Consider the following 136,396-nt stretch of genomic DNA (forward strand, 5'->3'; position numbering starts at 1 on the left):
CATTGTAAGAAAATTTAGACACAGATGTGCTGTGAAGATAGCCATCTGGCCAGCAGCAAGCCGAGAGGCCTGAATAGACCCTCATGACCTTGGAAGGAATCAAACCTGCTGACGTCTTGATTTTGGACCTCTGGTATTCAGAAGTTTAAGAGAATAAATCTGTTTCAAGCGAGTCCAGGGCTGTTGTTTTGGCGGCCGCAGGAAACTCCAGACAGTGAGAGGATGTGGTATAAATGCTACCGTCGGGCACCTGGTGGCTCAGTCGGCTAAGTGGCCAACCTTGGTTTCAGCACAGGTCATGGTCTCAGGATCCTGCTATGTGGCTCCACTCAGTGGGGAGTCCACTAAGAATCCTCCCTCTCCCTCTGCCCCTTCCCCCTGCACACATTATCTCTCAAATAAATGAATAAATCTCTATTTATTTATTTATTTTAAATTTTTATTTATTTATGATAGTCACACAGAGAGAGAGAGAGAGAGAGAAACAGAGACATAGGCAGAGGGAGAAGAGGGCTCCATGCACCGGGAGCCCGACGTGGGATTCGATCCTGGGTCTCCAGGACCACGCCCTGGGCCAAAGGCAGGCGCCAAACCGCTGCGCCACCCAGGGATCCCTAAATCTCTTTTTAAAAAGCATGCTACCATCTGCTTGCAGGATTATCTGGCATTCCTATTTATTTCTGGATAGATTCCCTGCAAAGATGACCCTGTCACGAGGACTCAGGACCCATGGTTTACCTGGGAGGTCACCCCAGGGAGACTCCTTGGGGCCAGAGACATGAAACAGGGAGGGAGGAGGTGTTGATGAACAGGTGACAAAGTGGGGCACCTAGGCTTGGTCCTGTTGGGGACCTCGGGGGACAGTGTGGATCTCACTTGAGTGACCCACCCACTGGGGAGGGACTGTCTACAATCATTGGCTGAGGGCTGCTCCTGGGCTGTCAGGTCATGCTCCGGTGGGGAAGCCCCCAGACCGGGCTGCAGTGGCTTCCAGCCAAAAGCAGTTGGTGGCAACCATGAATGCTGGACTTAGGGAGGGACACTGGCTGCATCAGTTAACATAACCCTTGATCTTTACTTAGCAATTTTGTTCCTGGAAACCCAGACACACTAGTACATGAGTGCAAAGTGGCACATACGATGTTTGTTTCAGAGAGTGTCAGGAAGCTCAACCCTAACTGTCTTCAGTAAACAGCATAAAGCCACTCCTATTGCCAGAAGTTGAGAGCTTCAGGCAAAGCTGGATCCAGCAGCCCAATGTCACCATTATCCAACTCCTTTCTTCATCTCTGCTCCATTTTCGGCAGTGTCCGCTTCACCCTGGGATTGCATCCTATCTTGTGATCACAAGATAGTCCCAATAATTGTCTGCACTGATGTTCCTTCTCTCGGGGCCAGTGGGAGAGGGAGGGTGCTTCCAGAAGTTCTCCCTGGAAATGGTTAGTAAACATCTCTTCTGTCATGGGCCCAGATGGGGTCACCTGCCTACCTCTATATTTTAGGGGATGCCAAGTGGTTGGAAGGAAATGGGGAGTTGACCCCTTCCTCCCAGGCTCAGGGGCTGGGATGTGAGGTGGGAATGACCAGAAATCAGTAGGATGTGAGAGGCAAGCTCAGCAGGCTCCAGGGGCCACTACCAAGCTCTCATGACAACAGAGCACTAACAACCCCGATGGCCATCAATAAAGGACTGGTAGATGGCATCACAGGCCACCACCCCAGGGAAACACCAAACTGTGGCTTAACAGTAAGACAAACTGTATGTAATAGGGACCACTGTGTACGAAATTGGGTTGAGGGGCGTCTGGGGGGCTCGGTTGGCAAAGCGGCTGCCTTCAGCTCAGGTCATGATCTCAGGGTACAGGGATCGAGCCCCGTGTCAGTGGGGAGTCTGCTTCTCCCTCTCCCTCTTGCTCCCCTTGCTTGTGCTGTTTCTCTCTCTTAAATAAATAAAATCTTAAAAAACAAAATAAAACAAAACAAAATGAAACCTGGTTCAATGAAAGCATCAGAGCGGCTTGGGGCCAGCAAGGCAGAATGTACTTGAACCACTCACCTCCCCAGTGTGCACACACAGGCACACATGCTCCCCCAGTTGCCCCTCCCCCCGGCATGTGGAGGCTCCCACTTCCCACCTCTGGTTGGGTGAGCACACCCCAGGTTGGTCCAGGAAATGGGCTGCCACAGAAGCAAGTCTCTCTCTCTCTCTCTCTTTTTAAAGATTTTATTTATATATTCATGAGAGAGAGAGAGAGAGAGAGAGAGACAGAGAGAGAGAGAGAGAGAAAGGCAGAGACACAGGTAGAGGGAGAAGCAGGCTCCATGCAGGGAGCCCGATGTGGGACTCGATCCCGGGACCCCAGGATCACGCCCTGAGCCGAACGTGGCTCTAGACCCCTGGGCCACCTGGGCTGTCCTGAAGCAAGTCTCAATGGCCACTGTGAGACGTCTGGTGGCCTCATCCTCGGGCCCCTGCAGACAGCCATGCTCGCTCCTAAAGCCTCAGCTGAGGAGTGGAGCCCCCAGCACATGACAGACAGGCAGGGCCCGGGAGAGAAACAGGACTTGAAGGCCATGTCGCTGCAGCAGGATGCAACCCGTTCTGACTGATGACGTGGGTCACCATGTATGTACTCAAAAGGGACAAGTGTTTATGCCCAGGATGTCTCCCCAAGGACACATGAGAAACTGGGAACAGAAGACACCTTGGTGGAGGGAACTGGAAGGCTGACCTACTTCTCACCATAACCCTTTTGTACAGTTTGAGTTTTCTAGAAGACCACAGTATGTATTAATAATTCAAACAATAAATACATTAAAAATGTTTATTCAAGGGGTGCCTGGCTAGCTCAGTTGGTAGAGCACATGACTCTTTTTTTTTTTTTTTTTTTAGAGGGAGAGGTGGGAGGGGCAGAGAGCAAACCCCAAGCAGGTTCCATGCCCTGCACAGGGCCTGACTCGGGTTGGATCCTATGACCTTGAGATCATGACCTGAGCTGAAATCAAGAGCCAGGTGCTTAACCCACTGAGCCTCCCAGGTGCCCTGAGTGTGCAACTCTTGATCTCAGGGTCTTGGGTTTAAGCCCCACATTGGGTGTGGGGCCTACTTAAAAAAAAAAAAAAAAAAAAAAGGTTTATTTAACATGTTTAAAATCTGTCAAAATAACCTCAACCCTGACCCTGTTTTTGGTTTGCAGTGGGTGGGGCTTGGGGGTGAGAGCTGAAGAAGAGAAGGACGTGGTCAGAAAAAAAAAGTCATTTTAATTTTTATTAAATATACTCTCTTGGCACAAATCTTTAAAATATATAAACATTATATATAAACAAAGTGTCTTCATGGCATCAAAATGTAACTCCAAATCAGGGTGGACACCAGTGGGAGGGGTGTGGCCGCAGCGGGCACAAGCCCAGCTGTGTGCGGGGCTGGGGGTGGGAGGAGCCCTGAGGCCCACCCGGCTGACAGCCACCGTTGGGGGGCACACGGGGGCCGGCAGGACCTGGGGCCCTCCCCTCAGTGACCCAGCCTGTGGCTCAGAGGGGGTGCTGCCCAACCATTCATCTGGTTTCACTTGCCTGGGGTGGGCCCCCAGGTCCCCACACCGTCTCTCTGTGAGGGGTCCCTGCCTCTCCTGCCTCTTCTGGGCAAGGCAGGGAGAGGAGGTGGGAAGCCCACCCAACAGAACAGCCGTGGGACCCAGGGGATGAGACTCAGGCTGGCAGGTGGACACATGCAAGGAAGGACAGAGAGAAGGGTCTACACACCTGCAGGTCCAGGTCAAGAACACAAATGAGACAGAACACAAGGGAGAGATGAAAGTCACAACTGGAAATGTGCGTGGTGCAAACACGCCCTCCGACCGTTTCTCTCTCTCTCTCTCTCTCTCTCTCTCTCTCTCTCTCTCTCTCTCTCTCACACACACACACACACACACACACACACACACACACACACACACACACGTGGCTGCAGAGCTATCTGGTCACCCTCTGGTTACTCCACCTGGGAACCGGTTTGTGCCGGTCAGGATTTATGGTGACTAGACCCAGCACCAGCCGGATTGAAAAGCAAAACCAAAAGAAATCAAGAAACTCCAAATATCATTCGGAAACGGGTGTTTCTGCGTCCCTGTGACACCTGGCAGACCCCAGCCCCCCCACCCTCCGGGCTTCCTACTCTCAGGCCACACGCTGTTGAGGGGCTTCTACATGGGGAAGACAAAGGTTACCAGTTGCCTCCATGCATTCCGTTCACAGAAATCAGATAACCCCATGCACCCGAAACCGCCCCATGTCCTGGCCAAGTGCCCACTCAGGTGGGGAGCCAGGGACATGCCAGATGCCACAGGTCCCCCCCCAGGAGCCGCTGTGCCCAGGGTCTGAGGGTTGGGGCCTGAGGCCTCACCTCTGTTGGTGTGGCCTGGGGGACAGGGGTAGAAGCTTCCTGGCCCAGAAGGGGTAACCTGGGTCCCCAATTTTCAGCAGATGCCTCCAGATTAGGACTCAGATGCAAACCCATGGCAATTGCTCAAACCCTGCTGCCTGGAGGAGGTGCGACCCTCCTGGGAACATTACAAACCAGGTGAGCAGGCAACAGAGGGGAGAACCCCCTCCTAGGGCCCTACTTTGGCCACAGAGTCCAGGATCCAAATAATACTCTTGGGAGAAGGCTGTTCCCGAGCAGGAGGCTCTGGTGACAGAGGAGTCATGTCACCTGGGAAGTAATGGCAAAGGCAGGACAGGTTGGGGGGAGGATGGGGAAGGGGACTAAAGGCTGTATGTATCACCCCAGCTGAGCTGGCTGGGCTCGGAGGCCAGGCATCTGTGTACACTCTGGGGCTCCCTCCCATCTGTGAGCACAGGGGCAGACAGAGAGTCTGGCTCTGTGCCCTGTGACATGCGGTCACTAGAATCAGGAGCATGTCCCAGGTCACAGAGCGCCGAGAGGTGGCACTGGTCACTCCCAGCTCAGGGCATTGAGGACAATGCCTCCAGAAGACAGGGCCAGCCCTGGGGAGGAGGGATGGGGAGAGCGTGAGAGCCCCTGCCCACCAGTCCCAACATTGCACTTCCAGGGTTGCTGGCTTTTGGGACCGAGGCCAGGCCCCCCAGCTTGTTCTACAAGGTGCTCCGACGTGGCTCCCAGGGTGGAACCAAGCGCACCCTCGCTCCACAGGCTCAGAGACAAAAGGGGTCAGTGGTCCGCTGCACGCTGAAGCTCGGCTCCCTGTCTCGAGAGCAGCTGGCCTGCAGGATCCCTAGCTCTGCAGGTGCCGCAGCAGGATCTGCATGAGGTCAAAGGTGGTGAAGCTGATGCCTACGGCGATGGGGCCCTTGAGCCAGTTCATGCTCAGACCCTTGTAGAGGCCACGCACGGCGCCCTCCTCTCGCACGATGGCACGCAGTGTGTGCATGATGGAGGCGTGCGGGTGACCCGTGACCCCGGCTGTCTGCATGCGCCGCCGCACCACGTCCAGCGGGTACGAGGCTGACTGCCCGATGAGGCCGGCACACGCCCCAAATATCATGCGCTCAAAGGGGTAGGGCTGTGGGCGGCCGCTGTACTCTGTGGGCAAGGGACAGAGGGACCGTGTAAGGGTGTTGCCAGGGGGCACGCACCCAGCTGTCACTGCACCCCATGCCTGGTGCTCACACAGGCTCATGCTCCGTCACTGCGGTGGTGCGGGACCCCCTGGCTCCCCTGGGCCTTCCCGCCCCGGCCTCCTCACCTCCTGGCCACTCCTTTTAAATCAAATTTGAAAAGTTTTGAAAAAGGCAGAAATGTGCCATCATTTAATCAAGTCCCACCATGCAGAATGAGCTCACATCTAATCACTCTTGTTTTCCTGTCAAGCAAAGAAGGAAACCAATACAGTGTCTGCCACTCTCCACTCCACAGCCTGTTCTGTGGGCACCCTCTGCAGGGATGCAGGGGCTGGTGAGGCGAGCAGGTGCCAGGACAGGACATGAGTGGGATGGAGGAGGAGGCAGCAAACAGCGGGGTTCTTAAAAACGTGTGGTTGTAAATTTAACACTAGGAATTCAAACCAGTGAGACAGCGCGGTTTGCCCAGCACACTGGGCAGACTTGAAGGACTCCGCCAGCACCCAAGTTGGGTAAGGACGCGGGGACAGGGCTGGGGGGCAAGCAGAGCTGCTGGAAAGAGCAGCGGCCAGAGCAAATCCCAAAACCAGGGGCTCACACTCAACACGCTGTGCGGTGCTCGGGGGTGTCTCCTGATCACTAAAAACTTGGAAGCACCCAACGGCCCCCAGCAGGGCAGGCCCACCTCACTGCTGAAAGGATGATGGGACAGAGACTTGGATATGGCAGGGTGGACTCAGGGGCGCCTGGGGCTCAGAGGCACTAATCGAAAGTGCAGGAGGTAGCTCCACCGTGGCTATTGCTTCTAACCAGGAAACAGGACCACGTATTGTTCCTGGTATGTGTACACGTACACACACGTACACACACACACACACACACACACACACACACACACATGTAGAAATATTTCCAACTGCCTGGGGGACGCAGTTCTTATAAGGAACCCTCAGGAGGGAGGGGACTGAGGGCGGGGAACAAGGGAACCTCAGTTTCACCTGGTACATTTGCTTTCTTTCACAAATATCGTCTTGGAACACTGTTGACACCTGTCCGGCCCAGGGTAGCAGGTTCAGGCATGATATACTGGCCTCTGCACTTTTCGGAACTTTTGGAATTTCTCAAAATTACAACACCAGAAGGCACTTCCCCTTACATCTAGGTTGTACCCGATGCTTTGGGCCCCAGCGGCGGCCACTGCTCTTGGTGGCACTTCACAAAACTGGTCTGACAACTTGGCAGGAAAGTCTGGGAGCCTAGCTGCCTCCATGGTGGCCTGGGCCTGTCTTGTTCTGATTCGGACCTCGGCCGGGAGCCCGTCCCTCCCAGGGCAGGGGCCTCAGTGTCCAGCCTCTGAGTCTGTGTGAGCCCAGGGAGGTGCAGCATGTGCTCCCCCTCACCCCCGGCTTCTTACCTCTGTGCAGGCTCTTGAGCGTCTCATAGGTGAAGAAGCTGAGCCCCGCGTAGGGAATGACCCCCAGCACGGTAGGCGTGAACCCGTGGTAGAGGGTCTTCAGGCCCTCTTCTCGGGAGATGCGGATGAAAACGTGAAAGATGTTGCTGTACCTGCAGGACAGAGGGACAGAGTGGGTGGGTTATGGGCATGAAGAGGGGCTGCTGGCCTCGACTAATGTCAGCAACCCCGGAGTGGGGTGGGCCAGGATCTGGATGCCATGCTTGCTTTCTTTAAGGAACACAACCACCTTGCAATGCTTTGGTGCTGGAGGGGGAAATGCATGCTTCAGGCCATATCCCACCTTCACTGCCCTAATCACTGCTAGGAGTAGCCCTTGTCTTGTAACTTATCTGTGCTAATTCAAAATGAGGACTTTTGGGGGCCACCTGGGGGCTGCAGTCAGTTAAGCATCTGACTCTTGTTTCAGCTCTGGTCAAGATCTCAGGGTCGTGGGATCCAGCCCCACATTGGGCTCCATGCTTGGCACAGAGTCTGCTTGAGATTCTCTCTCCCTCTCTCTCTGTACTCCCCTGCCCCCACTCTCTCTCTCCCTCTCTCTCTTTCAAAATAGATGAATAAATCTTTAAAGAAAAAAAATGAAGACTTTTGGTTTGCTGTAAGTAGAGGCTGACCCCTAGGGTAAGAGAAACCATTGCTGCCTTTCTGGAGCAGCTGCAGAACGGCATGCCCGGCCTGGGAACTCACATTTCCTTTGGGGTCACGGCCATCCTTGCTCTGACTAGGTCCAGGGGGTAGGTCAGAGAAGCAGCTGTCGTCCCAGCCAGTGCGCCTGCAAGGAGGCGGGGCCAGGGGGGCAGGGCTCTGAAAGAGAAGGAGGAGAGAAAGTGAGACCCCCCCAAGCTGGAGGTGCCCACAGGTCTCGGCCAGCAGGGAGAACCCAGGAACAGGCAGGGACTGGCTTCCCCGGGGCCAAGCGACTGAGTCTCTTGGGTGGAGGTCATTCTGAGGTTCCCACGGTTGCCCTTCCTTCCCATCTGCTTGTGTGGACTCATGAAGTGTTCCTTCCCTTCAGACACGGGGGCACAGTTGGGATCACAGGCCTTGCTGAGACTCGGGATCTCAGGGAAGACAGGGCAAACGACAGGGCTGCTGCCATGGTGGTCGTGCGGAAGGCAGGAGGGCAGGACGATGGGACAGAGCCGAGAGGGTTTTGGGGGGCAGTTGGGGGGCGGGTACTCACTCCCCGCGGAAGCCATAGTAGCGGCCCAGGATGCGCTTGTACTCCTCATGGGCGCTGAACTGGATGGCGGCGTAGGGCACCACGCGCACCATAGTGGCCGAGTTCCCGCGCCACAGGCTGAAGAAGCCCTCGTTGAGGTAGGTGAAGTAGAGGAGCCGGAAGGCCTCCTGCGGGAGACGGGCATGGTTAGCAGCCTTGCCTGCCCTGCTCCAACCCCCCCCAGCTCAACACCTCTTTTGTCCAGCACTGTGACTGGGGGCTGCGTTATCCACCCCACCCTGCCTTATCCCCCCACATTCTCTGGGTCCTGCATAGGGACCCCTCTGTCTCTACTCCCCTGACCTTAGGAGTAGGAATAGTAAAGCGAGCCAGGGCAAACCAGGTTTGCAGGTGAGAGCCCCACACAGATGTTTGGTTTGTCTGGTAGTCTAGATTTTAATTATATTCTTTCTCTTTTCCCAAGAAGGTAATGCCTGCTCTCCATTTAAAAATGAATCAGATATGGGGTACCTGGGTGGCTCGGTTGGTTTAGCGTCTGCCTTGGGCTCAGGTCATGATCTCAGGGTCCTGGGATGGAGTCCCACGTCAGGCTCCCTGCTCAGTGGGGAGTCTGCTTCTCCCTCTCCCTCTGCCCTCCCCATCCCCTTGTGCATTTTCTCTCTCTCAAATAAATTAATAAAATATTTTAGGGATCCCTGGGTGGCGCAGCGGTTTGGCGCCTGCCTTTGGCCCAGGGCGCGATCCTGGAGACCCGGGATCGAATCCCACATCGGGCTCCCGGTGCATGGAGCCTGCTTCTCCCTCTGCCTGTGTCTCTGCCTCTCTCTCTCTGTATGACTATCATAAATAAATAAATAAAATATTTAAAAATTTTTTTTAAAAAATGAATCAAATGTGAAATCATAGATTTAGAACTTTAAGTCCTCTTCCCACTGCCCCAAGCATGAGGATCTCCTGTTAGCTGCCAGAGTGGGCTACATCCAGGCAGAGCTTGGGGTGCCAGGACAGGCAGCCCCTGCCCGAAGGCCTGGTGGGGGAGGCCCCGGTCACCGGGCAGCCTGGAAACTGGCTTGTGGGAGAACCAAAGGGAAAAAACACTCTGAAAAGCATCTCCCTCCACCCCTGGGCCATGTGCCATGGCCACCTCCCGCCAGCCCAGCAGGGCAGATGGTGAAGGCCCCAGAGCCAGGAGTTGGTAACCTAGTGACTCACCTTGGCAGAAAATCTTTTTGAAGACACTGGAAAAAAAAAAAAAAAAAACACAACAGAGACCATTAGGAATAAAGGACGACCTCAGCCTGTGGGACCCCCAATATGGGGGTCAGGTCTGAGCACTGGGAGTGAGAACAGCCAGTGAGGACGCTCTCCCACCAGGGGCTGATGTGCTGGTCATCCCAGGCAGGGTGGCCCTCCTCCAGGGAACCTCCTCACCTGCTGCGTTTGCCCCCACCCCGGGCCCCGGCCCTACCTGTGTGTCAGCTTATCCCCAGGAAGGGGAGCTGAGCTGCCACCTTGTTCCCCAGGAAAGCAAGGATCTCTGCAGAGGCCTGGGGAACTCCGCACCCTTTAACCCAACTGGACTCCAATTCAACCAAACTCCTTCGTGGGGAGCCTCCTAGCCACTAGTTGTGCAGAGCAACCAAGGAGCCTGGCCCTCCCAGAACAAGGCCTGGGCATGTTCTATGCCTAGAGGTGCCGGTGTGGCACCCCTGAGCACCCTCTCCCACCCCTGGAGGCTGCCACCTTGCTCCCCGATGTGACAGTGCACTCTGCTGATGAGGGCCTGAGCCACTGTGGTCACGAGGGGTGGTGGTCTTATAACCTCCCTCTCCTCATGTCTCCAGTGTCTGCTGTGTTGCCAGGACACCCCCGCACTTCTATCCATGCGGCTGTGTGTACACACCTATACCGTCAGAACTAAACCCAGCTCCCTGCAGGGCACTACACTGCATTCACTCCAGGTAACAACGCTACCGACGCACAGGGAGGTGCATGCTCAGCTGCACACCCTTTCCCATGCCAGCTCACTTCTTCGGGATGTTGATATTAATGTCCTGTTTTATGGATGAGGAAACTGAGGCATAGAGAGGCTAAGAGACCAGCTCATGCAAGCGGGGACAGCCTGGCTTGAATCTGCAGCCCCTTCCTCCAAAACAGTTGAGGGGCAGGGGTCCCAGCCTGTGATTGTGCTATTTCAGGCACTGGTCACTGTCTCTGGGACAGAAAGGCCTCATCTTCAGGGGACTGACTCTTTGGCTGCTTAACCCAAGGATGGAGGGTAATGGTCTTTTTTTTTTTTTTTTTGGTAATGGTCTTTTGAATCAGGCCTCCCCAAAAGATATGTCCATGTCCTCAAGTCCTGACAAGTGAATGTGACTTTATTTGGAAAAACAGTCTTTCAGACGTAATTAAATTAAGGTCATCCTGGGGTGGAGTGAGCTCTAAATCCAATAACAAGTGTCCTTGTAAAAGGAGAGGACACAGATGCAGAGGGGAAAGCAGAGTCTGGGGTGTTGCGACCACAAGGCAAGGATGCTTGGAGCCCGGGGAGATGGGCGAGGCAAGGAGGGCTCCTCCCCTGGAGTCTGCAAAAGGGACCAACCTGGATGGTACCTTGATTTCAGACTTCTAGCCTCTGGAATGTAAGCTCCTTGGTTTGTGCTTCTTTGTGATGGTTGCTCTAGGAGGCTAACAGTTTTTAAGTGGATTTTAAAGAGGCATTTTTAAGGGTATCTGGGGGGCTCAGTTGGTTAAGCGTCTGCCTGTGGATCAGGCCATGATTCCAGAGTCGGGATCAAGTCCCACATTGAGCTCCCTGCTCAGTACGGAGTCTTCTTCTCCCTCTCCCTCTGTTCCTCCCCACGTTTGTGCTCTCTCTCTCTCTTGCTCACTCTCTCTCTCAAATAATAAAATCTTAAAAAAAAAAAAAGACATGTTTAAAGCCAATCTGCAGTGCAGTTCGTGGGGCTGTGGAGGAGGGTGACTGTCTGGATGCATCTCTATCATACAGGACAGACGGACAGAATGCATTTACCTTGGAAGATGATTTTGGTTCGGTCCAGAGGAGCTACCGCTGTTTTGGCAAGAGCACCAGCCAGGGCCCCAGACAGGAGGGAGCTGAGAACTTGCCTGTGATCACTCTGCAAGAAAACACATGAATACATTCTGCCGTAAGAGAGAGGTCAGCTCTGCTAGGGACCTCACCCAGAAGCAGCATCTCCCTTCTGTCCCTGGTCGAAGGCTGTAAAAGGCACAGCTGTCCAAGTGTCATAGCCTTGGTGGGTCTTGGGCACAGTGGGACACAGGGCAGGCTTTCATGAGTCCACCAGCCACACAGCCTGGGCAGGACATGGTGAAAACCTTCCGGGTGACAGAGAACATCCACATGAGAGGTGACCCACTGGCTGGGCTGTCCCATGAGTTTCCAACTTCTCAGAGACAGCCTACAATAAATAGGACTGATCCCAAACAGAAGAGTCACATACCCCACCCCAGCCTGGCCAAGTGCAGATTCTGGCTGCAGCCACCACCTGTGTGTGCTGGACCCCTACACTGCAGTGGTCAGAACAAAGGCACCAGGGCCCTTGTGGTCTGGGGATCAGATAGTGGTGTTGGGCAAGCAGACCCTTACTATGTCAGTGTGACCCCTTTCCACAACTTCCCATCAGGATAGCAGTAGCCAACATCTGTGGTTCTTTATCCAGCCAAGACAAGGGTGACAGTGGCAGCCTGCAGCAGGAGGCCAGTCTCAGAGCCAGCACTTTCCCCAGTCTTCTCAAGGCTCCCCTGTGAGGAGTCACAAGAAGTCACCTGCTCATCAGTTTGGAGTCTCCATTCCCCCAGCTGACTCAGCCACGGAACTCTCGCCAAGCAGTCACGGGGAGCACTGGGGACTGGAGGCACTCCCATCTTTCCTGGCTCCGCAGTGAGGAAGGATGGTGAAGGGCAGGTCACTCAGTGATCCCAGGAATCCCTGGAGTCCTATAGGAACCAGGTGCCCTAAGGGGCCTTAGGACACACATGTGTGGGGGTGGGCATCATACAATGCCCCACTCTGCCGGGGACTGCAAGTCCACAGGGAGAGCCAGACGTGAACTAAAGCTTTAGACAAATGTGGAGGGGCGCCTGGGTGGCTCAATTGGTTAAGCATCCAACTCTTAATTTCAGCTCAGGTCATAATCTTGGGGTGCTGATATCGAGCCCTGTGTCAGGCTCCAAGTTCAGGGCAGTCTGCTTGTCCCTCTTCCTCTGATCCTCCTCTTGCTCGAGCTCTCTATCTTTCAAATAAATAAAAATATGTAGAGTCACCAATCCAGGGTGGCTGTAAGGAGGGGGCTTAGGGTCCTGGGAGAGTGTGGTTAGGGGGTGAGTGGCTGAGGTTGAAGGATGAGGTGCAGCTAACCAGGATATGTGTGTGTGTGTGTGTGTGTGTGTGTGAGAGAGAGAGAGAGAGAGAGAGAGAGAGAGATCGTATTAGAGGGGGAGGAATGAAAGACTCAGGGGCCCTGGTGAGAAGCAGGGGGTCCCAGGGGACCACAAGAAAGGCAGGGTGGTTGACACAGGGAAAGGGAAGGGGCACAGGGAGGGGAGAAGAGATGAAAGGAGGGTGGAGGCTGGGCTCCATGGAGCCTGGGGGCCCAGTGAGCAGGCTGGTGTTTACCCAAAGAGACATAGAGATGCACAGAAGGTAGGCATGCCATTTTAACTGTAACCAGAGAAGAGGCAGTGCCTGCAGAAGCTCAGGGTGGAGAGCTGGGGGCGAGGACCAGGGGAGGGGTAAGGGGCATTCAGGAGTACAATTGGCAGCCTGGGTCTGAGTGGGCATGGTGGGGTCCAGGGCCACCCCAGGTTTGCTCAGGTCAGCAGGTAGATGAGGGGTGCAGGGCTGGATTCTGAGTCTGTCCGCACAACCTGGCCTGAATCTGGGCTCTGTCCTGATTGCCTGCAATGACCAATGGCCTCTCTGATCCCACTTTCCTCGCCTCTGATACACTGACTTGCTGTCTCCCAGCTGGGTCTGGGTGCTCCCCAGGGCCATGATGTCCGGCGATCAGGCCCTGTCCCTGGAGGGCCTTGGCTCCTTTCCCTTAACAGTCCCAGTACCTCCTCCAGTAGCCCAACCCTCCCCTCCCTGGAGAAACAATTTCCCACGGCAGTATTTTCCCTTCTATGTTTCGGAGGTGGAGATTCACCGTGGGGTTCCATCTTCTCCTTGCTTCACAGAAGCCTGTCACTGGGGGACCCCCTGCTTTTTCTGGATCATATAGCAAGGCTCTGGAGGTCTGGCTCCATGCTCTCTGTGAGGTGTGGACGTGAGACGCCAGAAGGTTCAGTGGTGTTTCTGGCACCAGCTCCGAGGCCCAGCTGGCTTCCAATCTCCCCTGCGAATCCATGTGATGAGTGTTCACCTAGTGGGCCACTGTGAGCAGAGGGAGGTACTTCATGGACAGTCCATGTGCCCTGCTGGTACCAGAGGCAGAGCCGATGTGTCCCTTCCACGGCCTTTACTAGGCAGCTTCTGGGGTAGCTTATGATCACAAAGTTATGTTAGCACGTCCGGCACTTGCATCCCTAAACCCTAACTCAGGATGTGGCGCTCAAGGGATGTTCCGCGAGCCCAGCTCCTGTGCTCGGTGATGAGGCTGCCACTGCCTTTGGCCAAAGCTCCCAGTGACTCTTAAGTGACCAGGGCCAGTTGCTCTTTGAAGAGCTCAGCTCAGGCGTCATGGAACTGCCAGTTTCCATACCTGTCATATGGGGAGAGGCTGCAAATGAAGAACGAGCCAGACAGCCCAGTAGAGAGAAAGCAGGCCATCCAGAGACAGGAGCCACATGGGCTGTGAACCCCACAAGAAGATGCTCTCAGTTCCTTTAACAAAGAAAGGGGACTTGACAAAGTAAGTTCCCCACATGAGGCTGGCCATGTGAGCCAAGACTTATGGTGGTGTTGGCCAGCACGGAGGAAAACTAGCACTGTGTGCGTCCCAGAGCACGACAGTTGCCAGACCTTTTGCTGGGCACCTCCACCTGGTGGGGTTCAGTCAGCCAGCCACATCACCCTCCTGCCCTGCTGGCAAGTTCACTATGCCCTGAGGGATAGATTTGTCCGCCCTGGGGTTTGGCCTTGCTCCCCTGCATACTGACCCTACAAATCGGTCCTTCTACCCACCTGGGGCTTCCCAGGGTAACCTACAATTTGAGGAAAGGTTGATGCCGCTTCAGCCTTTGACCCTGTGGACTTTGAGAATGGCCTATGGGCACTAGAACTGGGTTTCTGTGTGGGGCTGGGTCAGTCTGTGATCCAGGTTCAGCCAGAAGAACTCTACTGGCTTCTTTGGTGAGTAAGGACAGGGTTGATCCCATTTCTTTAAAAGGGACTATACCTTTTTGTCAAGCGAAGGGTGGAATCAGAGATGAACTTCAGAGAAGAAATTGGAAGCTGACAGCACACCCTGCATGCGAGCACCCTCCCCCACAGCTGGCCTTGCCTGTGACTAATTCTCTCGTGCTCACAAATCCCAGCAAGGAAAGGAGTTCAAGGACACCTTTTGACATCCTAGCCAAATCTGGGTGAGGTTCTGGCTTCTTACCAAGTGGCTGGGCAGGGTGGATCCATGTCACAAACGGGACGTTAAATGGAATAGAACGTGCCCCCACCCCAACCTCTGCCCACGGTGCGTGCGTGTGTGTGTGTGGTGTGGGGTGGTGATTTGCCATGGGGTAGAGCAACACAGAACAGGGAACCTCAGGAAAATGCCCATTGCGAGGCAGGGTACTTGCCTTGGAATTGACGGGTGAGGGCAGGATGGCCTCGGCATCCTCACGCACGCGCGCCGTACTCTCCTTCACACCATTACCCATACCAGGCCAGCTCTGGGCGGCAGGAGACTTGGTCCTAGGAGGGGGAGGCACGGTGAGACCTGGTGAGAGGAGGGCCTCCCCCACCCGCCTCCGGCCTGTGACTCATCCGTGAGTCACCTGAAGCCAGAACTGCCCTAGCAGGGTGCTCTTCCCAGCCTGGCTTCTGTCTCCCTGCAGGGAAAGGACGTGGGCACCTGCATCCGAATGCCAGTCCCCAGCACAGATCGCTTAATCATTGACAAAAGCCCTTCTCATTGGCTCTTTGATTTGATCATCACAAACAGGACTCTGAGTTGTCTTTTTTTTTTTTTTTTTAAAAACCTAGTATCACCCTGGCAGACGGGCTCAGAGAAGTTAAGCCACCCCTGCAAGGTCACATAGTAGGAGGCAGAGGTCTGGTCAGCTGTGGGCTGTGGAGGCCTGAGGCCCCCACCTGCCTGGACCCATGCACCCAATGGGCTTTTGTCAGCTTGGACTTGAGATCAATCTACAGAAACAGAAAATTAACCTTTTCCCTACTGCAAGTTTGTCTGACCTTTCTGGCCAAGCTTACAGTAAAGGGCCCTAATACTTGAGGATTAAGTATTCCTTAGGATTGAGGATTGAATCCCCGAGGATTCCTCCCTGAAAACCTACATTTAACCTCTAGGTAGAAGTACATGCAAAGCTCAGTAAACCTCAGCAAACCACAGTGAGGGAAATAGAAAAAGGGATGAAGGACTAGTGTCACCAAGATGCCAACTGTGCACTGGTGCTGCTGGGGGGTCGCAGTTCCTGTGCTTTAAAATTATCCAATAAATCAATGTACTTTCCCATGAGTAGGCTGTGAAGTCCCTCCCACCCTCCAGGTCCTCCCAGATACCTCATTCTGCCGGGACAGAATGTCCTAGAAGGCACAAACAAGATTCCCCTCCACTTGTCTTCTGTTGCGGTTTCCTACCTAAATTGTGCCCTGGCTCCAAGAAGAATGACTGCTTCTAAGATGGGGCAGGAAACATAAACAAGCCGAGAGCACCCTGAGGTGCCAATCAAACCAATGGGAGTGTGACAATGGGAGAGGGAGGTAAATCAAAGAGCTCCCAGGGGCCAAAGCTGGAACACTCTGAGCAACAAGTATGAGATTATAACCCAAGGTATAAAATAACTATCCACAAGTCCACAGTTAGAAATAAAATGATTAGAGGACACCTGGTGGCTCAGCAGTTGAGCGGCTGCCTGCAGCTCAGGGTGTGATCCTGGGATTGGGATCGAGTACCGCATCAGGCTCCCTGCATGGAGCCTGCTTCTCCCTCTACCTGTGTCTCTCTCTCTCTCCCTCTATGTCTCCCATGAATTAAAAAAAGAAAGAAAGAATGAAAGAAAGAAAATGATTAGGAACACCTGGCTGGCTCAGTTGGTGGCAAGTGTGACTCTTGATCTCAGGGTTGCAGGTTTGATCCCCATGCTGGGTGTGGAGATTACTTAAAAATAAAGTCTTAAAAAAATGAAGAAATGATTTGAATACATAAATAAATGGGAAGAGACAATCTCCCAGAAGAATTCCAGATACTTTATGTAGCTGCTTTGCTTTTGAGGAAGGAGTATGTGTGATTCCCTTCCCTTGGGTGTGGGTTGCACATGGTGACTTCCTTCCAAGTAGTCCAGCACAGAAAGGGGAAAGGTAACTTCACAGTGGAGACACTTGACAGATGCCACCTCAGCCAGATGATCAAGGTCAATATCACATGAAGAATCATTCTGATGGCATGTGCTGTGGTTACAGTGTGATGAGCACTTCACCTCTGTGGTTCTCATTAAACTCATCCCCCCAGGACAACCATGAAAAACACCAAACAAATCCCAGTTAGGGGGCATCTTATAAAATACCTGACCAGTCCTCCTCAAAGCTGTCAAGGTCATTGAAAACAAGAAAGTCCAAGAAACTGTCTCAGCCCAGAAGAGCCTAAGGAGATGTGACAATTAGACATCAGGTGAGATTTGGAGACAAGAGAAGAATACTAGGTAAAATTGAGGAAATCTGAATAAACTATAGCCTTTCATTAATAGTAATCAGTATTTGCTCATTAGTTGTGATAAATGTACCAAAGTAATAAGATGTCACTAATAGGGGAAATTAGGTGTGTGGGGTGTAGGGGAACTGTTACCTTTGCCAATTTTTAAAAAAAAATTTTTACCTTTGCCAATTTTTATATAAATCCAAAACTGTTCATAAACCAACAATGAGAAACTAGCATCTGGGGAACTTTTCAAGCTAGCTGCTGGGTTATCAGCTGGTGGGGATGGAGGGAGGGCACAGAGACCGTATCACCCCCACCCCCAGTGAGTACAACTATGGCTCAGCACATCCTCTATGCTATGGATCCCAGGGGATGGCCCCAACATCTGGGCATGCGGATGATGGCACAGCTTTCTTAGGGTTGTGTCAGGGGCATGGGCACCTTCAATGTGGACACATTCTGTGAAAATGCCTTCCTGGGAAAGGATCCAGACCTTTGGTCTCAGCCTCATGTGGCTCTGATCTATGGCCTCACCCTCCCTCCAACTCCTGCTCCAAGTTCCCCAGGAGGCAACAGCCGGTACAGGCTCAAGGCAGGCAGGAGGTGCTCTGCAAAGACTCTCCAGGCTCAGACCTTTCTTCCCTCAGTAGTCTGGCTCCAGGAGCTGCTGCAGGAACTCAGCGTAGACCATTAAGGGGTCTTGGTGTGGTGGATGCAGACAGAAAAAAAGTCACCAAACAGAGCCATGTAGACCTATAAGACCGTGTGACTGCTGTTGACAGAGTAACCAAAACAAGTCATGGGAACATGCTGGCAGAGGGCTGAGACATCTCCACTATGAACTTGTGACTGGATTCCAATGTGACTGGAAAAGGGGTCTTTGCAGATGTAATTGAGGTAGGGATCTCAACATGAGAGCATCCCAGATCATCCCTCCATCCAACATGATCTGATAAGACAGAAAAGGAGACACAGGGGCACCTCGGTGGCTCAGTGGTTGAGCATCTGCCTTTGGCTCAGGTCATGATCCCAGGGTCCTGAGATTAAGTCCCGGATCAGGCTCCCTGCAGGGAGCCTGCTTCTCCCTCTGCCTGTGCCTCTCCCTCTCTCTGCATCTCTCATGAATATATAAATAAAATCTTAAAAAAAGAAAGAAAGAAAGAAAGAAAGAAAGAAAGAAAGAAAGAAAGAAAGAAAGAAAGAAAGAAAAGAAAGGAAAGAAAGGAAGGAAGGAAGGAAGGAAGGAAGGAAGGAAGGAAGGAAGGAAGGAAGGAAGGAAAGGAAGAAAGAAAGAAAGAAAGAAAGAAAGAAAGAAAGAAAGAAAGAAAGAAAGAAAGAAAGAAAGAAAGAGAAAAAGGAGACACAGGAAGGCCATGTGGCTAGAGGCAGAGACTAGGGTGATGTGGCCATATGCCAGGGGGCACCTGGAGTCCCTAGAAGCTGGTAGAGACAAGATCCTGCCCTGGAGCCTTCAGAGATTGCACAGCCACACACACATTAGTTTTGAACTTTTAACTTCCAAATTATGAGAATAAAATTGTGTTGTCTCAAGCCACCAGTCTATGGTGACTTGTTATGGTAGCCACAGGACACTAAGACTGTGAGCCCTTTTATTATTTTTTATTTTTTAAAGATTTTATTTATTTATTCATGAGAGACACAGAGAGAAAGGGAGAGAGAGAAAGAGAGAGAGAGAGAGAGTGAGTGAGTGAGAGAGAGGCAGAGACACAGGCAGAGGGAGAAGCAGGCTCCATGAAGGAAGCGTGATGTGGAACTCGATCCTGGGACCCCAGGATTATGCCCTGGGCCGAAGGCATGCACCAAACCACTGAGCCACCCAGATGTCCCTACGAGCCCTTTAAAAGGAAGAGAATGGGGGCACCCCTGGGTCTACCCAACCCAGGAGACTGGGCAGTCTCAGGCTGCCAGAGGCTTACCAAGATTCAGTGCCTCCTGGCAGCTTCCCAAAGATCACAGGGTGGAGAGGAGATCCTTGCCCTGGGGGAGTAAGGGGAAATATCTAAAAAATTTGTCCCTCAGGCCAAAGGCTAATTTCTCTAAGAAATAAAGAGCCTTTTGCTCTTTCAAATTAGTAAACAAGGGTAGCCTGGGTGGCTCAGCAGTTTAAAGCCTGCCTTTGGCCCAGGGTGTGATCCTAGAGACAGGGGATCAAGTCCCACATCAGGCTCCCTGCATGGAACCTGCTTCTCCCTCTGCCTTTGTCTGTGCCTCTTTCTCTGTGTGTCTCTCATGAATAAATAAAATCTTAAAAAAAAAAAAAAAATCAAATCAGTAAACAAAACAAAACAAAAAAATAACCCAAGACAAACAAACAAACAAATAAAGGCAAAGAAACAGCCAGGTCATCAGGAAACAAATAACTTTAAATATGAAAAAAGGGATCCCTGGGTGGCACAGCGGTTTAGCGCCTGCCTTTGGCCCGGGGCGTGATCCTGGAGACCCGGGATCGAATCCCACGTCAGGCTCCCGGTGCATGGAGCCTGCTTCTCCCTCTGCCTATGTCTCTGCTTCTCTCTCTCTCTGTGTGACTATCATAAATAAATAAAAATTAAAAATAAATAAATAAATAAATAAATAAATAAATAAATAAATATGAAAAAAAAAGAAAAAGGATGATGCTCGACTGTGTTCCTAACAGAGAAAGGCAGGTCCAATGCTCAGTGAAGGGGGCCTGTGCACAAGTACTATGACAGTGCGATGGGGGGTGGGCAAAGAGGGTGGCTGAGGGGTGGCACCTGTCTGCAGGTGGTCTGGCAAACGCCTTGGAATGTGTGCCCCCCCGATAGCATGAGGACTTGTGGGCCAGTAAGGCCACTGCCAGCTGCTGGCCCCAGCAAAGGCCCGGAAAGGAAGCTACTTAGAGAGAGGGGGACAAGAGGGCACGCGTGACTCACAGCCCCACGGGAGAAAGCCACTCGGCCTGTCCCTAATGAGCACACCCCATCTTGACTAAGTGATCAAAGTCAACACCACCAATGACAGGGCCTATAGATAGCTCACCTCCCAGCCATGACATCCCAGGAAGGACATGTTGTCATTTCAGCAGGATTCCTACCAAAGACGCACAGTCTCAAGCTAATCATGAGGAAGCAGTGGACAGGCAGGACACTGAGCAACACTGCAACAACTGCCCAAGCGGTTCTCAGCACAAGTGTGAAGGTTGTGGATGAGGAGGAAAAGCCTGAGGAACTGTCACTGATCCGGGGAGACTAGGCAGATAGGATGCCTGAGCGCCACATGGAAGCCAAAACGAGAACACTAGGGGAAGCGCTGGGGAGGCCTGAGGCCTGGCTGGAGGTGAGCTCCACGTGGCAGCCGTGCATATTTACTGGCTCACATGACTGTATCCAGTATGGTTCTAACACTGGGGGCGGCTGGACCGAGCATCTGCTGGAACTCTTAGTATTTCTGCCACTTTTCTGTAAGCCTCAAGTTATTTCAAAACAAAAAGCTAAAGAAAAGAATGTCTACGAAAACCACGAGCTTCTGGATGTGCCAGAGGTTTCAGAGAAACACATTTCAGATGTCTGCAGCTGTGGAGGGGCCAGCAGGCTGATCTGGCTCCTCCTTGTCCAATGGGGGCTTCCAAGTCAGGGGCTTAGTGTTTTGGGCTGGGGAATGGCACTGGCAGCTACAGGGGGCCCGTGCAAGGGCTTGGGCCTCCTGGTTTGTGGGAAGACCAGCGCCCTCTTGGCAGGCAGAGCCTGAACCTGGTATCTCTTTGGAAAAGGGTGTTGGAGGTCAGCAGCTGTAGGGTCTCAGGCCGAGGCCTTCACCCAGGGCCCATCAGTGGCTCCACACATGGGCTGGGAATGGAATGAAGGCAGACACTAAACACCATGACACTATGGCAGTTTTATTAAATGCTTTTGCCCCTGCGTTCTTTAATCCAGCCAGCCTTCACTACCGACGTGGGTGTTGCTTTACGGATGGGAAGTCCCCCGCTGGAGACCACTATGGGGATAACCACTGCCACTACCCATTAGGGGTGTCACGGTCGATGTTTCAGCTCTCCGCTTTGCTGATGAGACACAGCAAAACTTGGTCAGACCAAGGGCAGAGGGAACTCCAACCTTGACTCAGGATTCCAAAGTCATGGCCATGGCCCCCAGACCAGCCTCAACACCATTTCATCCTGAATGATTCTTCAAGAATGCCACGTGCCCCTTAAGACTTTGCTTAACCTGAAGGAACAGCAGAACCAGGGGTCTGGATGCACTCACCCCCTGAAGCCAACCTGTAAGGCAGAACACGAACAAGCTATTCATAGAATAGTCACTGAACTAAAGGGACAGCATGGGTTCCTGGGCTGCAATCCAAGGGGCCCAAGTCTCTGTCCCTAGGACGAGTCTGGAAGAGGCAACCAAGGGTCGGCGAGGCATTCCGCAGGGACAGCAGTAGAGTCTGCATCACCAAGGTGCGGCCTTGGGTAAGTACTCCCTGCTGTGGGCTGGCACTGGGCAGAAGGAAGGTATGGGAGGAGGCTTCTGAGGGACCAAGGCCTGGTGCCTAGAGGCCTGAGAACTTCCAGTGTCGAACTTGGAAGATAGCCCTGCTCTGCTGGCTCCCACAAGCCTGGAAAAAGCCAGCAGAAATCATGTCTGGGAGTGGATACGCTGGGCCTTGCATGATTTGAAAAATCTAATATCTTGGACACAACCTAAGAGATAATGAGGCACATAGGCAGGCTGTGCATTTGCAACACATTTTGAAACACGGACACTTGAAAACGTGGATAGAAGGTCTGATTGGGAAGGACTCTGGCTGCCCTACCTTCCAGATGTGGGGCCTCACATGAAATGTTCCTCAGTGCCTCCGAGGCTCTGGTTCCCTGGCAGTAGAGGTGGATTAGGGACAGTGGACAGTGACACATGGTGGTATCTGATAAAACAGAAAAATAAGAAGCAGAGGCTTCTTGACACTTGAGACCCTCAAGTGTCATGGCCCCGCAGATTCAAGAAGGGAGACCATGAAGAAGGAGCCTGGCTGGAGGTGTCAGCCATGTAGGGGGCCTGGGCTGGCCTGGTTGGCGAGACTATTATTACTCCTGTTCTAATACGACTGTTGACAGAACTCCAGGCTTTGTTCCATTGGGCCAGTTATTCCCCCAATCTCCCTTCTCTGCCCCAGAATCCCTGTCCCCTGTGCCCCCAGCCCATTTGTCTGCTGTGCTTTCTCACCACGATCCTGGGGTTTTGTGGTCTGGGGAGGACCTCACTGGTAAGGAGAGCTGAACACACAGACTTCATTCAGGTGAGACTGGCTTGGACCTCTTGGTTAAGGTGAGGTCGGCCTTAAGCAGGTCTGTCCCTCTGTTGAGTGACCCTTTTCCCGACTTCTTTGGAACCAGCACACTGTGAGGGAGTGAGGGGAGTTAAGCTCCCCTCCTGGAGGGGGAGAAGCGAAGTACAAGACTAGGAATTCTTATTCTTACACAAGAACTGTGTTCTCTTCTCCCCCAGCTGATTTACTTCTTCAGTCATTTGTTCAGATCAGTATGACCTTGTGGATGAATCGCTTTATGCTCAGGGTTAAAACAAGATGCTCTGTTACTTATTTGCTGTTCTAATCTTCCAACGCTGGCCACAGGCTGAGATGTCTTCTACCCAATGGAGGTGGAAGGGCAGACTTAATGGGGGAGTGGCAGGAAGGGTAGTGGGAGGACTGACACCATGCAGGTGACAAAGGGTAGTTCAAAAGATCCCAGCAGCTGCAGCAGCTGGATAACATGTGCTTCAGGGACAGATGTTAATATGTGCCTGTGGGCTCCAAGTCTGACTCAGTAGATGCAGAGTTGAGGCAGGTGGTGCAGGGCAGGGTGCTAACTCCTGTCTGAGGTCCAGCTTTTCTGTTCATCACCCTGGTCCTTGCTGCTTCCATGTCTTCTCTCCACCCCACTTGCTCACTGTGCTGCTCTGGCTTGTGTCACTGCCCAGCCCTCCAACAGGCACTCTTGGTTACCTGGTGGCTGGGCAGTGGGCATCGAAGGGAATTCATTCCTTTGCTCCCAGTAAGAGGAGCATAGACAAGTTGGAATGGTGCTACTGGCCAGGGCCAGGGCTTGACTAGGTTGGGAGCCTGTGAGTGGGGGCTGAAGGTTCTAGTCCTCTTGTCCTGCCACTTGGAGAGATGGATGGTCTTAGAAAGGGAGCCTTAAGGACATTCCTGCTCTGGTCCAATATTTACACCTCTCTGGGTGTCTGCTTAACTATGTCCCTGCTGAGTACACACTCTGGGGAGGGGGCACCGTGGTGGGCAGGGGAGATGGAGCAGGGGGCATGGGCAGATGACCCACAGGGATGCTGGTAAATGGGACTCTGTGCTAGGAGATGCGGGACAGGGCAGCGTCTGTCTTGGGGTCTGGGAAGGCTTCCTGAGGAATGCACAGGGTGGGAGTTGTGGGAAGGAGCACCCTGGGTAGCCAGAGCAGTAAAGAGGACCCCCAAGGCTGGGGCCAGCTCAGGCTGATGAGGGAAATGAAAGCAGGCTGAGTGCATGAGGGCCATTGAAGGCTCTGCTAGTGGGAGAGCACAAAACACCCCCACCCCGTAACACCCCTGTTGATTCTTCCACCTTTGGACACCAGCCAGGATGATCCCCACATGCTTCCCCCAGTGCCTGTCCTCGGTATTTGGGATCCTGAGGCTGAATTTGGGAACTCTGCACACCTGCATGGTGGTACGCTACATCTCACAGTGATGTCGAGCACCCTCTGTGGACACGACCCAGACAGCCACCCACAGGAGAACAAGGTCTTGTGGGTGGTACAGTCATACAATCGGGAACCACACAACAACAGAGAAGGATAAACTGCTGCCACATGCTACAACAGGGACAAATATCAGACGTAATGGTGAAGAAAGAGAAGTGAATGTAGAAGACTGTGCTGAATAAATCCAGGTAAAATCCAAGCACAGTAACACAAAGTGGTCTACAGTGGAATGTTACTGAGCTTTAAAGAGGAAAAAGATTCTGACACATGCTACACCGTGGATGGACCTCGAGGACATCATGCTAGGCAAAATACACAAGTCACAAAAGGACAAATATTTAATTTCATTTATATGAGATCTCTAGAGTCCTCAAATTCACAGAGACAAAAACTAGAACGGCAGGTGCCAGGGGTGAGGGAGGGGAATGGGGAGTTAGTGTTTAATGGGGACAGAGTTTTAGTTTGGGAAGATGGCAAAGTTCTGGAGAGGGATGGTGGTGATGGTTGCACACCAATGAGGATGCACTTAACGTCAATGAGTTATACACAAAGCAAAGCTGAAGACAGTACATTTTGCATTATATATATATTTTATCACAATTTTTAAAAAATCCAGCACAGGCAAAAAAGTATCAGTGGTGATAAAGATCAGAATGGGGTTAGCTTTGGGAGACAGGACAGGGGAGGGTCACAGAGGGGCCAGCTGGGGCTTGAAATGCTCTGTATCTCGATCAGGTTTCACATGGGAACACACATGTAAAAATTCCTTGGGCTGTACACAGAGGTTACTCACTTTACCTTAAGAAAGTCATACTACAACAAAAAGGTATCCAGCCTCTCCTAGGCCAACTGACCCTGAGCACTGTGTTCTTAACTACCAGGGGACTCTAATGGCACCAGAGGAATGACATGCACTGCTCACTATTGCTCACCTTCCTCCTCACCTGTGAAGCATACCTGCTGATGATTTTGGCAATGACCAGAAGTCCAGAGGAGATGTCTAAGCCCCTAGAAGGAAAGCCACATATGCGGTGGATATCTGGCCCCTTCTGGAGAACACACTAGGCAGCCACCCACTTTGCCTCTGTCAATGTGGAGAAGGTGGGGGCTGACCCTTCCCTTGACCCCAGAGTGACCTGGGTGATCCTGAGTTAGGAGCACCACACACAAAGAGTGGGATTTTTGAGGGAGCCACTGAGCCAGTAGAAGAAGTTCTCTTTCTCTCAGGAGGGCAAACAGGCAGTTGACACAGAGCCAAGGCCAGGGAGGGAGGCAGATTGATGTTTGCTGACTTGGGGTGTCCTGGGGCCCAGTGGTGCTAGAAAAAACTGGGAGCTGCCAAAGAACCTGGAGGGTACTGGAAGCACTTAGACTTTTCCACCCTGGAGCCCACAAAGCTCCCCTTCCAGTTCAGCCAGTTTGGAATGGGTTTCTGTCCTCTGCCCCTTCCAGAGCCCTGACCTGTGTGTTTTCCGTACACCCTCCCAGTCCTGTGCTGCATTTCCAACCATGGACAATGGCCCCAGTGCGCCCAGCCCCAGTGTGTTCTCTAGAGGTATCTTTAACAAGTACCCACAAACTGGGATTCAGGTGCCAGTCATCTCCAGCAGCAGACTCAGAATGAGGGGTCAGATGCAGCAGAGCCACCACACACCCCAGTGCCCCCCTCTGCCCACCGCCATGCTACAGCCAGGCAGCATTCACAGACCAGCCTCAGTTAACAAAGATTCATTTTTTCATACCATATTTCTATTCAGGCAATCTTTCCACTCATCAAAGAACAAAACAGGGACACCTGGGTGGCTCAGCGGTTGAGCGTCTGCCTTTGGCTCAGGGTGTGATCCCGGAATCCGGGATCAGGTCCCACATTGGGCTTCCTGCGAGGAGCCTGCTTCTCCCTCTGCCTGTGTCTCTGCCTCTCTCATGAATGAATAAATAAATCTTAAAAAAAAAAAAAAAAGCAAAGCAGGATGGTGGGCAATTCAGCAGTCTAATATGCTGAACAGCACTGTGTGGGAAACGTGAACCTAGGGTTCTGGGATCTTAGGTAAGGCCCAGTCTATGACCCCATGCTGTGGCAGCTCCACTTGATGAATACACACACACACACACACACACACACACACACACTCACACACCTGACTCTCTCAGCAGCTCCCTGACCAGGGCCACCATTCATGTTGGTGAGTGCCTACGTGCCCCACCCCGCGGGATGAAGGAAATATTTACACAAATAGGGGGGCAGTTTCTCAGTGGATGGAGCTTACAAGCAGCCATGGCACAGATCCTGTAATCTTTTGGTAAACGGGAGCCAATTAACATCCTATCTGCCTGTTGATAAAGGCTGTTTTCTTTTCCAGTTAATGAGCATTAACTTCTGCCTAAGAGAGCGGTAGCATCTTACATAATGGCTGTTCCCTGTTAACCCAGACCCGAGCAGCTGCTGTGCATCTCTCCTGGCTGCATTCCCTTCTCCTTGTGCCTTTTAGACAAATTGGTCTCTGCAACCTTGTGCTGCAGTCTCTATGGGTCAGACACTCAGGCACCCACATCCTGAAAGATACAGAATATCCTACTGTCAATTGCTTGCAACACAGGGCTGCTGACCCCTGCTACAATCTGCACTTGATTGACCCACAACAAACCAAGGCACTCAATGGTACTCACACCCCTTTGATAAGAGGGTGCACTTGTGTAAAGCTTTCATCCCAAAAGTCTTGTGTTTTCACCAAGTAGAGCCTAGTACAATGCTTATATCTACTCAATTATTTACTGGATGAGGTAATTAATTTTTGGACATACTAAGTTTTGCTTTGGCTTTGGTCTCCCCACCCTGTGCCTCACAAATGCCTCCCAGCCTTCAAAGCCCTTCCTAAATGTCTTGGCATCACCTCCCAAAACTTACCTGCTCTGCCCTACATTGAGCACAAGGGGCGCCACTTTCCCCTAGCTTGCTATGCTGGACTGGGGGTCCATGGAAGGCAGTGGCCTGGGCTATGCTCAGGGTCCTTCTTTAGCAAGCAGTCAGAGAGGCACGCACCTGTCAATAGGTGCTTTTGCTATCTGTCTTCCTGCCCTGTGGGCACCCTTCATGTAGCAGCAGAAACGTATCTCTTCTATCCTGTCTGCTTCATTCCTCAAGTAAGAGCATATGCTGGTGTTATGGGAAGATAGGGTCCAGCATGTGACCTTGGCCATGTTACTAAAACTCCCCAGGCCTCAGTTTCCATCCATCCCCATCTTCTCAGGGTGGTGCTGCTCAAGTGGGTCATGAGGGTTGCTAAGTACCATTCTGCCTTACAATAAGGAGTGAGCTGGAGCTGTGATGGAGCCCATCTCACACCACCTGGCCCTACTGAGCAGGCCACCCCAGATCCTAGATCCCACCATTCAACCTGCATCCCCCATGCCAGGACCTCTAAAAGAGCTAAGCATTGATCCTGGGTGTCCAGCACCTTCCCCAGCCCCCCCTTTCTCCAGGTTTGTCTCCCCACAGTGTTAAGCAGAAGCTGGATGGCAGTGCCCTGCTGCCCACTACATGACAATGGTTTGGGGAGCACATGCTCCTGCCAAGTGCTCTTCCGTGTCACTGCCTGGCATGATGGGTGGTAAGCCTCTGACTCTGACTTTCAGGACTAGCCAACACCTGGCTTGGACCCAGGTGCTCCAAGCCAAAGGGCTGCTCACAGCCCCCAAACCTAGCCCTCTTTCAAGGCCTGGCTCCTACATACCCCCTTGCCAGCCCAAGGCTAGACTAGTCACTGGCTAAGCCCTCAAGTAATGAGTCCTGTCTGCCCTCTATGCTGGAAGCCAGGCCCACCACCCTGCTACCTCCCCTCTTCTGGGTATAGGGGCCTGCCCACAGCAGGGGAGGGGCAGGGTCTAGCATCTTCCTCCAGCTCTGAGCTGCCACACCAGGGGTTTCTAGGAATGCCTGTTCTAGAATTGTCAGGACACTTGCACAGGGATTCCTGAGCTCCTCCTCAGGCTTAAGTTGGGGCTATCACAGTGGGGCCTGGGAGTCTGCCATTTAGGGTGAGGACAAATACTGCAGACTGGGTGGGGCTTCAGTCAGCATGGCTAATTAATCAATACTTAATTGAAACATATACATTCTCTTTTTCCACTCATCCCAAGGTAAAGGCATGTGATCTGGAGATGGAATAACAGTGATGACATCTGCTGGGAGTACTTCATGGGCACATGTCATCAGGGAAGGCTTGCAATTGGTCACAAGATAGATCCTGGTCTCCTGTGCTGGGGAAGCCCAGGCTGCTAGGGGCTCTGAGCTCAGGCATGGTGACTGTACCTTTCTGGAAGCAGCCTCGAGGTGAGGTCCCACTTGTGCCTGTCACGGGCTCCATGGACCAGGTCCCTCAATCCCCTCTCAAGTTCTGTGCCTTGGGTCCCATAGTATCTACGCTTGCTTGTTCCCTTTGCTCACAATGCTTTGCCATCTAGCTAACTCCTTACTGGCTTTCAGACCTCCGAGAATTTTCCTCTCCCTGAGTTAGCACCCCAGTCCTCTGTTAGAACTGATCAATTACAGAGCCCTAATCACTTGGTGAGAACAGATCCACATTTGTGTCCCCTACCCTTTGAAGCCCCAGTGTTTCTGCCTCCTCTGCACCTGTCCTTGTCCCACAGGTATTTACAGATTGTAGAACAATGGTCTGGTCAGGCTTCAAGTTTGTTTCAATCCTGGAGGCCAGGCTACGTGGAGGCCCTTCAGTATGGCTTAGACGCCCATGTCTCATAGCAGAAAGCATGAGTGCCACCTGTGACTTGCTTAAAGGACAGGGGTCTGGATTCGGGCTGACTTAGGTCCATCTTGCTACCCTTATGTTCTCCCCTTGGTGACCCTTCTGTAAACTGGGATGATCTAAGACCAAGCTCACAGTGCAGTAAGCACACATCAAGGGCTGACAAAGAGCAAAACATACATACATGTTCACTTGCCTAGGTCCTTGCTAGCTTTTGGCAGATGCCTCTACCTTCCAACAGGAAGATAGGTGAGTGAGGAGCTGTGTGTTCCAACCCTACCAGCCCCTGTTTTGCCTGAAACAGAAGAGACAGCTAGACAAGAACTTTAGGATAACATCCCGACAGAAATTCTGGCTTCGCAGATGTGGGTGTTAAATGGTGTTCCCCTAAAGTTCATGCCCATCCAGAACCTCAGAAGGTCACCATATTTGAAAATAGGACCTCTGCATGTGAAATGAGTTAAGGATACTGAGATGAGATCACACTGAATTTATGACAGGCCCTAAATCCAATGATGGGTGTCCTTGTAAGAAGAAAAACAGGGAAGAAGACTGTGTGAAGATGGAGGCAGAGATTGGGATGATGTGGCTGCAAGCCAAAACCCCCAAGGACTGCCAACAGCTACCAAGCCAGGAGAGAGGTCTGGTAAGATTCTCCCTCAGGTCCCCCAGTAGGAACTGACCCTGCAGTCTTACTCTGTTTGGGCTGGTGGCGGAAGACCGTAGACTGAGTGGCCTATAGACAACAGAAATGTATGTCTCACAGTTCTGGAGGCTGGAAAGTCCACCGTCAAGGTGCCGGCAGACTGGGTGTCTGGTGAGAGCACTCTTCCTGGTTCACAGATGGCTTCTTGCCATGCTTCACAAAGCAAAAGGGGCAAGGGCCTCTTTTATAAGGGCATTAATCCCATTCAGGAGGGCTCCGCCCTCACGACCTAAAGCCCACATCCTGATGCCATCATGTTGGGGATTAGTTTTCAACGTATAAATTTTACGGAGACAGAAACATTCCATCTGTAGCCAACACCTTAATTTTGATCTTCTGACCTCCACCAACTATGACAGAATAGCTTTCTCTTGTCTCAAGCTACTCAGCTTGTGGTAATTTGTTACAGCGGCCCCAGGACGCTAACATGACAGGAGTCCAAGACCAAAGCTCCGGGTACCGGCTGGTGACCTGGCCATGGCCCTGAGGTCACTGCCCCCCTCCCTAGAACTCTCAGGCCACCCTATTGACACAGCTCTGACAGAAACTCTGGCTTCTGGGCAGCCCCGGTGGCCTAGTGGTTTAGCGCCACCTTCAGCCCATGGCCTGATCCTGGAGACCTGGGATCGAGACCCACGTCGGGCTCCTGGCATGGAGCCTGCTTGTGTCTCTGCCTCTCTGTGTCTCTCATAAATAAATAAATAAAATCTTAAAAAAAAAAAAAAAAAAAAACACCTGGCTTCTGTTGACCTTTGTTGAGACCCTAGAATCCAAGAACTCAGCTGCAGCAAAAGGTACTCAGTGGAGAAAACAAACGTTGACAAACATATTTTAAAAATAGCACAGGGCAGACCAGGTGGCTCAGCGGTTTAGTGCTGCCTTCGGCCCAGGGCGTGATCCTGGAGACCCGGGATCGAGTCCCACGTCCAGCTTCCTGCATGGAGCCTGCTTCTCCCTCTGCCTGTGTCTCTGCCTCTCTCTCTCTCTCTCTCTCTCTCTCATGAATAAATAAAATCTTTAAAAAAATAGCACAGTGACCAGAGGGGGCCACTGGGGCCATGTTCTACTTCTTCAGCTGAATGTTAGCTTTGTTATCCTTTACACTTCCTTTTCACAGGCACATTGTATACTTTTTTTTAGGTGTTTATTTTATTTTTTTATTTATTTATGATAGTCACAGAGAGAGACAGAGAGAGAGAGGCAGAGACATAGGCAGAGGGAGAAGCAGGCTCCATGTAGGGAGCCCGATGTGGGATTCGATCCCGGGTCTCCAGGATCGCGCCCTGGGCCAAAGGCAGGCGCTAAACCGCTGCGCCACCCAGGGATCCCTACTTTTTCATAAGTATTTCACATTTCAAATAAAACAATATAGTGCATTTTTAATAAAGCTGGTTTACAAAACCCAATCAAGCTAATAGTTCTGATCATCTCAGTATTCCTCTAGTGTCTAATTGCCAAAACAGAAGACTACAAGCAGGACAACAGGTGGGAAAAGGCCTGACCTCAGTCTGATGATGCCCTCCACCTGGCACCGACAGCTGACAAGAGAATCTCAAGACAGCTTCCCCAAAAGATTTAACATCTGACTTCTCTCAATCTCATCTGATAGCGAAGTTTTTTGTTTGTTTGTTTTTTTCTGGATCCAAGTGGAAAAACAATAATTTAGTAACAGCCAACATCTTAAGACCTCCCCTCTCAGGACTGTGGCCAATGCCCATGTCTCTCTCTTGCAAGGATACTGCCGCCCAAATCCAAGGTTTCCTCCAGAGCTCCACAGAGGTGGGACTCAAATATTTCTTGGACTGAACTTCAGTCCAACTGTTGAAGAGAAACAGAAATACAATGTTTAATCATCACCGCATGGGCCAGAGCACCGAAGAGATGGATAGGAAGCCCAGAAGTGGTGTTCAAAAGGATCTCTCCCGCTGCGCTTTATCTATCAGATTGGAGAAGCCAGAACACTTAATAGTAACTGTGCTGGCCATGGGAAGAGGAAGTAAGCATTCCAGTTTCACAGCTGAGAGACGAGTGATGGCAGTACAACCTCCCTGGAGGAACATTAACCATTTAAATGGACATGCCGTTTGGCCTGGGCACTCCTAGGAAGCTCCCCGAAGACCAGGAGGTTTCAAAGTGTCTGTGCTGGAGCCTTACATTCATTGCATATTTGCTCATGGATAGTTCCATCTATTCATTTCAGTTATTTTTTTAAAGATTTTATTTACTTATTCATGAGAGACACAAGGAGAGAGAAGAGAGAGAGAGGCAGAAGGAGAAGCAGGCTCCACACAGGAAGCCCGATGTGGGACTTGATCCCAGGACTCCAGGATCATGCCCTGGGCCGAAGACAGGCACTAAACTGCTGAGCCACCCAGGGATCCCTCATTTCAGCTATCTGTATGTATGAGGGACAACTTAAACAGTCATTGGTAAAGGACTGGCTATAAAACTGGCACACTCATTTGATAAAAACCTCACGTAAATTTATCGTTTTTTTTTAAACTTTTTATTGTATTTTATTTATTCATGAAAGACACACACACACACACACACACACACACACACAGAAGCAGAGACATAGGCAGAGGGGGAAGCAGGCTTCCTGCAGGAGCCCGATGTGGGACTCGATCCCAGAACTCAAGAATCATGCCCTGAGTCAAAGGCAGCCACTCAAATGCTGAGCCACCCAGGTCTCCCTATCAGGGGTTTAAAAGAGGTGGGGGATATACATTCCTCCTCCTGAGCCATAGACTATCTCTGGAAGGAAACATAGACATTCCTCCTCCTGAGCCATAGACTATCTCTGGAAGGAAACAGGGCAAGTTAACAATGGACACTTCCAGAAGGGTATAGGATACAAACCTGCTTGGCTTTCACTGTATGCCCTTTAGTACATTTTTTTGTTTTTTTACTATGTACATCAATTGCCTTGTCAAAGTTGAGATATTTGCATATGTCTATATATGAAACATATGTACATCTGTATATATAAAATGTGTGTATACGTATACACACACATAAACATACATTTTTTTAAATGACTCCTTTTGAATTTGAACAGAAAGCTCCAATGGCTTCAGTTTCTATAGGAGAAGGTGAAGGTGACAGGACCCTCTGGCATGTTAGGGCACCATCTTTGCTGAGAGAGAGGGGGGCGGGGGGGGCGGCGCGGGTAAGAGGTGCTGTGCAAACCTTACAGGAAAGGACACCACGTTATTACTTTTCAACAACAAAGCTACTGTCTCCTATGCTGCATGCCTACAAATCACACTCCAGGGAACTTACAAAGTTCCAGAAAAATCATCATTCCCCGCACTCCACCAGGCTCCAGTTTTACAGTTTGGCTCTAAGTGGCTGCTGTAATATTAGCTCTCCTCACTCTGAAGAGTGTTTCCTTACTCTCTAGGTTTATCGGCTTTAAGGGCCCAAGGAGTTCTTAAGGGCCAGCAAGGGGCTTCAGTATGCAAGAGCTGGGGCCGGCAACTCCCTCCCAAATGGCTCAGCCGCTGGAGGCACCCCAGGTGTTGAAGTCCCGCTCCTGCACTGTCTCCGCCCCCACCCAGGCCCAGGACACAGAGACACGTGCTACAGCAAAGATAGGGGCCGCCCCTTCCAACTCAGTCTTTCCGGACTCAAAGTCATGACTCCTGAGGAACAGCTGCAGGGAAGGTGGGGGTCCCCTCCTCTGCCAACCCTTCAGAGATAAGCACAACAGATGGGCAAAAATGGGGAAGGTCTACAGGAAGAGGTCAGCAAGGCTCAGGGAGGGATGGGCTCTGCCTCCTTAATTCAAGTCTCTTTAGGTTTGTTGCTGGTAAAGTGGAGATAATTCTGGTTTTGCCTGGCCAAAGGGATTATTGAAAGCCTGGAAATCACTTTACAGATTGGCATAAATGAAAAGATAACATCTGGGGGGGGGCTTTTCTTTTGGGTGGGGGAGGGTGCAGTGATCCTGAGATAGCTAGGTTTGGGTGAATGCTGGAGGGCCTGCGGGGGGATGGGGGGAGTGGGAGAGTCAAGGATTATAGACAGGGGCACAAACATAGGTGCATATGCAGGAAAGTACAGGTGGGTGCACAGACCGGGGTTGTGTGATGGAGAAAGGGCCTGTAAAAGCACATGGCAGATGGAGAGGTGGGGGAGAGTGCCTGAGGGCCCTGACCCAAGTGGCTGAATGGAGGAAGCAAGTGAGAGGGACACAGATCTGAATGTGAGCAAAATCAGTGAGGGGATATGACCTGGCCAGGTGTGAATGGGGGGCCATGACATCGGGATCACAGGCTCAGGCATGGGTGGAGGGGGTGTAGGCCCAGTTGCAGAGGTGGTGGTGCATGGATCTGGGTGTGGAGGTGTCAAGAGGAACGATCTTAGATGATGGGGGGGGGGGGGGAGTTGTCCATGAATGCAGAGGGGTGGCAGGTGTGTGAGGGAGAATATCAGTGGGGACACGGACTCAAGTGCGTGTGGGTGTGAAGACCCAACTGTACCTAGCGCCCGGAGACACGGCTTCAGAGGAGTGGGGGGATGTCAGTGAGGTGGACAGACTCAGGTGTTTTGGGTGGGAGAGGCTGTCAACAAGAAGAGACGTGGTGTCAGGTGTGCGAGGGCTGACCGTGAAGGTTCAGATCCTGCGGGGAGGGACCTCAAGGAGCATCGGACACGGGGTGTGTGTGTGTGGGGGGGTGGCTTTCACCTCTCCCTACCCCTGCGACGCTGCTGTCACGTCCTGCCTCGGCAGCCCCCGCCCCAGGACCGATGACAAGACCGTGCCTCGCCCGGGCTCGGCCCGAGGGACGCGGGCCCCCGGACGTCTGCGCCACCCCGCGCCCTCTGCTCCCCCTCACCGGCTGGGACGCGTCGCCTTCACCACCGCCGCCGCCGCCGCCGCCGCCTCCGGCCACCACTGCCCCGCCTCGCGCACCCCCAGCGCGCGCCGCGGGAGGGGTACACGCCACACTCCGATTGGTTGCACGCTGGCCAATCGACGTCGGGAACGAAAGGGATTGGTTGGTATGAAACAGACGAGCACCTCCTACAGCCAATCACTGAGGGGCAGAGGCGGGCTATTGGGTGATGGTTTAGGTCCCAGAGGTGGTCCCGCAGGGTGCGAGGTGCTGGGAGGTGAGGGCCTGGAGCTAGGCGAGAATTGGAGCTCTGGCAGAAGACGAGCAGCCCTGCCGACCAATCCCTGGGGGGCAAGGGCGGGGCTCCGAAGTGGCAGGCGCGGCTGGAGGGACAAGAACGGAGGGCGTAGCCGGGAGGGCGATGAGGATTGGCTGCAAAGCTGAAGACTGGCAGGCCCTGCGGCCTGTCGCGGGGGCCGTGGGCGGTGTGCCCCAGGCAGGGCTGGAGAGCGCAAGGTGCAGAGTTTGGCCGGGAGCGCGGGGGCCCCAGGCGGCCTCAGACGCCCCGGGCGGGGTTCCCTGAGGCTGTGTCGAAGAGGCCGGGCTTCGGACCGCGCCGCGCAGAAGCAGGACCTCCAACTCTGGCTGTGAACACAGGCCACCTCGGTTGAAAGACTCCTGGATAATTTTCCATTCCTTCACTCCCGCTATTTCCCTGCCAACGACAAGGAGAAGGCAGACTCTCTGAGGTCACTCAGGCTCGTCCTCTGCAGCTCTGGGTTGTTGTAAAGATGTGGAAACAGGTGGAATCCTACCCTCGAGCCTCGTGGTTTTCTGGAAGCGCTGGAGCTCTCTGAGTTCAAGCTCTCTCCTTTACGGAACCCAATAACATCCCCACCTGGCCTTCTCCCGGATACACCTTTTGTGAATTAACTTAAAACTAACCACTGTCTCTTGAGGTCAAAACGACCACTGGCCACATTTTACAGAAACCAGAGTGCAGAGAGGTCAAGCTCCTGGGCCACAGTGCTTCAAGGGGCCTAATCTGGAGGTGAATTGAGAGCAGCCTGCTTTTTGGAAGTGGGGTAAGGCAGTGTCAGACAAGAGCCACCAGGGGCCTGAGCAGTCTGGGTGGAATCCATGTGCAGCCACTGGCCCACTATATAACCTTGGGCAAGGTGGTTGTGAATCTGTTTTCTCAGGGGACAATGAATCCTACACCTTGATCCTTCTTCTTTAGGATGTACTTATATCCCAAAATACCCCCATGGGAGTACTTATATCTCAGACCTTGCTGGGATATAAGACATTCTGGTGAAAGCATTTGACCCTCAGCAGGTCCATCTGGCCTGTGAGCCTCAGCTTCTCTGTGAGGTGCATTCTTGGGATTCTTTGCAAACAGATGCCAGCAGCTTAGAGAAGACACCTGCCATCCATGTAAGCCGCTGTGTCATTGGCACTCCCCCCAAGTGCATTCTAAATCTCCAGGACGGAGAGAGTTACAAATGTTCCCAGATACTGGCTCTTATTTCCTGTAGGTGGCGGTTAGGGCTGATAAAGATCAAGTTCAGAACCAAGGAATGCTGGGAGGAGCAAACCTAAACTAGGCCTTAATGAGGGTTCACATTTCAGGGTTGTGTGAGCCCCCTGCCTCCAGCTTAATCCACAACATCTCAAAGGGCTTGCTGTATGGAGGATGGGGAAAACCTCTAACCTGGCCACGATCTGACTTGTGTTAGTCCCACGATATTCCCACCTGGGCCTTTCTCCCGTACCTCCCAGCTGTGGTCTGCTTCCCACCAACTTCCAGGCCCTGGTTTCCATTCTGCTCTCTGGACAAGAGGAGGGCACTGAGGTCTGCTGAACACCTAATGGGTGTCAGGTCCTTACTGGACTGGATACTTCCCAAACACCATTCATGACCTGATTTCCACATGGTAGGGGGAAGGGATAACACCTCCTTTGCAAATGAGAGAACTGATCCTCCCACTACAGGTGTTCCTCACTGAAAAGGCCTGAGGCTAGATTTGAATCCCTGCTGTTTTTTACTTGCTGGCCACCAGACCTTCAGCAAGCAACTCAAATTCTCTGCCTCAGTTTCTCCAACTCCCTCCCAGGGTTGATGGCAGCACTAATGAGATGAATGGAAGTAAAGCACTCGCTTCATTGGTCCACAGCCAGCATTTACTGAGTGTTGGTGATGGATAAACCATTCTTGGGGCTTGTTTCCCTTTCTGTATATAGCATTTCATGGAATGTGGACATAGATCAGCTATGGGTGGGGTTTGCCACCCAAAGAGGGAGATATTTATGCTACAGGAGTCCCTACCCACAGCACCCACCTGCCAGGCCCTTGGGAGGGAGGCAGCAAGCTCCTGGAAGGTCCCATGGTACCCCTAGGAACAATGCCAACTGAGGCAAGGGTCAGGCAACAGTCCAGGACCAGGCTGCCTCTCCTGAGGGTGCCAAAGGCACTGCCTGGGCTCTGGCTTCTGTTTGCCTGTCAGCATGCTGGCGCCGGTCAACCTCCCTGCCGCCTTCCAACAACAGCCAGTAATGCCCCTTGGCATCAGCAACAGACACCCCCACTGTGGGCACTTCAGCTGTGCCTGGCCAGGGTGCCTGGGATCCCAGCTCTTCCGTGTCAGCCTGGCTGGCTCTGGGCAGAACACTGTCTCTCTGCCCCCCCCCTCCATCTCCTCTACCTCTTGGGGATCCCAAGAATCATCTGACACGATGGCTGTGAGCCAGGCCTGGGCAGAGTGACAGGGCTTAATCAACCGAGTCCAGAGAGCCGTTTGCCCAAGGTCAGGTTAGCAATGCTGGTGAGAGAGGAGGGGTATGGAGACAGGCCAAGCTGAGTTCTCGTCCCACTGTAGCCCCTCAAATGCCAGTGAGTCTGTTTCTCATCTGGAAAACACAGTTCAGGGCAGCCTGGGTGGCTCAGCAGTTTAGCGCTGCCTTCAGCCCAGGGCGTGATCCTGGAGACCCGGGATCGAGTCCCACGTCGGGCTCCCTGCATGGAGCCTGCTTCTCCCTCGGCCTGTGTCTCTGCCTCTCTCTGTGTCGCTCATGAATAAATAAATAAAATCTTAAAAAAAACAAAAAAACAAAAACTGATCAGGTGTTTAAAAAAAAAAAAAAAAGAAAGGAAAACGCAGTTCATAAGTCCTCCCTCTCAAATATGTGTTCATAAGCCAGGACCCTGGGTCCTTCACTGACTGGAAGGATACCTGCTGAATACAACAGTGATGTCACCCAAGCCCAACTGGTTTCAAGGTGGTTTCAGAGAAGCCAGGTCACTCATCTAAGAGCACACAGCAGTAGAGGCCTAGTCTGAATGTGCTGGCTGTTCCCTTACAGTGGTTTCCTCCTCAGCCCTGGTTTCAATGTCATCAACAAGGATGGCAAGCACTCCTCAGACAGGGACTGTGTGCCTTGCTGGGGGATGTGACCCTGTGTAGCAACGCACTTAACTGTTTTCAGGAGAGGAGGCTGAGGTCACCTGAGGTGGCAGAGCAGGGACTGGAACCCAGGTTTGGCCAACCTCGATGATATGCCTACTCACCCTGGGGACTTCCAAACTGACCCTGAGCCACGCCCACTGACAAAGCCTATTTACTTAGACTAAGGTAGGAAGGATTGATAAGTTAGAGCCCTGTCTCCCCAGAGAAGCCTGCAGCTGTAGGAAGGCTGGCCAGGAGCTCAGGGGAGAACACTAGGCTATGGGGGCAGAGGCCTTCCCTCAAAACCACCCTCTTGATTTAGATGTATATTCAAAAACATTTTCAGGAAGCTGAAACAGAGCAGGGAGACAGGAGCCTGCCTACATACAACTCATGGGCAGTAGGGGACAGACAAAACAGAAAAGCACACAAGCAAAGGGACCATAGGCTCAGAGACACAGCACAAGAGGTGATGAGACCAGTGAAGGGGAAGAGCAGTATCTCCCCATGGAGGCAACATGTGAGCTGGAACCTGGTGCCAGAGAAGAGCTGGCCATGGGGAGGACTGAGGGAAAGGTGCTCCATGCAAGGCTTAGAATGTGCAAAGGCCCTGAGGTGGGGAGGCTGATGTGGCCAGAAAGACAACAAGGAATGCAGGGAAGATCAGGTTGGGAGGTGGACAAGGCCTAGAGGACAGCTGATTTTATGGAGAGGGCAATGGGGAGCCTTGGGCAGAATGAGAGCAGAGCTGGGGCAGGAATTACCGGAATGGCACCTAAGGCTTCCCCAAAAATAGGCTGGCATCACCCAACTCCCATGAGACAGATAAGGATACTCGAGGCTCACAGGGCCCAAGGATTGCCTCAAGGTCACATGGGTGGCAGAAGTCAAGGTGGGGCAGCCTGGAGCAGATGCAAGATCCTTCTACAGGCTGGGTGAGTTCTCAGTGGGGGAGTCAGGGTGAGGTGACTGGGTCAGAGGTTCATGTCAGCACTCCTGAGCTAGCTAGGCCCTCCCAACCGGGAGTGAGGAACAATTGGACCACCACAGGGAATTAGAATCAGGGTGATGCGACCCCTCACTGCAGCTATCTGCATCAGCCACGGAAACCAGGAGCCTTCTAGGAAAGGGCTTGAGCTGGTATCAAGGACCAAAATCAGGCCCTCCTTGAGCTAGGGGAGATGAAGGATGAGCAGCAGGCTGGGTGTTCCAAGAAAGGTGAGGGGGTCCCAGTGTGTGGGCTGTAGAGGTCATGTAACTCAGCACCTGGAGCCCAGCAGAGGTCCTGAAGCTACCTGACCCTGGTTGGGCCACATGAGATACAAAAGCTGGCCAGGTGACCACAGTAAGACCCCCCAGTATAAATGCAGAGGAGCACAGGGGCTTGCCAGGCACAAGCAAGTGTTCTGGGACCCCCCCAGAACACTTGTGGGGTACAGTGGGTATTTGGGGCAGCAACAGTGATGTCCATACTACAGATGGGGAAACTGAGGCTCAAAGAAGGCAGGTAGGGTGCCCAAGCCACCTGGTGAGCAACAACCTCAAGTAGCTGGGCAGAGGAGTACAAGATAGTCCTAGGGTAACTGAGGCAGTGAAGCTAAAACAATTGGGTGCCTCCCATGTGCTTAGCTCTGCTTGCACACCCCTCAGAGGGGGCTCTATTTTTCCCCCTCCCCATTTTACAGACCATCAAATCAAGGCTCAAAGAGACTATGTCACTAGCTCAAGGCCACAGAGTTGAGTGATCCATAATCAGAAACCGGGTCCTTGGGGCCGAGACCCCAGGTGTGAACCATGGCTCCTGCAGACTGGGAGTGACAGCAGATCATATATCCCAGGCTGTCCTCAAAAGCCCTTGGCTTTCCTCAGTGAACCCACGGCCTCCCCAAACGTCTGTCCCTCTCCCCTTCTCTAAGGCCACGGGAGGCAGCCCCCACATCGCTATGGAAGAGATCCCTCCGTTGTTCAACTAACAGAGTCTTTTATTCCTGGGCAGTACGGGCTGGCCTGGGGCCCCTGGAGGCAGAAGAGTTTGGTCCCTGCCGTTTGTCCAGCAGAGCAAGGCTCCTACAACCCATATTACAAGTGAGAGATGAGCAGGGGAGAAAACAGACTTGTAAGCCAAAGCGGGGTCCCCATCCTGTTGTGAAATTGGCCAGCGTGGCTCCCAAATTTCAGTCAGCACTCCACCTCCAGGCAGCACTAAGGAGGCCCATCTGATAGGAAAGGGCATGTGGTGGGGGTGGGCAGGCAGGCAGGATAATGCCAGTGCTGTCAGCTGGTGAGGAGAACAAGGTGATGGGAGGCCAAGACCCTGGGGCTGCTTTATGCTCTATAGATGCTTCACCAGTGCTCCCTTCCCACCCCAGCCTCTACATGGTGCCCATCAGAAAACACTTTTCACTGAGTGGGGGAGGAATCTGGGGAATAGAGTGGCAGGACACGGACCTCCTCCCTGTTCCTGAATCACAGAACTCATCCAAAGCCACGGCCCAGACTGAGCCTGGGGTCATGGTGCCAGGTTGCCCTTCTGGCCAGTCCACAGCTCTCGCAGCTCCACATGGCAGCCAAGGTCCCGCAGGGCAGCCTTGGCCACGTCCTCACAGTCACGGTGGGCAGCACGGGCCTGCAAGATGAGTGCTTCAGCCCCCAGGTCCAGGATGGGCTGTGAGAAGGCCTGGCTGCGGGCCACCAGGTTACGGATCAGCATGCAGGCCTGTTTCTGGGAGGGAGAAAATGTGAGTGGCTATGCGCTGGTAGGGGGTCCATTCTGACTTTGGGGCCCTCATCATAACACAACAGGGCAAAGGTGACCACAACCAACATACAGTAGGTACCTACTCTGTGACTCATTGGGCTAGATTCATCTCCTTCCTTTATCCGTCCAACTGTTCAGAGAGGCAGGGCTAATTCCCCTATTTCCCAGTTGAGGACACTGAAGCTCAGGGCAGTTAAGAGCTCAACAGGTGGGGCTGATCCCTCAGGCATGAGATCCTTAGCCTCAGAGCAAGATCCCCTGTGGCTGGCAAGAGCCTGGGCAGGGGCCCCAGGAAAGAAGGGCAGAGAGTCGCAGGAAGAGGGGGTTGTGCACAGGACCCATATGTCAATTACATCATCACTCGTTCACCAACATCTGTGCCCTGGTTATCTGCCGTGTGTGGGTGCCACGAGGCACCCCACCACTGGGAGACTAGATGAGAAGTAGGTAAGGTGTGAGAGGCTGCCCAGCCAGGCTGGTGAGGAGTGGGCTAGGTGATGGGTTAGCCAAGGACATAGTGTCCCAGAGGAGATACCACCTGCTGCAAAAGCCCCTAGTGGGACAGAGCCTGGTATGTCTAAGGACCAACAAGGAGGCCCCTGTGCTGGGAGGGTGTGAGAGGTGGGAGTGGGGGAGGCAGGAAGAGTCCTAGCGGCTAAAAGGAAGTGACTGGGTTTCAGGCAGGGTGCACATAGCTCCATTTACTGCTCAGCTTCACTGACTCCCCAGCAAGGTATGGACTGTGAGTCTGACATGCAGAACACAAAGGAGCAGCCCATGGATGGCAGGGAATCTTCCAAAACTCCTAGCAGATCCCCATCTGCTCCCCTCCTCTTCCTATCTCTCTAAAGGAACTGTTAGAAAAGCTCAATGCAGGAAGAGTAAAGGGACAGGAAGACAGCTATGGGCAGAACTGGGTGCATTTTCAAAGATGGGAAGTAGATACCTCTGGGAGCTAGGAAAAAGAAAGAAGACTTTGAGATAACTGGGCTGGGGTGGGATGGGGACAGAGACAGCGAGGGCCTGCATCCTGCCCCTCCTTCCCGTCCCCAGACCCACCTGCACTCCGGCCTCTTGAGGGTGTGCCTTCATGGCCTGCAATGCAGCCAGGGCCCCACCGCCCTCCATGATGACCCGGCTGTTCTCTGGCTTTCGCAGGGCCAAGACGCACAAGGCTGCACAGCTCTGCTCGCATATCTGTAGGGGTCACGGAGATGGACAGAGATACCCACCATCTGGAGGACCCGCCATGGCTGCCACTGTTAATTCCCCAGGTAAGTGCCCTCCAATTTCACCTGAGGAAACTGTTGCCAGCCTGTGTATATACCAGATCACTAATAACAGGAATGATACCCAGGTGATAAAGACATTAATCATGCTCTTAGGGGTTACAGTCTCAAGCCAGGCCTCTTGCGGGCTCCATCCCAGCCCTAACTCTGCTTGAGGAAATGGGGAAGAGCACCATGCAAATCCAGATACTGATCTGGACCTCCAGTCACTGTACTCCACCTCGTGTGACCCCTGTGTGGGGTAGGTACCTGGGGGCTGGCCAGGTGCTGGGTCATGGCAGCCACGATGGACTCTGTCCCACCAGCACGGACGATGGCGTCCTTCACATCATCGTTGCCTGCAATGGCCCGCAGGGCACTCAACACTTGCTTCACAAGGTCCTATAGGGAGGGCAAGGTACAGGTTACCTCGGGCCAGCTCGTCCTCCTGTGCTGTGCCAGACACTGCTTGGTTGCTGGTGTGTGTGCATGTGCGCGCGTGCGTGGCGGGGGGGTGGTCAGGCCTTGAAAGAGTTTGTTGTTTTGCTGTCTGAACTGGTGGGGGCACCCTGGGGCTTGCGGGAAGCCTGGACCGACAGGGTTATTACTCGCTGCATAGAAAAGGCAGAGGCTTAGGGAGGTGGACCCTGTGAGTTAGTCCACTTGTGTCCAGGCCAGGCATCTGGACATCCTTGACACCCACCGCTCACACACAGAGGAAGCATGTGGCTCAGGCCAGGAATCAAAGCACGGGGTCCCCTGGCCACAGTCGGGTCCCCAGGTGGGCACTGACCAACTTGAACTGAGGACAAGCTGACCGGATACTGCTGGGACTGCCAATCACACCGGTGAAGGGCAGAGCCATGAAAGAGGAAGAGAAAGCAGTGGGAGGGAAACCAAGCCTCTACCCACCCGACTGTCGAGGAGTACAAACAAAACGCATTCCCTCATGTCTCAAGCCAGTTCAAACTCAGGTTTCTGGCACCTGCACACGAGACTGGCTGGTATCACCAGCTGGGGGTGGGGGCAGTAGGACCATTGCTGCCCTGGGACAGGTAGGTATTCCCACATGTAGAGAGGGGGTTAAGGGGCTGCTAAATGAAAGAATAATGAATAGGAGTCCCCGCCCCATTTTATGGATGGGGAAACCAAGGCACCAAGGATTTATGTCACTCAAACATCACACAACTGAGCTGGGATCTACGCCAGGCCCTGCCAACACCTACTCACATTTCTCCCATTGTGGGGAGAAAATACAAGTGTTAAAGTAAGAGAGGGTGGTGGATTTGTTTTCCCCAAAACACTTTACATCCTGCCCTGGGTCAACAGAAAACTGCATTTTGCTTCCAGGGTCAGCAGACAGGGCTGGTGTGCTATGATTCACGTTTGTTGGGGTGTCTGGGGCTCAAAGGGACAGAGTTCACTGGGAGTTCTAGAATCTTCCCTCGGCACCAAGAGAAATGACAAATCAAAACCCAGCTGAGGGGGGCTTCACACCCTAAGACGGCTCTGGACGCCCACCTGGTGGTCGCTGCAGTTGGCCAGTAGGGCCACCAGGACCCCGAGGCCCCCAAGGTCGACGACCTCCTGGCAGAATTCATTGCGGACGGCCAGGCGGGACAGGGTGCTGCAGAGCTCACTCAGGATACTGGGGCTGTCAGAGAATGCTGTGGAGAGGAAGGGAGGGAGAGGCATGGCTTAGGGTAAGGACAGGGAGAGAACCTCTTCCAGCTTGGAACTAGGAGCCAGTGATCCTGGTACAACTCCTGTTCCACCTGGGAAGCTGGGCCCTTGTGCCAGGCACGGTGGCCACAGGTACCAAGGGAGCCCCACAAACACCAGGGCTGCTGGGCCTGCAGTGCCCCCTGCTGGCAGCCGGAAAAGACACGAGAACGTGCCCTCCCCCACACCGCGTCCCAGATAAATTCCAGACCAACTGATGATCTCAACTAAAAAAAGAATACCATAATAGTGCTATAATAAAACATCTGAGACTATTTTTATGTTCTTGGGGTGGGAATGACCTTTCTAAGTGCAACGGGAAACCCAGAAATTGAAGAGGGACATATGGATAGATTGACCTGGGCAAAATTGAACACAGATGCCGAAGACGAAGCTCAGAGGCCCCAGGGAGGAGGGGCCTGGACTGAGGCTCATGTGGGGGGTGGCAGGGGGTGAAAGAGTGCGGGGTGGACAGCCCTGATTTATCCAGAGTTCTGTGACAGTCAACTGGTATGTTCCCCTTGTCAGGTGCAGCCCCCAGCAATGCCATGAGCACTAATCTGGGTGGAGGTATTCTCTAGATGTGACATCTATGATCAGTTGACTTCAAGAAGACCCTTGATGGTCTGAGTGGTCCTCATCCAGTCAGCCGAAGGTCTTAAGAGGGGGCACTGGGGTGGCTCAGTCAGTTAAGCATCTGCTTTGGCTTAGGTCATGATCCTGGGGTCCTGGGATCGGGTCCCACATCAGGCTCCCTCCTCAGTGTGGAGCTTGCTTCTTCTCCCTCTGTCCCTCTCTCTGCTTGTACTCTGTCAAATAAATAAATAATTTTTTTTTTTAAAGGGGGGTGGGAACTGAGGTCTTCCTGAATAGGAAGAAGCTTGCCTGAGGACTATGGTGTTGGCTCCTGCTCAAGCCTGTTCCATGGAATTTAGGCTCACCAGCTGCTCAGCCACATGAGCCAATTCCTTGAAATAAACACACACACACACGTTCTGCTTCTCTGGTAGAACCAGTTTGATATGAGCTCCTGTCAACAAATAAAAATGTAAGCTACCCCTCCAAAACGCAGCTCAACTTTGCACATGGCCAAGATCTGTTTTCACCCTCTCCAGAGGTATGAGACTGAGGCAGACCAGCCTCTCCAGAAGACACGGCCAGAGTCACACATACACAAACCTAGCCACTGAGCCAAAGCCATAGGCAGGCCGGGAAGAACTCATTCTTCTAGCACCTTCTTGCACCAGACCACAATCAGGCCTCTTCTGGTGGGTACAGAAGGCAGGGAATTTCAGATCTGAACACCAGTGCAGTGATCTATGGCTGGCTTGCCTTGTTCATTCCAGTCGGGAACATGTAAGAATTTATGGCTAGGTATGAACCAAACTATAAACTTCCACTAAGCACCAGCCACACTCCCCCATCTTTGGGAAACACCCTATTTGTCCCTTTGGGGAGCTCTCCTTTCTGTGTTCTCAGTCTGTATAGGGGGACAGAGCTAAGCCCCTTCCCCAAATGGCTCCAGAGATGGGCACAAGATCTGGTCTTGGCCAAGGAACACTAGCCTGGAACTCTCCTAGAAGAACCAAGAGAAAGGACACTGTTCCACTAGGGGTGCCATATGGCTGATAGGAAGCCAAAAGAGGTGAGTGGAGCCTGAAGCCAGCCATGTCTGAGGCAGTCCTAAAACCCAACTTTCATTCTGACACCCGCTCCTACCTTTGGCAGCCTCAATGAGCACCTTCAAGCCTCCATTCTCCTGCACAATCATCTTGGCATGGTCGTGGGCATGGCCAAAGGGCACACGGATGTCATCATCGAAGGTCATGACTCGGAGGGCCCAACAGGCCTCTCTGACCACGTTGGCGCAATGCCTATGTCGGGCAATGGCACCAGTCAGCAGGGGCAGCACACCGGCCTTCACCAGGCTTTGCCGATTCTGCTCGTGCTTCAGGCAGGCATGGCAAACACAGCGGATCCCAGAGCAGGTCAGATCAGCTACGTCGGCATTCTGGGCCAGGGTTGCCACCAGCAGCTGTAGGCCCTGGGTGTCTAGGAGATCGGGCTGGCCATCGGTCAGGGCTGACAGGGTGTTGAGGGCCTGAAGCAACAGGCTCTGGTCACTTGCTGCAGCAAGCTTCCAGGCAGCCAGAAGGATGGGGTAGGCCCCCTTCTGGGCAGCCAGGAAGCGGCAAGCCTTGTGCTGCTTGCACTGTTCAAAAAAGCGGGCAAGGTGCATGGACACTTCCTGGGGGCGAGAGTGGGCCACGGATTCCCGCAGGTCATCCAGGACCTAGAGAATACGGGAGAAACTTCAGTGCCAGCTCAGTCCAAAGATGTTCCAGAGCAACAGTGTTGCACCCCTGTGAGCTTCCCGCTTCTGGGATCTAGGCCTATGGTGGAAGTTCAGGCCAGCTGTGGCAGCTTCCACACCTGGGCTTTTAGGAGTTTTGAGCTTCAGAGGCCACATAGAGATGGAGAGACCGAGCTATCTCAGTGTCCCTCCATGGAGCCACACATGTGAGTGCAGACGTAATCAACATTCCAGCCCTAGATGCCATTGCAAGAAGGCTCCAAGCAAGACCCGCAGAACCATCTGGTTGAGCTCAGTCTACCCAGCCGAACCATAAGGAACAATAAAATGGCTGTTGCTTTGAGTTCTTATTATGCAACTATAACTAACTGATATACCCTCCAACGGCCACCTCTCCAAGGAAAGTGAAAGTTACCTTTGCCAGACTGGCCCATACCAGAGGTCTGTTTGTCTCTCTCATTCACTCCACAAATATTTATCTGCCAAATGAAACCACACCATACATAGTTGATTTACCCAAATTCAACTCAAAGCCCTTTTGCGGGGCAGGGGGAGGGAGGAGGGAGTAATAACGAGAGAAAACAATTTGAAAAGAGCATCCAAATCTAGCTGGCATTCAATTCCATGACCTCCGACCTGCCTCAGCCATGAACCCAAGATGAACCCGAGCCTCCTGGAGCTTATGAAATCACTGGCACCTGGCCTCAAGGAGGGTGGTTCTACAGATACCATCATCCCAACCCAAGGGGTTTGATTTAGCCACGACTGCCCTGAATGGCAAGGATGCCTGTTGGCAAATCCTCCCTGAGCTAGGCTTAACTGAGTATATGTTCCAATGACACAGAATATTAATAGGCTAAAAACGGAGAATGTGCCTTGAATGGACATCTGCCAAAGAAAATACACTGGTGGCCACTAGGCATTAAAAAGATGGTCCATATCACTAGTTGTTAGGGAATTGCAGATCAAAATCACAGAAAGAGGGGTCCCTAGGCAGCTCAGTCTGTTAAGTGTCCGACTCTTGATTTCAGCTCAGGTCCTGATCTCAGGGTCATGTGCTGTGCTGGGCATGGAGCCTGCTTAAGATTCTCTGCCCACCCCCTCTCTAAAAAAATAACAAACCCACACACAATGAGATGCCATCCCATCCATTATGATGGCTATAACAAAAACAAAACCACACAGGAAACAGCAAGTGCTGGTGAGGATGTGGAGAATTGGAACCCTTGTGTGCTGCTGGTAGGGATATGAAATGGAATAGCTGCTGTGGAAAACAGTCTCGCAGTTCCTCAAAAATTAAATATACAATTACCATATGATCCAGCAATCCCACTTCCAAATATATACCCCTTAGAACTGAAAGCAGTCTTGAAGAGATATCTGTGTATTTGTGTTCATAGCAGCATTATTTCTAGTAGACAAAAGGTAGAAGCAACCCAAATTTCCATCCATGGATGAATGGATAAACAGACTGTGGCCCATTCACACAATGGAATATTATTCAGACATAAAAAGCCAAAAAACCCAAAGCCAAAAAAAAAAAACCACCCAAATTCTGACCCAGGCTACAACATGGATGAACCCTTCGCCATGGATGGCGTTACGCTGAGTGAAATGAGCCAGACACAAAAAGACCAACACTGTGTCATTCCACTTATGGGAGGTCTCTAGAGGAGTCACATTCATAGAGGTAGGAACTAGAAAGGTGGTATTAGGGGAGAGGAATAGGAAGTTAGTGTTTAAAGGGGACAGAGTTTCAGTTTGGGTATACGATAAAGTCCTGGAAATGGACGGTGAGGATGGTTGTACAACAGTGTGTATATACTTCATGTCACTGAACCATACACTTAGAAACACTTAAGGTGGTGAATTTGTGTTATATATATTTTACTACAAACCAAAAACAGAGGATGTAGCATTTTAGCAGGAACCTGGTGAGAAACCTGAAAAGTTGTGGCACAAGTGCCATTGAGGGAGCACAGTGCTGGAGTTATAATACTCTAGGTTTAGTCAGATAAGAGAGGAAAGGATGATGGCCAAAATTTGCACAATATCTTCATCCAATTTGTAGTAAATCTCCCATTGGCCTGGATGGCATCGGAAAAGCAAGTCTCTCTGGCACCTGGGTGGCTTAGTTGATTGAGCATCTGCCTTCAGCTCAGGTCATGATCCCAGGGTGCTGGGATCGAGCCTCACGTCAGACTCCTTGGTCAGCAGGGAGCCTGCTTCTCTCCCTCTGCTGGAGCTCTCCCTCTCATTCATAAATAAATAAATAAATAAATAAATAAATAAATAAATAAATAAATAAAGTCTCTTCATTGGCTGGGATCGAGCCTCACGTCAGGCTCCCTGGTCAGCAGGGAGCCTGTTTCTCCCCCTCTGCTTGAGCTCTCCCTCTCATAAATAAATAAATAAATAAATAAATAAATAAATAGTCTCTTCATTGGCTGGCTAAGATGGTGGTCTTCACAGTCCCTAGGTGCTGCCTGTGACCCCAGACCCACTGGTGGCTGAGGAAAGGACAGCTGCTGAAGTGAAGGTGGCAGAGCCAGCTGGGCTCCACCTGTAACAACTCAGTGTGGTGACAGGGGGCTTTGTCCACCAACCCTGGGGTCATTTCCTCTGCAACTGACGGCCTGAATTCTGAAACTCCTCACATATAAAACCAGTCCAGCTCATTTTTTCCTTGAAGAGTTCCAAGACTACTTGGTTTTGTTTTGTTTCTACAAGTCTATGTGCAACAAATTTCAGGATTCTGATAGATTCCTTTCAAAAGGCATCAGAGTTGAAATTTTTTCTACAGATAAGCATTTTTCACGTGTCAGAGCCACAACAGCAGTGGCATGAGAAGGGGCTGGTTCATTTCCAAGGTAAGAAGGTTGGGAGGATATGAAATCTGATGTGTGTGGTGCCTCCCACATGGAAAGGGAGAGAAGGGGTTTGGTGGGAGAGACAGGACAGAGACTTTCAGATTTTGCTATAAATGCTTGAGTATTGCTTGAATCTTTTGTGCTAAGAACATGTTCACTTTCTTCTTCAGTAATGAAAAATAAAATTTAAAAGTGGAATTAAGAAGAATAAAAAGGAAAGGCTGTAAACAAAAGGAGTTTTCTGTACTGCTGATAAAAGACAGCAGAGCTGTTCTCAGTTTGATTTCCCTGGGAGAAGGATCTGTATCTGGGTCTCAGCTCAGCTTCTCACTGGCTGTGACCACAGGTGAGTCATTTATTTTTATGAAACCTCAGATTCCTGATCAGCAAAATAAGCTAACAATAGATTGAGATCGTAGGTTTTAAGAATTTAGCAGTACTTAGTGATTTCTAGAGACTATTGTTACTGAGACCCTTCATATGTAAAGAGCATTTACAAATCAATAAGAACAAGATGAACTTGGGACACGTGGGTGGCTCAGTGGTTGAGCATCTGCCTTTGGCTCAGGTCATGATCCCGGTGTTCTGGGATTGAGTTCTGCATCGGGCTTCCTGCAGGGAGCCTGCTTCCCTCTCTGCATAGGTCTCTGCCCCTCTCTGTGTTTCTCATGAATAAATAAAAACTTAAAAAAAAAAAGAACAATCCAATAAAAAATACTGCCAAGACAACAAACTCCTTCCTCTCTTTCTTTCTCTTTTCTTCTTTCCAACTCACTTCTTACTAGCATACAAGTCAAAACAATGAGAAAGAGTGCCTGGGTGGCTCAGTTGGTTGAGCATCTGCTTTTGGCTCAGGTCATGATCCCAGGATCATGGGATTGAGCCCCACATCAGGTTCTCTGCTCAGCAGAAGGCCTGCTTTTCCCTCTCCCACACCTCCTGCTTTTGCTCTCTCCACCTGTCAAATAAAGAAAATATTTTTTAAAAAATGAGATAACTTTCTCAAAACCTGAGGCAGGAGATGGTGAGGACTCTGACAGCAGGGAGAAGTATATACTGCCTTATGCAGAGCTGGGTTCATACCCAGGGCTGTGTCCTCCAACTTCCTTTTTTATTATGACACTCTCTTGCTATCAGGCACATCAGTTTTTTTGTTTGTTTTTATTATTTTATTATTATTTTTATTTTTTAATTTTTAAAAATATTTATTCATTCATTCATTCATTCATTCATTCATGAGAGAGACAGAGAGAGGCAGAGACACAGGAAGAGGGAGAAGCAGGCTCCATGCAGGGAGACCGACGTGGGACTCGATCCAAGGACTCCAAGATCACACCCTGGGCCAAAGGCAGACACTCAACCACTGAGCCACCCAGGCGTCCCTGGGCACATCAGTTTTTTCTCTTTGAATTACCCACCTATAAAATGGGGATAATAATCTCAACCTTACAGGGGTCTTTGAGAGAATAACTGAGATAGCACAAAGAAAGCACCTTGCACAGAACTCACTCCACAGTCAGTTCTCAATAAACACTATAGCCTTTTGCCTTTTAACCAACAGTTTATCCCTGTTTGACAGGTGACATTAAGGATAGCATTTAACCTCTGTGACCTTTACCTTCCTTGTAAGGTGCTAGAAAGCGGGCCTCTGGGCCTCTGTTTCCCTATCAGTAAGCCAGGAATGACACCATCTACTTCACAGGCCAGTTTTAGTACTAAAGGGGCAGGCTATGAGTGCTGCTGGTGAACAGCCAGTGCTCAACAGGTGATAGCCTATGATCCCACTCTCTTTCTGCAATTCCTGTCCATCTCTGAGCAAACTTAGTGGTTGGGAGATTCCTCCTGAGAGGCTCCTCCATGGTACCTTCTGCCCCAAGGCTGCCAACACTGGGGACAACCTGAGCACCATTCACCCCTAAAGGGCCCTCAAATGTGGACTCAAGGAGCCCCAGCTGAAAGCTCAACATCTCATGTACTTGCCTGCCCTTTAGAACCTGCATCTGTCATCTGGGAACCAGTATAAAGGTGCCCCTAAGAGACTGTTAAATGGTAATGTGTATGGAACCACATGTGTAAAGTGAGCCCTGCCCCCATGGGCCATCCCTTCCTACCTGTAGGATGTCATGTCTAGGCTCCTGGGATCCATCTGCAGAGACTTTGGGTACCAGCTTTACAATGTTGCTCAGATCAACCCCTGTGGGGGAATACGGGGGAGTCAAGAAACAAGTGACAGTTTTATCCCCACAGGCCTGCTAGAGCTACCTCATGTCCATTCTTGTGGGACCACCCCACTTTGGAGGCCTACTCAGCTTCCCACCCCAACCCCTCCCTACCAGGGCCAAGCAGCCACATCCATATAAGGGATACAGGCTATGGGAGGGGGTGGTCTTTGCCCCTTGGCTCTGTCCAACTAATGGGAGCAGAGCAGTAGTGAGGCTGCAGGCCATCACCGCAGTGAGGGACACATTCTACCTGGTGGGTTAAGAGGGAAGGGGACCCCACAGCTTTCTCCCTTGGGGCTCCCATTGTTCTTCACCCTGGATGTACCCCTACCCTCCCTGATACCCCCACGGGAAACCTCCACTGCACAAGACGCATCTGAGTATTTCTCCAGTTCCTGTTCAGTATCTATATCCCACTCTGTGCCCAGGACACCAGCCTCTGACCTCTGAGGCTGGACTCCCTGGGCTCCATTGCCTTCTTGCGTCAGACTGGGCTTGGCCAATGGAAAGTAGGACTTCAGATCAGAAGGAGTGGGAGGGTGGGGTATTTACTCCCAGCTCCCTGCCTCCACCTCTGTTAGATGATTCCCCAGCCCAGCCATGGCCTGTTGTGGGGCTGAGGAGGTCCCTGCTATGGCCAGCAGGGTCTCTTAACCCTACCCACACCACTGTAAATAAATGGTTCCCTCTTGACCGCTGTCCCCCATAGCCTGTTTTGAATATGCCACCTTTCCACAGGCTGCTGACCAATACCCCCTTTGGCTTCCATGAACTCAAGACGGAACATAAGTAGGGCAGGGAGGCAGGTGGCCCTGTTTCTTGGGAGGTGATCAGGAAAAGCCTCTTCAAGAAGTAGCAATTAAAATGATACCCACCTTGTAGGATTCGGCCCCACAGATGTCTAGGTGGGGTCGAGGCAAGTTAGAGGGAGGGCGAGAACAAAATGGGAGGTGGCCAGCCTGCTCAGAGCAGAGAGCAGAGAGCAGAGAAGCGACAGGGCCCAGGGCTGCCACGCCAGGCAAGACAGAGCCATAGTAGGACATCAGTCTCCCACGTTAAGAGCTGTGGATGGTGATGACTATTGGGCAAAGAGCCAGACCAGCACAGGGACAAAGCCACACTGTCCTACCTTGTGATTCAAATTGTTCCACGGCCTCTTTTATTGCCTCCTCTGGTTGCATCTGGAACTCTTCAATGTTCTCATGAACGACTGCATCGAAGGTCTCCTGGGTGATGCGCTTGGAGGCCATCTTCATCTGTGCATGAGGCGGCAGGTACCCACCTGATAGACACTCTCAAACTGAGAAATTAAGACAGGAAGAAAAGTTTCATTGAGGGTGAGAGGACAACTATGAGTCTGGCTATCACTTGAGGAAGAGCTACCGGGGCCAGAGTGTAGGAATGCCCAGGAATAACTCTCAAAATCTGGGTCACAGGAAAAGCTGATACCCCACATCTACAGAGCTTGTAAAAGTGCAGAAGAGGACAGGCAGTTTACAATTTATCTAAGAAAGAGGGATCCCTGGGTGGCGCAGCGGTTTGGCGCCTGCCTTTGGCCCAGGGCGTGATCCTGGGGACCCCGGATCGAATCCCATGTCGGGCTCCCGGTGCATGGAGCCTGCTTCTCCCTCTGCCTGTGTCTCTGCCTCTCTCTCTCTGTGTGACTATCATGAATAAATAAATAAAATCTTAAAAAAAAAAAAAAAAAGAAGCCTGACTTGGGGGCAGCCCTGGTGGCCCAGCGGTTTAGCACCGCCTTTGGCCTAGGGTGTGGTCCTGGAGTCCAGGGATCGAGTCCCATGTAGGGCTCCTTGCATAGAGCCTACTTCTCCCTCTGCCTCTCTCTCTCCTGTGTTTTTCATGAATAAATAAATAAAATCTTAAAAAAAAAAAAAAAAAAGAAGCCTGACTCGGGGCTAGATCCTAGGACTCTGGGATCATGACCTGAGCTGAAGGCAGACACTTAACCAACAAAGGAACCCAGGCATCCCCTTTGTTTCATGGTTTTAAGTTGAGAAACTATGTAAATACTTTACGTGGTTAGAAAAAGAAAGAAATTAATATAAACTAAAATAAAAATGAAAGGAATCTCTAAAAATTAGGAATAAAATGAAACCCATGAATCTAATAGTATATCTATGTGGAGTTTAAAATATAGTGATAGAACCATATATTCTCGCTGAGATGTACAAGGATAGAAAGAACTATAAAAGGAAATCTTCAACAGTATTCAGTAATCATGTTACTGGAAATGATAATAGTAATGTTATTTGGAAGCCACTGTGCATATAGCAAATAAATAATAATGTTGATATCCTTAGGAACTAGCATAATGGGACACCTGGGTGGCTGGCTTAGCAGCTGAGTGTCTGCCTTCAGCTCAGGGCATGATCCTGGGATCCGGGATCAAGTCCCACATCAGGCTCCTTGCAGGAAACCTGCTTCTTCCTCTGCCTGTGTCTCTGCCTCTCTCTCTCTCTCTCTCTCATGAATAAATAAATAAAAATCTTAAAAAAAAAAGGAACTAGCATAAAACAAAAAAATCTAACACAAAAAAAATCCAAAAAGTAAAAACTCAGAGGTAAATTTGAATTGGAATTATCAATATAAACTCATGATATATTTTTCTCTCAAGTAAAGAACCGATGTTCTAGTGATATCAACTGAAAATGCCTAGAGGAAATACCACATCCACAGTGGTAGTGAACACCGTGAATGCCAGCAATAGTCTCTAAGTACCATTTTCCCAACAAAGAAGACTTTGTTGGGAAAATGGCTGGAGGAATGGCTGATTCTATGACTCAGAAGAAAACAGGCCAGGAATGGCTGATTCTATGACTCAAAAGAAAACAGGCCAGAGGAGCCAAGCTGGGAGCATCTTGTCAGACCAGGAAGCAAGGAAACTTCAAAAAACCATCAGGGTCACGTCAAAGGATTGGGAGCAAACCCTAAGAGATGCTCATGGGCCCATGTGACAGGTGAGCGGCTAAAATAAAACAGGATACAATAGATACAAAAATCTGTGTGTTCATAATAGTACAAAAACATACCCTGTCATTTTGCTGAAAACTGGCAAATAAAGAATATAGCAACCATCCTACTTCCCTCATATAATTAATTACCAGATTATAAAAACAGGAAGAGGAAAAGTTCTGCTTTGTAGGTGAATTCCAACTAATTGTCCACAACAGGAAATATTTAGATAACAATCTCCATAGGCTACAAAACTGTGAGGAGCAAAACTGATGGAGGACCACAATGAGTAGACAGTACCCTCCTCCACTGTGTGATTTCACATCACCAGCAAAGATACCCAACATTACTTGCCTCCAGACAAGAGTGAAATTCACCTGTGAAGTTTTCTTGCCAAAACCTCAAACCCAGGGGCACCTGGGTGGCTAAGTGGTTGAGCGTCTGCCTTTGGCTCAGGTCGTGATCCCAGGGTCATGGGATCGAGTTCCACATAGGGCTCCCTGGAGGAGCCCGCTTCTCCCTCGGCCTATGTCTCTGCCTCTCTCTGTGTGTCTCTTATGAATAAAGAAATTTAAAAATCTTAAAAAAAAAAAAAGTTAGGGGGACATAGGTATAGCAAATACTAGGACAGCAGTAGGGGGAATGTGGCAAAAATCCGAGCACAAATTTGGGCTGACTGGGAAACAGGCCACTCAAGCCCGCAATTCTCTTTGTGGAGGTGGCACAGGATATGAATATTCCATCTGTGGGACATCTGGGTGGCTCAGTGGTTGAGCATCTGCCTTCGGCTCAGGGCATGATCCCAGGGTCCTGGGATCAAGTCCCACATAGGGTTCCCTGCAGGGAGCCTGCTTCTCCCTCTGCCTAGGTCTCTGCCTTTCTCTGTGTGTCTCCCATGAATAATCTTAAAAAATATATATTCCATCTGTGTTTGTGCAGATGTTTTGAGGGAGGAGTAGGACAGGTTCTAGGGCCGGTAGGGGGGACTTGAATCCCAGGCCCTCCACTTAACCTCACTGTTGGTCAGCTCTCTCATATGTGTCATGGGGATAAACAAAGAGAATCTACCTCATGAGACTAGTGAAAATTCAACCAGTTAATCCCTATAACATGCTTAGAATAGGAATTTGGCACAGAGTAAGAGCTCAATAAACATTAGCTATTGTTCCCTTCCTTTGTTGCTTAGAGGTAATTCAATCAGTTTAATTGGGGTGAGAGGCATAAGGGCATCCCTTGCTCCCTTGCAGATAGCCCCCCTACTTCTTTCTGCCCCAGAAGAACAAGTAGCCCGTTTAAGGATTGCTAAGGAGTTTCATGGTCAAAGGTGGAGGAAAAGAGTAAGGATTGTCTGTTTCAATAAAGAGCTTCTGAGTGAGACAACCAGGCTGGTATATGTGGGGGGTGGTGTTCCTGACCAGTTCCCAGGGACAGGAACTTCCCAGCTGGGGCTGTTGGAAAGACTCTGTTCCTGACTGCCACCAAATGATGCTTCCACCACCCTGGTCATGCTTCAGACCTAAATGGGCCGACAGTGAGTGGCCACCTTGTCAGAGGGACAGTTCTAAAGGCAAATATCATCATGCCTACTTTATGGATGAGAAATCTGAAGTTCAGAGAGGGGAAGTACCTGCCAGAGATCACACAAGCAGTAAGAGGCCTGGCCATCATGCCACCCTACTTCATGAACACCTTCCCTCCACCTGGGTTCTCTGTGGAGTTTCTGCTAGCTCTTCTAAGCTGCCTCTTCCTGGGAGCCTTCCCTGATGGCTTAGAACCTGTATGTGCTCTCTGGCCTTGGCTCCTCTGCCCCATGAACCTCCCCCTGCCCAGTCCTGAGCTTGGGAGATCAAAGTCCAGCTCTGCGGCCACCTCTATAGCAAGTCTTACAGGGGTCACCTAGGTTGGGCACCGGGCTAAGTAGCAAAAATGAAAATACATATCTGGAGCTCATGAGAAAGGCAATCCCTAGGAATAGTCGTCTGGGAGCCACCTGGTATCAGCCCAGAATAGGAAAGAGGGGAAAGAGCACCAGCCCCCATGATGTGACGGTCAAAGGTGTGCTGAAGGAAAGAAAGGGAGTTAGCAAGACCCCAAATGACGGCCAGTTTCCTAAGCCAGGGTTCTGTTCACCAAGAAAACAGTGTCCTGACATGGCAGGGACTCTAATGACTCCTCATCTTCCTCCACACCAACACACTCACCCTGGTTCAGGCACAATTTTCCCTATGGGTGGCCTCACCAGCTTCTTCCCTGCCACACTCTGTGCCTCTATTCTCCACTCAGCAGCCAGAGAAAAACTTGAAATCACAAAGCCACCTCACTGCTCAAAATCCTGCAGTGGCATCCCAATCCTCTCAACAAAATCCAGGCTACTTACCAGCACTTTCTCTACGTGGACCTTACCTAGGTCTCTTACTGCGCTTTCCCAACTTTTTCTCATCCTTCCCAGACACCGAAGGGACACTCTTCATAACCATCTGGTTAAAGCAACACCCCCGCCCCGGCCCGGCCATCGCATCATCCTTTTATTTGAATACTACATCTACCTGGAGCGACAAGGTTCATTTTCTTTCTCTTTTCTTTCTTTCTTTCTTTCTTTCTTTCTTTCTTTCTTTCTTTCTTTCTTTCTTTTTTTTTTCTTCTTTCTTTCTTTCCTCTCTCTCTCTCTCTTTCTCTTTCTTTTCCTTCTTTTCTTTTCTTTTCTTTTTTTCTTTTCCTGTCTAGCCTCCTCCCTAATTAAATTTTACCTCTACGAGACCAGGGGTTCGGTCAACTTTGTTCACCACCTTCCCCCCTGCCCAGGATGGAGCCAGACACGCAGCAGGCACTCAGGTCCATTGGTTATGAATGAATGAATAAATGAAAAGAAAGCGGAGGGCAAGGAAATGGCGGATTTTATCCCCGGGCGGCTTCTGTAAAAGTCATTCCCCAAAACCAAGTCCCCGAGGGCGGCGCCAGTCACCAGCCCGACCCCGCGGCGCCCACTCCCCTTCCCGCGCGAGGGGACTCCGCAGCCGCCGCTTCTCACCCGGTTTTCGCAGCCACGTGGGGAAAGGGTGGGGCTCGCGACTGTCACCGGCAGAACCACCTCTGGTCCCGTCCGGCCACCGTACGCGCGCAGGCGCGCCGGCGCCAACTCGCCTCGGCCTCCCTCCTCCTCACGGACTGCTCCCGGAGTGACCACGGGGGACCGCGAGCGCAGGTAGAGCCGAGAGAGCCAACAGGTATGCGGCGGCGGCTGCTTTGCCGCCTCTTCCCAGCCGCTCCCCTTTGCCGCCGCCCTCAGCAAATTAGTAATTCGCCTCAGGAGTGTCTGCTCTGTAGAAGCGAGCAACGCGCCTGCGCAAGGGGACTTCGCGGCGGCCGCCTGCGCCTGCGCACCAGGGCTCGGCGGTGGCTTGCGCCTGCGCGGCGCGGCGCTGCGGAGACCGTTGGCTCATTTGCATGTCCCCGCCTCGCGCGGCGGCGGTGGCGGCGGGTGAGGAGCCTGAGGCGGCGGCGGGGGCGGCTCCGCGCGCGGTGGGTTCGGGGTGAGGCCTGGGCCCGGGAGTCTTCGGTGGGCGGGCCCTGGGTAGGAGGCTCGGGTTCGGCTCCGGGGATCCCGGGTCCCCGCGATGACGCCGCGAGCTCGGCCCTCTGGCTGCGCGTCGGCCGCGTCCGGGTCGGTTCGGCCTCGGGGGCGGTCTTCGGCCTCCCAGGCCCGACGCCCACTCTTCGTTCTCGGAGGCCGGTAGGAGGCGGGCCACGCCCGAAAGGGTTCATTCGTTCATTCATTCCACCCTCGAGGCTCCGCTCGTAGGGGGATTACAGCGGCCGACCTTCGGGTTCTTGACCATTTTTTACCTGGTTCAGTTCCCACAGCAGCGCCCACCATTAGCTGCCCATTCCATGGATGGGGATGCGGAGGCGCAAAAAGGTTAGGTTACTCGATTTGATCCGGAGCCGCCTGACTGGGAGACCCTGGCTTTCGATAGCAGAGAACAAGGAGGCGCCTCTGGGAATTAAGGATGAGAAAAGGGGGTGATGATTTTAAGAAATGGCTCTCAGGACAGGGTTGGGTCTTGAGGTAGGAGGTTTCAAGATGGAAGGGATATTTTAGTTAAGGACGCAGCCACTGGGTCCCTCTGTTGCTTCTCAGTTTTGTTTTGTTTGTTTGTTTGTTTTCCTAGTCAGTCTTCAAGGGCTTTGTCCCCGCTGCCGGTGCCCTGTTTTTCATGTTTCGGTCTGGGCTCTTTGACCTTGGGTGGGTCACTTAGCCCGAGTCTTTCTCTTCTATATAATATCATTCATAACAGGACTCACTTTTCACTGAGTTGTTGGAAGAAGTAAAGGAGATTGTGAGAATCCCTTTCCTACAAGAGCACCTGGTACAGAGCAAGCTCTGTCACTAGCCAGGGATTGATTCCTCCACTCACTTGTTGAGAGATTGTTCTCAGAGGGCAAGTCAGTTCTCAGAGCCTCTTTTATGTCTGTGAAATGGGAAAGATCACATCTCTGCTAACCATCACTTGTGAGGGGGATGTTCCCACCCCTACACTGTTACGTTCAGTTGTGCGTTTCCTTCCTGCAGTTCTCCAGGAAACCCCAACAGACAGGGATTCTGAGGAAATGGACTCAGAAGCAAGATAAATGCTTGTATTGCTCTTTCTAACCATTACACCTGTGAGCTCCTTGAGGGCAGAAGCCTCCTTCTGAAGCACCATGTTGAATTATAGATTACTGTCTCATTACTTTGAGGATGAGGTGAAATTGAGCAGCCCGTGTGAGCATTAGTTGTCATTCTTAGTGTCTTTTTTTCCCCTTTCACTACAGGTCAGAGAAACATGGCAGCTAGGCGAATTGCACAGGAGACTTTTGATGCTGTATTGCAAGAAAAAGCTAACCGATATCACATGGACCCCAGTGGTGAGGCCGTAGGTGAAGCTCTTCAGTTTAAAGCTCAAGGTGAATTAAAGTGTTTGTTTTTTTGTGGGGGAGGGTAGTTACTGAACGTGCTTTTAGGGTCAGGGCAGGAGAATATCAATGCCTTGGGCAAACTATGCAACTTCCTTATTAGGAAGATCCTATCTTCCTTATTTTTTAAGGGGAGATAAAATTTTATCTCTTGGTCTACCTGTCACATTATTATGTAGAAGCGGGTTTAGTCATTATCTGAAGTTTCTCTGCCCCAGGCATCCTACTCCACCTAAGAAGGGTTCTTGACTCAATCTCTTGGCTCCAACCCCCTCGCTGCTACCCAGATTTGAGCTCTTATTCTCACCTGGATTATTGCAGTAATCTCTTGAACCATCTCTCAGCTTCTGGCTCCATTCCCCTCAAATCAGCCCTCCCCAACAGATCTATTAATCTAGCCTTGCTGGGCCAACGCCCTACTTGGACTCTTGAGGCTCCCCATTTCAGAGTTACATCCTCAGACAAGTGCAGGAGCAACCAGGTAATAGTGCTATGTACAAGATGAGGGCACAAGAGACTGCCAACTGTAGGCTCTGCCTGAAAACATTCGCTTTGGAAAGTTTTGGGAATATCATGACAGCAGAAGAAAAATGGTGCATACATAGTTTGCAGGATGACAGGGAAGCCCTCGCCATGGCACACAAGGCTCCCAACCTTCATTTCCTGCCTTGAGGCTCAAGTTTCAGTGACACTGTCCTGCCTGTGCTTTGAATAGCTCCTCTTCCCAGCCTAAACTGGTGAAGTCTCTCAGGCACTAAGACCTAGCTTACACATGCCTTTCCCCAGGAAGCTCCTGCAGGCTTTGAGGTTGATTTGGTTGCTTTTCTGGGCCCCAAGGAAGTGCACTGAGCACTCACTTTTTTGAGGTAGGCCAGCCTCTTCTGGGCCTCCTTCAGGCCTGTGCTGTTCCATGTGCCAGCCCTTGAGCCACTTTCCAGTGAGGAAACTTCCTCAGTGTTGATTGAATAAGGCTAAGTGCTTGGGGTAGGAATAACTTGTGTACTTTGGATGTGGAGGAACTGAAGCCTAGAAGCTAGCTTCAGATTCTAACTTTTTAAAAATGCTTGAGTAGAATATAAAAACATTCCTGTTATAAAGGATTGGAAGAGTTAAGAAGTAGAAGTGTAACATAGAAGTCTTTAGCTGCTCCCTTACTCCTCAGAGGTAGCCATATATATGGTGTTTTATGAAACCTTCGGTTCTTCTAGTGGTACATTTGTGTAATCCTAAATAGTTACATAGTGATATATGTATAAACGCATGTTTACATGTATATGTTTATGCATATGTATACTATATGTGTGTGTATTTGGAGATTTAAGTCTTGGTTTATTTTAATCTAGAGAGTCAAACATCAGTATATATTTTAGTTTCCTCAAGAAAGATAAGGGGCAGGAACTGTACTAGGAAACCAGCAGGATGCTAGATGGTTCTGTAACCACCACTTTGTCACATAGCTAGCTTGCATGGTTCCCCGGTCAGCCTTTCACTGTCTTCTAGTCTGTATTGGTTTATAAAGTATCTGAAAATCCTGTTGTGCAGACTCCATCCACCACTCTCCCTAATGCTACTGCCCTAACAATGCCATCAATAGCCATCAGTACCTGGATTACTTTTTGTTGGAACATCCATATCCGCTCTTGTATTTCAGTCAATTCTTTGAACAGCAGCCAGTGAGGTGGCTTCTTTGCTTCAAAACCCTTCAGGGCTTTCCATTTTGATCAGAATAAACTGTAGAGTCCAGTAAAGGGCCTGACTTGATCTGTTACTCCATTCTGTTCACATCTTCTAACATAGTGGTTCCCTAAGTTTGCTGCTTGTTAGAATCATCTGATTACCCTTATGATTTTATTTATCTGAGAGAGCGAGAGTGTGCTAGAGCACATGCACATATGCCCGGGGAGGAGCAAAGGGGGAATGAGAGGGATAAGCCAACTTGGCACTGAGTGGGGAGCCTACAGGGAACTCAGTCTCATGAACCTGAGATCATGACCTGAGCTGAAATCAAGAGTCTGATGTTCAGTGGACTGAACCACCTAGGCACCCCCTGGGGACCCTTTAATAACCCTAACGCATGGACCACACCCCATCCCAATTAATTAAATGAGGATGCCTGGGGATCCCCAAGGACCCCATTGTGCAGTAGAGTTGAGGAGCCACCTTCTTACCACTTTGCCCTTTGTTCTGCTGTTCCATTTTGGCTACATTTGTTCCCTGCTAGTCTTACCTCAGGATTTTGTCTTGATGCTGCTTCTGCCTAGAAGGCTTCCCCCATAACTGCAGAGTCTGGCTCCTTACACTAAGTCTCTGCTGCTCAGATACATTGCCATTGGAGCAGCCCACCTTGACCAGCCTGACTGAAAATGGCTCTCTCTCTTCATGTTCCTGCCTGCTTAATATTTCTCACTAGCACTTTATGTGATGGATTTTTATTTATTGTTTGGCTCCCTCAACTGACAAATCCAGGGGAGTGGGGACTTTGCTGTCTCCTTTCCCTGCTGTAGTTCTATAGCCTAGAGCAGTGTCTACACATAGTAGTTGCTCGACATATACTTGTTGAACAAATAAATTTGGGTTTATACAAAGCTCTAGCTTCCTGTGGTCTCTTGGCCCATTACTACTTCCTGGGATCTCCTTCTCCCTTTTCTTTTATTTGACTTGACTAAGTAATAGATTCTGATGCACAAGTTAGAAAGTTAGAAAGCTACTCTGCAAAGTCTTCCTGAGGCTTGCTGTTCTCATATGTCCATAGTTCACATCTGTTCTTGGCTTCTTACAGAATTGTTTTGTGTGTGAATAAGCAAATGTAAATTTAGGTTCATATTTTTCTCCTACGTATACTCTTCAGTTTTCATTGTGGCCTCTCTTGCTATGTCTTATTTACCTTCTGTGTACTCTTTTATCTGCCTTAGTCTCTTTTTTTCAGAGAATTGATTAGCCCAGTAGGCCTTTCCAAGGGAGCCTATCTGCCACCTGTGGTTCGGGTGCTCAGAAGTGGTTGGCTGTGGTGGGTGTAGTGTCAGACGAGGCTCCTGCCTTAGTGGCACTGTGATCTAACATACTCTTCAGAGGGAAGGAGGGCAGGCAGTCTCCAGAAAAATTGTCAACTGTCTGGTAGAAGTAGAAATATATAAGGATTGCAGTTGAAATAAAGGAGTCCAGGTTATTTGGGGTTCAGAGACCCATCCCTGAGTCTAAAAGAGGGCTTTAAAACAGATGCCTGCAGAGCCTAGACAGGAAGGCCAAGTGAGTGAGGGGTACTAACTACCTAGCTTCTGTGGACTGTTGTCCAGCACATGCAGGCCCAGTGCTTGTAGATCTTCTGTTTGTATAAATATAAATCCAGATTTTTAAGTTAAGCCACACAGATTTTAAATGTTGGAAACAAATACAAATTTCTAAAATGCATTCTGGCAAATAAAGGGTCCCTGCTGACTGGTGGTCTGTGGACTATCTTTTTGCAACCTCTGGTCTAAATTATCTTTGTGTTCCTCTTTGGATCGTTATTTTCAGATCTTCTAAGGACAGTCCCAAGAGCAAGAGCAGATATGTATGATGACATTCCTAGTGACAGCAGATACACTCTGGCTGGATCTGTAGCCCACCCTCGAGACACTGGGAGAGAAAGCTTAAGAGGTGATGTGTTTCCAGGACCTTCCTTCAGATCAAGCAATCCTTCTGTAAGTGAAGACAACTACTTTCGCAAAGAGTGTGGCCGGGATCTGGAATTTTCCCACCCTGATTCCCGAGACCAAGTTTTTGGCCACCGGAAATTGGGACATTTCCGTTCTCAGGATTGGAAATTTGCACTCCGTGGCTCTTGGGAACAAGACTTTGGCCACCCCGTTTCTCAAGAATCCCCTTGGTCACAGGAGTATAATTTTGGTCCTTCTGCACTGCTTGGGGACTTTGGTTCCTCTAGGCTGATTGAGAAAGAGTGTTTGGAGAAAGAAAGTCGGGATTACGACGTGGACCGTCCAGGGGAGACAGACTCTGTGCTCAGGGGCAGTGGCCAAGTCCAGGGCAGAGGCCGAGGTCTAAACATCGTTGACCAGGAAGGGGCCCTTTTAGGAAAGGGAGAGACTCAGGGCCTGCTCCCATCTAAAGGGGGAGTTGGGAAACTTGTCACACTAAGAAGTGTGAGCACGAAGAAGGTACCCACTGTAAATCGTATTACTCCCAAAACTCAGGGCACCAACCAAATCCAGAAAACCACCTCAAGTCCTGATGTGACCCTGGGGACAAACCCAGGAACAGAAGATATCCAGTTTCCCACTCAGATCCCTTTGGGGCTCAATCTGAAGGATATTCGGCTTCCCAGAAGAAAGATGAGCTTCGACCTCATAGATAAGTCTGATGTTTTTTCAAGATTTGGGATAGAAATAATCAAATGGGCAGGATTCCACACCATAAAAGATGATGTTAAATTTTCCCAGCTTTTCCAGACTCTCTTTGAACTCGAAACCGAAACCTGTGCTAAAATGCTCGCTTCATTCAAATGCTCCTTAAAACCAGAGCACAGAGATTTTTGCTTTTTTACGATCAAATTTTTAAAGCACTCTGCTTTGAAAACACCCAGAGTTGATAATGAGTTTTTAAACATGCTTTTAGACAAAGGTGCTGTGAAGACCAAAAATTGCTTTTTTGAAATCATAAAGCCTTTTGACAAGTACATAATGAGGCTTCAAGACCGCCTTCTGAAGAGTGTCACACCCCTGCTCATGGCTTGCAATGCCTATGAGCTGAGTGTCAAGATGAAAACCCTCAGTAACCCCCTGGACTTGGCTGTTGCCCTGGAGACCACCAATTCTCTCTGCCGGAAGTCTTTAGCCCTTTTGGGACAGACTTTCTCCTTGGCCTCTTCCTTCCGGCAAGAGAAAATCTTAGAAGCTGTTGGCCTCCAAGATATAGCTCCCTCTCCTGCCGCATTTCCAAATTTTGAGGACTCTACTCTGTTTGGGAGAGAATACATTGATCACCTGAAGGCCTGGCTGGTCACCAGTGGGTGTCCACTTCAGGTCAAGAAAGCTGAACCTGAGCCTACCCAAGATGAGGAGAAAGTTGTTCCTCCTACCAAACTCGAAGTTCAGGCCAAGTCTCCGAGTGGTCTCAGTGATGGTAAGGAAAGCGCTGAAAGCTCTTACTGTGATTAGTTTGTTTTTCATGTTTTCTTGTAAAGTCTCTTTTTTCTTTGAGAATTTTATACAGAAGTGTTGTAGCCAACTGGAAACATCAGAATTTTGGTAGAAAACTCATTGGCGAGTGTTCATGTCTGCTATTCATTCTGTAAACATATGTTCGAAATCTTCTGTTTGTCTACCACAGAAGTCCTTAGACATTTATGGGTCACAGACTCCTTTGGGAATCTGATCAAAGCTGTGGCCTATGCCAGGAAAAATGCCTATGTATTTGTATACAGTTCTCCCTGTGTTTTGGTAGGGATTGTGTTGTACCTTCCTGTAGCCAAGGTTAAGAAGCCCTTATTACAACATCTCCCTCCCCCCACACTAAGGTGTTAGTAGACAGGAAAGTAAATACTGGGCACTGTCGTTGGGGTGTCCCCAGGCTTCCGGGGGACAGAAGTCACAAAGCCCAATTCCTCCTGGGCCAGGAGGGGAATGGAAGAGACCCCAGCCCAGAAGAGTCAAGGAGGCCTTGTTTGAGCTGTGTTGAGGGACCAGCAGAGATTAGCCAGGCCGGCCCAGGTAGTAGAACCACCTTTCTTCCTACTCCCTTTTCTAGGGTGGCTAAAACCCAATAGTGGATCAATTATGTACAGCAGATAACCTGCAGTTAACGAGTCAGCTTTGGGAAGGTTCTACAAAGGCCAAGAAAGAGGAAATAGAAACAACTGGCTGTTGGGTATTCCTTCTCTTTCCTTCTTAGCACTGGGGATGGATGCTCTCCTAGCCCAGACATCCCAGAGGTCATGAGCATACGTAGTGGCCATGTGACCAGAGAGGAAGCGCGCGCGCGCGCGCGCGCACACACACACACACACACACACACACACCCTTAACCTCAGGAGGAATTCCCTTTTCCAGCAAAGCAGTTTTCAGCTTCCATTGCCCCAGCCAAGTGGAAAAGCCTTGTTTGTCCCTGAATCTCTTTATTCCTTTCCACCCTTATGGACCCCTGACTGTATCAAGTACTGGTGGGTAGGTCCCACCAATGGATGGGCAGCCACACCTATCTATTCCTGGAGAGGGAGCCTTCCAGAAATGGGCTCTGGGCTAAAGCAGGACCCCTCCTCCCCACACCCCCCAAAGTGGGGGAGTGGAAAGTCAGTGTAATGACGATACTGAAGAACTTTGTATGAAGGAGGAAAAAGTCACTTACCATTCCCTGGTTCTGTTGCTATGCAGGTGCACTAGAAGCAGCAGTCTTGTTGTACTGAAAACACTACAATCTGTTCTTTCACAGGATTATCAAAGGCCTTTTTCTGTGTTTCTACAGTATTTGCTGCATCATGATATTAACCTAACATAAATTATCTCACTCTTCCCTTGATGTGGGACTTATGCTGCCTTTTACTTTTCCCTTAATGTGAACATTCTAGTTAAGTGGTATATACAAGCCTTCTGAGGCTGAGCCAGGTTCCCTTGTAATTGACATCTGCAAGCTTGGGCTGTCTGGGCAGCAGGCAGATGGCACCAGCACCCATGTCTCATGGGGCATTGCCTCGTCACTGCTTCCATTACTGTTAGAAATGCTGAGATGCCAACTTCAGTTGAATGTTTTGATTACTACTATTGTTAGTTTTTTTTTTTTTTTAATTTTTATTTATTTATGATAGTCACAGAGAGAGAAAGAGAGAGAGGCAGAGACACAGGCAGAGGGAGAAGCAGGCTCCATGCACCGGAAGCCCGATGTGGGATTCGATCCCGGGTCTCCAGGATCGCGCCCTGGGCCAAAGGCAGGCGCCAAACCGCTGCGCCACCCAGGGATCCCACTATTGTTAGTTTTTATTTTTAAGTTCTCCTTTATAGAATATGATCTGGGGAGGAGGATTGTAGCACCAAAGCTGGGACGCTTGCTTATGGTTGCCTTCTTGAGACATGGTTGCAGTGATCCACAGATTGCATTGTTTTTTAAAGCTCCCAACTTTGAACCTCTTATTCTTCTGTAAGATCATGTAAAACTAGCAGTTCTGTAAAATGAGAGCTGATAACCAAAAAAGAAAAAGGAAAGAAAAAGGAAGCAATTTCAAAGGGGAAATAGTTGTAGTAGCATGACAATTGAAGAATCCATTTAATCAGTGTAAAGAGCTCACACTGTTTGTTGTTTAAAATAAGCTCAAAGCTTCAACTTAGACATAAGCAAGGACAGGACAGTGCAATTACTCCACAGAACAAACTGGAAAACCTCCCTAGTTCAGGAGTGATTTTTACCAAATGACTAAATAGATTGTTCTGTGCAATTAAAACTAAACAATCTTCTTAATTGAGGGCACGGATCCTCTTCTGTGTTGCCAGTGACATTGTAAATTAAAAGTCTATTGAAGAAGGGGCCCCTGGGTGGCTCAGTTGGTTAAACGTTCAACTTTTGATCTCAGCTCAAGTCTTGATCTCAGGGTCGTGAGTTCAAGCCTCCTGTTGGGCTCCATGCTGGGCCTGGAGCCTACTTACACACACACAGACAAATACACACCTCACTGAAGGTGAATATATGAAGAAAAACATTTCTTTTCATATATTTAGCAAATATTTCTGTGAACACCTATCTTAGGGCCACTGACTTTTTTGATTAGGGAATTTTTCTTTGCAAATTTATATATATGTTTTCTGATTATAAGACAGATTTTTTTAGATAAAGCACAAAGAAAATGAAGTCTCTGGTAAATCTTCTACCCATAGATAATACCTATTAACATTGCGGCATATTTCCTTTTCCTTTTTTTCTGTGTCCATATTTACGTATCTTTTCTTCCTTCCCTCAACGAATCATAACCTAGATTTTTTTTGTTTTTTTTTTTGTTTTTTTTTTTTACCTAGCCATGTTTTACATCTTTATGTTTTTCCCTTAATGTGAACATTCTAGTTAAGTGGTATATACAAGCAGAATAGAATTGCTGCATACCATTTCGTTATACAGTGTATATGCATATGTTGCTCTGTACAATTATTGTAAGCTTGTGACTTTCTCTCCTAGTGGTTATGCTCTTCAGTCTTTTGGGAGGATACTTTGGGTATTGGTTTTTAGAAAACGGTGCTGCTTTTTCTTTTCAATGCTGATTTCATGTGAATAAGGATTTTGGTCACCAGCGCCTGCTTAGGTTCCATCCTCAGCCTCTGACTCTGTACTGGTCGTCCCAGGCCCCATGTGGTCCAATAGCGTTTCTCAGAAAAGCCCTTTTGTGTGTTCCAGCTGTCCCCCAGCGAGCGGATCACAAGGTGGTGGACACCATCGATCAGCTGGTCACTCGTATTGTTGGAGGCAGCCTATCTCCCAAAGAGAGAGCTCTTCTCAAGGAGGACCCTGCTTACTGGTAGGTCTTTAAATTTTGGTCCTCTAAATCCCTCCCATAGAACACACGGCAAAATATGTGTTTTGATGGTATCCAATGAAGAGTGTGAGGTATTTATTTTGAGTAGTGGTATCAGCCAGTGGGAAGAACATGAGGGAGGGTGAGGTTCACCTGCATTCAAACCCCAGCCCTACTGCAGACCTGCCATGTGGCCTTGTCCCTCTGCACTGGCTTAGGGAGGAGGTGGGAGGCGTATGCCAAGAGCACATGAAGATAAGGAATGTCTCACAGCAGTTGTTCATGACTTATTCCTGCTATTTGTTAAACTCTTCTTCTTTTGCCTTATTTCCTCTTCACCTGAATGGAACAACTTTTGAAAATTAAAATTTTCACCATAAATACAGTACTTATTAGAGGAAGTCAAGAACAATAAAGTTAGAAGGAAGCCACCCGTGTGCCTACCAACGTCTACTGACAGTTTTGCCTATTTGCTTCCTATCTTTCTGCTCACTGTGGGCTATTTGGGGCTTTTTTTATTTATTTATTTATTTATTTATTTTTTCTTTTTTTTTATTAGAGAGAGAGAGAGAGAGAGAGAGAGGCAGAGACACAGGCAGAGGGAGAAGCAGGCTCCATGCACCGGGAGCCTGACGTGGGACTCGATCCCGGGTCTCCAGGATCGCGCCCTGGGCCAAAGGCAGGCGCCAAACCGCTGCGCCACCCAGGGATCCCTGGGGCTTTTTTTAAATGTAGCTGTGATTTTACTATAATATATCCCACTCTGAGTTTATGTATTTTTCCCGCTTATTTTAGATAACATAGGAAAATGCTCGTATTCCTTATTTTTCTTTTCTTTTTTTTAAGATTTTATTTATTCATGAGAGACACAGAGAGGGAGAGAGAGGCAGAGACAAGGGCAGAGAGAGAAGCAGGCTCCATGCAGGGAGCCCGATGTGGGACTCGATCCCAGGACTCCAGGATCACGCCCTGTGCCAAAGGCAGCGCTAAACCGCTGAGCCACCCCGGGCTGCTCTCTTTATTTTTTATAAACATTTTCAGACAGCTGCGTTTACTAGTCTATAGAGAAAGTGGCCAGAGTTTAGTTAGCCATTCCTCTCTGGTTAGATTTTCAGAATGATTTTGATTGTATACTGTTTCGAACTGTTCCAATGAATGGCTTAATACATCATATTTTCTTGTGTGTTTGGGATTATCTCTAGGTTAGATTGCTGTAAGTGAAAATTTTTCACACTATACCTTTTTTTTTTTTTTTTTTTTTTAAGATTTAGTTATTTTAGGGATGCCTGGGTGGCTCAGGAGTTGAGCTTTTGCCTTTGGCTCAGTTTGTGATCCTGGGGTGCCGGGATCAAGTCCTTCATCAGGCTTCCCACAGGGAGCCTGCTTCTCCCTCTGCCTATGTATCTGCCTATCTTTCTGTGTCTCTCACGAATAAATAAATCTTTTTTTAAAAAAAGATTTATGTATTTTTAAAGATTTCGTTTATTTATTTGTGAGAGATACAGAGAGGCGGAGCACAGGCAGAGGGAGAAGCAGGTTCCCTACAAGGAGCCCGATGCAGGACCTGATACAGGACCTGATCCCGGACCCCAGGATCACACCCTGAGCTGAAGGCAGATGCTCAATCCCTGAGCCACCCAGGCATCCCAAGATTTATTTTTAAAGATTTTATTTATTGAGAAAGAGAGTGTGCATGTGAGCAGGGGACGAACAGAGGGAGAGGGAGACAATCTCCAGCAGACTCCATGCTGAGCGCAGATCCCAAGATCATGACTTGAGCCAAAACCAAAGAGTCGGACACTCAAACGACTGAGCCACTCAGGCGCCCCTAACTTTTTTTAAAATCATGAAAGTGGCATATGTGCTTTGTAAAAATAGAAAAAAGCAATAAAGATACTATCACTTAAAGCTCCACCACTTCTCCCTCTCAGTGCGTCCTATATTTCAAATCTAACGTCACTGTTCTTGTTAACAGTGGTTGTGTGCTCTTCATTGCACACAGGTACCCTAGCATACTTGCCGTTGCTCATTGGAGTTCTTAGATTCATCTTGGTTTTTCCCTGCTGTAAATACCATTATGATGAACAATGTTTTGCTTGTATTTCTGTCTACATTCCCGGTAGTTTATTAGAGTAATATCTGGGAGTGAAATTGCTGGATTAAAGAGAAAGTTAACTTTATTTATTTATTTATTTATTTATTATTTTTTTTTTAACTTTTTTTTTTTTAACTTTATTTATTTTTAAAGAGAGTTTTGTTTTTGCTTTTTTTTTTTTTAATGCTTTTATTTATTTATTCATGAGAGACACACACAGAAAGAGGCAGACACATAGGCAGAGGAAGAAGCTGGCTTCACACTCGAAGCCCAATGTAGGACTCGATTCCGGGACCCCAGGATCACATCCTGAGCTGAAGGCAGACAGACTTAATCACTGAACCACCCAGGCATCCTGAGAAAGTTAACTTTAGAGGCTTTTGATCTCTATCACTTTTTCTTGGCCGTAGCATGATTGATTTTTGAGACTGGATAATCCTCTGGTAGGGACTGTCCTGGGCTTTGCAGGATATTTAGTGGCATCCTTGGCCTCCCCCCCTCCCTCCCATGCGGATGCCAATACAATCTTCCATCCCAGGTGCTGCCCACTGAGGGCAGGAGTTACCCCTGGTGAAGGTCATCAATCTTTATCATCAGGTTACTTTCTGTGGATTATCTGTCCCAGTTGGCACCTGCTGCCGCTCTGTAAACATGCCATGCCTTCATCTGTGTTTTGACTTAAAGATAATTTCATAGTGTGATGTTTTACTTCTTATTCCTTTGTTAATTAACAAAGATTATAAGTTTCCTCCTAATATGTCTAGTTGTAGTTCCTCTTTTTGAGTGTTTATTCAAGTCTTGTATGATCAACATTGTACACATACTGAGCTCAGTATTTTTGGTGTTGTAATTATTATAGATGCTTGAAAGGCATAAATTTACATGTAATAGTACTAGAGTTTTGGTGTTAACCAGCATGATTTACCACGGGAGGGTTGGAGCTTGTTTGGTTTTATTTTTAAATAATTCTTGGACTCACTTGGATTATTTTCATGTTCAGAATGAGGTAGGCTTTTTAAATTAAAAGTTAAAAAAAAAAGCCCAGGGGATTCCTGGGTGGCTCAGTGGTTTAGCGCCTGCCTTTGGCCCAGGGCATGATCTTGGAGTTCCCGGATCAAGTCCCACATCAGGCTCCCTGCATGGAGCCTGCTTCTTCCTCTGCCTTTGTCTCTGCCTCTCTCTCTCTCTCTCTCTCTTTTTCTCTTTCTCTCTCTCTCTCTGTCTCTCATGAATAAAAAATAAAAATCTTTTTAAAAAAAAGCCCAATAAATTAATTGTTCTGTCATCAATTATGAACAACTTAATTACCAGACCTTTTGCCTTCTCTGCACTTGATACTATTGTAGGTGCTTTTCTGATTTAAGCACTAGTTGATTCAGTCCTCATAAACCTCGTGAGGCAGGTATTTGTCATTCTTATTTTATAGATAGGAAACTTGAGGCTCAAAGAGACCTCTTTTTACTTCAAGAGTGCAAAGCTAGTAGGACAGGGTCGAGATTCTCATCTAGGCTCTTGCTCTTAATCAGTGTGCATGCTGGAAGGAGGAAGCTAGATAGCTTCAGACTGACGGGTGAAAGTAGAGACCAAACCCTCTTGGGTAAGGTACTCTCAAGACTTGGAAGGCCCAGGGGCAATCTCCAGGTGATTGGGCTAGAGGGAAACAGGACCCTGGGAAGACTGGGGACATGTGACTCTGTATCATGACCCACTAGGCTCATGATCACTGACAGCAAATGGTAATAGGAACATAGAGTTGTATGTATGCGGTGTGGAGTACAAAATCAGAAATAAACATTGAATTAGAAATCAAATATTTGAGGAAAATCAACATCATAAAGGAGAATTACCAAACTTACAAATGGAGCTGCTACCTGTGAAGACAGAGTTACAATAAGGAAAAAAATCTGTCTCAAAGTATAAGTGTATAATTAATAGTAAATAATAGTATATTGTATCCATGAAACAAGAGCTTTTTGTTTTTTTTTGTTTTTTTTTTAATTTTTTTTTTTTTTAATTTTTATTTATTTATGATAGTCACAGAGAGAGAGAGAGAGGCAGAGACACAGGCAGAGGGAGAAGCAGGCTCCATGCACCGGGAGCCCGACGTGGGATTCGATCCCGGGTCTCCAGGATCGTGCCCCGGGCCAAAGGCAGGCGCCAAACCGCTGCGCCACCCAGGGATCCCGAGCTTTTTGTTTTTGAAAAGAACCTGTTAAAGATCTTGGGACTGAAAAATCAGATTGTTGAAATAAAAATCAGTGGTTGGCTGATAGAATAGACCCAGATAAAGAACAGATTGGGAGCTAGACTCAGACTTGACTCCCTGAAACCTTCAGAAGGAATTACCAGAGACTATCAGAGGAGATGATGTGGTGGCAAGAAAGAACGATAAGAAACTAGTAAGCTTAGGGCTTTGGTGTGAATGTTTGAATTCTTAAAGGAGTACATGTATGTAGTTTATCAAAAATATCAATTGAATTAAGAAAACAAGTGTTTCTGCTTTGACCAGTTCCCATGCCATTCTACTCCTTGGAGGCAGTCTCTTTTGGTATTTTAAGCTACTTCTAACAGATACTCTTGGTGATAAATAAGCCTGTGTTGCTCTACCTTGATCTATCAGTTTTAGGTATCATATTGATACCCTAATGAAAATAAGTGAGGATTTAGCTCACTCCCCTCTCAATCACTCATCAGAAAGCTGCCTTCTTGCTAGGCTCCAGTGCTGTGTTAGGTTCTTTTTATTAGTTAAATGAAAAGTTCAGACCTTAGGAGATACGGGAGTAAGAAGGCTTTCTGTTATCTCCATCCTTCGAGATGCAGCAGAGATTTGAGACACCTCCCACCCCCAACACACAAGGAGGAAAAAACACTGGTTTGTTCACAGCTGGGCCTTGTGGACAGAACTGGCCATTGCCTCTCACTGAGGTGGCCTGCCCCTTCTGGTGCACTAAAATAACAGCAGTGCAAATACCCACAGCAACTTTGCTTCCTTGTTTGGAGCACAATGGAAACCTTTTTTTTTTTCTTTTTCTTTTTCTTTTTTTTTTTTTTTAGTAGGCTCCACACTTGGTATGGAGCCCAGTGTGGGGCTTGAACTCACAACTCTGAGGTCAAGACCTGAGTTGAAACCAAGAGTTGGACATTTAACTGACTAAGCCACCCAGGCATCCCAGTAGTTGGGAACCTTGATGCCTAAACTATGTAGCTTAGAGCTGTGTAAATAAATAACACATAGAAATATAAGAGGAATTGATTAGTTTATAACATGGCAGGAGGCTTGAATATAATTCTCTGAAATGGGTAGATGTCATCTAAGTAAGGGAATATTTAGAAAACAATGAATGGGCGTAAACAGGTAGATGAGGTGCTAATGTTTGTTGAGCAGTTAATGAATGCTACACAGTATTTAAAGTGTTTTCCTTATGATGAAAAGTGTGTAACTCAAGCCTCACAACAAGTTGATGAAGTAGTTTATTATTACCATCTGTCCCTTTTACCGATAGAGGAACTGAGGCACAGAAAAGTTTAGTAAAGGCACCTGAGTGACTCAGTAGGTTAAGCATCTGCCTTCGGCTCAGGTCATGATCCCAGAGTGAGTCTGCATCAGGCTGTCTACTCAGCAGGAAGCCTACCTCTCCCCCTTTCTCTGCTCCCCCTGCTGTGTGTTTTCTTTCTCTCAAATAAATAAAAAAAATTTTTTTTAAGATTTTATTTATTCATGAGAGACACAGAGAGAGAGAGAGAGAGGCAGAGATACAGGCAGAGCGAGAAGCAGGCTCCATGCAGGGAGCCCAACATGAGACTTGATCCCGGGTCTCCAGGATCACACCCTGGGCTGAAGGCAGCGCTAAACCACTGAGCCACCCGGGCTGCCCAATAAAATCTTTTTTAAAAGGGATGGGGGAGGAGAAAGAAAAGTTCAGTAAATCTCATGGCTAATAAGTGGCTATGCTGGGATTTGAACCCAGCAGGCTGGCCTGGGAATGTTCTATGCTCTTAATGTTATGTTCCACTAGAACTTGGGGAGATGGATTTGTGACTGCCATCCTCAGACTCCACATGGCATCAGAACCATCGAGGGGAAAGGGACTTGTGTCCTGGGGCTCTGGGCCACCTGGATGCTGACTCTGCTTTCTTTGTTGGGTGAGGGGTACACTCACTGGGGCCACAGTTTTTTTTTTTTAAGATTTTATTCACTTATTCATGAGAGACACACACAGTAAGTCAGAGACATAGGCAGAGGGAGCTGCAGGCTCCTTGCAGGGAGCCCAATGCTTAACTCAATATCTGGACCCTGGGATCATACCGCGAGCCAAAGGCAGATGTTCAACCGCTAAGCTACCCAGGTTTCCCATTGGGGCCACATTTAACAAGGAGAACCAGACCATCTGTGTTAGTTGTGCTCCTTTATGTGGCAACCCTTGCTTGTTAGGGTGCCATCTGGCAGGATGCTGCTGTTGGCCCAGCAGAGTGTCTGGGACAGCAAGGTCCCGCACACAGCCTGTGTCCTCAGATCTAGCCGGACCTTAACTGTGTAGATACAGCAGCAGGAGCTTCCTATGGAGCTGCCCACCGGGGACTCTCCACTTTCCACAGTGCTGCCAGCACCCTGCTTCACGCAGCCAGCTGGCATCCAGTCGGCTTCTGTTGTTGGTAATTGGGAACCTCACCTAGTAAGTGGTCTCTTAATGTCAAACAGTCTGAAGGCCACTTGAAATTTGCCATACCCACCAAATAATATTCATTCTTATTTAACACAAACTGAAATTGAACATTCACAAACATCTGTTATATGTGAGGTCACAGAGAAAATCTCAGCACATCCTAGGAAAGGAAAATCACATGGGCCACATTACACAATGTATAACTAGCAACAACCAAAATAAAACATGCTTTTTTTTTTTAAACATGTTTCTAAATAACTTTTGAGTGAAGGGGAATTAAAACAGACTTTAGAAACTCTTTAGAAGGAAGTAGCAGGGAGAGTTCTGCACACCGAACACAGCTGCAACCATACATAATGAAAAGTACAGTGTGGGACGTGTTTGTCAGAAATAAAGTGAATGGAGCAGCCCGGGTAGCTCAGCGGTTTAGCGCCACCTTTAGCCCAGGGCCTGATCCTGGAGACCTGGGATTGAGTCCCATGTCAGGCTCCCTGCATGGAGCCTGCTTCTCCCTCTGCCTATGTCTCTGCCTCTCTCTCTTCTCTCTTTCTCTGTGTCTCTGGTGAATAAATGAATAAAATCTTGAAAGGAAGGAAGGAAGGAAGGAAGGAAGGAAGGAAGGAAGGAAGGAAGGAAGGAAGGAAGGAAGGAAAGAGAGAGAGAGAGAGAAAAGAAAAGAAAAGAAAGAATGTAAGCATTCACCACATGAGGCCAGAAGGAAATGGCAAAAAAAAAAAAGTCCAGATCCTAGAAGGGAAAGGTTTATAGAGAGAAAAGATGGGGCTAAGGAAGAAGAAAAGTAAAGAATATGTAAGTTCCCTCCATGACCCTTACTGTCCGTTCCCCAGAGCTAATTAATGTTGCTTTATATTTCGTCAGCTTATGTGAGAAAAGTAAGTACAGGTGGATGTATGTACACAAAGCAGATTTATGTGGTCTGTATAGATGTTGGTGTTTTTCTGTAGCTTGCTGTCTTTGGCCATATCATGGATGTCTTTCTGTGTCAGTACCCGGGACTCAACCTCCTTTTCTTTACTGTGCTTGTTAGGACTTTGGAACATGATTTCACAGCCGCAGCACTCAGGCCTCGGTGGTGCAGTTGAAGAAAGGGTCACTGACGACCCCACCTCCCTGACCCTTTGAAGCATGTCACCTTCCAAAAATGGCACCCACAAGCGATAAAGTAGCAGTGTCTCTGTGACTCCATAGTGACTAGTGTGTGTTGTGAGGCTACCAGGAGTTGTGAGCACTTTCATTGCTGGGGATGGTGAAGGTTCCCAAGGAGGAATCGACCAGTGCTAGGTCGGCTCCCATTGCCTTGCAGTTACTCTGTGCAGGAAGGGGATCTGGGTCTTCTGTGGAGTGGAACCTCTTAGACAGGGAGCCTGCCACTTAGAAAGGGTATGCAGAAATGTGATTGTAGCAACAATTGGGTATATAGTGGTGTTTTAACCAATGTCTTTCTGTGCCTGTTTTGTTATATAGGTTTTTGTCTGATGACAGTAGTCTGGAGTATAAATACTACAAATTGAAGCTGGCAGAAATGCAGCGGGTGAGCCACACCTTGCCAGGAGCAGATCAAAAGCCAACAGCAGCAGAGTGTGCGGTCCGGGCCATGCTGTATGCTCGGACAATCCGGAGCCTCAAGAAGAGGCTCCTCCCAGGCCGCCGTCGGGGGCTGCTCCGCACTCAAGGGCTTCGGGGCTGGAAGGTGAGGAAAGCAACCACTGGGACCCAGACCCTCCTCTCCTCAGGCACCAGACTGAAACACCATGGCCGGCAGGCTCCAGGTTCATTGCAGAGAAAGCTGTCCCAGCCAGATGGAAATGATACTGTCAAGGACTGCCCACCTGACCCAGTTGGACCCTCTCTTGGGGATCCCAGCCCAGAAGTCTCGGGCCTATCCCCCAAGCCAGCAGGAGCGGAAGTCTCTGAAGCTCCTCAATCCTCCTCTCCCTGCCCATCTGCTGACGGTGAGTGCTTATTCCTGCCTCCCCCCTTCTGAGCCCCAGCCATGACTCTCCAATATCCAGGGGTCTCTTGGTGGTGGGGGTGGGAGACCTGGGTGTTGTGAGGGGTCTGAGCAGCAGGCAGAAGCAACAGAGACGTGGCCAGGACAGGTGCACATGGAGGCACTCTCCTCTTACTTTCTTGAGGAGCTGGCCCTTGAGTCCTGTAGCAGTCTTCTTCCCTGAAGGTGGAGCTGCCTCACTGTGTTCCCCAGTCACTTTGCCCCCACTGCAAAGTCCTATTGCTGGCCACCAGGTTGTGCCTGTGCCCATGCTTGGGGCTCCGAGTTCCTTAATCCATTTTTCAGTCTCTTCTTGCCCCTCTTTACATTCTGCAGGGCTACCCTCGTCTCTCGTTCTGTCTTGTCTTTTCCAAGGTCTCTCTTATTTTCCTCTGGGTTAGCTGACCTGCAGTTTCTTCTCTTTCTCCTGGCCGTTACCTTTTCTTTGTGTGAGAGGCCTGCCCCTGGCCGGTACCTTCCCCTTGACATTAGGTGGGAATAGAGAGGGGGAAAAAAACCACACAAGTGCTGTATTGTCTAGCTATTGCTATATGAGCCATTCTTTTTTTTTTTTTTTAAGATTTTGTTTGTTCATGAGAGACAGAGAGAGGCAGAGACACAGCCAGAGGGAGAAACAGGATTCTCACAGGGAGCCCAATGTAGGACTCGATCCTGGGACTCCAGGATCACTTCCTGAGCCAAAGGCAGATACTCAACCACTAACCCACCCAGGCGTCCCTATAATGAGCCATTCTAAATTGTGGCTTCAAATGGGGTATTCAGTACTCTTAGTCTGTTGAACTGAACTGGGCCAGCACATGTGTTTTTGGCAGCAGATGGTTTGGGGCCATCAGCTGAGGTAATGGGCATCTGGGCTACATGCCTCTCACCCCCTAGCAGCCAACCTGGATTTGTTCACCTGATGGTCAGGGTTGGGACTCCAAGAGAGGCAGCGGGGTTGCTTGAGGCCTCTGAAGCCCAGGCTCCACGCTTAGGCCACCTTCTGTCAGCACGAGTCCCAGGGCCAGTCCCAATTTGTGGGGAAGAGAAGATTATCTACCTCTGCTGGACAGAGCTGCAAAGGGCAAGGATGCAGTGAGGGGACACGAGGAGCTATCCTTATAATCAGTCTCCCCAACCTCCACAGAGATGAAATTGGAAGCAGCATTTCAGAACTGACATGTGACAATTGTTTTGTTTTGTAGTTGACATGAAGACAATGGAGACTGCAGAGAAACTGGCCAGATTTGTTGCTCAGGTGGGACCAGAGATTGAACAATTCAGCATAGAAAACAGTACCGACAACCCTGACTTGTGGTATGTAGCCACCATGCCCTTTTAATTTGAGTGTATTTACCAGATGAGTGTCCTGAGAGCCCATGGGGTGGCCTGGCAGACATACTTCTGCCCCAGGGGTACCCGAGGATAAGTCATGGTTTCACTTCTGCTGAGCTCAGGGCTGAGAGGGAGAAGCACTGCTTGGGGGTGTTGGGCAGTGCCACCTTCATCTGGGGCATCAGAAAAAACCTACCCTGGAGGGAATTTTAAGCTGTATTTGAAGGTCAGGTGGGCTTTGACCAGGGAATGGGGGAGAGAGCACCCAGGCAGAGAGGCTAATAGGCCCCCTAGAACCTTTGCAGAGGCTGAGGGGTGTGGGCTAGTGGGAGGAGGAGGAGGGCGGGGCACTGTCCCTGGTCACACCAGTGCTCTGGGATAGGGTGAGAATTTGCTGCTCCTGCAGTGATGGATGGGTCCTGTTCCAGCTGTGGGCAGCAGGCACTTCATGTAGTGGTGGCCTGGCCTCCTTTTGCCAGCAGGGGGTGCCATTACCCTTGCTATTCCTCAGAAGGGGTGGCCACTCAAAACCACATAGCCTGCTGGGAAGCGGAACCAGGAGCCTGTTCTGCCTTGTGAAGGCACTGGTTCACCTCCTTCAGTGGAAAGCTACCTGGGAGCCACATGTTCTAGTACTGAGCCATTAACCCAGATGGGGTTCCCATGCTGTGTTAATTGTATCCTCCAGTTGGCTGGGGACTCTGGACGATTGCCTTGTTCCTACCATGCTGGAGAGCCATGCCTTAGTCTAATTAAGATGATAGTTGAAAACTTCACATTTCCTAGAGCATTTCTGGGACTCAGTAATGACCCAGCAGCCTCTTCCAGCAGCTTATTGGGGACCTTGATAGGTCCTGCATTGGGCGTGCCTCTTGCTTCCTGTGAGACCCAGACCAGCCTCATGGAGCACGGATGGCTTCATGGGTGCTGAGCCTGGTTCTGCCTTTTATAGGCCTGGTGACCTTGAGGCTTGCTGGGCCTAGCATATCTCAGCGTTGGGCAGGACTGGGTGAAAGGTACAACTCCACTAAGGGCAGCTGGGAGCATTTCATTGTTTTGTTTTGTTTCCCCAAATGAGAATTCTGCATTATCCTGAGCATCTGGCACTGCTGTGGTTTGGGTTTATCCATCACTGTCTCTGACAGCCTTCTCTCAGCAAAGTTCTTTAGAAGACACTGTCCTCTCCCTCCCCACACAGTGTCCCCCATTGTACAGCAACATTAGGTGGAGTGATTCACTCTGTCCCCCAGTCCAGTGCTCATAGAGTATTTTGAGAATGACTGTACCCAACAGCACATATATTTAAATAAAGGCTGAGGTGACTTTTCTTTTCCTTTAGAAAAGTTGTACCTTTAGTATGTTTAATAGTTAGTTGCTTTTTTGTGTATGGTCATGTCATCAATGTGACATATAGTCAGGTTCATTTGTTTCTATAGAGATTCAGCTTTAGAACTATGTTTTTCTATTCTTTTTAACTTAATTTTTAAAAGTACAGCATTTGCATGGTTCTAAAGTAAAAATTACAAAAGACAAGCTCAGAGAAGTCTCTGAGGGGAATCTCCTCCACCCCTCAACAACCATTTTCATTTATTTCTAGTGGGTGTGTGCATTTCTCCCTTTATTTTTACGTGCAACTTTCTGTATGTAACAGACTTGCATCTTGCTTTTTTTCCTTTTACAACCTATCCAGAAGTTTCCCTCTGCCTAGCCCACCTGTACCCTCTTTCTCTTGTCCACTATGTCATTCTCTTACATGCAGCCACACCAGGGTCACTCCCCAGCCATCAGCATTCACGTTGTTCTTACAACTCCCACCAATGGCCTCACACACGATGACTTTGTGTGTGGAGAGAATCTTCCTATATATTCCAGAAGGGGGACTGTGGGGTCCAAAGTCCTTGCAAATGTAATTTTGTTAGATAATGCAAATTCCCCTCCCTGAGGGCTACTCCCAAAGCAGTGTCAAGAGTACCTGTCCCCAACCTCTCACCTTTTGGCATACCTTAGAGTCAGTAGGATTGATGAGAAATTTCTCATTTCTGCCTTGAAATTTTAGTTTCCCTTCTTCTTATGAGTGAAATTGAAGATCCTTTCATAAACTTAAGTATCCTTTGTATATCTTTCTGTGAACTTTTCGTTTGTATCTTTTAAAAAGAAAAGGTGGGGAAAAAAAATAAAAATAAATAAATAAAATAAAAAGAAAAGGTGGGGATCCCTGGGTAGCTCAGTGGTTTAGTGCCTGCCTTTGGCCCAGGGCAAGATCCTAGAGTCCCGGCATTGAGTCCCACATCGGGCTCCCGGCATAGAGCCTACTTCTCCTTCCTCCTGTATCTCTGCCTCTCTCTCTCTGTGTGTGTCTATCATAAGTAAATAAATAAATCTTTAAAAGAAAAACAGAAAAGGTTTATTCTTTTAAAAAGCTTTGTTGTTGGGATCCCTGGGTGGCTCAGTGGTTTGGCGCCTGCCTTCGGCCCAGGGCATGATCCTGGAGTCCCGGGATCGGGTCCCACATCGGGCTCCCTGTACGGAGCCTGCTTCTCCCTCTGCCTCTCACTCGCTCTCTCTGTGTCTCTTTGTCTCTCATGAATAAATAAATAAAATCTTTAAAAAAAAAAAAAAAGTTTGTTGTTGTAAAGAGCTAGCATTTTTTAGAATTTTTTGTAAACACAGCTTGTTCTCACTTTTTGTCTGGTCCCTTTACTCAGCACAATTACTCGGATTCAGCTGTGCTTGTTGTGTGTATCCCCAGTTCATTCCTCTTTGCTGCTGAGTGTATCTCTGTGTGTGTTTGGACCAGTTGTTTTTACCCATTCACCTGTTGATAGCATTGAGAGGTTTCCAGTCTGCGATGATTACAGATAAAGCTTCTGTGAGCAGTTGTGTATAAGGTCTTTATTTCTCTCCAGTTAAATACCAAGGAAAGGAAAAGCTGGCTCCATGGTGGGTCCACAATTAACTTTTGAGGAAACTGCCAAGCTGCCTTTCCAAGTGGTGGCACCATTTTACATTTTCAGCAGCCTGGACAAGAGTTCTGGTTTCTCCCTGACGTCGCCAGCACTTGCTAGTATCAACTTTTTCATGTTAGAATCCTAGTGTGGAGAGACAGTGTTGCACTATGATCCTCATTTCTCCAAGGACTAGTGGTGCTCAGTGTCCTCAAGTATACTTGTATGCTTTCCATGTTTTAAGTGTCCATTTGGATCTTTGGGGGTGTTTTTGTTTTTGTTTTGTTTTGTTTTAAATGTTATTTATTTATTTATTCATTCATGAGAGACACAGAGGCAGAGACATAGGCAGAGGGAGAAGCAGACTCCTTGTGGGGAGCCTGATGCAGGACTCAATCCCATGACCCTGGGATCACGACCTGACCCAAAAGCAGATGCTCAACCACTGAGCCACTCAGGTGCCCCCATTTGGATCTTTGGTCCATCTTTTGATTGGATTGTTTATGTAAATATTAATCAGTTTTGCAGGTCTTTTATACATTCTTTATGGAGTCCTTTCTCAGATGTATGATTTGCAGATATTTTCTCCTGGTCTATGACTTGTTTTCTCATTCTAGCTGTCCCTTGGAGGGCACAAGTTCTTAATAAAGATTTTCATTTTGGGATGCCTTGGTGCTCTGAATTTTTAAGAGCTCTATGTAGTTACATATATTTCCTTCCTAGTTTAATGTTTATCTTTTGCTTATGATTTGTCCTGCAATGCAGAAGTGTTTCATGTAGTCAAATTTCTCAATTTCTCTTTTATTCCACCTGGATTCTGAGTTATAAAAAGCATCTCCCCACACGCAGGTTATAAAGATATTTGTATATTTTTGTCTAGAACTCATATCACTTGCTTTTTGTATTTAGATCATATCTGTGGGCTTATTCCAGAGCAGAGTGTGCTGTGTGGATCCAGTCTGAGTATTTTTCTGAAAAGCTCCCCAATTGTCCTGATGCCATTTGTTGAAAAGATCATCTTTTTTGTACTGGTTTGAGAGACCGCCTTCATCAGATAACCATGTTTCTGGCTTTTCTCTTGGTATTTCAGTCCATGTGTCCAAGGACTGTTACCACACTATTGTGACAGTAGAGGCATCATCCACCTTATAATGTCTTCTAGGGCCAAAACACTTCATTGATTTTGTTCAGAGTTTTCCCAGATACCTTTACATACTTATTTTTCTCTGTGAAATCTAGAAACATGTTCAAATCCAGGGGGAAAAAATGATGCATTGATCGAGGTAGGTTTATACATTAAATATTAATTAGGAAAGAATTGACATAGTTATGAGGTTGAGTTATTCTAGTCAAACACAAGGGCTTCTTTCCTTGGGTCCAAGTGTATTTTGTGTCTTCAGGCATGTTTTCAGTATGGGGGCATGTTTTCATGGCCCCATACATCCCTGGGGCTAGTATGGGGCCATGGGGCTCTAAGGTTCAGAGAGGTGTTATCGCCATCATGTCACTCAGCTTCACTGTAGAACGAGGTGCAGAAGTGACGCACCTTCCTCTGTCTCATACCTGGCAGTGTGAGAGGAACCAGGCAGTCACAGTGAGCTCTCGGAGTCCCAGAGTAGCTGGTGACAGACTAGAGAGGAATAAGGTAAGGGCCAGGTTGGAGCTTTTTCCAGCACATTCCTTGGTCATTCCTGCATACCTTGTTTCTCCACCTCCCTCCCCTGAAAAGCAATTAGGCCTCATATTCTGGCTCCTTTGTTAAATTATTAGTCTGCAGACTTCTGTCATTGTGAAACTGCACCATCAACCATAGCTTATAAAAAGAGGGTCAGGTTATTTGTTCGTTGGTCTCACTCCCAGCTTTGTTGGATCTATTTTGGACAATTTAGTAAATATGAATGTTCAGGACTCTGATTAACCAGTGTCTTGGATCCTTATCCCAGGTTTCTCCATGACCAAAATAGTTCAGCCTTCAAATTCTATCGAAAGAAAGTATTTGAACTATGCCCGTCAATTTGTTTCTCATCATCTCCACTGAACCTCCACACCAGTGAGAGTGCTGATTCTCAAGAGAGCCCCCTTGATCCCATGGAAGGGGAAGGAGAGTTTGAAGATGAGCCCCCTCAGCATGAGGCTGAGTTGGAAAGCCCAGAGGTGATGCCTGAGGAGGATGATGAAGACGAGGAAGATGAGGATGAGGATGAGGAGGGGACCGAAGAGGCCTCCACTCCTAGAGGGGCCTCCAGGCAACCAGGAGGGGCTGCCAAGTCCGAGGGCTATGAGGGCAGTCCCCCCCCTGATGGCCTCCCGAGCGAGGCAGCCGAAGATGGCCCAGCAGGTGCACCTGCCCTATCACAGGCCACCTCAGGGGCCTGCTTCCCTCGGAAGAGGGTCAGTAGCAAGTCCTTGAAGGTTGGCATGATTCCGGCTCCAAAGAGGCTGTGTCTCATCCAGGAACCCAAAGGTGAGTGCCAGGCCATCATCATGGCTTCCATAGTTTGGGCTTCCATTTAATAGTAGAGAAGGAGGAACCGTGGTGCTCAAGTGTGGACCAGGAAAAGTTGTGAAGACCAAGTAATATTGCCTGTGTGAAAGAATTTACTGGCTATTAGCCCAGGTTTAGCCGCAAGATGGCTAGCCGGTCCCTATCTCCCTTCCCTGCCCTGATATACCTGCCAACCTGGATGTTACCTCCCCATATCCCCCCAGGGCCAACAGGACATGTTGTGGGGGTTGTTTTTTGGAGTTTTTTGTTTTGTTTTGTTTTGTTTTTAAGATTTTATTTGTTTATTCATGAGAGACACAGGCGGGGTTGGGGGGGGAGCAGAGACACAGGCAGAGGGAGAAGCAGGCTCCATGCAGGGAGCCTGATGTGGGACTCAATCCAGGAACCCCAGGGTCATGCCCTGGACCAAAAGCAGGCACCAAACCGCCGAGCCGCCCAGGGATCCCCACATGTTGTGTTTTTAACCTAAAATAATTCTAGTGGTTTTACACAGCATTCCGGAATGTTCCTGTGAAGCTTACACTACAACTGTTGTAAGGTTGGCACTCTAAGGACACACTGCTGTGTTAGAGCAGCAGTGGTGTGTTAGCACTAGATGCTGCTTGATGTCTCCATTATTCCTCACAGTCCAGGGTGGGGAACCTTCCAATGAAGGGCACCAGCCTCAGTCATCTCATTTGTTTTCTGCCCATAACCTTGGAGAATACCCAGCCTTCTGAAACCCTGGAAGGCCCAGGGCAGGGATTCCTGCTTAGAGATAATGAGGAAGGAGGATGCAGGTGGGGCTGGTCTTGGGCAGTGGTTAGTGGGAGCCATGTGCTCTGTGCTCTGCTGCCTGGGCCATGGGGGGTCATCTCCTGTTCTTATGTGGGGAGAGTTAAAGAGTTTTTCAGGGGGACAATTTGAGGAGTTTTGACAAGTATGTACAGGCATGAATTATTCTAGTACAGCGGAGCTTGGAGCCTGTCTCCAGAAATGTCTGTGTCTCTGCAGTCACCTCCCCATTTTCAGGCCTCATGATTCTGCCTTTTCTAGACTGTCAGTAGGCAGAATGGCATCACCTGCAGCCTTTTGATGGACCAGGCACAGCCTGGGTTATTCCTCGTGCCCTGACCCCTCCAGGTGTCTCCACAAAGTGGAGGCCTGGACTGTGCTTCGTGCGTGGGGCTAATGCTGCCATATCTCACATGAGGTGTTTGTGGTGAATGGTCCCCCACCTTGTGTAACCTGTGTGTTCTACATTGTTGATACTGTTATACTCACCCCCAAGAGCATCTGTCCAGTTTCTCCTGCTAACAGAACAGGCCTGTGGTTTGTGTTTGGAAACCTTGGTATTACCACAGATTGTCAGCTATTCTACCCAACTCTGACATCCTTCAGAATTTAACTGCTGTTGACGGCAGCCTGTCTGAATGCCTCATGTCCTTCATGGGGGAAAAAGTAGAACTCTATTTTGGAAACTCTTAGTTCTTGGGTGGTTCATGAGAAGAAACCAGCCCTACTGATCTCCTTCATCAAAAATAGTGATACAGGGCAGCCTGGGTGGCTCAGTGGTTTAGCGCCGCCGTTAGCCCAGGGCCTGATCCTGGGGACCCAGGATTGAGTCCCACGTCAGGCTCCTTGCATGGAGCCTGCTTCTCCCTCTACCTCTCTCTCCCTCTCTTTCTGTCTCTCTCTCATGAATAAATAAATAAAATTTTTAAAAAATAATAATAATATGGTGTGATTCAGGGGTGTCTGGGTGGCACAATCGGTTAAGCATCTGCCTTCTGTTCAGGTCATGATCCCAGGCTCCCTGCTTAGCTAGGGGGTCTGTTTCTCCCCCTGCCCCTCTTCCTCTCCCCCTACTTGTGTACGCACATGCTCACTCGTTCGCTCTTTTTCTCTCTCAAATAAAGTGATTCAGTGCTCGTATGAGAAGCATGGTTGTTTTGTGCTAGAAAAGCCTTGACTTTAACTTTTTATCAGTGGAACAGTTGCAGAGACACTAGGAAGACACGAGATTGCAAATATTTTATTTATTGAAACAAAATGGTTCTTGCAGTCATGGACAATGATCTGTGCATTGAACCTTTGTCATACATGTGGGCAGTCCTCTATGTTGAAGTGGACTCTTCCACATTGAGCAGCTCCAGTTGGGCCCTTGTGTTCCACCTTTGCTCATGTGGCCTGTGATTTTTGAGAAGAACCCTGGTGAACTGGGGTGTGGGTAGCTACCTTCTGTAGGCAGAGGGCTGTTAGCCTAAAGTGCCACCCTCATTTTCCGAGTAATTTGGAGAAAGTATGTGTATGTATGAATATGTTTCTTATGTCTTTCAGTTCATGAACCAGTTCGAATTGCCTACGACAGACCTCGGGGTCGTCCCGTGTCCAAAAAGAAGGTGAGCATGACTGAGTTCTTAGGCATGATGTAGTCAGTTGGAATTTGTTGGAATTTTAAAGGGCACTGTGGCTTGTAACTGAGGTATACTCCTACTTTAGACTAGCATAACGTACAAAGCATAACAAACAGCCTTTTTTCTCAGGGATTTCTTAAAACTGTTTTCTGTTTCTCAAAGCATAGGAGACAGGAATGTGTGAGACTCTTGTGGCCTATGTGCTATGGATCCAGAGAAGCAGGTTGAAGGGAAATTGAGATTAATGTGGGGTTGAGGATGCCATTTATTCAGAGAGGACTGAGGGAGACTCCAGGGTGGTCTTGTGTCAATAGGTTGCCCTTGGTGGCACCTGGATGGGGGAAGGGAGATGAATAAGTAGATGTGTTGATGCCCTGGGTCATATAGTACCTCCTCCAGGCAGTGAGGAGGATGGAGCTGCCACTGAATGAAATGGAGAGCCCCTGTGGGGGTCAGGTCATCAGGGAGATGGGGTTCATTCCAGATAGCTAAGTGGACACGGGGCAGGTGAGGCTGAACGAGGTCACCTAGGACATAAGTGGGGACATCCCAGGTCCTTAGGGAGGTGAGCTGGGAACCAGGTGAGGTCTTTGCTGATGTAGGGTGGTGAGGAAAGTTTGTGTGGTAGACACCTGTTCATGTGCATGGTCAGTCTCAGTGGCCAGGTGAGGTGTTGGTATAACCTCAGTTAAAGCAGGGAGGAAGGACTTTCCTGGGCCCAAAGCTTGTGGTCCTGACTGATGTTCTCAGTTTGAATTCTCAGTTTGATGTTCTCAGTTCTCAGCTGGCACCCAGCTGCCGTGCCCATCTGGTGGTCTGGGCGAGGGTGCAACTAGGCTCAGGCTGTCCACCTAATCTTGGCATATAATTCCCAAGTCTCCATTTGTACATCTGTGAGTGGGGCAGTCACATCTACCCTGTGGTTTGGAGATACCTTATGAGTGAAGCTAAATGCATGTTAACCTGCTGTGCAGTGGCTTCCTGTAAACTCCAGTCTCTCTTTGGTATGTCTGCAAGCTGAGAGGAAGCCTGGCCTGTGGCACATGGCTTTTCTCTAGCTGAGCAGCTTTCCCAAAGGGGTACAGATCTGCCCTTCGGGAACCTGTGGCTAGCTTTACCCTTGCCTTCTCCACCCTCTTCCCCTCCCACACTTGTTCCCTCCTCAGACCCTCACTGTTACCCACCGCCCCCCTCACCCCCCCAGCACTGGCTGCCTTGATCAGGATGGAGGAGCTCTTTCCCCAGAAGTCCATGTGGCCTTCTCAACCTACACAGGCTGTCCTTGGTGTTTAGTAAATGTCTTTTAAAAATAGGCTCATGGGACGCCTGGGTGGGTCAGCGGTTGATCATCTGCCTTTGACTTGGGGTTTGATCCCAGAGTTCCGGGATTGAGTCCTGCATTTGGCTCCCTGCATGGAGCCTGCTTCTCCCTCTGCCTGTATCTGCCTCTCTCTTTCTCTCTCTCTTTTTTAAAGATTTTATTTATTTATTCATGAGAGACCAAGAGAGGCAGAGACACAGGCAGAGGGAGAAGCAGGTTCCATGCAGGGAGCCCAATGTGGAACTTGATCCCAGGACTCCAGGATCATGCCCTGGGCCAAAAGCAGGCGCCAAACGCTGAGCCACCCTGGGATCCCCAAATAAAATCTTAAAAAAAAAAAAAAGGCTCAGGTGGTAGGGACAGTGGGTGCTTATGAATATTCATGAGTAAATGGAAATATTTTCTGCTCACACTGGGCAGTCTCTTCCTCCAGAGGACCCCCCAAACCTTTTAACCTGTCTTCCCACAGTCAGCTGTGGAGCCCAGGTCTTACCCAGAGTTTCTTGCCCCTCTCCCTGTAGGCTCTCTCCCAAGCCCCATTCTTCCCCGCTTTACCAGCTCTCAGTGAGGTCTTTGTGCTAGACATGGACCCTGGAGTCCCAGTAAAACCCAGTCTCTGCCCTTGGGGAGCTCCCAGACCTGGGAAGGGGCAGCTGGACAGTTATTCAGGTTTGCTGAGCAACATCTGAGGGCAGCCAGAGAGGCTTCCAGGATGATGGGGTCACTGCTCAGAGTTCTGGAAGCTCACAAGTGTTCAAAATGGAGGCAGAGAGAATCCCTGGGTGGCTCAGCGGTTTGGCGCCTGCCTTTGGCCCAGGGCGCGGTCCTGGAGTCCTGGGATCGAGTCCCACGTCAGGCTCCTGGCATGGAACCTGCTTCTCCCTCCTCCTGTGGCTGCCAATCTCTCTCTCTCTCTGTGATAAATAAATCAATCTTAAAAAAATAAAATTTAAAAAAATGGAGGCAGAGAATAGGGGGGACCCTGTGAGCTCATTTTCCACACAGTCTCTCTCTACAGCAGATTCGTGGTCTGTTTGGCCCTCTCCTACCTCAGCCCTGTCTCCACTCTGACTCCTGCATGCTGGGGGCCTTCCTTCCTCAAGCCCATAACCTGGTTACCCCCAGCCTGGGGTGTGTCCTCTGGTCATCACAGGTCACCACACTTAGGGCTCTTCTGGCTAACCCCCTGTTTCCCGGACCCCCTAGCCCCTCATGGGGGTTTCTTCAGGGTCTTCGCACCACAGTGGGAGTGGTCACACTGGGGCCTGAGAGGCTGATCTGACTTGGTTCTGTGGGTGCATCTCTTTACTCCCCACTTACAGAAGCCCCAGCCCACCCGAATGTTGCTGGGAACTGGGAAGCAGCCCATGGCTTGATCCCAAGTGTCTGTGGAATTGGAGACAGTGAGGGGCTGGTGCTGGACCGAGTCAGGTGTAGCACAGCAGACCCTTGCTGCAGGTGCTTTGCTACAGCACACTTGCCATACTCTTCTCTCTCCTCAGAAACCCAAGGATTTTGATTTCGCCCAGCAGAAGCTGACTGACAAGAACCTGGGGTTCCAGATGCTGCAGAAGATGGGCTGGAAGGAGGGCCACGGCCTGGGCTCCTGTGGAAAGGGCATCAGGGAGCCCGTCAGCGTGTATGCAGCAGGCGCTTGGGAGCCAGGGGTGGGGATGGGCAGTGTGCTTGGGGAAAAGAGACTTTCTTTGGGATTCTGGTCCTGATTCCTTTCATCTGCAGTCTGATTTCTTGGCTCCCCTCATGCTAAACATGCCTTAAAGCTGGCAGGAATTTTTTTCCTAACAAAAGGAATCTTCAGATGAGATGAGAAGCAGATCATTTACATATGCAGGTGTTCGTATACTATTCACAGACTATTTAAGTGGCTTTTTGGCCCCTGGCATTTTAGCCACATTCATTCTTGTCACGAAAGCTGAGTGGTAATTCTAAGTTATAATAAAAACCACTTTCCCTCTTCTGGGAACCCTAAGCCAGGTAGCCAGGGTGGGAGAACATGGCCCAGAGTTTATTAGGCCCCATTAGCATCCAGCAGGCATTTCATTTAAAACTGAGCTTATCACCTGCTGGGGGAGGCTTTCAGCAGTAGTTGGGCTTCTGAGCGCTCTCCTCAGAAAGTCCGCACACCTGCTAAGGTGAGTATCCCTTGTTCCACGTTGTGAATCGTGTCTTCACTTTCCCTTTCCTTTGTCACTGTTGTGTGTCTCACTTGCCTCCATCCCACTCTGACTGCTTGTGCCATTTCCAGTCTCCTGGTGGCCAGGATGATGGCTAACTCTCCATTTTGCTCCTAGGGGAACTGCATCGGAAGGGGAGGGGTTAGGTGCTGACGGGCAGGAGCACAAGGAAGACACGTTTGACGTGTTCCGTCAGAGGATGATGCAGATGTACAGACACAAACGGGCCAACAAATAGGTATGTGTGTGAGCTAGTGCATGGGGCATTCTGCCTAAGCTGATGTGCTGGTACGTAGAGATGATTTCTCTAGAAGTCAGTTTCATTCCCCAAAAACCAAACACAAAACCACATGCACACGTGCACACATACACACACACACACACACACACACACACACAAATGAAAAAATTCTATGAGGGCAACAGGGAGTGTTTGAATGTGGATGTGTCCCACCTTTCACCTTCCAGGTTTGGTTGAAGGAACAAGTCCTGTGCTTGAAAGTGGCTGCATAGCTGTGTCAGCCCGACAGCGGGCCTTGGTACAGGGCTCCTGGGCTCAACTTCATGTGGCTGTCCTGGGGAGAGAAACCACCCCAGGAGTGGCCCTGCTGTCCTGCAAGTGTGAGGGTGATCTGGACGCCAGCGCCACACAGGCCAGCTGCTTTGCCACATCCCTTTCTAGGCATCTTCAAATCCTTTTCCTTCTCAAGGGCCTTGGGCCCATGTAAACATCCCCTTCTTTCTCCTTTCTTTTTGGTTGCCTTCCCCACCCGTAATTTCCAACTCAGTTTTGAACAAAATCGTTCTCTCCCTGAATAGATGAAACCATTGGTGAGAAAAATAAGGCTTGAAGCAGCAATTACTCTTAAAGCGCCACCTCTGCCCCGGATCTACCCTGGAGCCAGTGCCCAAGTAGGTTTGGTGTGTACACAAGAAACAAGCGTCTCTGCAGTTCTGGTGCGGAGTTTCCGCTGGCTTTTCTTCTTTCTAAAGGAATAAAGAATGCACCATTTCCAATCTGCTTTGCCTTTCCCCCCACTCTTCAAATGCTTGTGGCAGCCAGTCCTCTGCAAATCTTTCCTGGTTCCCCCTCAGAAGGTGGGCGCCCTGTTAGTGCTCAGGAACCGACTCTTGTCAGGTTTCCAGTCCCAGGGAACCTTGCTCTCCACAGGTGCTTTGTTAGCAAACTTGATACCAAAATGATGACAGACTGGCTTTTCATCGTTTCAAGACTGTAAATGGGGGATGTAATTCCATATTAGTGAAGTCCGCTCTGTTACCACAGCTTGCGAGTTGGAGCTTAGGAGCTCTTTGGATAAGTGGAGATTCTTGATTAGCTTGGGAGCTCTTTGGACAAGTGGAGATTCTTGATTCCATGAATGTGATATTTATGGAGTCTTGACTCTTAAATGCATCCCAAGAGATGTAATGAAGTTTAGCGACAGTATGTATAATAGTGCTGTATTTGGTGGGGAGTAATCATTATGTTGATCAAACTTCCCTCAATTCACACATCTCTCTAGAATCCACAAATTCCCGTTTGCTTTTTTTAAAAAGCACACATGGAGTCTCTTCTACCAGGGAATGAAGGTATAAACTCTTCAAGAAGCTTCATTTCTGGCATGCGCGGCAGAGTGTAAAGAATTGTGTTATCAGGGCCTTTGTACAGAACAGAAAGCGTCCTCTTGGGGTGGGCTCGCAGCTGCTTGCTATTTCTAGCGTGTGATTGCCGCCCTTCCATCTTCTCCTGGCGCTCTCTCCTTGCAGCTACGTGCGACGTTCTCAGGCTGTGGGGATCTCAAGCCTTCCTCATAAAGCAGCAGTGTTGAAGTTTTAAATACGTGCTCAGATCTGGGAAACTTGGGATCCTGCTGACACTGCAAGCTTTGGGGGGCACAGCAGTGAGTTACCATGTTGGCCAGTCTTTGCTTTCTTAAAGCCACAGGCCCCGACTGTAGTCTCAGCCTCCTCTGGCTCTGTCTTGTGGGGCCCACATCCACCATCACAGGCCTGTGCTGTCTCTCTTCATGTCAGGTGGAGCCTCCAGGCTCTGCTTACTTCTAGCTGCTTCTGTTGCATGGGCAACTAGCAGATCTTTATGCCCAGGGAGATGATGGAGGTGCCTCCGCAAAGTTTAAGCAGACTGCAGGGGTGGTGTGGTTTAGGGGAACCATAGCTATGGGGGATCATCTCCTTTCTTTCCTAATCCTTCCAGTAGCCTTCCTTTTTGACTGTGGGTTGGGCACCTGGATGGAAATCTGAGAACAGGGCCTTGGTCTTCTCTGGCCTTTCACAGAGTGCCCATTGGCCCTGAGTAAGGCATGTATGTATTCCCTGAATAGGTTCTAGCTCTTTCTCTGTGGCATAGATAGCTCTGACCATCATATTCACTTTGTGCTAGTATATTCGTTCTTGGCTCTCTCCGCTTTTATTTATAAGTAAAGTGCTTTAGGAATTCCCAGGGTATAAGCCCTGTCCCCACAGCCTCCTGCCACTCTTCCTCCTGGGGACATCCCGCTTTGAGCTGACCCTGTGAGCCTTTGGCAAACGTCAAAGGGAACACCTACTTCTTGATCCTGGAAAGTCCTCTGAGCACTCAGGTGATGCTTTTCCTGTGGGTTTGACGTCATGGGAACTGGCGGGGGAGGCCTGGTTGTGTCATTGTGCCAGCTGTTGGCTAGGGACCAGTGCGCACAGGCCCTCCGCGCTCTCCCTTGCTCTCTCTGGCAAAGGCTGCTCGCAGGGAATGTGCGTACAAGCGCGATGTGTGGTTGCATAGCCTTGTCGAAGTCACAGTATCTTTTCTGTCATTCTAGTTCCAGGGTCTCTTCCATGAGGACGACAGGCATCCGGAAAGTGCTAACTCGCCACTTTGGGTGCTTACTGTCTCTGGCTTGTTTCCATCACTGGAAATCATATAGAGAATTTTAGCATTTTTGGTCCTTGGTAAAACCTAGAAGACATTTGTGATGTTACAAAATGGAAGTTTTTGGTTTTTTTTTTTTTTTTTTTAATCTAAGAAGTTGTGAATGTTGTTAATCATTTAGCAGTTGCAATAAATGTAGAGGAAACCCAATATTCCATCGTCTCTGTTGATGTGCTTTTTAAATTTGGCAGGTCGGGGAACACATGACAGATGTTGTAATACCTACATGGAACCAAGTTGGACATAGTACTGCCTCCCAGGCATCCCCTTCTGCCTGCCACGGCCTTTCTGACTGCTCACCTCAGGCCTTTTAAGTTACTGGGAAATCCTGGAAGATGCCAGAGAGCAGGTGGTGATCAATGCCAGCCATAGGGGGTGGGGTGGGCATGCCCTCTTCTCTGAGTGAGGAGGTACTGCTGGGTATAAAACCCAGCTTTGAGAATGTTAAGGATGCCTGACCTTCTGCTGATGACTCCTCTAACTCCTCTCAGGCTTTACACACTCCCAAAGTCAGGCCTCCAGCTGTCAAGCATTAAACCAGGGTCCACCTGGGCCTCCCCTGAGTGAGGTCAGCCCATAGGCATCTTCAAAGCTCCCTGCTAGTCATGTGTGCTGCCCACTCTGATTCCTCCACCGACAGCTTCTGGCCCTTTGGGTAAGGGATGAGGCCAAAGGCTGCAGTAGGGACATACCAGACCTACAAGGGCTTCCACATGAGGGCAAGGTGATGGGGAGGAACCAGGCTGCTGTTGTACCCAGGGCAGAGGGGGCCCAGAATGGGTTTGGGGTGTTTGTTGGCCAGTTAGAGGCAAATGAAACAGGGTCCCCTAGGATGTGGGAACCCAAGCCTCCCTTCTCCCTACTGTGTCCTGGAGGATGCTCAAGAGTGGCAGGGACCCATTTGACCATGATGGGAGCTATTGCCAGTCAAGTACCTCCTTCTCTTTGCTTCATCTTTACAAGAGCCCAAGAGGGCAGTGTCTAACTTCGAGCTTCAGTGCCCTCCCTGAGAAAGTTGTTCAGAACCCACAACTACCCCCACCTCACCTCCCACCCCTTCTTGGGAAACCAGAGGTAGAGGGTGAGCAGAATTACTCTTCAGCAGCTGCCCCTAAATGGCCAACACCTCCTCTTACCACCTCCCCAGGCTGGTGAAAGTCACTTAGATGAGGACCCATGGAGTGAGGGTTTCCAGCCTGGGACACCCATCTAGGCTTTGTCCTTAGGCTTTGTTTCTGCTCTATCTGAGGAGGTTTTCTTTCTTTTCTTTTCTCTTTTTTTTTCTTCCCTTCCCTTTCCCTTCCCTTTCCCTTCCCTTTCCCTTCCCTTTCCCTTCCCTTTCCCTTCCCTTTCCCTTCCTTCCCTTTCCCTTTCCCTTTCCCTTTCCTTTTCCTTTTCCTTTTCCTTTTCCCTCCCTCCCTCCCTCCCTCCCTCCCTCCCTCCCTCCCTCCCTCCCTCCCTCCCTCCCTTCCTTCCTTCCTTCCTTCCTTCCTTCCTTCCTTCCTTCCTTCCTTCCTTCCCTGAGGCAGAGATAAGCAGAGGGAAAAGCAGACTCCATGCAGGGAGCCCAACATGGGACTTAATCCTGGGTCCCCAGGATCATGCCCTGGAATGAAGGTGGTGCTAAACCGCTGAGCCATCCGGGCTGCCAGGGGGGTTGGTTTTCTTCCAGTTTGGAAGGTATAATATCCTCTGTTTTCTTGTTATTTAGAGCTAACTGGGACCTAAATATACTGTTCTTGGCCTTGAGGGCCCCTCCACTTTCCTTCTCCCCAGCACCTCCTCCTGGAAGCCTTCTGGATGCCCTGGGCCCTGAGAGAAGCAGAAGGCACTGCTGGACATTGAAAGCAGCTTGTGGGGGGTGCCTGGGTGGCTCAGCAAGTTAAGCATCTACCTTTGGCTCAGGCCATGATCCAGAGTCCTGGGATCCAGCCCCACTGGCTGCCTCCTTGCTCAGCAGGGAGCCTGCTTCTCCCTCTCCCTCTGCCTGCTGCTCTCTCTGCTTGTGTGTGCGCGCATGCTCCTCTCTCTCTTCTGTATCAAATAAATAAAATCTTTAAGTTAAAAAAAAAAAGCTTGTGGTTTTAAAGCAAGCTTTTACTATGCATGCATGCACATGCACATATGTAACTTGGGTGTGTGATACATGCAAACAGGCGCATTCAGGCAACACTTGCACATTTTCTTTGTAAAAGATCAAACCAGATATGTGCAGAGTAAAGCACAGAAGTTACCTCTCCTTCCCACTCACATAAAAGTAAATAATAACCAAATAAACTTTTAAAAATAACAAGACACCAGGTATACTACCTGGAGACTCGTGTCTTTATGTGACTGGAGATCTCCACGGTTTTTTCATGGAAGTAAAAACTTTTAGTACTGTTTGTGAATGAGTAACACCTGGCCAAAATCAAAAGGTACAGAAATGTGTTCTGTGGAAAATGCCTCCCCAGCACCCAGGTCTCAGATCCCTTACATGTAGACGATTGTGTTTACAGGCATATTTTAGGATAACCTTTCTTTAAAAAAAATTTTTTTTAAGATTTTATTTATTCATGAGAGACACAGAGAGAGAGAGAGAGAGGCAGAGACAGGCAGAGGGAGAAGCAGGCTCCATTCAGGGAGCCCGATGTGGGACTTGATCCCAGGTCTCCAGGATCACGCCCTGGGCTGCAGGCAGCTCTAGCTGCGTCACCGGGGCTGCCCACTTTCTTTAAAATGTTAATTCTACTGCAGGGTTTAGTCTGCCTGTTTTTTTTTTTTTTTCCACTTAAAAAATTTCCCCAGAAAATGTACATATATATGTAATGGACTGTCATTGATTTAGGTTCTCCACCCAGAGGCATTTGAGTTTTTCCCAAGCCTTGGCTATTATATCACAGAACATTCTCTCTGGATAAAGCCCTGGAAATGGTGATTCCGGGACCAAGGGGTCTTCCTGGCATCTCTCCGCTTTACTCCCTCCCTCCACTGCATTCCTGTGCCATGCAATTTCAGGAGTGACCCTGTTAGCACCCCAGTTTTCCCCAGCTGTGCCTGCCTCTCTAGGATGTGGGGGGCTGTGGTCCCTGGAAGAGGGAGGCTCTACCCTCAAGGTGGACTGAACCACAGAGCATGGGCCTTGACTCCTCCAGACCCTGTCCCCATGCTCGGTTCCAGATGTGGACCCAGCTGCCACCCCTCTCTGCTGCTTCTAGATTCTGCTACTCTGAGCCCACTGCTCCTGCCACAAGCCCCCCAACCTCAACCTCCCTGGAGCCAGCGGCAACCTAGCTGCAGGTGACCTTGTTTGTCCCTCCAGGCCTGATGTCCCCCCTCCATCCATTGACGGCCTGATGCCCACCTATGGGGGCAGGTCTTGAAGGCCAGAGATGCTCCAGCAGGGAGGAGGTTATGCCAGTAGGGAGAAGGCTGCAGCTGACCCTCCCCACAGCTGATGAGCTATAGGACTTTCCAAGCCTTGGTTTCCTTCGAGGGAAATGAGGCCTTGGGCTTGCAGAGTTAAAAGCAATAATCGAGGGCTGCTGACCGAGAGAGGATTTAGAGAGGCCAGTCTTGGTTTTGGGCCTGATTCCCCTCCTGGGAAGCCAACGTTGTGCGCATGAGATCCCCAAGCCCAGTCACTATGCATCTAGGCCCTGCTCTGCTGCCAGGTAGAGGGTGGGGTCACACCCCCAAACTAACTCCCTTCAACAGAGGAGGGGTTGAGGCCTAGGGTCAGCCAGAGAGGGGTAAATTGTACAACACCCATGTGTTTGGAGGGATTAGTCACTTGCAGGTTGGAGGGAGGGTGACAGTGCTGGAGCTGGAGCCAAATTCTTGCCCAGCTACTACTCTGCCATCTGCTCTCCTATTGTACACATGGGGAAACTGAGGCCCAGAAAGAGGTAGAACCTGGCCCCAGACTGCACCAGTTCTTCAAAGTCTCCGCACCTGCTTCAGCCTCAGTTTCCCCATTTGGGTGGGGCTGGCACCGTGCTACAGCAGGCAGCAACCTCTCTAGCCAATGGCTGAGACTTACAGTTTAGGCCCAGAGTTAGGTGTCAGTTCTTATTCATGAACATCAAGTATTGAGGAGGGTCCTATGCCACCTAGCTGGCCAGCAATGGGGTGACTCTTCACCCTGTCCCCAGGCCTTACTATGCCTGTGGGACCTCCATTCAATCTCCAGGGCCCATTTCCACCCTGCTCTCTGCAGACAGAGGCCTGGATGCCCCTCTGGCCTCCTGAGGCCTGCAGACCTGCCTCTGACCCCCCTGAACTAAGGTTGCCCGGCTCTGTCTCACCCAGGCTGGGGCCTCCTCCACAGAGGACTGAATCAAATGAATGTGTAATAAAAGGACTATGAACAAATGAACTTTGTACAATGTCTAAAGCCCCATCCTTACAGATGGGATCCTTCTTGGGATGGACAGGTAGACTCTAGTCATGTCTCAGCCTGGGAGTGTAAGAACGGGTGACTTTGAACAATCTCCATGCCCTCTGGGACTCCATTTCTTGCATCCATAACATCAGATACTTTTAGCATGAGCCGAAGGAGTGAAGGATGCCCTATTAATTTAAAATCCACTTTATAGTATTTCCATCACCATTTTAATATACTGTAGCGGACTATATGGAAATAGAAATACAAGCTCAAATATGTAAATACGTGGTCACGAATTCTGGAAAACACACCCACCTATTAACAGACGTTCCTTTGGGAAGTGGGCTGAGTCGTGGGTGGAATATTCACTATTTACTGCATATATTTCTGTGTGGTTTGAAGTCTTTGCTTGTATCATTTTCGAATGACAAAAAATTATATGTCTATGAAAATGTGGATAATAAACACAGCCTTGGATTTGCTTTGAGAATCCAAGGATATCACAGGCTTCAACTTCAGAGCCCATAACACAGACTGTATACTGTGACAAATCTGATAGTTGCTGGTCTCCATGGAATCTAATCCTTACATCCAGCAGAAACTGGTCCATTTCTCAGTAGAGAAACTGAGGCTCTGGACAGCCTGACTCCAGACACACACTCAAACACCAGGATTTCCACTTGGTCTTATGGGGTTTTAAAGCTCCCCATATGGAGGGATCCCTGGGTGGTTCAGTGGTGTAGTGCCTGCTTTCAGCCCAGGGCGTGATGCATGATCCTGGAGTCCCGGGATCAAGTCCCATATCGGGCTCCCTGCATGGAGCCTGCTTCTGTCTCTGCCCCCTGCCTCTCTCTCTCTTTCTGTCTCTCATGAATAAGTAAATAAAATCTTAAAAAAAAAATAAAGCTCCCCGTAGACCTACATGTGTGCGCACATGCACAGCCACACATGCATGCACATACCCTAAGACTCGTATACGTGTGCAAGCTCAAAGACACATGCACATGGGCAGCCTGTGCTCAGTGCTGAGCGGTGGCTCAGCGGTTTAGCGCCGCCTTCCGCCCAGGGTGTGATCCTGGGGACCTGGGATAGAGTCCCATGTTGGGCTCCCTGCATGGGGCCTGCTTCTCCCTCTGCCTGTGTCTCTGCCCCTCTCTTTCTCTCTCTCTCTCTCTCTCTGTCTCTCATGAATAAAAGAATAAAATATATTTTAAAAAGACACGTGCACATATGCAGATGCGAGCAGACATGTACACACAGGCACATGCATACACGTCATTTCTATTTCCCACCAAGCCCACGCTCATGGCCCTGGGAACTTGGACCTTCCCAGGAATCACAACTCTGCTATGAATCTGGCACCTGCCACTTCCTTCAGACCCCAGGAGGGGGACCTCATGAGCTGAGCTTTGCTTTGCTCCAGTTTTCTCCAGAGATTTCTCAGGTTGGACTTGTGGGAGTGCCGCTGTAGGTTCTTGGAGTTCCTAATCTGGTTGTGAGTAGTGAGGTTTCTGCTTTGAGATTTCAACATCCACATCTCCATGACTTGCTTTTGCCTGGGGGCAGCTCAGAGCAAAGCGGACTTAACACGTCCTCACTGTACTGTGTGACCTGCGGCGAGTGATCTACCTCTCTGAGCCCCTATTGCCTCATTTGTAAGATGGGAAAACAGTAGTATCTACTGCCAGATGCTCTGAGAATCTATGGCAGGACACTGTAAAGCTCACAGATGTCAGCTGCACAGGACGACCGTCCTGAGTCACTGTGGACTTGTCATTGAGGTTTACCATCAGCTCACTCCTGCTACAGATAAAGTTCCCCAAGCCTCTACCTAAACCCTGTGATGTGCTGGAAGGGCCACAGTGGGGGACCTTGGAAAATTCACTTCACCCCTTGGTGCCTCGGTTTCTTCATTTGTACAATAAGGATATTCCTCCCATCTTGGCGCATCCGCCGAGAAGAGTTTCTGTATAAGGGTTTCAGAGGACAGCAATGCAGGCAGCCAATAAATGCACGAGAAGAAGCACCCTCCCACTGACCACAAGCGCAGCAAAATGTTAGAATCGCTAACACTCAGCACTTACCTGTATTAGCGAGGATGACACCTCCCCCCTTGCTGGCTTCCATGGGGATTACCCCAACTTTTTGATTTCTAATTGATGCAAACATCACATAAAATTAACCACTTTAAAGGGAACAATTCAGGGGCAGGTAGTAGGTTCATCATGTTGTGCAACACCAGCTTTGTCCAGTTCCAGAACATTCCCATCACCCCAAAAGGAGACCCTGTGCCCATTAACAGTCACTCTCTATTTTTCCTAACCTATCCAGCTGCTGCCAACCACTACTCTCCTTCCTAAATGTATGGATTTGCCTGTTCTGGACATTTCATATAGATAGAATCACACACTATGTGAGTGTTTTGTGCCTGGCTTCTTTCACTGAGCATGTTTTCAAGGTTCATCCATGTTGTAGTGGGTGTCAGAGCTTTCTTCCTTTCTATGGCTGAGTAATATTCCACTGCATAGATGGACCACATTTTGTTTATCCATTCATCCACTGATGGACATTTGGGCAGTTACTACCTTTTGGTGATTGTGAACATGGTATACAAGGATTTGTGTGAACGCTTGTTTTTATTTTATTTGGGTCTATACCTAGGAGTGAAATTGCTAGATCATGAGGTACCTCTATGTTTAACCTTTTGAGGAGTGCCAAGTTGTTTTCCACAGGGGTTGTACCCTACTCCAGCCTTTTGGCCAACCCATTGGAACCAGTGTCTTTAAAAACCCAAGGTGTAAGGCCTAGCCACAGATCTTCCAGGAGCCTTGCTTGTCCTGGCGGAATCCTGGGGACAAAGCAAATAGAGGGAAGGAAGGGAAAAATTAAGAGAACTTCAGATCTGAAATGTGATGGAGCATTTAACCAAACTGACCCTGAGAGAGAAAATCCCTTTACAAAGTATGATATGATTTTCATAGAAATTTTGTACAATGTGGACAGATCCTCTATATACAAGGACTCTCAGTTATGTTTGAGCACCCAGAAGACAGGGCTTCTAACCTGGGAAAGTGAGTGAGGGTGGGGCAGGGGCTCTTCCTGCACCCCCTCCCCCGCCCACTGCGTGCCTGTCACACTCACACTACGAATACATGTTGTGCAGTTTGGAAAGAAAATCCATTGAAGAATATTCAAAGGAAGTAAAAATGACGAAGCACGTGCTGGCAGCAATTGTAGGTCTTTGTTTTGGAGACAGCTGTGCTATTCTGAGGGGAAAAAAGCACCAGATTTGAATGGAGACGTCTCTTTCCCTGTCCGCTGGGTGATAAAACGTCGCTTCCTTTTAGGACCTATCTGCAGGCTGCCATGAAAGTCTCTCCGGCTTCTCCCTGGCAGTCTCTCAGTTGCCTTCCTCCATCTATCTGTTGATTCACTCATTCATTCATTCATTCATTCATTCGCCACACATTTGAGGAACACCTAACTTCCTACTTAACATCTAAAACCACAAGGAGGGGCACCTCGGTGGCTCTGTTGGTTAAGTGTCTGCCTTTGACTCAGATCATGATCCCAGAGTCCTGGGATCAAGCCCGCATAGGGCTCCTTTCCTCAGCTGCTCAGCAGGATGTCTGCTTCTTCATCTCCCTCTCCCCCTCTCTCCCTCCCCACTCCCCACCTGGGCTCTCTCTCTCTCTCAAACAAATAAATAAAATCTTTTTAAAAATAAAAAAATAAAAAAAAACCCACAATGAAATTACCATCTACAGTCAGTCATTTGAAGGAAATATCCAAGGTACAAAGAAAGGGTAGTGATGGGGCCCAGTCTGGGAGGTGACATTTCATTGGAGATCTGAAGGATGAATAAAAGCATGCCAGGCAGTAGGAATGACATGTGCAAAGACCCTGAGGTACAAATGAGCCTTGCTTTGGGAAGAGGAGTGAGTCAAGGTTGGGGAGTTTTGGGGATGAGATACAAGTATATACCTTGTATCAAGGCAATAGGGAGCCATGGGAGGCTTTGTAGCACAGCCGGGGTATGGCCCTATTTATACTTTTTTAAAAATTCACATAACATAAAATTAACCATTTTAAAATGTTCAATCCCATGTCATTTAGTGCATTCACAATATTGTACAATTATCACCTCTATGTAGTTCCTCCGGAACATTTTTATCACCCCCAAAAGAAACTGTCCATGAGCCATCACTCCCCACCCCACCAGCCCCTGGCAACTGCTTATCTGCCTTCTGTCTCTATGGATTTGCCTGTTCTGGACCTTTCGTATCCATGGGCTCACACACTATGTGACCTTTTGTGTCTGGCTTCTTCAGTTTATACTTTTAAAAGAGCAACTTGGAAAGGCCAGAATGGAAGCAGACACTGTTCTGCCCATCCACACCCCTGGATCCCTACCCCACTTAACCACAGCCAAAGGAACTCTGCGGGAGGCACCCCCTTACTCATTCTCCCCTCCCCTATCGCACCAACTCCCTGCCCTTGATTGCCTGGGAGCTTTCTTTAAAAATCACTCACCCACGAATCCTCTCTCAGGCTCTATGTGATTCGGTGGGGGGTTGCTCTGGGCTAGAATTGACATTCCCAGGGCAGCCCTGACCGGTTGGTGTGGGGGTGTGAATGCCCCAGCTGCCTTGCCCTCAAGCATGAAGCACTTCCAGATCACCTAGCAGCACAGAGCCAAAAGGACTCTGCTGGATGCACCCCTTTACTCATTCTCCCCTACTTCACCAATCCCCACCCCCACCCCTGTCTGCCTGGGAGGTTTCTTTAAAAATCACTCACCCACCACAGGTGCTGGAGGCCAGGGTGGAGGGTGTCATGTCCTCCAGTCCCACATACATGCCACTCCTGCCCCAAAGTGGGCCAAAAGAAACGGAGCCACAGACTCTGCGTGTTGGACAACTGCTCAGCTAAAAGACCTGGTACGTTTACCAGCAAGGATTTTCTAAGCAGTTCCATCAGCTCATTGATGCCTCTAGCTCAATGAAGCTGTGTCACAACAGCCTTGATCCCAGGCCATTGTGTGACCACTGCCCCAGAGCCCAGACCTGAGACGTCCACTCACTCCATCCTTCTGGTCTTCAGCATTCTTGGTGGATTATTGCAGTGGGTGGGGATGGGTGGGCTCAACTGTGTCCCTCAGAAAACTTTCCAATATCTGAGTAAACAGGAACCTTGCTGCGCTGGGAGTGTCCTTGATGATACTGAATGTTTTATAACATCAGGCATAGCACGGGGTGTTCACCACATATGCTCCTTTCATCTTAGAGAATCACAACCTGTTTTACAGATGAGGAAACTGAAGCCCAGAGAGGTTGTTTAACGATCTTTATCACACCACTAATAAGGGCTATATCCGCGAGAACTCTTGGTGGCATAAAGTCGAATGAAATTAACTGGTTAATGGAATTGAAAATGATGGCTTCAGGCTCAGCTAGATCAAGGGACTTAACCAACCTCACAGAGCAGTGTCTTTCTCCATCTCTTGACTCTCCTGTCTTTGTGTCAGCTTCATTCTCAGATGAGATGGCAGCCAGCAACTCTGAATTGACCCTTATCCACTCAAGCAATATTTAAAAAGCTCTGTTGTCTGATAGCTTTAGTGGAAGCACTAGGATTGCATCTTATTGACACAGTCTGGGGCATATGACTGTCATTGAACCAATCACAGTGACAAAAGGGCCACAGTAGATTGATTGGCAGGCAGGTCCTGAGTGACCTAGCTGAGAAGGGAGAAGCCTATATGTACTAAGATGTTAGTCCCAGAGGGAACAGAAGCCCCTATTCATCCTGCAAGTGGGTAGAGCCAGGATCCAAACCCAGGACTTCAACCCTGAGAGAGTCATCTCAGCTGCTTTTGTCCTGGCACATTCAGCCTTTCACATGTCTTCAGCCTCAAAATTACCATCATCAGGCCTGAGCAGGGGGGGTGCCGGGAATCCCCCCACACCAAATCCCAGTACTGGCTCTCTCCCTTCTCAGTTTCCTCATCTGTAAAATGGGTCATGGGGAGGAAGCATCCTGTACTCTGTGAACAGTCAAAGGCCACACTCAGGTTGCAAAAAATAAAATCCATATTAAGAGTGCAAGAAAAGGGCTTCTTTGTGTGATGATGGGATCCACGCTGGGTGAGGTATCAGGTCCAGGGGTCAGGACTCAGCAGGAAAGGTACAGTGGGTACCAGGCGCTTGGGAGCAGAGGCAGAGCACGTGGCTGCCAGCCCAGCCCTGGGAGGCCAGCCTCTGAAGGCTGCATTCATCTTCCCGGGAAAAGCACAATTCTCTCTTTCCTCTCAGCCCCTCCCGGCCCCCTCCTCCGCCCTAGTTTCTTGTTTACCCATTCAGGGCCACGATTTATTTTCAGACCAGAACGTCCGTCCTCCTCACTCTCTGTGGCCACCTGCCAGAGCCACGCACTGGCCACATCAGGAGAAAGGAGGCCAGAAAGAATCTAGCCTAGCTGAGAGAAAGCAGCATCTTGGGGAAGGTTCTAGGTCAGGCCTGGCCTTTGACCTTCTGTTTATCCTCATAGACAGCAACTAGGGGTGTGAGTGGCCCAACCTTTCTGATTTCGTCACACTCCTAATGAAGGAAGAGATTGAGATGCTGTTTACAGCACTGTCTTTGCGGTAGACATGAGCAACTTCATTGGGAATTGCCTGGATGAGTGAGGTGTGGTTCAGGGTGAGTAATGAAATGTCCAAATATACATACTTCCTCACTTCATGTGGACAAAGGGGATGCACTCATTTTCATTTTTTTAAAAAGATTTTATTTATTTATTCATGACAGACACAGAGAGAGACAGAGACACAGGCAGAGGGAGAAGCAGGCTCCATGCAGGGAGCCCACGTGGGACTCGATCCTGGGACTCCAGGATCACGCCCTGGGCTGAAGGCAGCGCTAAACTGCTGAGCCACCAGGGCTGCCCTCATTATTTCAATTATATTATTTTATTCTGTTTATTAGGTTTGATAAAGCTGAGTTCATGATCAGCCCACACAGCAACTTGGCAAACTCCTATTCATCCTGCGAAACCCAACACACACATGCCCTCCTCCATCCTTCACATGTCCACAGAAATGCTACATCTTTCCCCTCTCTGTGCTATGAGAGGAACTCCCTCAGCACTCTGACCATCTGTTTATGACTCCCCGCCTCTGAGCCCTGTTCTAGCACCCAATTTAGTGCCTGGTATACAGTGGATACTCAGTAAATGTGGAGACTTGGGGGAACATTTTTAAAAACAGCTTCACTGAGATATATCACATACCATTCAATTCATCCATTAAACTATACAATTCTTGTTTTAAAAGATTTTATTTATTTATTCATGAGAGATACACACAGAGAGAGGCAGAAACATGGCAGAGGGAGAAGCAGGCAGGGAGCCCGATGTGGGACTCGATCCCAGATCTGGGGATCACACCCTGGGCCAAAGGCAGACACTCAACTGCTGAGCCACCCAGGCGTCCCTAAAGTATACAACTCAATGGTTTTTAGGCTATTCACATATATGATCAACCACCACTACAGTCAATTTTAGAAAACTAAATTATCCCCAGACAAGCCCTGTCCCCATGAGCGGTCACTCCCCACCCCCTCCCCCAGCCCCTGGCAACCACTAATTTACTTTCTGTCTCCATGGATTTGCCTGTTCTGGACATTTCACATACACAGGATCCTGCAACATGTGGCTTCTCGTATCTGGCTCTTCTCACTCAGCACAGATGTTTTCAAGGTTCATCCACACTGTAGCACATGTGTCAGAGCTTCATTCCTTTTTATGACTGAGTACTAGTCCACCGAATGAATGGGCCACATTGCGTCCATCTATTCATCTGTTGATGGAGGTTTGGGTTAATTTTCACCTTCTGGCTATTGTGGATAGTGCTCTATGGCCATGTGTGTCCAGATGTTTGTGTGGATGTATATTTTCACTCATCTCAGGTATAGACTGAGATCAGTAAATTTTTTTAAAAGATTTTATTTATTCATGAGAGACAGAGAGAGAGAGAGAGAGAGAGAGAGAGGCAGAGACACAGGCAGAGGGAGAGGGAGAAACAGGTTCCATGCAGGGAGCCCAACATGGGACTCGTTCTTGGGTCTCTAGGATCACGCCCTGGGCTAAAGGCGGCGCTAAACCGCTGAGCCAACTTGGCTGCCTTCAGTAAATGTTTAATAGTTATTTTGAACTATTAACTATAGTTAAACTGTAGTCAATTGTCACCTGGGTTGAGTAGAGGAGAGATCCAACCCTGCAGGCTTAGAAATCAGGAATGTGGGCTGGAACCCACCCCCACTGACTCCTCTGTGAAGAGGACCGTGCGTGGCCCGAGATGACACCAATCGCCTTGGAGAAACCCGAAGACCCCTGCGTAGAAAGTTGTCAGCTGCTGTAATCACTTTCTCTTGCCTGGATCTCTCTCCACAATGAAATTTTTGTTCTTCCAAATTAATTGGTCTACTTCTCAGGCCTTTTGGGGACACAGATGGCCCTTTCCATGGGGCCAGCTATAGCTGGATCTGCAACCCAGATCAGACCATAGGGCTTGGGCGATGGCTGATCTAAGCACCTTCCCCAGGGTTTATTTTGGTCGAGGGTGGCAGGCTGGGTCAGCACCATGGTGGCAGCCTCTGCCTGAGACTATGAAACCCGAGGCCTCTAATACGTGTCCTTGGCCTGCAGGTGTCTTGGGCAGTGTCCGAGGCTGAGAGTCTGGTCTGCATCCAGCTGGGAAAGGCTGAGGTAAATGGCTGAGGTCTGTCTCAGTTTGTCAAAAGAATCCTGTCTCTGAAAAGCAAGCCCTGCCTCCCCCCGCCAGTGTCAGGCATCTGGGTGTCTGTGTCATTAAGAGTTCTCCAGAGACATGGAATTAACACGGTATGTGTATATTATACACAAGAAGAGATTTGTTTTAAAGGAATTGGCTTCTGTGATTGTGGGAGCTAATAAATGTGAGATCTATTTCCAACAGGCTGGAAACTCAGGGAGGATTTCTATGTTGCAGTCTTGAAGAGAATGCCTTTTCCCCTAGGAAACCTCCACTTTTGCTCTTCAGTCCTTCAACTGATTAGATAAGGCCCACCAAAAGTGTCCAGGATAACCTTCTTTCCTTAATGTCAATTGATCAGATATGTTAACGACATCTAGAAAACGTTTTCACAGTAATACCTAGACTGATGTTTGGCCAAACAACTTGACACCATTGCCTGACATAAATTTTAACCATCTGTATGTTGCTTCCCTGTTCCCCACCCCTACAAACCACTCCTAGAATGCCATCTCCACTGAGAAGCCTTCCATGATGTGCCCCACCACAAAGGAGAGAACACGGAGGTGTATGACTGGCTACATCTGGGCAGAGGGAGCCAGAAGGAGAGTGGGCAGGGCAACCCACCCAATATCTGCTGAATATTTCAGCAGAGGCAAGAGCTCCGAGGCCAGCTAAGGAGCTCAGGCGACAGGGAGCCCTAGTAGGTACTGAGCAGGGTAAAGGTACAGTTAGATACACTAAAGATTTCAAGACTTGTCACTGGCTATTATGGGTTTGTTAGCACCCTGATTTGGGAGGAACAAGGGCTAGGGACCCTGTCCAGGCAGGAAGTGGCAAGTCCTGGCTGGGCCAACGACTATGATGATAGGGGTGGGGCAGATTCAAGAGGTTCTGGGTGTAGGGACAGCTGGGTAGCTCAGTGGTTGAGCATCTGGCTTCGGCTCAGGTCATGACCCCGGGATCCAGTACCGCATTGGGCTCCCCACAGGGAGCCTGCCTCTCCCTCTGCCTGTGTCTCTGCCATTCTCTCTGTGTCTCTCATGAATAAATAAATAAAATCTTAAAAAAAAAAAAAGATGCTGGGGGTAGACTGAGTCAGCCTGGGATGTACAAATGTGAGTTGCTAAACCACCATTCTGAGCTATGAGCTATGGGCGCAGTGCCAGAAATAGCTCTTTGGGCTGCACAAGGTCAAGGAGCCGACCCCAAATGTTTGCAGCAGAAGCTCCTTGGGCCCTACATTGCAGTACAGAGCCAACTTCTGGCTCTCTTACACTTCTGCTTGGAGGAGAAAGTGCAAGTCTTTCACTTGCTGCTGCCAACCACATCCTTCCCTCTTGCTATTGGGACTCGATTCTAGGTGTTTCCAGATTCTTCTAGGAGTTGTGATTCTTCTCCAATTTCTTGCGATTTGTCAACTCTCCCCTAAGGAACTTGAAAAAGCTTAAAAGCCCCACATGGGTAAAGGAGGAACATTCAGTTGTGTCTTAAAGTGTTCTGTCTTTTTGATATTTAGTTACTATGTAAAATAGAGGAGAGTAGGAAAACCATACCTTCTTGCAGCAGGTTGCACTGATTTAATGGAAGGCTCTTAGGGCACAGTGGGTTTGGGGTCTGCCTTCAGCTCATGTCATGAACCCTGGGTCCTGGGATTGAGCCCCGCATTGGGCTCTTTGCTCAGTGGGGAGCTTGTTTCTCCCTCTCCTTCTGCCTGCCACTCCGCCTGCTGGTTCTCTCTCCCTATCTCTCTGTGTGTCAAATAAATAAATAAAATCTTAAAAAATAATGGAAGGATCTTGCATAAGGTGCTGTGCTCCTGAGGCTCTAAGCAGCTTCTCTGGGCACTGGTCTTACAAATGAGAAGTTAGAGACTCTGGGGGGCCAGGGGACAGCTTGGCCACGCCATGGTTCCCCCATGGGAGGCATCCTGGCCTGGACTGCCCTGACTCACCATAGGACACAGGATGCCACTGAGCCTCACGTTTGTTACCTGAGTGAAGAGAACTGTGCTCCAACTCAGTGACAGGATGCCCTGGGGTTCCACACCAAGCAGTATACCACGTGCTATTATTGTTGTTGTTACCTTTTACATTTTAATTTTATATTTTATTTTATTATTGCTTTTTAAAATTTTTGTTTGATAGTAAAATGTACGTAAAATGGGGCACCTGGGTGGCTCAGCCGGTTAAGTGTCTGCCTTTGGCTCAGGTAGCGATTCCAGGGTCCTGGGAAGCTCAGCAAAAGCCTGCTTCTCCTTCTCTCTCTGCCTGCTGCTCCCCCTGCTTGTGCTCTCTCTGTCAAATAAATAAATAAATGAAATCTTAAAAAGGTATATACATATAACATAAAATTCACTATCTTAACCACATTTAAGGGTACATTTCAGTGGTATTAAGTATATTCACGTGGTTATACAAATCATCACCATCACCCATCCCCAGAACTTTTGCATCTTCCAAAACTGAAACTCTGTGTCCATTGAACACTAACTTCCACTTTCCCTTCCCCCAGCTCCCACCATTTCACTTTCTGTCTATAAATCTGACTGCTCCAGGGACCTCATGTAAGTGGAATCATCCAGTATTTGTCCTTTAGTGGCTGGTTTATTAATTCAGTGTAATGTCCTCAAGGTTCACCCATATCGATTCATCCAAATCAAAACTTTATTCCTTGGGCAGCCCGGATGGCTCAGAGGTTTAGTGCCACCTTCAGCCCAGGGCATGATCCTGGAGACCCCGGATCAAGTCACACATCAGGCTCCCTGCATGGAGCCTGCTTCTCCCTCTGCCTGTGTCTCTGTCTCTCTCCCTCTCTCTCATAAATAATAAACAAAATCTTAAAAAAAAAACTTTATTCCTTTTGAAGGCTAATATTCTACTGTATATACACACCACATTTTGTTTATCCATTCATCCATAAATGGACACTTGGGTTGCCTTTACCTGTTGTCTATTGTAAATAATGCTGCCATGAACCCAGTGTACAAATATCTCTTTAAGTCCCTGTTGTCAGTTCTTTTGGGGATACACCCAGAAGCGGAGCTTCTGGATCATGTAATGATTCTGTTTAATTTTTCCAGTAACCACCAGACAGTTTTCCACAGCAGCTGCATCATTTTACATTTCACATTCCCCCAGCAGCACACAAGGGTTTCAATTTCTCCATATCCAAACACTTGTTTTCCCTTTGGTTTCATGATGACCACCCTAATGGGGATGAAGTGACATCCCACTGTGGCTTCGATTTGCATTTTCCTGATAACTAATGATGTCGAGTGTCTTTTCACACGCTTATTGGCCATTTGTATATTTTCTTTGACAAAAGTGTCCATTCAAATTCTTTGCCCATTGAGAAGTTGGCCTGTTTGTCTTGTTGCTGAACTGTATATATTCTGGATATTAATCTCTTATCAGATATATAATTTGCAAATATTTTCTCTCATTCTGTTGGTTGCCATTTTACTCAATTATTTCCTTTGATGTAGAAAAGGTCTTAGTTTTGTTAAATTCATATATATGTACATAATTTGTCTGTGCTTTTGGTGTTCATATCCAATGAACCATTGCCGAATTCAAAGCCTTGAAGCTTCTACCCTATGTTTTCTGAGTTTTAGCTCTTATGTTCAGGTAGGTCCATTTTGAGTTAATTTTTATTTTTTGGGGCAGCCCCGGTGGCGCAGCGGTTTGGCGCCGCCTGCAGCCTGGGGTGTGATCCTGGTGACCCGGGATCGAGTCCCACATCGGGCTCCCTGCATGGAGCCTGCTTCTCCCTCTGTCTGTGTCTCTGCCTCTCTCTCTCTGTGTCTATGAATAAATAAATAAAATCTTTTTAAAAAAATTTATTTTTCATTTCAAGTTAATTTTTGAACATGGTAAGGGTTCAACTTCATTTTATTTTATTATTTTTAATTCTTTTCCATATGAAGATTCAGTTTTCCCAGTACCATTTGTTGAAAAGACTCTTTTTCTCCCGAACTATACAGTCTTGGTATCTCTACCAAAAATCATTTAAGTAGGGATGCCTGGGTGGCTCAGCGGTTGAGCATCTGCCTTCCACTCAGAGCCTGATCCCAGGGTCTGGGATTGAGGCCCGCATCGAGCCCTGCATCAAGCTCCCTGTGAAGAGCCTGCTTTGTCCTCTCCCTATGTCTCTGCCTTTCTCTCTGTGTCTCATGAAAAAATAAAATATTTTTTAAAAAACTCCTTTAAATAAATAAATAAATAAATAAATAAATATTAATTAATTAATTAATTAATTAATTAAAAACTCCTTAAAGGGACACCTGGATGGCTCAGCAGTTGAGCGTCTGCCTTTGAATCAGGGCCTGATCCTGGGGTCCGAGATTAAGTCTCACATCAGGCTCCTGCAAAGGGCCCGCTTCTCCTTCTGTCTGTGTCTTTGCCCCGCCCCCCTCTCTCTCTCATAAATAAATAACACGGGGCTCAATCCAAGGACCCTGGGATCATGACCTGAGCCACGAACTGAGCCACCCAGGTGCCTCTGTAGTAAGTTTTGAAATCAGGAAGTTTGAGTCCTCCAACTTTGTTCTTCTTTTTGAGAGTGTTTTCACTATGCAGGGCCGCTTGATATATAGTTCATACAAGTTTTAGAATGGGTTTTTCTATTTCTGTGGAAAAAAAAAAAAACATGTCACTGCGATTTTGATAGAGGTGGCATTGAATCTGTAGATCCCTTTGGGTAATACTATCATCTTAACAATATTAAAATTTCCAATCTATGAACTTGGGAGGTCTTTCCAACTATTTGTGTCTTCTTTAATTTCTTTCAGCAGCATTTTATAGTTTCCAGTGTAGTCCTTCCCCTCTGTGGTTAAATTTACTCCTAAGTCTTTGATTCTTTTGAGGCTATTATAAATAGAATTAGTTTCTTAATTGCCTTTCTGAATTGTCATTGTTAGTGTATAGAAATGCAACTGATTTTACATATTGATCTTGTATCCTGTTACTTTGCTGAGTTTGTTTATTGGCTCTCCCAGGGTTTTGTTGTTGTTGTTGTTTATGTGGTGAAATCTCTGAGAGTTTCTACATTAACAGCATGTCATCTGTGAACAGAGATTTTACTTTTTCAACTTGGACTCCTTTTATTCTTTGTCTCGCCTAATTGCTCTGGAGAGGACTTTTAGAACTAAGCTGAATAGAATTGTGGAAAGTGGGCAAACTTGTTCTACACTGAATGTGTCCCCCTAAAATTCGTATGTTGAAACCTTAGCCCTCAATGGGATGGTATGAGAAATTGAAGGATTTGGAAGGTGATGAGGTCATGAGGGTGGGGCCCCAAAGGAAGCTTATGAAGGAGCCCCCAAAGGGCTATCTTGACCTCTTTCTATCATAACGAGAAGGTGGCCATCCATACCCTTAAAGATTGTTATCACCAGAACCTGACCATGCTGGTCCCCTGATCTCAGAATTTCAACCTCCAGAACCATGAATAATAAATTTCTGCTTTTTAAAAAATCTATTCATGAGAGACAGAGAGAGAGAGGCAGAGACACAGGCAGGGGGAGAAGCAGGCTCCATGCAGGAGCCCGATGTGGGACTCGATCCCGGATCCCAGGATCACGCCCTGAGCTGAAGGCAGGCACCCAACCACCCAGCCACCCAGGCATCCCTCAATTTCTGTTTTTTTATAAGTCACCCTGCCTATGCTACTTTGTTACAGCAACCTGAATGGGCTAAGACACTTGTCTGTTCCTGATCTCGGATCTCGAGGAAAAGCTTTCTGTCTTTCATCATTGAGTATGAGGTGACCTGTGAGTTTTGCTTTACAGCTTTATCATATTGAGAAAGTCCCTTTCTTTTACTTGTTGAATACTTTTTACCCTGAATGGGTGTTGGATTTGTCAGGCACTTTTTCTGCATCAATTGTGATGACCATGTGCTTTTTATCCTTTTAAGGTGGTGTATCACCTTGGTTGATTTTTGTACATGGATTAGTTTTGCCTTTCGTAGAATCTCAAATAAGTGGAAGGAGTTCTGCAACATAATGACCATGAGGTACTTCATGGAAGTACAGGATCCCTTTTCGTGGCTGTACAGTATCTCCCAGAGTGCCTCAAGCACACTATCTCCATCCTCCCGTGGTGGGGCATTTTGAGTGGTTTCCAGCCAGGGTGACTGTTGGGCACATTTCTGGGAGTCACGTCCCAGCAGTGGAGTTGCTGGTATGGGCACGGTCTCCTATGAGGACTGTTTTGATTCCCACTCACCCCTTGCTGCATCACTGTCATGTAGACAGTCACTTAACCAGACCCTTTGGGCTGGGACTGGGCTGTTCCCAGTTTCCCTCGATACTACGAACACAACTGGGTTGTGCATTGCTGAGCAGAACTTCAGCTGTCTCTCATGGAATGACAGTGTCAGAAGTATTTGATGCCACTGCCACCTGGTCTTCCCCGGGGGCAGTCTCCAACAGCCAGTTCCACAGGGTGTCTGCAGGTTGATTCCCCTTCAAACCTTCCCTTTGGCCACAAAATTAAGAGCCACCAGAGCTCCAAATTGAGCCTGGATCAAATGAATATTCTGAACTTCCCCAGGAAAAAAAAAAAAAAAAAGATAGTTCTAGGGGTGCCTGGGAGGCTCATTCTGTTAAACATCTGCCTTTGGGTCAGGTCATGATCTCAGGGTTCTGGGATCAAGCCCCTCATCTGGCTCCCTGATGAGTGGGGAGTCTGCTTCTCCCTTTCCCTCTGCTGCTCTCCTGCTCCCACTTGTGGTTTCTCTCTCTCTCTCTCTCTCAAATAAATAAATAAATAAATAAATAAATAAATAAATAAATAAAAATTTTAAAGGTAGTTCCAGGGGCACCTGGGTGACTCAATGGTTGAATGTCCACCTTTGGCTCAGGTCATGATTCCAGGTCCTGGGATCGAGTTCCGCATCAGGCTCCCTGGAGGGAGCCTGCTTCTCCCTCTGCTTGTGTCTCTGCCTCTCTCTCTGTGTCACTCATGTATAAATAAATAAAATATTTAAGAAAAAAAAGGTCGTTCCAGGAGCTCATGTTCACAAATATTATGGATGCCTCTGCCTTGTGCATGTCCCCAGGGCCCAGTAATTCTGGACCCATGAAAAGCTTCAGTCCTGAAGACTCCCCCTGGGGGAAGAGCAGAGCCAAACCCAGATACTCCCAGCCCCCCGGGGTCAGGGCTAGACTAGAGGGAGGAAATGAAGCTGAGGGACCCCAGAGTAGGGGGCTGGGCTCTGCCGGGGGGCGGGGGGGTGGTTAGAGGAGGCTTCTTGGGAAAAAGGCACTGGGTATTAAAGGATGAATAGGAGTTCAGCAGGTGGCAAGGTGGTGCGAGTGACTCTGACAGAGGGAACCTGCAAGAGCATGACGCAGGAACATGGAGCAAACATGAGAAACCATAAGAGGTGGGCACACAGCGGCCAGGGACACTGCTCAGGAATCCTCTGCTGCGGAGTGACCCAGGGGGAAGCAGCTACAGCAGAAGCAGTGGCCATGCCTTCCTCCAGCTTCCACTTCAATGTCCTGCAAGAAACTTTCTCTTTAACCAGGATCCTTCTGCTGCAGTGGTAAAGTAAGCATCACCTCTGTGCCTCTTGAGAGCAATAATATGGCACCCACTGCATGCAGACCACATGTCAGCCTCTTGTCAGAGGCAGAAACAGCCACTCAGGGAGGTTCTCGTCTTTGGATTTGAACCCCAGGCTGCAGGGAGGGGTGACTCTGACCTGCCGCTGGGACCAGCTGGAGACATCCCTCCTGGATCCTGCATCACTTCATTTCATCGTCACCCCAACACAGGAAGGGGGTGGTGACAGAAAGAGCCTGATCGCCACATACTGAGCCTCTGAGAGAGCATTCATGCTCAAGGATCCACAGGGCTGGCGCCTCCAAGGAGTTGCAGAGCTCGTGACCCCCGCGTGCACCCATCCACTCCCAGGAGCTCAAACTGGGAGCGTGGCCGAAACCCACCCTCAAGACAGGTCCCTGCGAGAGGGTGCACCCAGGTTAACTGCCCCACCTCGAAGTTTTACATGACCACTTTCCCCTGATTATCAAAATGTTGGGCAATCTCCTGATGGAGAATCAAAGAAGCAGAAAAGAAAACAAATGAAAAAAGTCACAACCTCTCCCATAATCGCTCAGCACAGACATAATCTCTGTTGGTATTTTCATGCACTGCCTTCCAGCATCTATAAAAAGGTCTCATTATTTTGTTGTCGTTATCCAAGTAATGTGACTGTGTGACTATACTGGAGAAAAAGCAACTGATGAGATAAGCAGAAAGAAAAAATAAACAGAAATTAGTTTCCCAAACAAGAACTTTTAATACTTTCAATTATTTCTATTCCTTTGTACGCAACACTTCACGTCTACTTCAGACAATTTAGAAAATGCGGAACAGCCCAAAGCAGACCAGTTGCTTTTTTGTTCCTCCACCCAGAGACAAGCCCAGTTAAACTCTAGTTCTATGGTTTTCCAGACTACATATTCTCATGAGATGAAAGATAGCAAGCGGTTATGAACAAAGACTCTGGACACAGACAACTCAGGTTCAGATCCCAGCTCCTCCAACTGGCTGTGTGACTTTGGACAGGTAACTTCACCTCTCTGGGCCCCAGTTTTCCTGTCTCTACATAACAGGAAGGATGATAATCATGCTGACTTCCTCCAAGGGCATAGTGAAGATTAAGAAAATGCAGTTGCTGTGCCTAAGACATTTTTTTAAAACTTCTTTACTTCTTTCCTCTGCTTACAAAAATAAGATGTGAAGACCACATGCACACATGCACACATGTAGCAATACCTGATGTAGGAAGTGCAAGGCTGACAGTCCCACTCAGCAGAGCCCAGCCTGATCCCAGACGGAGCCATGGAACAGGAACAGCACCCTGAAGGTTGTCTAGCCTTAAGGCGAGGAGCTGGGCTAGTATATCCAAATCTGCCTTCCCAGGGTCTATTATTTCTCTTCATTTTACAGAGAAAGAAACTGAGGCCCAGAAAGGTGACTTGTCCAAGGACCAGACTTGATCCATGATGTGGATGAAAGGATCAAGTTATAAGGAAAAAAGGTAATTCTTTTTAAATTAATGAGAGAGAGAGCACTAGTGGGGAGAGGGAGAAGCAGACTCCCCACTAAGCAGAGAGCCTGACATGGGGCTCGATCCCAGGACCCTGGGATCATGACCTGAGGCGAAGGCAAAGGCTTAACTGATGGAGTCACCCAGGTGCCCCAAAAGGTAATTCTTTAAACAAATTTTCCTTTTGTTATTTTATTTTTAAAGATTTTATTTATTTATTCATGAGAGATACACAGAGAGAGGCAGAGACACAGGCAGAGAGAGAAGCAGGCTCCATGCAGGGAGCCCGATATGGGACTCAATCCCGGGTCTCCAGGATCAGGCTCTGGGCTGAAGGCAGCGCTAAACCGCTGAGCCACCCGGGCTGCCCCTGTTACTTTATTTTAAATACAAAAATGAGGGGTGAGCAAAGTGGCTGAAAGTAGTCAAAAGATATAAATAAATAAATCCTGGGATGTAATGTCCAGCATGGTGATGATAGTTAATAATACTGTATTCTACACTTGAAAGTTGCTAAGAAAGTATATATCATAAAATTTCTCATCACAAGAAAAAATACCTTGTCTGTATGTGTAGTCATGGTTGTTAACTAGACTTATTAGGATGATCATTTTGCAATATACACAAATATTATATCCTGTGTACATCTGAAGCTAATGTAATATTACATGACAATTATATCTCAATAAAAAATAGTATGTGCACAGTGTGAAAAATTCAAATTTACAGAGTCCTGTGGAATAGAGAACTCTGACTATACCCTTTGGAGAGTAGTTTGACATGCATCCTGCCAGAAATAAATACATAGATGCAGAAATGTGAGTGTGTGTACACTCTTAATTTCACTAAAATATGATTCTACTCTATGTATTATCTGCAAATTGTTTCATTCACCAACTCTGTGTTGTGAATGTGTGTGTGCATCTATTCTCTTAGATCTACCTCATTTCTTTCCCTTAAATGGACCATCATAATCCCCCCTCCATTCACATTTTTGGAATATTTTTTCAAATTTGTTGTGAAATGTAAATTTATATTTTTCTTTTTTTCTCTATTATTACAGTATGGCATATGCCCAGGAACATGCATAAAGTACACGAATCTTTTTTTTTTAAGATTTATTTATTTATTTATTTATTTATTTATTTATTTATGAGAGAGAATGAGAGTATGAGAGAGAGAGAGAGAGAGAGAGAGATCACGAGCAGGGAGGAAGGGTAGAGGGAGAAGCAGACTCCCTCCTGAGCAGGGAGCCCAATGGGGAACTCCATCACAGGACCACCAGGATCATGACCTGAGCAGAAGGCAGATGCTTAACTGACTGAGCCACCCAGGTGCCCTAAAGTGCACTAAACTTAGGTGTGGAATTTGGTTAATTTTTCATATGAGCTCATGTAACCACCACCCAGGTCAACCTGGAAGTTGCCCTGTGCCCCTCCCATACATCATCCAGTTCAAAATAACTATGTTCTACCTTTTTCGCAAAGGTTGTCCCCATTTTGCAAAATATCCATTGTTTTCTGTTATTTTCGATAGAGGATCTTAATCCCTCAGCACTGCAAGTTTTGTAGGGGTGTTTTGTTTTGTTTAAGTAAGTTCTGTACCCAAGATGGGGCTTGAGATCAAGAGTCTCATGTTCTACTGACTGAGCTAGCCAAGGACCCCTGCAAATCTCCCCCCTCCTCTTTTTAAAAAAGATTATTTATTTATTCATGAGAGACACAGAGAGAGAGAAAGAGAGACAGAGACACAGGCAGAGGGAGAAGCAGGCTCCATGCAGGGAGCCTGATGGGGACTCGACTCTGGGTCTCCAGGACCACACCCTGGGCTGAAGGCGGCGCTAAACCCCTGTGCCACCGGGGCTGCCCTCCCCTTTTCATTAAATGTTTTACTTTGAAATAATTCTGGATTTGTGTGCAGTTGTAAAAAGGAAGACAGAGAATTGAAAGCATGTGTCCACACAAAAACATATACGTGAATATTCATACCAGTGTTATTTAGAATAGTTAAAAGTAGAAGCGATCCAAATGTCTACCGACCGATGAATGGACAAGTAAAATGTGAACTATCTATGCAGCAGAATATTATTCAGCTACAAGGAAGGAATGAAATATTGAAACATGCTAAACATGGAGGAATCTTAAAAAACATGATGCTGAGTGAAAGAAGTCAGACATAGAAGACTACATATTATATGAGTCCATTTATATGAAAAGTCCAAAACAGACAAATGTATAGAGATAGAGGGTAGATTAGTGGCTAGCCCGAGGTTGTCGGGGGGGATGTGGAGAATGAGAAATGATAGCTAATGAGCATGCAGTTTCTGAGGGTGATGAAAATATTCTGGAATTAGACAATGGTGATCTTCGTAGAACTTTGTGAATATACTAAAAAACACTGAATTGAACGCTTTAAAAGGGTGAATTTTATGGTATATGAGTCATATCTCAATAGAACTGTTAAAAAAAACACAGAGAGATCTGGGGGTACCTTTCACGCACTTCCCCTGGTACTAACATCCTGCATGACTAGTATGTTATCATAACCAGGAAGTTGATATTCATACAATCAAGAGACCTTATTCAAATCTCTCTAGTTTTACATGCACTCATGTGTGTCTCATAGAATTTTAAAGAAATAATAATGGCAGTGGTTATGTGAGTTCTAACCACACAACAGGCTTACTGGATCCAATAGCACAGCAGCTCTGCAAGGTGGGAAACTCAGAGTGAGAAAGGGCTTTGCCTCAGGTTGAAATTTTGTATATGGCATGAGGTAGGGATCAAGGTCCGATTTATCCCACATAGATATCCAGTTGCCCCAGAACAAATTTTGAAAAGGCCATCCTTTAAAAAAGAGCTCACACAGGTAACCAGGGAAGGAAAAGGGATTTTTAAGCCAGATCCCTCTGACTCAATGCCTAATGCCACCGGAACAGTCTCCACATTCCCTCGGGGCCTGTCCTAACGGCCAGCCAGCTGAGCAAGCTTTGCTCTGTCAGCAAAATGCAATGACTTTCTAGAGCATTGCCAAAGGACGCAGGGTGGGGAGGCACAGGCCAGCTCTAACTCGCTTCCTTCCTGCAGGGACGATGAAACATCTCACTCTGCCTCCTGCCTACTCTGACCTCACCCATTTTTATTTTTTCCCTTTTCCTGCCTTCTTCCAAGGGGAAAGGTGGATGTCATGCCTGGTGTCCAATCCCCATGCAGAAGATTCAGCACGTCTTCACCAAGGGGAGGTTCAAGCTCATGCCCATGTCCAGCAGCTTCGTCCATAGGATTTGTGGATGTGAGGCCACCCTCAAGCCTGCCCAGTACCCTCCAAGTCTCCCCAAATCAAAGAGAGTCTTTGTCAAACACCCAGACTTCCAAGAGTCTCCCTAGGCTCCTCTCCTCCCTCAGCATCCTGAACATTTCCCACCCTGGCCAACTTCTCCCCTCCCCCCTCAAGCAGGCTGTCTCTCCCACAGAAGCTACTCCAGCTCATCTTTGGTCTGGGGATGGTCAGGGACCAGGAGGTGGTCCGCGGACCACAGTTGCTGTCTAATCAATGCTGAACAGAGCTGTAGTTACACTCTATGCCTCCTGCCACCACCCAGTCCCTTCTCCCTACAGCAGCCACAGGGAGCTTTTGAGAACTTGAAAAATACACCAAGTTTCTCCCTCACACAAAAGCTGCCTGTGGCTCCCATCATCCTAGAATGGAGCCCCCTTACTCCCTGCAGCCCTGGCAGGAGACCCAGCCCCTGCCCATCTCCCTGGCTTTCCCTCCTCCCTCTCCCCCTTGCTCACCCTGCTCCAGCCTCCACACCCTCCTTGGTGCTCCTCAAACATACCCAGCTCCTCTCCTCAAACATGCCCAACTCCTTTCCACCTCAGGACCTTTGCATATGCTGTGCCCTCCACCCGGGATGCCCTTCCCCGTGATCTCAGTGTGCTTGACTGGTTTCCGCTCTTTCAGATCTCAGTTTAAATGTCACTTCCTCAGAACAGCCCCCCACCCCATGATCTCCAGGCCACCTCCCATTTCCTGTTTGAGTCCCTTCTCAGTACACACTGCCACGTGATCTCTCCTTGTTTATATATTTGTCTTTTATGTTTATTATATCCCCCACCCCCAGCCCAGAACCTGCGATGTAATTACACCTCGATATGTATTTGTAGAATGGATGAATGAATGCAGGGACGGGTATGACTAGAACCTCCTTCTGCGACTCAGCTAGTAGGGTGGACTGTTTATGCGTTCTCTGATTTGGAAGTGGGTACCTCTTGAAGCAGCCAGTAGGGATGGAGGGTGAGGACACAGCCCAGGCCCCCCACCGCTGGATTCAGCCCTGTGCTCACCTGGCATGGTGCCCCAGGTCAATGCCAGCCCCTGGAACCTCAGTCTCCTTCTTGAGATAGCAGGCATAATAGTCACTGTGACTTCTCCCGCCCTCCTCCTCCACCTGGTTCAGGCCAGGGCAGGGTCCAGGCACAGCAACCACTGTCATCACTGGGACAGTGGGGAGCCAGGAGGACTGGGAGCCGCGGTTGTTGCCTAATCAATGCTGAAGGGAGTCATAGTTACACTCCAGACCTCCTTTTGGGTCTTAGTTTATGGAACTCCTACTGCTTCTCCACCTAGGCAGCGAGGGTGGGGGGCGGTTCTTCATCTTTCTGGTCTTCCCGGAACCCCTAGATTTGGGAGAAGATAGGGAGTTGGGGCCTTGGGGATCCCCACCCCCATCTCACCCCAGTGAGGGAACATCCACAGTACACTGAGCTTCATGGCAGCCCAGATGGGGAAACTGAGACTCAGACATGCTTCCTTACCTCCAGCCCTGAGGAGGGAGATGCTGAAAAGGTCTTTCTGCAATGTCTCTCTGGGCCTCTGCAGTAGAGGCTGAGGATGGGCCCCAGGGGGGCTGAAGCTCAGGGAAGTGGCTTTGTCCACCCAGAGGCACAGAGTGGGGAAGGACAAAGCCAGTGTCCTCCTGAGACAAGGAGGTCCAGACAGCTGACTATATGCAATGCAGGATGACAGCAAAAGCCACTAAACAGTCCTGCTCCCGAATGCTGATGAGTGCCAGGCACACATGGGCCCAGACTGTAGAAAAGTGAGATGATTCTGAGCACCTTGTATCAGACAGCCAGGAAATCCCTCCCTCCCTCCCTTCCTCCTTCCTTTGAACATCAACACAAACTCATAGATTGTTAACACGTCTGATGTGCTTCAACCCCATGGGTCCTTGTTCTCATTCTTACTTACTTATCCCATATTTAGCTTGTAGGCAACCCTCCGTGTTTGCTCCTTTGACAGGACCTCGATGATGTTTAGAAGCTTCCTTGCTTCCCGGTCTCATAATATACATCTGGCTCTTCTGGCCCATCTCCTGCCCAGATACGAAGCCGGAGCTGTACTTTCCCCAGGAGCCCTGGCTCTTTTGTGGGAAGTGAGACCAGAGTTGGCAGGAAGGGGCTCATTGCTGCAGGTCTGGTCACCGTTTCTAGGCCTTTTCAGTGGACTGAGCCAAAGCATGCCTTTTCTTTTTAGAAGATAATGCATTCTGTGTTCCTACTGATTTTCCCATTCAATTATTTAGGATTGGGATGCCTGGGTGGCTCAGGGGTTGAGTGTCTGCCTTCGGCTCAGGGCATGAGCCTGGGGTCCATTCAGCTCTCTGAGAGGAGCCTGCTTCTCCCTTCGTCTATGACTCTGTCTCTCTCTGTGTGTCTCTCATGAATAAATAAATAAAATCTTAAAAAAAATGATTTAGGGTTGCAGAATTTTATTTAACTTCCTTGCTTTTATATGTGTACATCTTTCCTCTAACATTGAAAATCTTAAAAAAAAAAAAAAAAAAAAAGAAAAAAAAAGAAAATCTTGGTTGCTAACATTAACAAAATTACTTATTTGCTTTATCAAAAAATGTAACAAATAGTTTCAGGATAGCAACACCAATATTATTACTAACACTACGAATATCAAAAGCAATTTAAGATTTCTTTGTGATTCTGTTTGTCCTTGGAATGTACTGTGTACCACGTGCTGTGTTCAGATGACTGAAGTGATCTGAAGTAATTCTGTTTGTGGCATTAAACCACCAACTCAAAACCAGAGTTAGTTTCATTTGTCTCATTGTGATTTCAAGATTTTGTTTTGTTGTTGTTGTTTTTGTGTGTGTCTCTCTTTCATTTAATTTTGTTTTATAACCATACAAAACATTGACATGATCCCAAAGTTGCATTTACAAAACAAAGTAAACTCAGAGAAACCAGCTTTTAGACTGTCACTTTCATCCTGTTTCTTACTTTTAATTTTTGAGAATTCTCTTCCTATTTAAAATATAAGCGGGATCCCCGGGTGGCGCAGCGGTTTGGCGCCTGCCTTTGGCCCGGGGCGTGATCCTGGAGACCCGGGATCGAATCCCACGTCGGGCTCCCGGTGCATGGAGCCTGCTTCTCCCTCTGCCTGTGTCTCTGCCTCTCTCTCTCTCTCTCTGTGTGTGACTATCATAAATAAATAAAAATTAAAAAAAAATAAAATAAAATATAAGCAATAAATGATAACATATTCTGTGCACTGTTTCCTACTTTGCACTTTATAACATACTGAAGCATTACTCTGGTTGCTTCTTACAGTTGCGAACTCCACTGGGTGGACGTATGGGTCGTTCACCCCATCATCCCCTCTAGGTTGTTTACAGCTTTTGTTATTGCCAAGCATTTCACCCACATCTCTTTGGGAAAGATCCTTAGAAGTAGAGTTGCTGGTTCAAAGGGTAAATGGGGGCACCTGGGTGGCTCAGTTGGTTAAGCGCCTGCTTAACTCCAGGGTCCTGGGACCTAGTCCCACGCGGGGATTCCTTGCTTAGTAGGGAATCTGCTTCTCCCTCTCCCTCTGCCCTGCTTGTACTCTCTCATTCTCCTTCTCTCTCAAAAATCTTAAAAAAAAAAAAAAAAGAGTAAATGAACATGTAGATTTGTTACATACTTTCACATTCCCCTCCATCACCATGCCATTATACTATTTTACATTCCTAGCAGCAACGAATGATTTCTCTGCAGTCTCACCAAGAACGTAGGGTCATACTTCTACCTCCATGTATCTTTTTTTTTTTTCAAATAAAATGGAAATTTAATTTCTTTCTTGTAAGAGTTCAGAGGTAGATCGTCCAGGGCAGACATGGTGACTGTTCCACCAAGTCCTCTGAGATTCAGGATCCTTCCATCTTGACCTCCATGCCCAATGTCTCTTGGCTCAAGGTGGCTGCTTCAGCTCCAGCCATCATATTTGCATTCCAGGTAGCAAGAAGGAAGAAGGGATAGAGAAGGTGCAAAGAAGTGCCCTCTGTGTAATATTAATTTGCATTTCTTGTTAGAGCACATTTTCAAGGCAATTACATTTATTTACTGTGATTTCTTGCCCTTTTGTGTCTACATAAGGGTAGTTGATTTCCTTTTTTTTTTTTTTTGAAACTATGTATTGGATATGTTAACTTTGTAATATAAGTTGCAACTATTTTTCCCACTTCATCATCTATCATTTTACATTGATAATGATGTATGTTGACAGACAAGACTTTTTGTTCTGTTTTACGTATTCACAGACACATACATCCCTTCCCTTTTACTTCTGGGCTCTGAATTACCATTAGGAAAGCTCTCCTCATTCCCAAGCAGTAAAGAAGGGCACACACATTGTCTTCTAGTGTTTGTGAGGTGTGTGTTTACAAGTACATCTCTGATCCATTAGGAGTTATCCCACTATACCTGGTGAAGTATGGACCCAACTTTATACATTTTTGTATTACTCTCCAGTTGACTCAACATCCTTTTTCGTCTCATAGATTTGAAACCTGCGTAGAGGGAGCTACTTTGGCCAGGGTGGCAGGCAGCATTTGAGCTGAGTGACCTGAAGGAACAGCCAGTCAGGAGGAAGAGCTGAGGAAAGGAACTTCAGGCAGCGGGATCAGCATGTGCAAAGGTCCTGAGGTGGGAATGTTGCCCTGTGCGAGGACAAACAGCGACGCTTGTGGTGAATGAGGGAGAGTGGAGGGAAGAAAGGTTGGGGAGGAGAGTTGTCTGACTTTACTCTGAAGCCTCCAAGATGCAGAGAAGCGTCCAGCTCTGGTACACATAAGGTCCCCTCTGGCTCGGGTATGGCGCGTGGCATTTGTCAGATGTAGAGACATAGGCTTAGAGCTGCCGGGGAGAATGGAGCGCAGACAGGGGATGAGGATCGTGACCTCATTTCCCTGAAGAGGAGCTTAGGCCAGCGGCCTCCTCCCCTCTCCTAGTGCGTGGACCGCGTGGGCCGGCAGCCTCGTCTACACCTGTTCCCTGGAGTTGTCGGAGGGGACACCTCAATCCGTGCACTATCACCCTCAGTCAGCTCCCCGAATCTGGCCGCCAGTTTTTGCTCAATCCCATAAACGTCCTCCGCCCCGCCCAGGCCCCTCCCAGGCCAGCCTTCTCACCCCGCAGGTGCACCTCCACCTAACCCCGCCCACCAGAGGTCAAGCCCCGTCCCCCGCCCCGTCCTGAGGCTCCGCCTACCTGGTGGGAGTAGCCCTGCACCACCAGGTGCAACCTGGCCACCCGCCCCTGGAATCTAGACTCCAACTGCGGGCCTCAGCACCCGTGTGCCGCGTCTAGCCACCGCACCCTCCCAAGCCCCCCAGGCGCCCTGAGTTCAAGTCCACTCCTCGCTGCCCTCAGCTGTGTGGCCCCCGGCACCCCGCCAGTCTTTGTGCCTCACCTTTCTCTGCAGCTGAACGTTCTTGTTTGTGACCTCAGGTGTGTCACTTCGCCTCTCTGAACCTCAGCTTACCCCTCTATACAATGGGTGTGGATCCAACACCCCCTCTTCAAAACCCTGCCCTCCTTTCCAAGCTGTGGGAGCTTTGGCAAGCCCCTTGACTGCTTTTTGCCTCAGTTTGCTCACTTATAGTGGGCCGTTGGAAAGGCGAACTTTCGGCATGCAGGTTGGACGCCCAGCGTACAGCAGGGACTCAATGTTTGAGGTTATTGGCTCAGTTGGTCCAGGAGAGGAGATGCAGAATCAGGGGGTGGTTGAGGGGGCTGGCTGAGGGAGAAGCCAGTAGGCTGAGGTTACAGGGCAGCACGGAACCTCAGTTTCTTTGTCTGCAAAATGGGTCTGCAAGATTGTAGTGAGGTCAAAAGGGGATTCACCCAGGGGGGCTTGGTGACAGAATAGGTGCTTTACAAATGAGGGTTTTCCCTCTGGTGGTGTCAACAACAGCCATCCCCAGCTGATCCACCCTTACTCTAGAAACATTTCTTACTGGCCACCGCCTCAAGCAGACCTAAGGTATTCCAGGGGTCAGGAGGCTGGCATGTGCTTGGCACTTTTAAGGACAAGATTTTTGAGCCTGGCTGGAGTGGGAATGAGCTGAGAGGGTCAGGCACTGGGCAGCTACAGCTGGGGAGGTGTGTGGGCAGGAGAAGAGCAGGATCCTTCTCCAATGGGCCAGCCTGAGCTGGGTGGGAGGGGAAAGTGTGGCCAACCAGCAGTTTAATGAGGTGTGTGGCAGAGGAAGGGGCTGAGACGCCAACCCTGGGCACTGAGTCCTGGCCTGGAGTGGGCCTGGCTCTCCTCACATCTGCCCCTGCAGACACCCCACCGCCAACTCACATTCCAAGGCCCGCACAAACTGGGGCTTTGGGTGGAATTAAGAGGATGGAGAGGGTCTGGAGTCAGATGGGTGTTCAAACCCAGAATACTGCCCCTGCTTCTCCTTTCCCAGGGGGCTGTGGCCATCACAGTCCTTGGGCTCAGTTTCTGCATCTGTGACAAGTGGATGATAGTGTGAGCTTGGGAGGTTGAAATGCCCCTGAGCTGGGGGGTGGGGAGGTCTGGCTAGGCTTGTGTGCAAGGCCTGGGGAGGGGGTCTTCTTGAAACGGCTGCAGAAAGAATGAGCAAATCCAGTGCATGTGCCATTCAATTGGGTCACCATTGCCTTAGTTGGGACCCCCAGAAGGTGACCCTGGGAAGCCCTGGTGCAGGTTGGGGGCATAAGACAGAGAGGGAGGGAGCCCTGCGCGTGATGCTAGGCAACAGGGGATCAGTCCCACCGAGGACCCCATCAGGAGACAGCACAGAGTACATGTGACAGAGTGGTCCCACCCCAGGGATGATGTGGCAGTTCTGCCAGCCCCACAGGTGGGCAAGGTGGGCTAAGGCCAGAGCAGTGGCGTTAGGAACTGGGCAGGTCCTAGGGGGACGGAAGAAACCCCGCCAGCAGTTACTCTTCACACCTCATCTCAGTGAATCCTCGCCCTGATCCTTGAGCCTGACGTCAATGCCCTCTTACGTAGCCAGAGTAACTGAGGCCCAGGGAGGGTGTGCACCTGCCCCTGTCACACAGCAGCACAGGGCAGACCCAAGATCCCCCCAGGGTCTGTGTGGGACAGGCTGGCGCTCAGCAAAGCCTGGAGCACTAGCCCACCTCTGTGTCCTACCCCCAGACATTAGGTACCTGCCCAAGACCCATGGTCATTAGGGAAGAGGCCCCGGGATTCCCAGGCCATAGATTCCATGGAGCTGACTTTCCAGAAAGAGAGACCACCCCTCCATGGTCATCAGCCTGACCCATAAAAAGTCTCTCCCTCAGTACAACATATCCCTTCGGCCCTGAACATATCCCGAGTCCACCTGCTTTTACCTGGTGCTGCCCCAGTCTCCTCCCAGAAGCCCCCAGCCCTGCCTCCAGCCCTCTCGTGCCTCCCTAATTCTGCCTAAGGGGGCTTCTCCAAATCTCCTGTGATCCTCCAGCCCAATGGGAATAAAACTCAAAGTCCCCACCAAGACCCTGCCCCACTTGGCCCCCTCCCAATGCCTCCATCTACAAGTGAGCTCAGGCTACTCTTTGCCTCCCTCTGTTCACACTGCCAGGTACATCATTCCCACCGTTGGGCCTTTGCATATACAATGTCCTCTACAGGAACACCTTCTCCTGTATCTTCCCCTGTCACTGAATTCCTCCATCCCTTAGCTCAAGCCACCTTCTAGAAGCCTTTCCGAACTCCCCCAGCCCAGGTCTGGCTCCTTGATATAAGCTCTCATAGAACAAATTCTTTTCCTTTCAAATAGCTCTGTTCATACTTAGACATTCATTTCTCTGACTATACCTTCTGCACTGGGTCATTGCACCATGAGGACAGGCCCAGGTCTCTTCTTGTTCCCAGTAGTATCCCAGGCTCAGCCCAGGGTTGCCACACAGTAGGACTCAATGAATGCTGAATAAACCTCTCCCATCACCTCACCCTCCCCGCCCAGTCCAGGACTTCCCTTCTCCATTCTTTCCTACAGCAAACAGGTATTAAGTGTGTGCCCCATGTGATCCACAGGACTGCAGGCTGGGAAAGGACCCAGCATCTGGGTCCTGAAGTTCCCTGAATGTCCCTCTTTCAGTGCCACATGTCCCCAGAGTATCCCTGGTCTCAGGCCATCCTCCTTACCTACTCTAGGCCCCTGAGCCTGAAACCAGGGAGGGCCCCTGATGCCTCTCACTCCCAAACACACATTCACACAGGTCCCTGGTCCTGACAATTCTCCTTCTCAACTTTTCAGCTCATCCCGTTTGCTGTCCCCACGGCCCCCAGGTTCCCACCCAGACCTCACCTGGACTCCTCCCTAGACCCCGAGTCTGGCTCACCCCAGAGGTTCATGCCTGGCCCACCTCCCCTACTCATACCCCTTCATGGCTCCCCAGCACCATTAGGTGCTAGAAGGAGGACCCTGTTGCAGCCATGCCCGCCAGGAGGCCCTGACGTAGTGTGCAGAACCCACTGGAAGCCAGGAGTCCTGGGAGGAAGCCAGAGCAGAGGCTGTGCCTGAGACCCTTCCCTACTGCTCCGGGGCCCCTACCTACTGCCTCCCCCTGGCCCAGCCCCCTGGCCGGGCTGCCAGGTACATGCAGCCCTGTCCCCTAGTCCTGGCCAGCCCACTGGGGCAGAAGCCAAGGGCATCTCTCACTCCCATTTCACAGGAGAGGGAACCACTGTCCTATAAACCCACAAAGGTAATGACAATTGATGTATCAAGTAGCCTCAAAGCAAGGAATGTCCTGTCTGTTTCAAGAGAAGCCACCGAGTGGCCTCAAAGGCTGAGCAGTTTTGCAAGACGGGAAGGAGAATGGGTATTCCAAGTGGAGGGACTGCATAGACAAAGGTGTGGTTGTCAGAAGGGGTGGGGTGGATTTTGAGGTCTGCACCTGACCTGGTGTCACTGCACTGTAGGGAGCAGCGGGAGAGAAGCCTGAGCTGGATCACAGGGGTTTTGATGCCTATAAGAACCATAACCGTATCCAGTGTTTATTGAGCACCTACTGCATGCAGGCTGTCTGGCGCTAAGTCCCGTTTATATATGATGACTTCTCACGCTGCCATTGGATGACTGTGCTCACTCCCATTTTTCACACAAGCAACCCAAGGCTGAAAACACACAGTCCCCACAGCTTGTGAGGGCAGGATGGAGACAGGACTAGGGCCCTCACAGGACTAAAGAGTTTCCTCTTTGTTTAGGGGTGATTAGCTCAGAGAGTCCAGGAGGGAAGCATGTCTGGCTGTTCCCTGGCTGGTAGGTAGACATACAACAGTGAGACACCTTAGCTACTTCCATACAAGTCCCCCCCAGGGGCTTAGGCTGGCTTGTTTGTTTTTATTTTTTATTCATTTATTTTGGTTTTTGGTTCTGTTTTGTTTTGTTTTTTAAAAAGCTCTGTCCTTGGGGCACCCGGGTGGCTCAGCCGGTTAAGCATCTGCCTTCTGCTCAGGTCATAATCCCAGAGTCCTGGGATCAAGTCCCGCATCGGGCTCCCTGCTCAGTGGGGAGTCTGCTTCTCCCTCTCCCTCTGCCACTCCCCCTGCTTATATGCCCTCTCTCTCAAATAAATAAATAAAATCTTAAAAAGAAAAAAAAAACTCTGTGCATAAAGTGTTAATGCTGACCAGAAAATGCAACCAAGGGGGCCCCAGGGCTTGGGCTTTATGTTTGGAGACAATGACAGATGTCACCTCAAGCTCAGGGAGAGGATGACCCTTTCCCTCTGGCCAGTGCCCCCTGCCAAGCCATCCTGCTCAGCCACTCAAGACCCAAAGGTCCCTCCCTAGGACCAGAGCCCCCTGTCTGTCACCTCCCAGGATATCTTCTTTCCCTTACCTTTGGGAGTAACTCTTTGGAAAAGTTTCTGTCCGCCTCCCACACTCTGTGTGATTAAATGCACACGATTCATTTGCCCTCCAGCTGTTTGTAAAATAGACATTTCAGGGAAATGCACACAAGCAGAGAGAGGTGAGGAACTGTGTGCTCCACCTCCACCCCCTGGAGCCCCACACTTTGGTTGTCTTTTTCTGGATGGATTTTGCTCTTCCTTGCCTGGCCCTGGTCCCACTCTTTGCTGTAGATTGTACCTTGCCTTTTTCCTGGACATGACAGCAATAATTGGACTGTGACTATTGTTTCATAAACATGTATTTATTCAGCAAATTTTTACTGAGGACCTACTCTATGCCCCCAGCAAGGCTACTGAATGAGTGAATAAATACACGAATGAATCAATGCCAGGGAGTGGTGGGAGTCATGAGGACAATAAGCAGACACATGGAAAGTGCTAGAAGATGTATGCGGGGTTGGGTATGGTAATAAGTGGAGGCTTCTGGAGTAGGTGGCATTGGAGCAGAGTTTGGGGGACTTTCTGGAAGACAGAGATGCCAGGTTGGGGCCTCTGATTTGTTTTTGGTTTTGGTTTTTTTTTAGGCAAAATTCACATAAAATAAAAATGACTACTTTTAAGTAGAATTCTGTGGCATATAGTGTATTCACAGTGTCATGCAACCACCACCTCTATCCAGTTCCAGAACTTTTTCTCTCTCCTAGAAGAAACTCTGTACCTATTAACCAGTCACTCCCTATTCCTTCCTTGGGGGTCTCTGATTTCATTTCATTATTTTTTAAGGTTTTATTTATCAAAAAAAAAATTTTTATTTATTCATTCATGAGAGACACAAGCAGAGAGGCAGAGACAGAAGCAGGCTCCCTGCAATGCAGGACTCAATGCTGGGACCTCAGGATCACTCCCCAAGCCAAAGGCAGACACTCAACCACTGAGCCACCCAGGTGTCCTGGGAGTCTCTTATTTTAATCCACATCACATTTTCCAAAGGAAACATCTCTAGTATTTATTAGTAAATGTCAGATGTTCAAGGAAATGGACACACTCACCCACTGCTGCCAGGAACAGATTGAGATATGGGTACATGGTATGGAAAGCAGTGTGGCCCTAAGCATCTGTTAAAAGCCTTAGGACACCTGGGTGACTCAGAGGTTTGGTGCCTGGCTTTGGCCCAGGGCCTGATCCTGGAGTCCCGGGATCGAATCCCACATCAGGCTCCCTGAATGGAGCCTGCTTCTCCCTCTGCCTGTGTCTCTGCCATTCTCTCTCTCTCTCTCTCTCTCTCTCTCTGTGCCTCTCATGAATAAATAAATAAAATCTTTTTTAAAAGCCTTGAAAATATGATTCTACTTTTAAAAAGTTTTATTTATTTGTTTGTTTGTTTATTTGAAAGAGAATATGCATGCCAGTAAGGGGGGGCGGGGAGGTTGGGAGGGCCGGTAGGGAGAGGGAGAGAGACTCTCGAACAGACTCAGTTGAGAGCAGAGCCCAACCTGGGTCTTGATCTCACGACCCTGAGATCATGGACCAAAGTTGCAAGAATCGATCAGTTAACCAACTGAGCCACTCAGGCGCCCCTAATTCTACTTTTAAGGCTGTCCCCAAAAGCCATCCCTGCAGGAAGCAACCTAGAACCCCAACCATGGGGGATCCATTTAATAAATCACGGAAGAGCCCCAGATGGACCACAGTGAAGTCTGTCAACACAAGAGGGTAGATTGGTGTCGATCAGTGTGAAACATGGCACTGACAAATCATGTGTACACTAGGAGTCCACTGTGGCCGAAAAAAAGGAAAAAACTGAGAGTGAAATAAGCCATCATGTTCATAACAATGATTTCTGGGTGTTGCTTTTATTGTAAAAATTTCAGTCAACAGTTTGTTACAGAGTGTGTGTCAGCCCAGGTCGAGGGCAGGGACCGCGTCTCAGTTGAGTTTCTTTTGCCAGTGGTTTTTAAACTTACCAGTGAGTACCAGGCACATCATCAATGCATAACAAAGATTCATTCAGAAGAGTAAAGGCTATGACAAGGGAACTATTTAGATTATTTACATTATGTTTGTATTTTCTGAAACTGCTTTTACCCTGAGCATATATTACTTTGGCCATCAGAAAATAGGTAAAGATGCTTCTGTTAGGAGATGTATGGGTGACTGTCCCATGCCCTCCCTGCACCCCCACCCCCAGCATGGCTCTCTACCTTCCCAGTCACCCCTCCTTTCCTGCAGCCTGGCTTCTCCTGGCTTCTCGGCAAGAGTGGGGCCTGGGGTGGGTCTGGGTGTAAAGTGTAAAGATGAGATGGAGGGGCACCTGGGTGGCTCAGTGGTTGAGCACTCAGGGAGTGATCCTAGGGTCCTGGGATCAAGTCCTGCATCGGGCTCCCTCTGCCTGTGTCTCTGCCTCTCTCTCTGTGTCATGAATAAATGAATAAAATCTTTAAAAAAAAAAAAAAGAAGATGAGATGGAGAGATTTCCAGATGGAGGAACCAAGACTCAGAGAAGTAAAGTAGCCTATCCAATGTCACAGTGTGTAAATGTCAGGGTTAAGCTGTCTGCTCTCAGCTCCTTACTGTTTCTTAAGGTGGATGCAGGTCAAGCCCGGATTCTTTCCTTCCCTGTGGCCTTTTTATTTGGCTGCTATGCCAGTGGCTTTATTACTGAGGAGGGAGATTGCACCCCACATGGAAGCCTGTTTGATTCCTCAACAAGCTTTCGGCAGATCACTGGTCTTCTCCTCCGTCCCCACCTTCCACTGGGTTTACTGAGACCCCACGAAGCCTCAGCCCCAGACTCTCAAAGAGCCCCCAGTCTGGGAACACCAAGTCAGACAATTCACTCTCAGCTCCACTGGATCTAGGCATGAGCCAGGTGCTCTGTCTGAAAAGTCTGGAGGGCTGCACAGAGGAGGCGACACAGAGTGGGGGCTTGAAGAATGAGTGTACTGGACTGAGAAAAGCTGTGCAGACGCATGGGTGGGGAAGCTGGAGGTGAATCATGGATGATGCCTGCACCTGTGGGAGGGTGGGCAGGAGGGGGTATGAGCCTGCAGGGTGAATGCGTGGGAGAGTGGGTGGTGAATGGGTGAATGGATGGCTGGGTGGGCGGGTGGACAAATAGATTTGAGGGTGGAGAGGAGAGGAGAGGCCTTGGGCTCTGCACTCCGTGAGCACTCCACCACCACCTCCCTCCCAGAGACCTCAATGTAGAATGTCACAGTGGTGGCCGGCCACAGCGCCGCCTGCACTGCAGCCACTTCTCCCACCCGGCCCCTGCAGGTGGCTCTTGGTGGTCCAGCCCCTTCAGCTACGTGACTCCTGGACACCTGCTCTTGGCCCAGCCTGATGTTGCTCAACACCACGGAGACCGAGGCTGGGCCCTACAACTGCCAGTTGGCAGAGGGCGCTGGCGGGTGTGACCTGCAGGTCCCTGTGGCCAGCATCACCCTGTCTTGGATGCAGGCACCACCACAGCTTCCCAGCTGGGCTCAGAGGCGCCCCCAGGTGAGGGGCCAGGCCCCTGGGGAATCCCCGGGGGCGCCCATTCTCCCAGGTCTGTATGTGTGTTTGCCTTCCTGCCCCTCACCTGCCTCACCTGGAGCCTCACATGGGGTCACGTGCTCCCAGGCACCCCCGGCCCACGTAGAAGGCCCCCGATTGCAGCCTCCCCTGTGTGTGCAGTTGGTGCCTGGTGTGTAAGCTTTTCTTTTTCCCTCAGTGGTCTCCCTTCCCCAGCCTGGGGGCAGCAGCCTCCTCTGGGGCCTCTCAGGGAAGCAGGTGTTTCCGTCAAAGTGGGAAGCCGGGGGTGTCAGCGATAAGTCCCAGGCCGGCATCAGGGCCAACGTGTAGGAGAGAAAGGAAGGCTGGACAAGGCGGAAAGAGGGTTACCGAGATGGACTTCCTCCCTGAGGCCCTGGGGGGGAAATAAACTCAGAGCCTGTGGACATCCCCACAGAAATAATGATCCTGCTAATAACAATGTCATTTGTTTGTCAAGCACAGCCCAGGATACCTTCTGCATCGTGATAATGGAGGAGGAAAGTATTAAAATCAATCCAACTGTCAAAAGCCTCCCATGGCTCTCTAGTGCTCCAGAGTATAAAGCCCATACTCTTTTTTTTTAAAGATTTTATTTATTGTTTATTCATGATAGACAGAGAGAGAGGCAGAGACACAGGCAGAGGGAGAAGCAGGCTCCATTCAGGAAGCCTGACATGGGACTCGATCCTGGGTCTCCAGGATCGCACCCTGGGCCAAAGGCAGGCGCTAAACTGCTGAGCCACCCAGGGAGCCCCATAAAGCCCATACTCTTTGCTGGGACCCACAGGGCCCCTTGCAACCCAGCCTATGGCTCCGCCAACCCCTCCCCTCCTCCCAAGTCAACCTGTTCCAGCCGCACCCATCTCTCTGATGCTGGTGCTCCAAGGAGCTGAGCACATTCCCACCCCAGGGCCTTTGCACATGCTGTTCCCCTGAATCACTACCAAATCAGAGTAACCTTCACTGACCTCCCATCTTTGCTTTATTACTTTGCCTGGTTTTCTTTCCTTTACAAATTGCTATCAGAAATCATCCTACTTAGTCCTCTGTCTGTCATGTTCACCAGATAGCTGAAGCACTCTGAGGTTAGGGCCCTCCACAGTGCTGACACCTAGTAGGTGTTCAATAAATATGAGTTCACAGATGAACCACCATCTTTTTTTTTTAAGATTTGTTTATTTATTCATGAGAGACACACAGAGAGAGGCAGACACAGGCAGAGGGAGAAGCAGGCTCCCTGCAAGGAGCCGATGCAGAACTCGATCCCAGGACCCCGGCCGGGATCACGACCTGAGCCGAAGGCAGCCACCCAACCTCTGAGTCACTCAGGCACCCCAGATGAACCCCCATCTTACAGAGAAATAAACCCCCAGAGAAGGCCCCATTGCTTCCATGGAGACAGGTTGTTGGACCCTAGAAGGCTGAGCCCAGCTCCTACCAAATCTGCCTGCAGGCAAGTGAATGCCCCCATCCCCCTGCAGTGGGTAAATAAGCCTCCAAAAGCTGCAGAGAACAGGGTCTGGTCTTTCAGACCTGAGTTTGAGGCTAAGCTTTTCCACTTAGCCAGCTTTTAATTTGGGTAATTGGCTTAAGCTTCCTGAGCCTCAGTTTCCTTTTCTATAAAAATGGAGTTAGGGGCACCTGGGTGACTCAGTTGATGAAGAGTCTGACTCTTGATCTTGGCTCAGGTCATGATCTCAGGGTCTTGAGATTGAGCCCTACATCGGGCTCTCCACTGGGCATGAAGCCTGATTGAGATGCTCTCTCTCCCTCTCTCTCTGCCCCCCTGCTCTCTCTCTCTCTCTCTCTCTAGAGAAAAAAAAAAAAAAGGAGTGGGGCACCTAGGTAACTCAGTGGTTGAGCCCCTGCCTTTGGCTCAACTCAAGATCCCGGGGTCCTGGAATTCAGTCCCACATCAGGTTCCCTGCGGGTAGCCTGCTTCTCCCTGTGCCTATGTCTCTGCCTCTCTCTGTGTGTCTCTCATGAAAAAATAAAGTCTTAAAAAAAATAAATAAAAGGAGTTAAAGGTAGGGCCAAGGAGATTCCTCTTCCTTCCCTTTGTGCCTCTCGCACTGGGCAACAAGAGGGTCCCTGAGAGGCCTTGCCCTGAGCCGGGACTCCAAGGAGCCCCCAGTCTGCAGTGGGGACACAGCAGTCCTATGGGGTCAGGGTGGAGGCAGTGGAGGGAGTCTGGGAAGGCCTCCTGGAGGAGGACGTGTCAGAGCTGGCATTTCAGGCCACAGGTGGGGCTGAGTACAAAGGCTCAGTGATGAGGCTAAGGGCAAAGGTTCAGAGATGGCTTCGGGTATTAGGACAGTGGCAATGAGGAGCCCGATTCTCCCTCTGAAGCCTCCAGCAAAGCCACGGAAGCCTCCAGAGCAGGAAAGTGAGCAATGCATCCAGTTAAGGGGATCCTGCAGTGGAGGCTGGAGCTGTTTGCAGGCCACCCAGAGGGGCACCTGCTGATTCTCGCCTGTGCCTGGGGACCGGGATTGGCCTTCCCTGGCAGGCCGAGGGAGGAGGCTGCAGCATCTGAGTCACCCGGTTCCTGCAAGAACATTCGGCACCCAGCGGCCCCATGTGGGCTGTCACCAAGCGGGAACACGGCCCCCGGAGCCCCTCCACGTTGCTTCCCCACGGCTTCCCGCTCTCTGTTCCCACAGCTGTTCCTCCAAGGCCACAGAAGGAGAGTAGGAGGAGAGGGCAGGCAGAGAGGAGGCCATGTAGGGTTTGGGAGCCTGGGGGGCGGGGGCAGGGAGCTTCCCTGGCTGCGGGTCCAGTGTGTCCTGGGCCTGTCTGGCCTCAGGACTGTCTCAGATGAGAAAAGGGATGCTTGACGGAGGGAAGGGTCTGCCCCCGTTCTGCACACGTACAGATGCTTGATTCTTTCTCAAGAGCCGAAACCCTGCCCTGGAACTTACAATGTTAATCTGATTGTGTCCCTTCCTCTCTGTCTCCAAACTCTCCCATGGCTCCCCAGTCCCCTTGGGACAAAACTCACACACCACACCATTGCTTATGAGCTCTCAGCTGGCTCCTGTGACCTTTTTAGCTCTTGGTGACCCCTACTCTCTTCCCACTCACTCCTCTCTGGTTCCCTTTGATCCCCACTATTCGTCCAATACATTCAGCCCATCCCCACCTCAGAGCCTTTGCATCTGCTGTGCCCTCTGCCAGAGTACTCTTTGTGAATTATTACCACCCCAACCCCCACCTTTTATCCCTCAGGAAAGGTGAAAGAGAGGAACTCCCATGTTCAGGAGCTCGCATCAAGTTGGTGGGAGTCAGGACTTGCATCCAGGCCCGTCCGACTCTCCACCCAAGCCCTCTCCCACCAGTGGTGCCATATTTATTTATTTATTTATTTACTTACTTACTTACTTACTTAAAGCATTTAATTTATTTATTCATGAGAAACACAGAAAGAGAGGCAGAGGCTCAGGCAGAGGGAGAAGCAAGCTCCCTGCAGAGCAGGGAGCCCTATGTGGGACTCGATCCCAGGACCCTGGGATCATGACCTGAGCCAAAGGCAGAAGCTCAACCACTGAGCCACCAGGTGCCCCTGGTGTCACCTTTAAAACAGGCCTCCAGACCAGTGCACCTTTGAACTGGATGATTCTCAGTCCCTCCAGGTCTTGTAGCCTCCAGCTAGATGCCAAAGACCCTGAGGCAGGGGGGTCCAAAGTCCCCCTGCTCAGGGAGCTCCTGGGCCAACCTGACCCCTGAGTCCCCCACTGTCCCTCCTGATGTGGCCGCAATTTCTCCGCCCCACTTTCTGCCCTTCACACAGAAGGATGGCGGAGCCTTCAAGGACAACGCAGCCAAAAATAATCGGGCCCCGACCTACCTCCCAAAAGTGGGGCAGCCCCGCCCAGCCACCTGGCACCGCAGAGGTAATTAGTGCATGTGGCAAATGAGGGTAATTAGGTCTGTGGGAACCAAACCACAGATCCAGGTTTGGAGTTTGGAGGGGGCTCAAGTGCTGCTTGCCCCCACCCTCCACCCCTCCCTGCTCCCGGGAGCTCAAACCCAATGTCAGATGCCCTCCTCCCAGCCCCTTCACATCTTCCAGGGGCTGCTTGTTTCACGAATTAACCTTGGCCTTGTGCAGAAGTTGAGTTGGATCTGAATTTAAGGTGGGGTCTCTCTAGAGTGATGAAACATCACCAATATTGAGTCATCAAGTTCTCCTATGCCATGACCCCCATGCATCCACTGCATGCTGGGAGAGCTAGACACAGACACCCCTAGTCCCTAGGATCAGAGTTGGGTCAGAAGGAGGGAGGGTGTTGGGGAGAGTTTAGAGGGAGACATGGGATGGCTTCTCAGAGAAGGGAGCATTAGAGGTGGGATGAATAGGAGCTTCTTAGGAGGCCAAGGTCTGGTGGCTGGCCCAACTGGCCATGGCTGAGGGAACATGGAGAAAGAGGATGAATGTGGCTAGAGGAGCATATAAGGTCCCATAGCTAAAGATTTAGAAGTTATCATGCCAAGTTGGATATTATTTCTGTCCTTAAAAACTCATACCTAGTTGATCTCTCAACCCCTGACAGAAAATATTCAGAATTTGGCTCAGGATCAAAAGCATATGTCCAGACAGCCAAGAATAAATATAATGTTTATAACAACCAGAATTTATTAAGGTGTCAGGGTCATGCCCTTTTCACACAAGGACTTGTTGGATCCTTAAAGTAAACTTCAGCACCATTTTTATGTCCCTTTTATACATGGGGTAACTAAGGCACAGAGAGGGAAAATGGCTTCTTTAAGGTCACACTGTTCTTAAGAGGCAGGGCTGGGAGTCACTCGTTGGTCACATGACTCTGGAGGCCACCAAGGACCAAGACTGGGGCTTGAGGATCCTCTCCTTCTTGAAGCATTTCAAGAGTTCCTGCTGCAGGTCAGGCTTGATCTAGGTGCTGGGGACAGAACCATGGAAGAGGTGGACAGTAACCAAATGGCCACTGTCATCCACATCATGAAGTTGGGCACGTAGCTTTGGGAAAGAGTGACAGACTTCCCCTGATCTGGTGGGATAGGAACTCTCCAGGGATGAGAGACAATTTAGCTTCAATCCAGAGGTGGGTCAGATTTAACTAGGCAGAGAGCAGAATCTAACCCATAAGAGCCACTCTACAAATACAGCATCCCTAGAGCTGAAGAAACTTTTCGAGGCTCTGCTTGGCCTTTTCTGTGACAGGAAGTTTGTTCCCTTATATCCCTCTCTCATGCCCAAGGGAAAGCTATTGCTTCTTTTTTTTTTTTTTTAAAGCTATTGCTTCTTATCAGCCACCCTGGGGTGGTGGCCTCTGCCCATTCTATAAGGACATCCCCAGGCAGACTAGGCCTCAGGCTGGGGTAGAGGTGGCAGCTTGGGGCAGCCCCCTACTGTCTCTACCCACAGGAGAGTGAGGAGCTGCTCGTGTTCCCCAGATTCTCCTGCTTCCTCTCTCTACCCCTTTGCCCTGCAAGCGTCAGACCATTCTCCAGGTGAAAAAAGTGAGGTCCACACTGACAAAGCCATTCCCTCAATTTGTACTTGAGTGACACTACATCAGGTCAGGGCTGCTCAAGGCGAGCCCCATCCCAACTTCTCCTGGAGCCCTGAGGGGGGCCCAGGGAAGTGATTCAACTCCCCACTCTCCGTCATGTTGTTGCCTTCTGCCCACACAAGGAATAAAGTCAGCCTAGGCCCCTCTCCTGGCCACCCCCACAGAATAGCCACATGGCCCTAGCTCTGTAGCCGGCCAACACAGCACACCCTGAGTGGCCTCCAGAAGCCTCGGCCCTGTCGGCACCTTTCCCAGTTACTTAATTTTTTTTTTAATTATTTTTTTGGTAATAAGGAAAAGTCACTCTTTGCACAGAACAGACGGTATTTTCTTT

General features: G+C 49.3%; 3 protein-coding genes across 23 annotated transcripts; 1 reads left to right on the forward strand and 2 right to left on the reverse strand.

Moving 5' to 3' along the window:
• Positions 1-3,240: 3,240 nt before the first annotated feature.
• SLC25A42 (solute carrier family 25 member 42) lies at positions 3,241-34,286 on the reverse strand. Of its 9 annotated transcripts, none has more exons than XM_038566774.1 (9): positions 34,163-34,233; positions 19,054-19,114; positions 15,039-15,153; positions 11,293-11,398; positions 9,471-9,496; positions 8,259-8,425; positions 7,763-7,879; positions 7,016-7,167; positions 3,241-5,563 (listed from the first exon to the last, which is right to left on the reverse strand). In XM_038566774.1, the coding sequence occupies exons 3-9, from the start codon at positions 15,117-15,119 to the stop codon at positions 5,256-5,258; spliced, it is 957 nt and encodes a 318-aa protein (XP_038422702.1). In that variant the 5' UTR covers positions 15,120-15,153; positions 19,054-19,114; positions 34,163-34,233; the 3' UTR covers positions 3,241-5,255. The 9 variants fall into 9 exon arrangements, with proteins under 9 accessions (XP_038422702.1, XP_038422700.1, XP_038422699.1 ...); XM_038566772.1 differs by lacking the exon at positions 19,054-19,114 and adding an exon at positions 24,794-24,857 and having other exon boundaries at positions 34,163-34,221; XM_038566771.1 differs by lacking the exon at positions 34,163-34,233 and adding an exon at positions 21,911-21,990.
• Positions 34,287-39,572: 5,286 nt separating this feature from the next.
• ARMC6 (armadillo repeat containing 6) lies at positions 39,573-57,096 on the reverse strand. Of its 4 annotated transcripts, XM_038566769.1 has the most exons (9): positions 56,764-57,096; positions 51,892-52,062; positions 50,652-50,734; positions 46,086-46,149; positions 45,076-45,649; positions 43,156-43,301; positions 41,905-42,036; positions 41,426-41,563; positions 39,573-40,330 (listed from the first exon to the last, which is right to left on the reverse strand). In XM_038566769.1, the coding sequence occupies exons 4-9, from the start codon at positions 46,128-46,130 to the stop codon at positions 40,118-40,120; spliced, it is 1,248 nt and encodes a 415-aa protein (XP_038422697.1). In that variant the 5' UTR covers positions 46,131-46,149; positions 50,652-50,734; positions 51,892-52,062; positions 56,764-57,096; the 3' UTR covers positions 39,573-40,117. The 4 variants fall into 4 exon arrangements, with proteins under 4 accessions (XP_038422697.1, XP_038422698.1, XP_038422695.1 ...); XM_038566770.1 differs by lacking the exon at positions 46,086-46,149 and having other exon boundaries at positions 45,076-45,457; XM_038566767.1 differs by lacking the exon at positions 46,086-46,149 and having other exon boundaries at positions 56,764-57,095.
• On the forward strand, positions 56,823-117,872 carry SUGP2 (SURP and G-patch domain containing 2). Of its 10 annotated transcripts, none has more exons than XM_038566763.1 (11): positions 56,823-56,959; positions 58,548-58,679; positions 62,202-63,806; positions 67,056-67,176; positions 75,418-75,905; positions 77,149-77,260; positions 82,167-82,687; positions 85,049-85,110; positions 87,949-88,085; positions 88,759-88,879; positions 91,458-91,719. In XM_038566763.1, exons 2-10 carry the CDS (start codon positions 58,559-58,561, stop codon positions 88,877-88,879), a joined length of 3,288 nt encoding a protein of 1,095 aa, XP_038422691.1. In that variant the 5' UTR covers positions 56,823-56,959; positions 58,548-58,558; the 3' UTR covers positions 91,458-91,719. The 10 variants fall into 10 exon arrangements, 9 of the variants coding, with proteins under 9 accessions (XP_038422691.1, XP_038422688.1, XP_038422690.1 ...); XM_038566760.1 differs by lacking the exon at positions 56,823-56,959 and adding an exon at positions 57,146-57,213; XM_038566762.1 differs by lacking the exon at positions 56,823-56,959 and adding an exon at positions 57,150-57,254.
• The last annotated feature ends 18,524 nt before the right edge of the window (positions 117,873-136,396 follow it).

The sequence above is a fragment of the Canis lupus genome, chromosome 20 (assembly GCF_011100685.1).
Source record: "Canis lupus familiaris isolate Mischka breed German Shepherd chromosome 20, alternate assembly UU_Cfam_GSD_1.0, whole genome shotgun sequence".
In the NCBI taxonomy this organism is placed as follows: domain Eukaryota; kingdom Metazoa; phylum Chordata; class Mammalia; order Carnivora; family Canidae; genus Canis; species Canis lupus.

Coding starts and splice junctions, on each gene's coding strand:
- SLC25A42 (XM_038566772.1), bottom strand. Junction 7,880..8,258: donor TACTATGGCTTCCGCGGGGA/GTGAGTACCCGC, acceptor CTTCTCTTTCAG/AGCCCTGCCCCCCTGGCCCC. Junction 5,564..7,015: donor GCTCAAGAGCCTGCACAGAG/GTAAGAAGCCGG, acceptor CCTTGCCCACAG/AGTACAGCGGCCGCCCACAG.
- SUGP2 (XM_038566760.1), top strand. CDS start 57,180: ATGTCCCCGCCTCGCGCGGCGGCGGTGGCGGCGG. Junction 57,214..58,547: donor CGCGGCGGCGGTGGCGGCGG/GTGAGGAGCCTG, acceptor CTTTCACTACAG/GTCAGAGAAACATGGCAGCT. Junction 77,261..82,166: donor ACCGACAACCCTGACTTGTG/GTATGTAGCCAC, acceptor TCCTTATCCCAG/GTTTCTCCATGACCAAAATA.
- ARMC6 (XM_038566767.1), bottom strand. CDS start 52,018: ATGAAGATGGCCTCCAAGCGCATCACCCAGGAGACCTTCGATGCAGTC. Junction 45,650..50,651: donor CTAGACATGACATCCTACAG/GTAGGAAGGGAT, acceptor CGTATTCTCTAG/GTCCTGGATGACCTGCGGGA. Junction 43,302..45,075: donor GCTCATTGAGGCTGCCAAAG/GTAGGAGCGGGT, acceptor TCCTCTCCACAG/CATTCTCTGACAGCCCCAGT.